Below are 143,342 nucleotides of genomic sequence, written 5' to 3'. Positions count from 1 at the left end.
TTCATATTGCATTTCATCTTACCTAGGAAGCGCAAGGCCCTGGGTTCGGTCCCCAGCTCCGGAAAAAAAAAAAAAAAAAAGAACCATATTGCATTTCATGGTGACTGCTTGCTGACGACCTAGAGATGCTCTTCATTCCTGCCTCCTGACCCCAGTGCAGAGCAAGTCCCGCGCCCATGTGCTGCTGGCCAACAGGTCACAACAGCCATGACCTTGTCAGGGTAACTAGAGGACCACTCCCCACAAACAATAGAGACTCCTACAGCGGAAGCCTCCAGTCCTATCTGCTTCCAGGAGGGAGCCGGAGAGCCAGGGTCCCCGGAGGATTTGAATAACAGCAGAGAAAAAGCTGAGATAAAAAGGGTGGTTCAGCGCTCCCTCAGATGTGGGCATTACTCCTCCCATGGCCGAGCCGGTCCTGTTGTCTAAAGCTCTAGGTTCAAAGAATCCCAGCTCCCACAGAGCCAGTGGCGCTGGACTTTCTCACCCCATTACCCTGCTCTGAGCTGGTTATCACAAAAGCCCTGCCACCCGCTAAGAACCCCCACCCAGCCGAGGCTGTCCACACTTCACCCAGCCTTAGCCTCCAGTTCCATCTCCATAGAGCCGAGAAGGCAAACCAGACGCAATGTGCATATGGGAGGGGGTGAGGATGATAGACTAGTGAGATGGAAGGACAGACAGACAAAAGTGAAACTCAACCACACAGCAGGCTTGTTTATAAGTTTATCATCCATGCACTGCTTTCTCTGTGCTAGATGAGGAAATCAGGCTCAGGGTGGCTAGGGAGCAGTGCCCCAAGAGCACAAGCCAGGGGTTGATCCTGGAGCTGCCTGAAGGCACATGTGTGTTCTAAACTCTCGCACCCGAGAAGAGGGATGGAGAGCCATGGAAGCTTATAAGAGCTCTGCAGGAAGGAAAGGAAAATGCAGCTGCCAGGAGCCAACAGGAAAAGGCTGACTGGGGAGAAAGAAGCATCTAGAGATGTCAACCTCTGCGACTGGCACTTGGAAACTTTTAGAAAGATAACTGCCTCTCGTGATGAAATAGCTCTGAGTGCTGGTGTCCAGCCTAACGTTGAGACAGGGGCAGAGACGGGGAAACAAAGCCAATTAAAGAGGCGTCCCACCACCCAAAATAGCGCCAGAAATCCCCCTGCTGCCCACCAGCATGGCTTGCAGACGCCACTCTCTCACCACCATCCAGACACGGCACCACTCGTCCGCACGTGATTGCAATGCTTGGCTGTCGGGCTCTGGGCTCAAATCTATTAAAATTCTGATGCTCCTGTGACTGTGGGAGCAGAAATGATAGGAACTTCAGTGGAGGGGGAGGGGCACTCTAATGACGGTCAGGAGTCAGGGGCGGGCAGAGAGAATGCACAGGTCAGGGGCTGCTGTCTGTCCTTGGCCTGTCTGAGAGAGAGGTTCCCCCGCCCCATGGCCGTGGGGTGATGGCCAGAGCACATTGCTGGTGTGAAGTGATGAGCAAAAGGACTTATTATTATCAGTCGTGACAGGGAATGTATTCTATGTGTACATCTTTGTATGTGGGCATGCGGAAGTCAGGGGCTGAAACTGGTGTCCCCCTCAGTCTCTCTCCACCAGTTTCAGTTAGAGTGGCTGGCCAGGGAGCCCCCAGAATCTGCCCGTCTGCACCTCACCTCCCGGCACTAAAACTGCACACACCACCGCACCCCATTTCCCATAAGTCCCGGGGTTCACACTCAGGTCCTCGAAAGCAGCTCACCGGCAGCCATCTCCCTCCACCCTCCACTGCTATTTTGCATTTGTGTCTTACATCCATCATGTATGCATCTGCAGAGGGCCTGGTGTCCTTCCATCCGCCTCACACACAGTTCTCTCCCTTCACCCTGACAGGCTAGTGAAGCAGACAGGAAGAGCCCCATGTAAGCATGAATACTCTCATCACATAAGCATGGCCCCCCTCCCCCGCCTCGCAGGCAGAGAGCAGAATAGCACTTCCTACTCCCAGAGGTTGGCTGTGGCTAAGTCACTTAAAAATGCGGATGAATGGGGCTGGAAAGATGGCTCAGTTGTTAAGAGCACTGACTGCTCCTGTAGAGGGCCCAGCTTTGGTTCATCAAAACACTCACGACTGTCTGAAGTCCATTTTTAGGGAGTCTAATGGCCTTTTCTGACCTCTATAGGTACCTGCACAGCATAAGACGCATATAAACTCACAAATGTGCACATATAAATAAGTAAATAAATAGTTTAAACATAAATAAAAGTTTTCCTCTAGAAGTTCCATGCCTGCCCACATGTGACTTGGCTTCCTGGGGCAGGCTCAGAAGCCCAAGTATCCGGCAGTAGGTGGATGTTGTCCCTACAGCAAACTGCAGCCACAGGGACGAATGACTCAGGATGAATCCTCGAAGCCTCACTCTTGGCCGAGTCCCCCAGACATGAACTTTGAGGGAAACTCGAGCCTGGACTACCTGGGCAGAAGGCTGGAACCACCATGAATTAGAAACAACATGACAAGTTAGGCAGAGTGGGAGCTGACTCCAGAGATGCTCTCCCTTTTCTAGCTTGAGGCCATGAGCAAGTGATTTAAGGAACACGTGACGACCACTCCGCAGAGTTGGTAGGCATGACATGTGGGGTAGGGACCCTTGGCTCTAACGAGCGCCCAGTAAGTGTTTGTCCCTGCTGACCCATGTTCCGTTCACTCTGCCGGTTCTGTTTCCAGGGGTTTCCATGCAGCTCAGGAAGTTCAAAGGTGACTCAGGGTCCCCCAGGCTCCAGCTGAGGCGACTATTCTACTACCTTCGGTTAAATAGCGCTTTCATCCCTGCCCGGGCTTGGAATCCAGAAGGCGTCCCCTTTGTGTCCGCCTGGAACATTTTTCATTTCAAGCGTATTGTTGTCTTGGACAATGGCATAAAGCAGAACATAGCTGGCTCCCGGGAATAGACGGAGACAGTGAAAAGGCTCCCCCGAATACCTTGGCACCGTGAGTGGCAGCCTCTCTCCGTTCCTCGGAGCCACCTGCTCTTGGTGTCAGCAGGAGAGGGCCTGGTAATTAATTTTTAAATTCACTATTATCATGCATTTAGGCAGCAGACTGAACTTCCAAGTGATTTTGACCTTTCAAAATGTTACAAGCAATATCAGTTTTTCTCCTGGGTGAAGGGCACTGACCCAGAGGCTATGAAACAGCAGCCTGGATGGGGGGCGGTCATCTCACTCTGCTCCTCTCCCCACCCCCTTTGCTTCATCCACCTTCTACATAAAAGAAACTATCTTTCTAGACATGAGATCTCCTTTAACCCCTTCCTCTTCCACACACAATGTGGCTGTCACACTTTCTTTTTAAATTGTGGTAAGGTGTACGCAACGTAAAAGTAGGCATCTTAGCCATTGCGTGTTTGTGCACATGTGACCTCGTGTGCATGTGGAAGCCAGAAGACAGCTTTAGGTACTATTCCTTCGGCTATCATCCTCCTTCCTCCCGGGCTCTCCCACTGGTCTGGAGCTGTCCAGCAAGCCCCAGGGACCTGCCTGAAATCCCACCCCCTAGCACGGGCTCACAAGCAAGTTTTAGAAGGTTTTCTCCACCCATCATTTTGCTGGCTCCTCTCTCAAGGCCCAGGGGTTTCACAACTCCCTGGCAAGACCACTGTCATGAGCACACTGGGTCACAAACACAGATGAGCACATTTGCATCTTTCCACAGTGTCTGCTGAACGACAACAAATTCATGAGGTATAATGGCCTCATTGCCTGCAATTTGATGGCCTTGGCTGAGGCAAACACAGATCCTTCCATTACAACTTTAATTACTAATATTATACATCATACATCCATAGCACAGTGCACACACACATGGGTAAGTGTGGCTCTCAGTCTGTATCTGTATAGGTTATAGAATGGCTGTAGATGAGTAAGCGGCCATAATAGAATTCAAGAGGTTCCAGAGGCCCGAGAAGCAAGGATGTCGATGGAGACACAAATGGAGTCTCTGTGGGGAGCAGAGGAAGCCGACACACCAAGGGGAGCTGCTGAGGGTGTCAGCCAGACTCCAGGCTTTGGAGTCAGAATGGAGCTGCAGGAGTGAGGTGAAGTGACGGTTAGGACAAGGTCCAGACGGATGGATGGACGGGCAGACAGATGGACAGATGGACAGGCAGCAGTCCAATAGGTCACATCAAAATCAGGGATAGAGTCAAGCTGAAGCCCCAGAAACAATCATGAGTTCTCTGCCTGTCGGTCCCTTAATATAAACACCAGAGGGTCAGGTGACATGGGGACCATTGTCATCACAGTATTGGGCGTCCCCTTCTTTAGGGGCACAGGAAATGAATTATACTCTTTCCCTGGTATGTTCAGGAAGTTCCTGGTTTCCCCAATATGATTTCAGTGTGTGCCCCTACACTCCCAATTCACCTGGATAAATTTGTGTGGTGGCTCTCTCTCCTTTGCCAAGAAGAAGCCATGTGTCACTTTGAGCCACGTGGATGGTTCTGGATAGATGGTGGCATTTACGCACCAGGTACAGAGTCATCCTCCATCTTCAGGTTTGTTTGGTTTTTTTTTTCCAGAGCTGGGGACCGAACCCAGGGCCTTGCGCTTGCTAGGCAAGCGCTCTACCACTGAGCCAAATCCCCAACCCCCATCCTCCATCTTCAAAATGGAGTCAAAAGCTGCTTGTAAAATGGAGTCTGTCAAGACACAGTACAATCTGAAAAATCACCGTTTTAAACAGTGCGGAATAAATTAGAGTAGGGCATAGTCTGGTCTCGACAGCTTCCAAGCCTCTGAGAAGCTTCGCCTGAGCCCACCCTGCTACAGCAACCTGGCCCACCCATGACCACCTTACTGAGAACAGAACTGACTCCATCTTGTCCAGAGGTTCATTTCACTCTAGTTAATGGCTTTCCTGCACCTTCAGCAAGGTTTCCCATGGAGGCCCACTGATCTCAGGGCATGACGCACCCCCTTAACGACCTCTGGAAGAGAACAAAAGAAAACACTATCCCAGTCTCCATTCTAGGAGCTCCAGCCACTTCCTTCCCCTCTCTCTTATAGCACGGAATGACCACCAAGGGGATAGAGCAGACAGAAGCCTCCGATTTACATTAAAGCCACTCACATTGAACCTTGACACAGACTCAGCCGTCACCTCCCCACTGAGAAGAGTTATGGGGGAGCAGATACCTACTGAAACCAGATAGCAGTGTTGCCCTCCTTCTTAGATTTGGTTACTCACTCAAGAATGATCTGAAGATCTCATTTTCTTTCTTTCCCTTTGCAGGAGACAGAAGAGCATGGGATGCAGAGGCAGGAGGGAGAAACACATGAGATAGGAAAGAAGCTCCAGGCTTGGGGAGTCTTCCCACTGCTCCTATCACAGTGGGCTTGGAGACCCCTTCTTAGAGTCCACACCCCTCACCCTCTGTGTTCCGTTCTGGATGGCTGTAAGGAGGAAGCCGATGGTGGCAGTCTCAGGCTATGTGAGTTCTCCACCAGAGCCCAGTGGCCTTGATGACACAGAAAGGTAGGAGACCTGGCTATGGCCTCGACGGCCAACTAGAGACCCTGTTGCCAGACAGATCATTCCAGGCGGTTGTGTGTGGGATGACGGGAGACGTGATTTCCCAAGGTGGGAGGTGACACATCCAGGAAGACTGGTCCTCAGGGACAAGCGCTCCAGGAAGAAGGGAGGGAGGTACACCAAGCAGAGAGGACAGGTTGTTCATGGCTGAACAGGATGCCCTTAGGGAAAGGCCAGCTGGTAAATAGCAGGAGATGTTCCAGAAAGCAGGGCGGGGCGGGCACCATCTTTAAGACCCTGGAGGATAAGTCCAGGAGTCTAAACTTGGACTTGCAAGCAGCAACAGAAGCCGAGAGACCTTGAGAGATGATCAGGGACATTAACCCTGCTTGGTGACCACAAGGGAAAGGAGAAGGTGGAGCCAGGGGCGGCAGCTACAAGCCATGGGGACACTAAACCCAATTGACTGGGGCAGAGAGGAAGATTAGCAAGGAGTACTTTGGAGAACTTTGGCCTCGTTCTGCAGGCCCTCAGAGAGGTGCATTTGTTGCCAGCTACCACATGCCTGGGCGGAGGAGACATCATACACACCAACTGTTGGGGGATGACTTCTTGCTACCCATGGCAGTTGTGATGGGATCACGGAGCTGAGGTGCCTGTCTGATCTAGTCTAGTCCACTGAGTGAGGCCTGGGGAACTCTTTAGGATATCTGGAGCCATTATCTCTCTACCATCAGTACAAACTCTTGCCTCCTGTGCTAGACAAGTCTTTGTGAGTATCATATTTTGAAGGGACACCCAAGCCTACCTCCTCATTCTACTAAGTCCTCCAGATCTCAGATTTCTATAAGAAAGTCTCTTTATTCAAAGTAGTAAGACAAAGATCTTCTAAGGTAGGAGGAAACAGGGAGGATACCATACTCTTCCTGGGAGCGTGGGGGACATGGGACAGTCTTCTTTGTAATTTACCTTGGGGATGGCCCCTTCAACCCTGTTGTCATGGCCACACTGCTCTGAGAGGTACACAGTCTGGTAAGAACTGGACAAATGCCAGTTATTCCAAAGCCTGGGTTGAGTACCAAGGGAAAAGTGAATTTGGACAGAGAGATAATGTATGATGCATAAGACATCCTAGGGCACCCCATGGCCCACCTGCTGCATCAAGAGGCCCTGTTTCATTCGCACACATTCCTAGGGAAAAAGAGACTCTGGCATTCTTGAGCAAGTTCATATGACTCTAGATCCTCATGGTGTGTGTGTGTGTGTGTGTGTGAGAGAGAGAGAGAGAGAGAGAGAGAGAGAGAGAGAGAGAGAGAGAGAGAGAGAGAGATGCAGTGGCAGCCATAATGATATAGTTTATACCATGGTACCTAGCTAGTACTTCAGATCAGGACTGCTTTTTCTCCCCAGCAAGCTGGTGGTTAAAACCAGTTGTGCTGGTTAGTTTTTATTGGCAACAAGTCACAGCCCAGAATCACCAGGAAAGGACGACTCTCAACTGAAGAATTGCTTTGATCAGATTAGCCTTGTGGCTATGTCTGTGAGAAATTGTCTTGATTGGTGGTTGATGTGGGAGGGCCCAGTCCACTGTGGGCAGCACCATCCCCTAGGCAGATGGATTGTATAAGAAACCTAGCTGAGGGGTTGGGGATTTAGCTCAGTGGTAGAGCGCTTGCCTAGCAAACGCAAGGCCCTGGGTTCGGTTCCCAGCTCCGAAAAAAAAGAAAAAGAAAAAAAGAAAAGAAAAGAAACCTAGCTGAGCATGAGCCAGGAAGCAGCCTTCCTCTGTGGTTTCTGCTTTAGTTCTTGCACAAGTTCCTGCCTTGACCTCCCTCCATGATGGCCTGTGACCTAGAAACACAAGCCAAAATAAACTTTCTTTCCCTAAGTGGCTTTTGAGTGGAGGTGTTTTTATCACAGTTGCAGGAAGCAAACTAGAATACCAGCATATCTCTGGCTAATTGCACAGGTCTTCTCTGTGACGTGGGTGAGTCTTCCTCTAGGAAAAGGGAAACAAGTTCAAGAGCAAACAGTCGGCAGAACTGCCCAAAGGCAAGGCCAAAGCCATTCAGCGCAGCTGAGCTCATATCAAGCCAAGTGGCCACTTATATTTTGAGCTACTAAAGCAAGCCCAAATGGAGGACACAAAGGTGCCAGATCAGTGTCAACTTGAAGCAAAGATGGCAGGGCCTCTGTGTCACCTGGGACTCCTGGTTCTAAGTTCAGAACCGACCTTAAGTCAGTAACACAGCATCAGAGGACACACCACAGCTTCCAGACACAGCCTTGTACTCCCCACACTGAGGAGCAATGCTGCCCTAGCCCCACCCTGGGGGATTTTCTGTCCCTCCAGGGACTTACTTTCAATGAACCTTGGTGCCCAGAGTTCACACCACCAGCAGCTTCTACACCAGGAGCTGACCTGGAAACCAACATGGCCACCACTAGATAAAAGCGAAGGATAAAGGCCCCCCCATCCTCAGTCTTGCTCCCAAGTCCAAGCTCAAGTGTGCTCTACCTCCAGCAACAAGGAAAACAAGGAAAGCCTGTCAGTACTCATGATACAGTGGACCATCTTCCCTGGCCACAGATAGGGCTTTAGGGTAACCCAAATAGTGAGTGACCACACATCCTGCTACTGATGCAAATGACAGTTCTTGCTCCAAAGGGGAAAAAAAGATCATTTATTCTAGGCTAAGTATGGGGAGCAGTCTGGATACACACCTGAAGAGCATCCTGTTGCAGAAGAAGTTACATGGACTTTTATAGTCACCAACGGATCTAGTAATAAAGCAAGGCATTTTCCGAACACACCGGTGGGAGCATCAGGTGGGGGTGGGGTGGGGGTTACAGCCCAGAGGGGAAGCCTCTGCTGTAGGCTTCATACGCTCTGTGATCACACTCTTCTCTCTAGGTGGCCCAAGTTAATTTTCTTTCTCAGTCTGCAATACTTCATCTCCCAACAACCAGGACAGCCGGGCAATCCATCAATCAGTCTTCTGGATTTCCAACATAGATGTGGCTTTTTCAGGAACCTTCAGTTACAACAGCATCACTGCCTTCTAAGGTTTTCGCGCCTAGTTGACGGCATAACTGAGGCATCAAGCTTAAAATAATAAGGGTCTTCCTGCCTTCTGCTCCCTCTGGGAGCAGCACCTGGAGGCTAAACATTTCAACTTGGGCTGGAGAGATGGCTCAGCGGTTAAGAGCACTGACTGCTCTTCCAGAGGTCTTGAGTTCAATTCCCAGCAACCACATGGTGGCTCACAACCATCTATAATGGGATCCGATGCCCTTTTCTGGTGTGTCTGAAGACAGTGACTGTGTATTTACATATATAAAATAAATAAATCTTTTTAAAAAAAACATTTCGACTTGATGCTCATTGAATATCAAGTATCATTGACCCTGCCTACTCAACCCCAGTGCCCTACTTGGACCTCCCAAAGCATAATTGATGCCAGGTCAGCCTGTGGCATCTCATTCATTAATTCATAATCATCTCTTGAAAATCCTAGGGAAGTGGTCCTGGATGGGGGAAGGGCACAGCTTTCCAAAGGCATGAGCTCAAGATTAGAAGGAAGATAGGTGGTAGGGTCAGCAATCCTCTCGCTGTGTGGCCTTAAGTGTTTGACCCTTGATAGGACTCAGGAGGACAGACAGGAGGACCCAGTGAGGACCAGGATGTTGGTGCTGTGTCTGCCAGAAATCCAAAGGTGAGGAACAGGCATGTGTCTGTCTTGCTTTTGGGCCTGAGGAAGTCTTTACCACAGCATAAAAGCTGGTGTTTGTGAAAGACTGCTAGAATGCTAGCCATCATGCAGGGGTCTTTAGCTCTGTGGTTTCATTCAGGTTGTCTGTTCTTGCCCACATTTGACAGACTCAGAAGGGAGAAGCAACTTTGCTCAAGCTCATCTAGCTGTGAGGACCCTGGCTCAGGATCTGGACCTATTCCCACAACCTAAGAATTGGGACACTCTAAGAAAGGCAGGCAGGGTTTAGGATGACAGTCTGGAGAGGCCTTGAGTAGGCAGTGAGCATTGGGAACAAGGCAAGGAGTAAAGAGAGCTGCTGTGGCAGGACCCACTCAGGGGATTTCCACACACACCAGTTGCCTGCATTGTCTCTGGGAGCCCTGCAAGAGAGAAAGAGGTTAAAACCTGGGATAAGTTTGAGACGTGGGATAGTGAAAGAGGCCTAACCCAGGACCAGCATCTGACTTCTTATGAGCTGTGGCTGGGGTTGCAAGGTCAGCAGCTTCCAGACCAGGCTGTGACCATGATGACATCTCAGTCACTCCTTTCCTCATCTGTGACAGCAGGATAATGACTTTGAAGGCCCCACATTTGGACAAAGTGAAGTGGCCTATGGGAATGGGAGTTCTACAACCACCATGTAGGAAATCACAACGGCTGAGCCACAGAGACAGTCACTGACCATGTTAAACCCAACCAAAACAATCTCCCTCCTCCCAACTCCTTCCTCCCTCTCTCTCCCTCCTTCTTCTTCCCTCCCTCCTCCACCTCTTCTTCCCTCTTCTTTCCCTCCTCCCTTCCTCTTCCCTCCTCCCTTTCTTCCTTTCTTCTATTGCCACACTTGGCTGTGCATGTGCCATTTCATTTAAGGACAGTCTGGATGCCCCTTACAGATCTTTCCCTCTCGAGCCACACAGCTGGAGTCTGTCTCCTTAATGGCTTCTTGGAATTCTGGGATACTCGGGGGAAATGCCTCATTATCACTTTCAACCCCATCTTGATGGAAGCTTGGGTTGCTTCCATAACTGCTATAAGTAGCTTTGTATGTTTTTTCAATAATTTCCTGGGAATGCAGTTGCTGGGTCAAAGGTCACAGGTCTCCCTGGACACCACCTACTGGTTCAACTTGACAGCCTACTAGGATATCCTGCCAGCCCCAACACCCCTCCATTTCCCTTAAGCTTCCAGATAGGCCTCATAGGCAACCCCACTCAGGCTTTGACAACCACTCTTTCACTCACTCACTCACTCACCCATCCATCCATCCATCCATCCATTCATCCATCCATTCATCCATTCATCCATCCATCCATCCATCCATCCATTCATCCATCCATCCATTCATCCATTCATCCATCCATCCATCCATCCATCCATCCATCCATCCATCCATCCTTTCCTATGCTCCAGACTCTGAGTCAAGTGCTGGGCCACACCCGGCCTTCAGACCCTTCAGGATGGATCTAGGTCCTCTTCCTCTGTGAAATCTCCTGTGCTCCCTATGCAGTCCTCCAGTCTCCTCTCCAAGACCTACGAAGTCCATAACTTAGAGGCTGAGACTGCGACAGAGATGGATCAATGCTAGAAACAAAAGTCTTAGAGAAAGGCCCATGAGCTGCCTTCTTTCCCTGAGAGCCATTTCTCTAGCAGCCAAGAGGGTGGATCTGCACAGGAATATTACTGAGAAATGGAAGGCACTGGAAACTCATTGAACAGGGCAGCTGCATGGGCTGTGCCACCCAGCAGGTCTATGGGTCCCTTCCCTGTCATCTGAGCTTTCTGCTGGGCCCCAGGGGCCATGGGTAATGGAGATAGCTTCACTCTATAGCTAGCACAAGGTTACTGTCCTTATGAGGCTCCTGAGCAGGGGACAAGAACACAGTGTCTCACTGAGCACGCTGTGTCTGAGGCTTACATAAGTTAGACAGGAGGAGGGTTTCCTCCCACAGTGACACTACACAGCCTGCCAGGCTCTCTGCTCCACCTCGTCATCATGATGATCAGGGGCACAGTCAGGGGACAGCAGCGCTCCCTGACCCTCCTCCTCCTCCTCCTCAAATTGACAAGGCCATCTGCATCCCTGGTACTCCTCATGGACTCCTAGAATGTGGGGTTCCCTTGCCCAGTCACTTGAGAGCTTTCCAGTTTGATGCCGCCCTAGCACCTTGAGGTCCTCCCCCAACCTCCCTGCAGAGACCAAAATGATGTCATTCTCTTGTCATTGTCTTGGTGTGAACAGAGATTCTGAGCTGCATGGCCCTTCTACAGATACAATCCACTAAGGGCAGTGGACCCGGCAGGATGTGAGCCCAAAAGACTGCTTGATGGACAACATTGCTCTTGGACCTTTTTGTTCTTTAGAAGAGAACTCTTGGTGGTAGTGGTATGTGTGTGTGTGGGGTGGGGGTGGGGGTCTCTTCATGCCCTCAGGGCAAGGCAGCTGGTCTCCAAGAAGCAGGTTGCAAGAGCCGAGGAGTCTAATGGCTGCGAAGCTCCTCAATGCAGTAGAGCTCCTGTCTGATATAACTCAAGTCCTGAATGTAACTGAAAAGACTGGGCATAGTGATGCATGCCCATAATCCCAGCTCTTGGACATGGAGGCAAGATTAACGGAGGCTATAAAAAGAGTTCAGGACCAGCCTGGCTTATATGAGATCTTATGAAAAGAAAGAAAGAAAGAAAGAAAGAAAGAAAGAAAGAAAGAAAGAAAGAAAGAAAGAAAGGAAGAAAGAGAGAGAGAGAGAGAGAGAGAGAAAGAGAGAGAGAGAAAGAAAGAAAGGAAGATAGAAAGGGGGAGAGAGGAAGGAACAAAGGAAGGAAAGAAGGAAGGAAGGAAGGAAAAGACAAGAGTTTTTGCAAAGCTCAGACAATAGAGGAATAGAGCATTTAGGCTCAGTGGAGGGTCAGAGGACAACAGAGGACAACAGAGGACACTCTGACCGGCCTGAAAGAGTGGACAGAGGACTGAGACGTTAAGCCCCTTCTGATGGCACGGGGATCTGCTAAAGTTGAGAGACAGGTGGAATAGGATTTGTGTTCACCCTAGATGCTAGAGGCAGGAGAAACAGGCAGGGAGCCAGCACTTCCCCCACTCAGTCAGTGAGCCACCTTACCACAGAGGCATCGAGGCTACAAAGTTCCCAGAGCATAATGCCGATTCCTTTGGCTCAGAGCCTGAGCACAGACAGCTGAAGGCCAGGGCTGACCTGGTCCCAGGGCCCAGGGGAACATCAGCCTGTTGGTAGCACTGGAGAGGCAGTGACAGTCAAGAGAAAGAAGCCTGAGGAGGCAGCAGGCCAAAACCATTAAGCAGAGCCCAGGGGAGGGAGAGGCCCCCCTTGGGGCTATTAAACCCAGTCATTAATTTAAGGAGTAGAACCATCCCTAATAATAGCCATGGGCTGTCCCCAGAGGCTTCTGGAAGACTGGGTGCTGCTTGTCAGCTCCAGGTAACAAAAATGCCATCAGTATCTTACAGTCTGGCCCTGGGATTCTGTTTTTATGTTCTGAAGACAGGATAAATGGCACTGATCACCTTTATGATGCTAATGTCACTGGAGAAGCTTCTAATGAAGGATCTGTGTGTGTGTGTGTGTGTGTGTGTGTGTGTGTGTGTGTGTGTGTGTGTGTGTGTTGTTTATTGGGTGCATTTTTAAAAAAAAAAAAACAAGGGGCTGGGGATTTAGCTCAGTGGTAGAGCACTTACCTAGGAAGCGCAAGGCCCTGGGTTCGGTCCCCAGCTCCAAAAAAAAGAACCAAAAAAAAAAAACAAAAAAACAAAAAAACAAAAACAAAAACAAAAACAAAAGATGTTCTCCACAAAGATGTGCCTGAGCTGAGAAATGGCTCTGCCCACCCTGGAGCTGGGCTGCTCACACAGGTCTTGTTTAACCAAGTCTGACTCTGTGGGAGCCCTGCAAAGGCCTTGACATTCCAATTAAAATGGCTTAGGGGGTAAGTGCTTGCTTGCCCTGCAAGCCTGAGGTCCTAAGTTTTGATCCTCAGCACCTACACACTGTGGCAGGCATCTGAACTCTAGGGAGGTTGGGAGAGAGAAAGGGGTATCCTAAAGCCTTACTGGCTAGCCAGCCTAGCCAAAATGGTGAACTCTAGGTTTAGTGAGAGTTCACACACACAGACACACACACACACTCACACACACACACACACACACACACACACACACACCACACACACACACACACACATACACACCACACACACACCCATACACACCACACACACACACACCACAAACACACACTCACACACAAGTACTTTGGCAGGGGGTGAGGGGGGCTTGAGCTGGGCTATAGCCTTGCTTCCATCCCATAGTATACCATGGGGAAGCAAGTCCTGGAGCAACCAGTAGCTTGGTGGGACAATTGGTCTTGAGGAAGTTGGCCTGTCACCTGCTGCCTGGGTTGGGCAGGAAACTCTGGCTTTCAGGAAAATCCCAACTAGCTCACAATGAGTGTCCCTGAGACTGCTGTACAGGCTGGACACTAATGGTCATTCAGCAGCCACAACACAAAGGTCCCAAAACCCCAGTGTCACAGACCAGCCAAAGGGCTGCAGCCACAAGAGCAGACTCGGTAGCTCCAACCACACACACCCCTTCCCATGCCGTCTGTGATGCTGGAGGAACAGATCGTACGTTGGAGCAGCCTACAGATCTTTGGTAGATAAGGCAAACAGAGGACTTTAGGCCCACCCACCCTGGGCAGAGCCTCTTTGGATTGGATGCTGAATGTACTGGGGACCTCGGTGAAGGTCAGAACATGCTGGAACTGCAGCATGGCTTCAGGTCCCCAGACAACTTAATCAAGACTCAATTCATTTTTCTCTTTATGGGCTAGACTCCTACTCCACTCCTACTCCTACTACTTTCAAACTAGTGAGAAATCTTGTTTGGGTGTGCTGGGCAGCTTCTGCCTCCTCCTGTTTATTATTATTATTATTATTATTATTATTATTATTATTATTATTATTATTATTATTATTACTTTCTCCCAGCAGCCCTGCAGCTAAACATTTCACCCTGGATCCATTCACAGAGCTCTAGGGAGACCAGAAGGGCCACCCTGAGAAGCAAGACTAAGGCTCGTCTGACAGGGCTTGAGGGAACCGGCAGACTGGCACGGAGGCAGGGTGAACCTTCTGCTTTGGCTGTCGCTGCTCACCCAGTCTATCACACCCCACCTTCCAACGAGAACCGAAAGCTGACAAAGGAGTTGGTGCCCCGGCGGCTGCTCTCCACCATCCAGAAAGAAAACAAGTACAGAGCAGGGCTGATAGGCACCTAAGTGCGGGAACGGGTCTTCTGGGCAGGCTGGGGGAACAGTGCCGTCCTGTAGGGATGAGAGCCCGGAAGGACTCGGGGAACACAATATCCATGCTGGTCCTCATAAGGCAAAAGGCACACGTGACCATCTCCTAGGGGCATTGGCTGTCCAGAGGCCCACCCTTGTAGGCAGAAGTCCCGAGGGAGGGTTCTCCTCTTCCAAATGAGGCTGGGATCGATGGAGCAATTCACATAAGGTCTCGTGACTGACCACGAGGTTGGTGATCCAGTCAGATCTGCCTCTCTCCTGGTGAGGTCTGCACCCCCTCACACACACAAGGTTTCGGGAGCAGCAGCAGAAGAATGAGAGAAGGAGCCCTGGAGTCTGATCTGCCAGGGCTCAAGCCCACGTAGCAGCCACATGGTTTGCCTTGGACGCCAGGCCTCCTTTCCTTGCTGGGAAGACTCACTTCTGCCTCCAAAGGCATCCCACGCCCAAGTAAACACTCAGTCAACCTGGACCACACAGCAGGGCATGAATGAGGGCCCCATTCCCTGCAGCCCACACTTCCCAGGGTCCCAAATCTCCAGGGAAGATACCTCAACCAGCACAGCCCACGCCCACAGGTTGGGCATTGAATCAGAACTGAGTCACAGCCATTTCCGCCAGGCGGGAACTGGCTCTGGCACGCATGGCCCAATTACTCAGAGATGGATGGAGCCCTGTGGGGGGTGGGGGTGGTATCTGGGCCCAAGGAAGGCCCAAGTGCTGTGCTGTTGGCATTAGTTTGTTGTCGGGCTAACCCTTCATGGTGTCTGCAGTCGGTTCCGAGATACTATCCCTGCTCCTCTAAGAAGGATCAGGATTCCTCAGTTCCTGAGTGTATCTCAGACTTCTCACAAAATGCTTTCCATGAACACAGCAAAGTGCCTGGTGAAGTTCTCCTAGCCTTCTGGCTCTTTACCCATTGGGCATTCGCCAAGCAGGAAGCAGGTCAGTCCCCTGTAGTAGTTTGTTTAGGGGTTCCTCTAAGGACTTTTAAGCAGAAAGCTGAGCTCCGAGATGGGACTGCATGGCGTCTGCAAGCCCCCTCCTTAACATTCACCTGAGCTCCAGGTGGTCTCTGTCACCTGTGCTCACACCTACCAGCCCCTCCTACAGGATCCCGATTAAGGACAATCACCAAGGATAGATGAGGCCCAAACCACAGTGGCAGCTTTCCTCCCACCACACCTGTCAATCTTGGGAGCCGGCCTGGCCTCCTCCCACAGATAGCCTCAGGTGCTCCCACTGATGGGCTACAGACTGGGCCTGGCCCATTTCAGGATTCAGTGACCCAGAGAGAAGAGGACAGCTCCAGGTCCAGCAGAGGCTGCAGATAACGCTATTGGGAGAGTTCAATTCTGCCTCATCCATGGGCCTCCCGTGCCTGGTCCATCAGCACCCATGATCCAAGAAGGCAGGCCCCGCTGCTGCTGTGGGAGACACTGCCATCCCTCACAGGCTTCGTAGCCAAGGTACCTTCCCGGTATTCAGCTCTGTTTCAAACCATTATTCCTCATTACTCCGCTGAGCACTCTTCGGTAAGCATCTCCCTCCTCCGCCTTCGTGCCCTTCAAAGGACTACAACAAGACTCATTTCTTGGCTAAGGGACAGGCCATCCATCTTCTTAATCTGCCCTCATAAATCAGCCACCTGAGCACCCCAGGCTGCCCACCTCTGCTACCCTGGAACTCCCGAATGCTCTGGATATCTCTCAGGGAAGCCCCCAGGCTTTGATTGGGGAGGGAGGTAGTCATATCCCCTGATCACCCAGCAAGCCTCTCTACCAAGGCCCATCTCGCATGAGGGGTGGGAGGCCTGGCAGATGCCTCTACAGGAGGCTTGGCAGCAGCCACAGCAGCTGCTTCTGCTGTCAGCAGGGCCTTCTCCTGGAACAGGATGTCTTAAGCTTGTTGGGATCAATTGCCCGTGGTGTTCTGATTAAGGCCCCTGCCAGGTGGCTGACAGCTTCAACAGAGAGGGCAAAGGACTTTGTTGGGACCCTGAACAGACCCAAGAAACATGGGTTTGGAGTGGAAAGTGGAGGAGAAAGAGATGGGGTCTGAAGGGCACAGGAGGAGCTCAAAGATGCTGCACTGGTCCCGTGACCAGATCTTTAGGAAAAGCCCAAAGCAAAGGGAGCAGAGCCATGCAAAGTTAGCACTGGCTTGGCATTTGGTGGACATCAGAAAGTTACTAAAAGGCCACAAAAGTTTCCAACTGAAGAAGAGGAGAGAGGTTAACTAGGAAAGAAGAAAGGGGGTGCATGTTTACACACGCATGTGCATTTGTATGTGTGCATGTAAATGCATGTGTTTATGTTTATATGTGTGTTTGTGTTTGTGTATATGCACACAAATGTATACATGTACATGCACATACATGTGTATGTGTGTGTGTGATTTCTTTGTAGATAGAGAAGCTCAGAAGTGCCAAGTGCCTTTAACTTCCATCTCCAACCATAGTCTCTTTAAGATTTATAAGACAAGGGCTGAGATGACGACTCAGTCAAGTGTTTGCTGCACAAGCATGAAGCCCTGACTTCAGCCCCCGGCACCCGTGCAAAACTCTGGGTGCAGTGATGAGCACCTGTAACACCAAGGCTGGAGAGGTGAGCACAGGAAGATCCTTGGGCTCCCAGGCCAGCTACTCTTGCCATATTGATGGGCTCCAGGTTCATTTGGGAGACCCTGTCTCAAGAAATCAGGTAAAAGGCTGGGCGCTGTAACATACACGTTTAAACCCACCATGTGGAGGCAGAGGCAGATGGATCTCTGAGTTCAAGGCCAGCCAGAGCTATGTATTGAGATCCTATTCAACAGAAGAAGAGAAGGACGAAGAGGAGGAAGCGGAAGGGGGGAGGAAGAAGAGGAAGAAGAGGAGAAAATGATAGAGAAATTGAGGGATATACCAAACATCAGCATCTGGCTTCCACATACACATTACACACACACACACACACACACACACACACACACACACACACACACACACAGAGTTAACAAATATAAAAAAAACAAATATAAAAACCCAGAGCAACAACAGGGATGCTGCTCTCTTTTGACAATTTCAGGGCATGGAGAGGTCAGATCTTGCTCCCTGCTCATTTCTGACTCTTGGAAATGCCTTTTACTTCCTTGCAAGCTTAGCCCTGCACTGAGTAAAGAAATTTTTTGCACCTCATCTGCCTTCTGTACCTTTTTTTATTTGGGGATCCCAATTCCTGCTTCCCTTGCAGCTTAGTGTGGTCACTGTAGTACAAGTGGTAGGTGCTGTTTCCAGGCTTGCCCACAAATACCCCACACACAGACTTTTCCATATTGGAAATAAGTGCTCCCTAGGCCACTGACACTGTTAACAGGAGAGGACCCACAGTACTGGACATCACTTGAACGGGAAGAACTGCTTGTGTACCCAACATAGCAGCTATCCCATCTCGCTGAAATCTTCACAAGGCTTAGAGATCCAGAGGCAGGTCTGAGTCACAGAGCCTGAGGGGCCCACTCCACTGCTGCCGAAATGGGAAGATGGAGCCAACAAGGCTTCCATACCTCCTAGCATCTTGGAGCCCCTGCCTGAAGCCCTGAGTTAGGCCACAGGGTTTTCTGCTTTCAAGAAATTTCTGGGTAGACATGGGTGAACAGATAGGTGACCTGAGACAAAAGGGTGATGGCAATTGTGGGTCTCAGAGCTTGTCCCTCAGGAGATGGCCCATTCAAGCTGAGGTCACAGGGCTTGGGTGACACTGTGCCTGACATATGATCCCTGTGGCAAAAGCACTGGGGACAGAAAACCAGGTGGGGCACTGCCTAGATCAGAGCAGCTAGGACCCTGGAGGGTAGTCTGGCAGCTCCTGAAAATGGTGTGGCATACTTGGGGCCTGGAGTTGGCAGGCTTGATCTATGCTAAAAAAAAAAAAAAAAAAAAAAAAAAAACTTCAGTCCACGGTCTCAGTCCAGGTGACAGCTTGCCTGGCAGCTGCCAGTGCCTTCTGTGCAAATGTGTCAAGAGACCATCAATCCCTTGATCACTGTGGAGGTTTGGACTGCCTTCCAGCTGCTGGTGACATTCCTGAACAGTGTCTGTGGTGACAAGCAAGCAGGAGGAGACCCAGCTAGGACCTGACACTCACACCCTCCATTGCCCTCCTCGGCAGCCTCCTGGGAGTGTCACAGCCTCTGGCTGATGAGATCCAAATGTGTCAAATTGGTTGCCACTAGCAAGGCTGGAGTTGAAATTTGAGCCAAGCTGTGACCCTTGGTTCCAAGGCAACATGGTGGGTTACTGAGCTTGATTGTTTAATCAAACACTAATAAATCTAGGTATTTCTAGGAAGTGTTTTGTCAATGTCTTCATCTTCAGTGAGTTTCCTGGAAGCAAAGGGGTGGGCCCTTGATGATGGGAATAACCCCATCCCATTCCTTAATGGGGATTCTGCTTAAACCTGTGACAAGACAATTCCGCCCTGCCCCACACTGCCCTGCCCTGCCCTGCCCCATCTGGCCACTTGGTGTTTGAAGTTGCCATCCCCACACTCCTGCCAGCCAATCCCACACCAATATTTAAAAACATGGTGACAGATAATGAGGATCAAATCTGACAGATGCACCATTTAGGAGATTGTGCCAGTGTGCAAATATGACACAATGTGTACTTGCGTACAGCTGGGTGGTACAGCGGCCTGCACACTCAGACTGAACAGTACAGCCACCATCATGTACACGGTCCATCACGGACTAGATAATTTAAGGTGGCACATGGCATACATGCATCACATAGGATCCTTTTATGTTGCTGTGACTAAAATGCCTGACAGAAACAACACAAGGGAAGAGGGGTCTTATTTTGGCTCACAGTTTTGCTCCACAATTGCCCTGTGTGCCCAGCAAGGACATCATGGTGGTGGGAATGTAAGGCGGACACTCCTCACATCATGGTGGACTCAAGAAGCAAGGTGGGGGGCAGATAGGAACCAAAGGCCCCTGGTAGCCTGTTTCTACCAGGTAGACCCTGCTTCCTGAGGGCTCCACAGCCTCCCAAAGCAGGGTAGCCAGCTAGGGGACAAGCAGTTCAAAACATGGGCCAGTAGGAGCCATTTCAGATTCAAACGATAATTGTCTTATCCCCACCCAGAAGGGAGAAGGGAGAGGGGAGAGGAAAGAAGGAAAAAGGTAGAGGGGTAGAGAGGAGGGAAGAGGGGAAAGGGAGGGAGAAGACGGGAGATGAAAGGAGGGGAGAGGAAAGAAGGAAAAAGGTAGAGGGGTAGAGAGGAGGGAAGAGGGGAAAGGGAGGGAGAAGACGGGAGATGAAAGGAGGGGAGGAGGGAAGGAGGGGAGGGGAGGGGGAGGGGGGAGGAGGGGAGGAGGGGAAAGGAAATGGAAGTGAGGATCCCAGAGAAACTTCCAAGCCAAACCAGAATCCAAACCACAGATCCCTAAGAGGCCACGCTCAAAGAAAGGACATGGCTACAGGGAACAGCACCTCCCTATTTCTCACCGACAATTCACCCAGCCCTCAGAGCCTACACAGAGTCTCCTGAAGCAGGGCATTCGTAGCTGACTTCAGCCACAGGGGCCCCTCATCTCTGTTCCCAGCCACTGAGATGGCCGTGGGAGGCTGCTCAAAGGCCTCTCGCTAGAGACCTCGATGCTTCACTGAATGCTGACTAGAAAAGGCCACTGTTTGATTCCTTGTCCAAAGGGAATTCTCTACAAGTGACTCTGAACTGGCAAGTCACTTCCCCTAAAGCATGTGTGAGCAAAAAGGCAGATAAAAAGGAAGTAGATTGAGCTGGGTCTGTAGTTCAGTTGGTAGGGTGTTTGCCTAGCATGCACAAAGTCATGGGTTCTAATCCCTAGCACCACCTAAAACAGGCACGACGGCCCAGATCTGCAATCCTAACATTTGGAGTGGAGGTAGGTGATCAGAGGCTCAAGGGCATATTCAGTTATGTAATGAGTGTGAGGCTAGCCTGGACTACATGTGAACAAGCCTTTAAAAGGGGGGAGGAGGGAAGCAGACTGTAGTGACATCCTGTCACTATCTACATTCCTAAATGTTTTTGGAAAAGAGTCACTGACTCCAATATGCCCTCAGGAGAGTGAACTGAGTAGTACCACAGATTCTGGGAGGTGACAGCCAAACAAGCTAGAGTCATCAGAAAGGAGCGAACCTCCGTTGAGGAAAAGCCTCCAGAAGATCCAGCTGTAGGGCATTTTCTAAATAAGTGATTGATGGGGGAGGGCCCAGCCCATTGTGGGTGGGGCTATTCCTGGGTTGGTGGTCCTGGGTTCTATAAGAAAGTAGGATGAGCAAGCCATGAGGAGCAAGTCAATAAGCAGCACCCTTCCACGCACGGCCTCTGCACCAGCTCCTGCCTCGAGGTTCTTGCATCCAGATTCCTGCCCTGTTTGGGTTTCTCTCCTGGCTTCCTTGGATGATGAACAGTGGTGTGGAAGTGTAAGGCAAATAAGCCCTTTCCTCCCCAACTTGCTTTTGGCTACAGTGTCTCATCGTTAGCAGTAGTAACCCTGACTAAGACAGCAGCCATGTGAGCTGCTGCCTTGAACCCTGGAGTGAAGCCTTTCTTGCTCAGTATATTGTGACAGACCCAGGCCAGTGTCCCTCCATTGGCATCTGGTATCTCCCATCCATAGGGAGTATAAAGACTCCCTATGGACCAGAGCCTAAAGCTTAACAAGGCTTTGAGTGTCTGACCTTTCCCATCAGCCCTATGAATGCTCTCCACCTGGTAACATGTGAAATGAGCCCCACCCCCTCAAGTGCTCTCTGTGCATGGGGAGAACACCCCCCCCATACACACTTGCAACATCAGTATAGTATGCTGTCCCTGGATTACCCAGAGAAGGCCACCCTTTATCCACCATTCCTCAGGACTGGTCCTGGGTCCTGGTTCTCTGGAGATGCTGGAGAGACTAGACTTTGAGGAGGAAGAGCATAGGGGGCTCCTGAGTGGAGCATGACAGGAACAGGGTGGACTGCCCCAAGGTATTGAAGTGACCAGGATGGCTCACTATGACCAGACGTAAGAGTGGGTCAGGAGTGGGCAGGGAGCCAGACAGAGGCTGTGGCTGAGTAGACCAAGGATGTGACTGACAAAACAGAGAAAGGTCATGGAAGGCTTCCGGGCCTGCAGTGGGACAAATCAGAATGTCAGCACCAGCAGGACTCCTTGCCGCTCTCCACCTCCGCGTCTGCAAGGGGGAGTACAAAAGCCTCATCCTCAGGTGCTCAAGGCTGGTCCTGAAGATAAGGAGGCTCTGCTAAGCAGGCAAGACCAGCATGTGAACCAGCCTGGCCTTGCTGCCCTGAGGAGACCAGACCCCAGCCTGCTTGGAGAACTGGGAACCGCCCAGGGCTGCCTACAGTGGGGTTACCTCAACTCACGAGCAAAGACAAAGAAGCACGAACCCACTTATCTGTCTCCCAAAGACAGAGAGTTTCCCGTGGTGTGGTTCCGAAGCATAACCTGTGTGGACTCTGCTTCCAGATTCTTTTCAGTCTAGACATGACCCCAGAGTAGACAATGCCCCCCTTGGGTAGGTGGATGCCCACTGTGTCCTTCCTTTCCCTTGGGGTCAGCAGGCAGGTGCTCCTTCCTCTGCAGATCCCTGTGTTCCTTTGGACTTTTGAAAATAAACATCAGGAAGTCTTGACAAAGTCACTCGCCTCCCTGAGGCAAGCAGGCAGAAACCGGCTAAAGCCAGCGGAGGGAAAGGGAAGGAGACACACCCCCATGAGGTGCTGTGATGCTGTGGTGAGCAGGAGAGCCAGCACCATGGAAAATGGCACAGCAACCCTGTGCTGAAATGGGCAGGGTTTGCCATTGACCCCATGATCCCATGATCCCACTTGGGTGATGTACGTGGGAGAAGGGAACGTAGGAACTGACTGGAGTACCTCCACACTTGCGGCTGTTCTGTTCACCACAGGCAAAAGGTGGCTGCAAATTGGGTGCCTATCAACAGTGGGTAAACAGTGGATCCATTACAGTCGATGTTCCTCAGCCTCTATTGACCTCAAAACAGGATGCCAAAAAAGGGCAAACACTGTGTGGTGGTCTGAATATGCTTGGCCCAGGCCTTGTTGGAGTAGGTGTGGCCTTATTGGAGGAAGTATGTCACTGTGGGGGCGGGCAACAAGACCTTCCTCCTCCCTTCCTGGGAATCAGTCTTCTGGCAGCCTTCAGATGAAGATGTAGAACTCTCAGCTCCTCCTACACCATGCCTGCCTGCCACCTTGATGATAAAGGACTGAACCTCTGAAACTGTAAGCCAGCCCCAGTTAAATATTGTCCTAATAAGAGTTGCCTTGGTCATGGTGTCTGTTCACAGAAGTAAAATCCTAACTAAGACATTGTGATTCTACAGTATGAGGTATTTAGAAAAGATGCTTAGAAAAAGTAGAACAGAGGGTGGTCCTCGGGGCCTGGTTGTTGTGTAGAGGTTTTGTAATGGGATTTTGGTTTCTTTAAAAAAAAAAAAAAACAAACAGAAATATAAGACTCTTTTCATTTTAAAATCAGGGATGGGGATATGGGGCCGCTTTGCAGCAGCTGACTATGATTTGCCTCGTGCTCTAGCAGAGGCATGGTTTTGGCAGCTGCAGATAGTAGGAACTCTGATTGTGAGATATATGGAATTCTGGGAATTTATCCAAAAATATATAAATGCTAACTAGAACCACAATAGATGGGGTTGGCGGTTGTTGGCCATTGAAGGGAGGTTGGTTGTGGTTTGTTAGTACTTGTGCTCAAAGACGAAACAAATTAGATTCAGATCTTTCTCTATCTCTCTCTTATATCCTTTCTCTCCCATCTAATGATAATGGTAGTGGGGGAATAAAGGGTAAGAAAAAGGAGAACCCACAAAAGAGTAAAAGGCCACCTACAAGGTTTCCTCAGAATTGAAATTCTGCCTTAGAGGGAAGCTATGTAAAGCTTGGAAGTCATCAACTCACAAGTCTCAGAAATTTACCAGATGTATAAGCTGTAAGGACCATGGGGGAGGGGAGATCCTTGGACCTGTCAAGCCACAGATTTCTGGAGGTCCAGCTCTGGTGGGCTGCTGGGCTTCTGACAATGCAGCTGCCTCCGTGCTGCCCACACTCCTGCGAGTGACCCCAGTGAGCCTGGCTCAGCAATTTGGACCTTGGTGGCATCACCGGGGTGAGTGGACGTTGGTCCAGTTTCCCCGGAAATAGTGTCTGAGGGGAGCAGTGTCTCAGTTTGGAGAAATGGAAGGTTTTTGTACAGATGGTAGAAAAGTCTGCCTGACTCCATAGATGTTTAATGTGAGAGTGAAGATGGTTTAAATGGTGATGGTGCCACGTCCTGTTGTGTTAAGTCTATTTTAACACAATAAAACTGCGTATGATTAAATTGTTTCTGTCTTTTTTTTTTTTGGTTCTTTTTTTTCTTTCTTTCTTTTTTTTCGGAGCTGGGGACCGAACCCAGTGTTTCTGTCTTTTAAGATGGGGTTTCATGTATTTTCCAGACTGGTCTCAAACTCATTATATGGCTAAAGATGGTCTTGAACTGTTAATTCTCATGTCAGCACCTCTCAGGTGCTAGGACTACAGTTGTGTACCCCCATATGTGGTTTCTGTGGTGCTGGGGCAGGTTTCTCAAGACGGCAATGCCTGACTGGGCCATTAAGGCTTGAGAAGAGTGGACCAGCTCCGGAGAGCCATAGCAGAGGGTGGTGGGTGTAGGGGCAGAGCAGGTCTGGGTGAAATTCTGTTGGGCTATGGATAAGGACCAGTACCCCTTGGGCCTGGCAGGCATCACACAGGTCTTTGGAGCCACCAGGACCTTAGCATTTAACTGTATAGGGACAAAAGTGATATCGAGTGGTATGTCACCCAGATGTCATGCACCCCATGCTCAGACTGAGGAGGGCTTGTAAGGGACATAGGACAAGCTGCCTCCCACAGGACCTGGGCAGAGGTAACAGCCACATGAATGGCTCAGCACCCGGGCAGGTCAGTTCTGCTCTCCCAGGCTGCCTGGACTCAGATGAGCATAAAGGATAGCCTATTAAATCCAAATGTCAGATGGGCACCAAACCGCTTGTCCCTCCCTCTGACATGGTGGGTTCCACAAGCACAGGGACCTGTTGCTATGTCCCTAGAACCTAGCACAGGTCTGACACACAGTAGGCCCTGAACTAGTATTTACTGAAAGATGTAAAGACTGTGCAGAGGGGAGGGGGAAGGTAGGCATGGTGGGGGGCGGGGGGAGATGCACCCCTACTGTCTTACTGCCTGCCCTAGTCTTTCAGACTGGCCACTAGCCCTCTCCTTTTTGAGGTGCAGAGTTGACAAGGGGGGCTGGAATACAGGTCTGCCCTTGCCCTACCCCACAAGCCCAGCCTCAGGTCCACACATTCTCATGGCAGCACCATTACCATGGCAACAGCAACCAGAGGTCACAGTGCTGGAAACCCGAGGATGCCTGCCCTCCTGGAACACCACCACCGAGGCAGAATCTAATTTTCATTACAGCCATAACACTGGTTTTGCATAATGGTACATATATTAATACCTAACACACCCGTGTTTATGTGGTTAAAATTCATGAATTCAGGTCTAAATAAAAAAGAAAGTGCTGATGGCTAAGGTTTGTCACTCTCTTAAAACGGTCTTGGATTGTTGTTTTACGCCAGTCTCTCCTTGGCAGCTACTGGCCTCTAATCCCATTGCTAATGGGTAGAAAAGGAAACAGAGCTGGGACAGGATGAAGAGGACACTCACCCAGGAGCTACCCCTGCCTGGGCTTCAGGTATGCTTGCCCCTGCCACAGTAGGTGGAGCCACACACTCACCTGTCAATCAGTCTCCTTGCTGTGGTGGGTGGAGCTGAGGCAGGACCTACTAGAGGCTTTGCTGTGGCCCCAGCAGCTGCTATGCCCTCATACTGTCCCTCTTCCTCCCACTGGCTGGTAAATGTGTAGCAGGAAGACACTGAATGTCTGGGCAGCTCAATGGGCTGACCCTGAACTGGTGGACACCTTTCTGATCTGCTACCTATAAAGTAAGGTAGCAGGCAGAGTTAAAGCTGCCAAGTCAAACAGTGGAGGACATAGAGACAAAGTGGAGCCAAAGGAAGTATCAGGGAGGGAGGGAAGGAGGGAGGGAGGGAGAAACAATGTAGCCAGTGGCACACATTGATCCTTTACCCCCAACCCCACTCTGGGATCTCAACAAAAGGAGGGCTCTGAAGAGTCCTGGCAGGCTCTCCTACATCTGGCTCTAACTTTCCCTTCTGGGCGGGACTTCACCCAGCCACGGGACTGCTCCAACTACCAGTTCCTTGATTTTCCCTCCATCTACACTGCCCCTGCTGCCTGGAGTACTGACCCTAAAGCTGGGAATGCTGCCACCAACCCTTCCTCAGTCAAGTAGTCACATCCCTTTGTCCCTGTTTGATCTTCCCCCTTTCATTTCGCCATCCACCCACCCACTCACCCACTCACCCACTCACCCATCTGAATTCCATCCAGACTCTTACCCAGCCCGGCCCAGAGCTGTCCTCCAGGGCTCAGAAACAAACTACTCTAGAGGAAGTGAATCCCCGTACTCCATGCCATTGGAGCGCAACAGCACCCGTACACATCAGAGAGCAAAGACACAGCCCTGTATCCACTCTAAGAGGTTTCCTTGAAGTCTGGAGCACAGGAATTCAAGGGGCAGAGAGAGCAGATAGGAGAGAGGAACTAGATGGCAGGGGATGAGGGAGAAGGGAGCCAGAGTGATAGCTCAGGGCTGTGAGAAGCGAAGTAGCCAGGAGACCTGGTGGAGCAAGTCTGGAAAAGGGTGTGAAAATCAAGACCACATGGGATAATGGGGCCTGAGTGGGTAGCAATGACAAGAGGAGGAAAAAGCCATTCTGGAAAGATGCTACCTCAGCTATGGACTGATGTCCAAGGAGGTGGAGGGGGGCATTAAGGCCACACTCAGAGTTCCAGGAGCCTCACCAACTGGTGTGCCTTCTGATGGCAAGGACCCAAGAGGGCCGAGAGTGTGAAGGGGGAGCTGCAGCTGGCCAGAGGCCTCCAGGGAGCATCTAGAAGTGTCATCAGCAGGTCCCCAACAACAGGCCAAGGAGAAGCTGCCGGAGAAAAGTTTACTAGCTTCTTCTCCCAGCCATGGTACCCTACACCAGGTAGGTGCCCCAGGAACAAGGCTCAGGATCGGGGTACTGGCCCTGAATCACACACCCCAAGAATGTATACCTGGACTCAGGGCCCAGCCTGCTGGTAAGAGTGCTTTGCTTTGCTTCATCTAAAATTGGGACATGGCTCCTTCTAGACCAAGCTAGCGCAGGTCCTGTCAACCTGAGGCCTTGAAGCAAGTGTCTGTATCCGCACACACATATACATGCCCACATAGACACACTGTCAGCCACCACACACACACAGATCCTCAAACAATCAAACATATATTTCCCTACACATATACCCCTGCCCCAGCAGGGAGGGCAGATGCCTAGAGCTGGAAAGACCCCTAAAGGGGTCCAACATCTTCACAGGCTTGGAGGAGAAGCCTGGTGGTCTGGGTGGCACTGTAGTCACACACCTCAGCTGTCCCCTCCCATCCTGTCACAATGCACTGGTTTCTATTCTTTCCAAATGCTGCCATAGTCAACAGATAGGGAACTCTAGATGCTCAGAGAGAAGGTACTCAGACCAAAGGTGCTAATGAGGTAGGATGGGACAGGAGTCCTAGCCCCAGGTCACCTCTGTCTACAGAGTCCTCAAGGAAAGGAGGTGCCTTGCTGGAGGCCATGACTGACTTCCTGGTGCCCCCAGGACTTGATCAGCCCCTAAGGCATAGACATGTGCTAGGATAGGGAAATGCTCAAAAGAAACAGGTGTTCACCCTGGCCCTCCATTTGACAGCTTGGTAGTTCTTGTGTTTCCAGCCGGCAACATCCAGGTGACCAGTCTGTCAGAGGGCCAGTGGCCTCCTGTTGAAGGCAAAGATTAAAAAAAAAACAAAACAAAACAAAACCAAGCTCACCAGGAGGGCAGGACCTCAACCTTCATAGCTCTGTTCAGCAGCATCTCTGCCCTGGATCCCAGAGTGAGTGCATGGTCAGGCTTGGCCAATACCAGCCCAGTGTCTCTGTGGCATGGTGTGTACTTTAGTCAATTCAGAGCAAGGCTGAACAAGGATCTTGCCCTAGGATGTTACCAGGCTTCCCAGAAAGAGGTGCTAGAGGGATGGGGCAGCCCAAGCCTGGGGCTGCTGGTGGCCTCAGGAAGAAACAAACACAGGAGTGACTGGGTCAGGAGGTAGAGAGACCATCCCAGTGCCTCGGCTGGATCCCTCGATCCAGTAACATCTGAAGCCAACATACCTCAGGGCTTCTTTAAAACTTATATCCTGTCATTTCCTCCCATTTCCTTGTTCCCTCTCACCTCTGTCTTCTCTTGTACTTTATTCTTTTTAAAGATTTGTGTGTGTGTGTGTGTGTGTGGTCTGAATCTATGTGTACAAGCAAGCAGGAACCCAAATAGGCCACAAGAGGCTGTTGGATCCCTGGAACTGGACTTACAGGCAGTTGTGATTCACCTGACGTGTGAATGCTGGGAACTGAACTGCAAGAGCAACTTGGTGGTTTGAATAGGAAGGGCCGCCATAGGCTCCTGTATTTGAATGCTTACTCATCAGGGAGTGGCACTACTTAGGAAGGATTAGGAGGTGTGGTCCTGTTGGAAAAAGTTTATCACTCTGTGTGGGTTTTGAGGTTTCAAAATCCCAAGCCAAGTCCAGCATCTTTCTCTCCCTGCTACCTGTGGCTCCAGGTACAGAACTCTCAGCCACTTCTCCAGTCCCATGTCTGTCTGTGTCATGGTGCTTCCCACCATGATGGTAATAGACTAAACATCTGAACTGGTAAGCCAGTCCCAATTGAATACTTTCTTTTGTAAGAGTTGTTAGTAATCGTGTCTCTTCACAGAACAGTGACCAAGACAAGCAGGAGGTAGTTTCTCAGGAAGCCACCTCTCCAGTCCCATCATTTGTTCTTGAGAGTTGTCCTTTGTGGCCATGAGTCCTGGTGGTACCAGTTCTACGAACTGAGGAATCCGTGTCCTAGATGAGCATATTAACCTTCCTTGCCTCCTTCCCAGCTCTGAAGCCCCACCCCAGACGCTAGCCACAAGAGAATCCTACCACAGGGTCTCGGGATCCCCCAAAACCTGAGACCCTACAGCTGTAGCATATGATGGGGACATCACTCTGCCATTGGGGGTGGGAATAAACACACCCCCAACCCTACAGGGAAGGAAGAGCAGACATGAAGAAAGTCCTAAATAGGTTTCTGGGGTTTTATTCAAAACAACGCTGGCTGGCGGTGTGGCTTGGTTTCCCTATGCCCAGGCCATCTGGGCCAGCAGGGACCAGCGCCTTCAGCAACTAGGAGGGGGAAGTTCGTTCACACTGTAGAAACTGTACAGTGACCGGAAGTGAGTCACAGCAGCAGAGCCAGGCTGGGGGGCTGGCTGGACAAGATGGCCTCTGCCCAGGCCCCAGTTCAGCCCTGGCTCTGCCAGGGACATCGATTATTGCACAAAGACCAAAACAAAAAACAAAGCAAAAGTGTGGGTGGGGGAGCTAAAACGGCAGCTTCTAAGACCCCAAGCCCTTACCCCGGGCAGCAAAAGGGCACGGAGGTGACCCTGGGAGCTCCAGAAGAAATAGTAGGGGCAAGCAGACAGGTGAGTACTGCTCACGATTCATCCTCCTCTGAGGAAAAGCCAGGACTAGAGCAGAAGACACGAAGAAGCCAGGGCAGGCCCTATCTGGCTCCAGAACCTTCTCTACAGCTGCCGTGGTGCCCTGCAGCCTCCACACCACACAGGCAAATGAACAGCTTTAGGGCATTGGGACCTAGGTTCCCACTCTCCTCACAGACCGGCCCATGTGGATTGGGGAAGTTTGTGCTTTGATGATGGACAGGCTTGGCCTAAGGCCACAGCCCCAAGCCACAAGGTCAAAGAAGGGGCACCCCAACCCTTTCCAGCTCATCTTGCCAAGAGCTAGCAGCTCCCGTAGTCCCTAATCCCCTCCTCAGAGACACAAGGCCAAATACCTGGGATCTTGATCCTAGGGAAACCCACCCTGGGGAAGGTTGCCGTGCTTCTCTCTGGATGCCTTGCTATGCCTAGCTACAGCCCTTAATTAAACCTTGCCCATTTCCCTAGAACACCCTTCAATGTGTCTGCTTGCTCTGGGGTCACAGTGTAAAATCATGGATGCCTGAACATCCCTCCTCAGCCTCAGAGCCCGGATTGGGAGAGCGCTGACTCTGGAGAGCAGCATGAACCACACAGAGACATCAGGAAGGCTGAGGTAACTGACTGACTGGACCCAGAAAGCAGAGGGTATGGGATGCTATTAAACACCATCTCTGAGGAGCATGGGCCCAGCCACAACCAATTACATGCCTCCTTGCAACCGTGTGTCTGTGTGTGTTGGTGGGGGGGGGGGGGTCCAGATGTTCAGGCCAGGACCCCTCACAGTTGACCCAGGCTCATTGATGCCAGGGCCAAATGGTTGTTTCACTAACAAAGAGCCTCCGTTTTACCCATGTGTAAAGTGGGTCTAGTAACCACTTTCCCACTCCTCACCTCCAAGAAGGGTTTTACAGGCACACCCCTGCGCTAGACGGGAACCCCTGTGCTAGGTAGGAACACCCCAGAACCTACAAACACAGCAGCTGCTGCTCACTAACCTGGCTAGAAGCCCACTTCTGAGAACTCGGGGTTTGGGAGCAGAGACAAGACACACTCCTGCTCTTAGCAGGGCCCATGGTGACCCTTAGTAATGTGAGCGAGCACCCCATGATACTGCCCTGAACAGCAGCCAGCAGCAGGAGGCCACACTCTTCCAGCTGATTTTAAACCCAGCCACTTTAGAGCTTAGCCTGTGAAAGCCTTTCAGGTAGAAAAACACCCGTCCTGAACTGGTTCAGGAAGCAGGACCATTGTGAGACCCAGCCTGCAGCTTGAGACAGCGATGAGTCCGAGGACGTGAATGTCCGGGTAACTGGCTAGAGGCTGAGTGTTGGGGCAGGGAAAGGCTAGAGCCAGGCTTTGGGCGGGTATTCTCAGCCCACTTCAGATTTCTTACCCCCAAACACCTCTGGGGCAGGGGTGGGGCTGCTCCGGGTAGGTGACCGCAATCCCCAGGAATGCTGAAGTATGTGGCCTTCATAGTGGAGAAGGACAGAAAGTTCCCGTGCAAGTGACAGCCCAGGTACCCGGGCGTCTGCGTGGACCAAGCAAGTACCACTGGCCCCCTTCCCTGCCCTCTCTCTTGTGTGAATTATTCCTGTTTGCTGCCTTTGGGGAGCTGGGGTTGAACTGTCCCCCAAAGTGCTCACTGAAGTCAAAACTGCACCCTGAGCCCCCTGCCCAGCCTAGAACTACCCTGTCCCCCAACCCTGCTCTAAGAAATATGACTAAAATCCCCCCTGGTTTTTCTAAAGGGAACATCTAGCTGGCTAAGAAAGTTTGCGTCCGGAGTGTCTAACGAAAGACTTCACAACAACACAATAGTCAGAGGGACAAGACTGATACCCTGACGTGTGGGTAGGGGTTGGGGAACTTAGTAGAGTCTCTTAAAAGGGGAAAAAAAAGTGCACCCTGAATTGCTTCTCTTCTGTCTCCTGGGCCCTGAACGCCCTCCCAAGCTGCTCTCAACTCGGGGAGACCCCTAAAACTACAGCCACCGATGCCCAGCAGAAGCATCTGCACTGTGAAGGCCTGTGTGCTAACCAACAGACGAGACCCCTGTTTGGGCCTCTGGCCTACACCCTCAACTTTAGCACTTTCTGGAATTCATAAGCTCTCAGTAAAAAAAATAAATAAATATATGTCTGTCTCTATATATATATGTATATATCTGCATATGCACTGGAAGGGCCTCGGATGGGGCCACATCTGAGCCTCGGCTAACTCAGACCCTCTCGGTCGCCTGCCCAGTGGCCTGGCGCTGGCTGGCCCCTATGCCACTCCCAGGTGTGGGCAAAGTATTGCTGTCTGCTCCCTGGCTCCTGAGGTAAAAGAAGGCAAGATGGGGCAGGCGGGAGGATAGCGGGTAGCAGGTCCCCCGCAGCCCCTGCGGCCCCTCATCTCTTCCTTTTGCTCGCAGCATCAGTTGACTCCCCGGGAGGTGGCTGTGGCCCGGGTGCTGAGGAGCCCAAGCCTGAGACCAGCTGAGCTTGGCCTGGTGGGTCCTTGCTGCGGTCTGCAGCCCATGAGGGGCTTCTGACCAGACCACGGGCTGAGACAGTGGAGCCAGGACGGCCAGGTCCAGCGGCCAGGCTGCTGGTACTGTTGAACTTCCTGGCTGGGGTGAGGCCGGGTGGTGGCAGCGTGGGTGGTAGGCAGAAGAGAGATGTGAGTGACAGGCTGCTGAGGGTCTCCGAGTGCTCACTGCCTGCACCCCCGCCACCTGCGCCCCCGCGGCCCTCCTCATCAGAGGGGTCCATGGAGTCGTGGTGAGTGCAGCCAGGGCTGGTGGAGCCGCCACTGCTGTGGCTACGCTGATGGGCCCGCAGCCCACGCAGACTAAACAGGCCACGGCCCCGCAGGCTGAGGCGGCGCCGGGTGGCCGGTGACAGGCTAGCCCGTGGCCCAGGCACCTGGACCGGCGGCCCCAGGGCACGCCGGGGACTGTCACTCAGAGTCAGACTGTCTTCCAGTGTGGTCTGTAGGCTGCCCGCTGAGCTGCTAGGACTGGCATCCAAGGACGTGTCACTCACAGTAGCCTGCAGGGAGGTAAGGAGGGATGAGGGCACCCGTACCATCTCCCTTCCCTGGTCTGCTTACTCGTCCTTCGTGGACTGTCTGATGGTGGGACCCGGGATCCCACAGCATCCTCTCTGCCATGCCAGCATTTCTGGGGTCTCTCAGGACTGGGACCACAGGTGCCTCCCACAGACTCCCTGTCCCCTCTGGACAGCCTGAGCCGTCCTTCTTAGTCCCCATGTCAAGCCTGGCCTTCAGAGTCCCCACCTGACTCTGATCTACATCTCCAGCACTGTCCCTTGTTCCTAAGCTCTTCTGCCTGTCCCCCCATAGCCCTGCCTCATTCCAGGGTCTCCCAGTCTCTCTCCTAGGTAAGCCTCCAGCTTCACTTGCTCTCCCAGCCATGGCCCCTACGCACACACACAGATGATATTCTCAGCACTCATGTGCTTTGCCATCTCTCCTTCTGTATGCACACACGCACGCACATGCACACACGCACGCACATGCACACTCACACACTTTAAACCCTACAGTGCCCTCCATGGGAGGCAGGGAGACCTGGTCCATTGACTGTTGCAGTGAACAGTTTAATGAGTCCTGAGGTTAACTGAGCCTGGTTAACCTAGTAACTGCTAGAAGGCTGCAAGCCATACTCCACTGTTGTGTTGTATAGGATTACGCATGGCCTACATAGGTGCTGGTGGGTTTTTGTCCTGTGCTCCAGAGGCCCTCTGTGCCCAGCCATGGGGGCTGTGGCTCCAGCCATCCTGACACAGGAAACAATATAACCAAGTCTTCCTATTTCCCAACTTGCCCCTCTGCAATCAAGCAATCTCTAATCTGTATACAAGCAGTCCAGCAATGATACCCCTGCCACCCACGCATACCATTCAAGGCATGGTCCCTGAGCCCAGCATTGTGTCACCTTAGAAAGCCTCCCCAGCACCACTCTTTATTTCCTTCTTTCAAGCTAGGTCCCCCATTTCAGCTGCCTTGACAACCTAGATCCTTCTCAGGAGCTGGGGTTGCTCATGGTCATCTTTGGGGTCACCTCTCCTCTCAAGCCCCCCCCCACTTTCCCAGATTCAACTGCCGTGGCTGTGCGGTTTTCTTTCCCTTCCCCTCCCCACTCCAGTCCCCCATGGCTCCAGGACACTCTTCAGAATCCAGGAGGTGCCTGTACCTGGCGCAAGAGGGTGCAGTTGACACTCGGTGACCTCAGCGATGCCCAGGACCCCTGAAGTGCAATCTTGGGCAGGGTTCCTGCACTCATGCCCGGTTCCTGCCCCTTCTGGCTGGCAGACACAGCAGGGTGGAAGAACTCAGCAGGCATCTGCAGGAGAGGGCTGGAGCCATCCGGGGAGAAAGGGCTCTGGGGTGCTGCAGGAGAGGAAGAGGGGATGCTGGGGACAGCCCAGGGGGTGGGCACAGAGCGCCAGCCCTCACCTGGACTACTTGACACTGGCTGGGAGACTGTGGGCAAGTCTTCAACTTGAAGCATTGGTTTCCTTGCTGTGAGAGCAAGGAACACTTTTGGTGTGGTTCTGGGAAGGACTGGGTCTGAGCAGAGTGCTGCTTTCAGAGCTCAGCAGACCAGACTCTGGGCCTGACTCCTGGGCCTTCTTCCTCTGGGAATGGGGACTGACACCCACCCAGCGGGAGTGGGATTATTGTCATGATCAACTGGATGGGCTCTAGAGTCACCGAGGAGAGATACTCTGAGCATGTGTGTGAGGAAGTTTCTAGATTGGGCTGAAGGTGCAAGGAACTGCCCTAACTGTGGGTGACACCATCCCACAGGCTGTGGTCCTGCTAACTGTGGGTGGCACCATCCCATGGGTTGAGGTCCTAAACACAAAGGAGAAAGTGAGCTGAGCACTAGTGTTCATCTGTCCCCGCCTCCTGACTGTGGATGCAAAGGTGACCAGCTGCCTTGAGCTGCCACTGCCACTGCCACTGCCATGCCTTCCCCACCATGATGGACTGTACCGTAGAACCATGAACCAAACCAAACTCTTCCTTAAGTTGCGTTTACCAGGCCTTTGGTCACAGCAGTGAGAATGTAAACACCACCAGAGCAGTGTTCTGGAGACAACAGCAGATTTGGAGCACCTAGCCCAGCACCATGCACATAGTAGGTATCCAATCACTAAGACTCTGGCCTAGACTCTTCCCTCAGGCTCTGACTATCATACATGGCCAGGCCTGGAGGCCCCTCTTAGGCAGTATGGGGCAGGGTTCCAGGCATGGGCCAGGCCCTGCTGCAATGATGGTACATTAGCTTCCAGATGGGTTCGGTCTGCTCTGCTGCAGACAGAAAGGGACGAGGCCAGGCTGGGGGAACCTGAGGCAGGGCAGATTTTTGTATGCCAGGACCAGTAGCAGCTGCTTCTGCCTTCATAGAGTGCGGAAGGAATATAAGGTTTGGAATATGGAAGTAGACACCGGGCAGCTGTGCAGGCTGTGTCCTGCTAAGGTTCCTGTTGCCCAGTGTAGTGAAGTAACGTTCAAACCAATGGTTAAATGAACACTTCATCAGAATGCACCTGCAGTCAGACCCTGAGCTCTGGTTTTCAGGATCAGAAAACCCCTAGCATTCCAGCCATCATGTCCACAAGAGGCCACTGGCTTTACAGAGGGTCCATGGGGAAGCCAGTCACCCAGACAGCACAGAAGACATCTCAGAATGAGCTCAGGGCCAGGGAGTCATTCTTCTGTTGAGCTGTCTGCCTTTTCCCCCACGCAGCCAGTATTGCCAACCAGATTCTTGTCATCCTCCAAGAGGGAGCCCAAGTGACAGGCAAGCTAGCTTAGTCCCTTGCCCTGAGCCCACAGTCCATCCATGTCCCAAAATACAAACCCGCTGTTCAAGAAGGTTTGGGGTAGAGATCCCTTTGTCAAAGGGCCACAGAAAGATGTCCTTCGGTCATATGTGTCACCTTGTGTGAATATCTGGGGGAACCTGCCTCTTAGATTAGACTCCACCCAAACACCTTCCATCTTTAAGTCTTCCTTCTGCTTGACAGACACTAAGAGCTGTGTGTGGCAGCCCAGTTCCTTTTCATCACGGAACATAAGCTCGGTGCAAAGCTTTGGCTATCATTAACTCATCGACTCTATATCGTTATCACTACTGTATCAGGCTGGAATCTTCCCATTTGGTTCTTTATGGGAGAACCACACCTCTCCCCCTTCTCCCCTTCCCCTGCCCCTCCCCCCTCCCCCACAAAGCAGTCTCTTAGGATCAGGGTGCAAGAGCTGATAGGGCATTGACTCTCTCTCACCTTGGCTGCTCTCGTGTTTGAGCCAGGACTGGACAGGGTTGAATGGAATGGCCCCCATCTCGCACAGCAGGCTCTCTGGGCCTGTGGACACTGGCTCGCTGGCAAAGGGGAAAAAGCATTCATCCAGGTCTCCAGCCTGCATGGGCTCCGGAGGCTCTAGTTCACCCTGCGGACAAGGGAGGTAGATGATCAATAAGTTGGGGGATGCGGAGGCATGGCTCCTGCGTAACTCTCTCCATCCCTACCGAGGATGCCCTTTCTCTTACCTCCTCCACCTGACCAGCAGTCACCACCTTCCAGTCCTCAAATGGAAAGTCCTCACCTCTGGGAAGCCCTGCTGGATGCCCCAGGCGGCTGTGGTTTCTCCCGCCCCTCCCTTCCTGTGTCTAACGGACTTGAGACAATACTGGGTCCTCCTCATGTCCATAATCAAAGGCTCACTCAGTGCAGCAGTCACTCAGGGTAAAGGTGTCAGACTAGAACATTAGGTGGGCCCCTCCCTTTGTTATGACTCAGTTTCCACATTCATACTTGGGGAGAAGAGTTCTTGCTTCTGGCCATTTCCTGGGGTCTTGCGTAAGGTGCAAAGGGCTGGGGCCTCTCTTTTCAGAGTTTTCCCAGCCCCATAAGTCCCTTGAGAGCTGCCAGATATCCACACTGATGTTATGGGTCCATGCTGCCCCAACCTGTGACTTGCTATCCGTGTCTGGCATAAGATACAGCCTCAGTTAACCTGAGCCCGAGCCCAACCCAGCCAGAGAAACTGTGTACCCTGGCATCACACATGAAGTGTGATGTAAGGAGACACTTAGCTGCTTACCTTGCTCTCCTTGGGGCCCTGTGGGCAGGCCGTGGGGTCCTCAAGACTCAGGTCATCCCCCAGCAGGATGGATGAAGACCTGTCTGAGTTCAGGGAGAAGGCCTCTGTCTCAGCCAGCTGCACCTGCAGGGGGAGGTGGTGGCCTCGGGTCACCCTGGGGCTGGGATGGGGCAGCCTGGGCCTGGAGCGCTGAGCAACAGGTCCCTGAAAGGACATGGGGTAGTGGTCAGAGTGGTTCACAGGCCTGCCGGGCATGGGTGGTGGGCCCATTCTGTGTAGGATCCCAGCCTGGGTGACACATGGTGATGGCACAGAGGCCACCCCGAATGGAAACCAGGTCTGAGTGGCCCACCTTAGTGTCTCAGCACAAAAGTAGCCATGGTACAGTGAGCTACGGAGCTCTGTTGTCCACTGGCCCCAGACCAAATATCTACAGAACTGGGCTGGGTGTGACTCCTCTGAGGACTACTTGGTCCTTTACAGATGTCCCTGCAAGATCGGCGTGACCTGCTACCCTGAGAAATCTGTCTCCACCTTAGGACAGGAGAATCGAGCAGCCCACGTGATCAGCTCCTACGCAAGGCTTCTGGAGAAAACCTCACAGCCACTGATCCCAGAACTCAGCGGGGGCCTAGGAGGGACTCTTACGATCATCCTGAGAGATGGCTCCTGAGAAGAGCGGGACTGAGCTGCCTCAGAGGAAGCCTGAACTGGATACTCAGGGTAGGGAGAGGGAGGATGCCCGTGGTCAACAGAGAACAAGAAGCAGACACCAGGGACTCCCTCTACTTCAGAAAGGGCAAAATGCCACGCAAGGGACAAAACCTGTCCTGGCAGCACATGGAGGAATGACTCCTGTGTCTAAGCACCTTTTATATCCAAGGGTGCTGAGGACTCTCTCTGGGGCTCTCTTGGCCCCAACCCAGTGCTGCCCTTCATGGGCAAACCACTTTGACCAGTGGGATCGGTGCATTTCTAGGAGCCCAAAGCCATGGCTTCCCCCAGCACTTCACTCCCTGGTAACTCCCAGGGAGCCAGCTCCTCCCGGGCTGTCAGTACCTCTTGCTTGTCATGGTGACACTTGCCACAGCCGTCAGGTGAGGCGTAGTGGTGGAAGACGGACCCAGACAGGTTGTCAATGATGGTCAGCTCCCCCTCCAAGGAGTCCTTGATGATTAAAGAGACGCTGTCCAGCCACAGGGTCTCCTAGGCGGACGGGGCAGGGTGGGGACAGGTGGGATTATCGGCTGGGCCCCTGGACTTTGGGGTGGGTGGGGCAGAGCTACCTTCCCATTCTCTGTGCCTACAGCCTGGGACTGAGCTCCTCCTCACAGGATCGCCCTATCTTGAAGCTGAACACAGAGGGAGCCCTCCCAGACCAGCTACCCATCTGGCCCCATGACCCCTGCCCTTTGTGCCCCATTCACCTCTCAGCCCTGCCCACCTGGGCTGGAGAATAGCAGTGCCGGCACAGGTGACTCTCGGTGTCGCCTCCAGCACCTGCCCCTCCCGATCCTCGCCCCGGAGCCCCAGGTGAACTAGTGGGCAGCCTCGGGCCAGGACAGGGGCAGGGGCAGGGGCAGGGGCAGGGACCAGGGCAGGGGCCAGGGCAGGGGCCGAGGCCATGGGCCATCTCCAGCTCGATCTCAGCATCCATCTCTGCATCCTCCTGGGCCTCCTTGTTGCTGTCATCCAGATGTTTCATCAGCACGGCCACCACCACGTTGATGAGCACGAACTGAGCTGTGAGCACGAAGCTCACAAAGTAGAGCGGTGACACAAACTGCAGGCTACTTAGGCAGCTGCGCTCATCATGGGTACAGTCTCGCAGGGTGTCCTACCACGGGGACAGGCTGGTGAAGTCAATGCCACCCAACATACCCCTGCCCAGCCACACACCTCACCTCCATAGCACAGAGGACGCACAGGGATACCAGAGGTCAGGCATACACTTAAAACACACACACACACACACACACACACACACACACACACACACCATAGGCCCTAGATCAGTGCCCCTCCAGAGTCCTAACTGCCTTTGTTCCTGTTAGCTTATGGTGAACCTGAGCTTGCCTCAACTCCAGCCAAGTTCCTAGGATCCTAATCTGGTTTTCTCTGCCTCTCAGAGCCACAGGTAAATTTGAGAAGAGGCCTGGGGTTCCCTAGGCACTCACTGCTGCTTCTCAGGCCAGCCTACCAACAACGTTCTGCCTGACCTGACCACAATTCCATCTCACTGGATTCAAGGAAGTCCCTGACTCCCCTCTGTGTATAGTGGGACACTGGGCATGCAGAGGGTATTATGTCTGGATCATCAGTAGGACCACCATGCACCCAGGACTTGAAACTACCTTATCTCCCCTCAGCTGGCCCATGAATACCTTCATAATTCCATTCCAGTTATCGCCTGTGGAGACCTGGAAGAGCGTGAGGAAGGCCATGCCGAAGTTTTCAAAGGTGGCGTGCCGGCTCATGCCCTCACACGGGTTCTCGTCATTGCAGACTGAGGGGGAAGAGGTGGTCAGCCTATCCACCCACCGCACCCCAAGCTGCCCTCCCCTGAGCATCCTCTCAGAGTACCCCCTGCAACCCTCAGCAGTGCATGTGGACTGTGTCCAGCCCACAGATGGGACAACTGAGGCTCAAGGAAGTAGTACACTGGCTAGGGGCTCAGTCTCAGGAGCATCTGGCTCTTCTAGCCAATAATTAGCTCCTGAGAGAGATGGGTGGGGTAAGGGCCAGTCCCTTGGAGGAATCCCTGATTTCTGAAATTGACCTTATATGGAGGATGGGGCTCAGCATGGGATGGGTTGCCCTCTCCCTTGCCTTGGTCTCTGTTACTGGGGTAGCCCTGGCTCAGGACAGTCAGTGGCTAGAAGCAGAGAAGGGAGGCTTCCCAGAAGACCAGAAAGTTGAAGTCCGGGGCTCCGCCATACAGGTCTGATGTACATTCATGAGCCTGGCTTCAGAAACGACCCCATGCTAAGACTGGGTTTGAATGAGGAGTCCTGCTACTGAGGCATCTCCTCCAACCTCTGGTGACAGCGTCGCTCACCCAGCTTTCCGAAGAGCTCCACTCCCAGAGCAGCATAGATGAAGAAGAGCAGCATGAAGAGCAGGCCCAGGTTGCCCACCTGCGGGGAGAGGTGGGCTGGGCTGGGGGCTGGAGGTCTGGGGTATGCAATAGGAGAAGGGGGCGGCCTGGGAGAGTCAGGAAGAGGAGTTCCAGAATTGGAGGAGGCAGGGAAGGGAATTCCTGAGATACAAAGGGTAGAGGTGAAGGACTTTGAGCCAGGGGGACAGAGGCAGGGCCAGGCTCCGGGCAGCTACATTGCTACAGCTATATTGTTAGCTACATTGTTGCTAAGTGTTCAAGTCTGCTTTCCCCTTGTAACCGCCTGAAGGGCAGGGTTCAGCACGACTCCTGCAATAAGAATAGGATGCTTAATGGCTTTGACATGAGCACATCACTTGTCCCAGAATCCTATGAGGGGATTGGGGAGGTTACTCAGTGGGTTAAGTGCCCATTGTAGAAGCATGAGGACCTTGCTTCAGATCCCCAGCCCCACATAAAAGCAGGGTACAGGGGTGTACATAGGCCCTGCTTATGAGGGCAGAGACTGGCAGATCTCTGGAGTTCATTCATGAGTTCTAGGCTCAGGGAGAGACCTTGCCTCAAAAAAACAAACCAACCAAACAAACAATAACAACAAAAAACCCACTCAATTACATACCCTTACACACATGTGTGTACACTCACACATGCACACATGCACACGCATGTGCACATATACACACAAGTCAATGTGCTGTCTCTCTCCCCGTTTCTCGAGTGAAAACAAGACAGACCGAGAGGAAGTGCCTATTTAGTTTGACCACTCACATGGGTGAGCACGGCTCAGGGATTCAAGCCCAGCAAACTGTCCTTTGCTGGCCCCGGGACACAACTGGATGATGTAACACTTGCCTCCACAGACCAGTGCAAGGCTGGTCACAGAAAGGAAGGAGTGGAGGACTCACACATCCCATGATGCCAGGAGCCTCCAGCAAGTGCAGCCACCCCTATCCCATGGCTCCTGTAGGACAGATTGCCCCAGATTCCAAATCTGTGCACCAGTGGGAGACTGCATTTACCTCATGCTATGGATGAGGCTAGAAGGCGTTCCTGCCCTACAAAGAAAGTCCCTCCTGACCCTCCAAAGACTCCTGCGAATTAAGTGAGGAGGCGGTTGAGGTAATTACTATAAAGTAAACACCTTGATCACAGACTGTGATGGAGCAGGGTCAGCCGCTTGGCACTGCAGTGCTTGGCTAATTAATGATACCCTACTCTTCAAGGACGCAAGCATTTAGTGGAAGTGGATACTGTCCCCATCTTTCTCAAAAAAATCTCCTACCTTCACCCTCAGCCCTGTAGGGCCTGAAAGCCCCAGCAGCCTCCTCGCCTGCCTCCTTGCCTCCAGCCTCCCCTCCAGTCTCCTCACAGAGGCAGCTCTGCTTGGAGCCCTCTTGTCCAAATGCTCCTATGGCAGGCATACAGAGTCCACAGCACAAAGCCCCCAAATTATTTGTTTTGTCCCAGAGCTGGAGGCCTGCTATGACACACCCTTCCTCTCCCCTCCCAGTCTGACCTTTCAACTCCCTGACTCCATGTAGAAATGGGCTGCTGGGTCTTGGCATATCCTGTCCCTCTATAGGGAAAACACTTGGACTAGTGTGGTTAGTCCCTCCTCCTCAGCTCTCAAAGCCCAGTGTAGGTCACCTCCCCTGAAGGGCCCTCCCTGATGCCGTCTCCGTCTATATGAGGCAAAGGGCTTCCCTGGAGCCAGATTTTAACAATTTTACCAATCCCCACTCCTAAAACAAGGAAACAAGCAAGGGAAGGTCAGGGGTAGCCGCTAGAGGATGCCTGGGATCTTAGATCTAGCTGAGCCTTTAGTACTGTCAGCCACACCCGGTCACTACAGTGGACTGACTCAACAAGGAACTTTGAGGCTTTGAGGAAGGCCCTCATCTCTGCACTGGCCCTAGTAGACATCTCTGTTTGTATGTGAGTAAGGCCCAGGGTATTTAACTCAGCACTGGGACCCCAGAGAAAGCCTAAAAGTAATCTATCCAAAAGATCTGATCGTGTTTCTGCCTGTTGGCTAGTTTGTGAGCAGATGTCTCTCCAGACACACTAGCGATGCTAACAAGCTGAACTTGGGCCAGAAATGTCTTCCTAGCCACTCCACGCTCTCTAGAGCCCCTCCTGAGGGGAACCTCAGGGAAGTGAATGTCCAATGCCTGAACCTCACCAGGCAGTTCTAGAGCAGCCCTGTATCCGATTCTTTAGAGCCTCAGCCGTCAACCAGCCAGCCTTCTGCCAGACGGTAACCCAACAGAGTCCCTCTATGGTTGCCTGGAAATGACTGGTGCAGTTCAGTCTGTCAGACCTGAGCTGCTGTGAGAAGCAGGAGAGATACTGTACACTATGGGGACATTTTGGTGTAAGATAGAATCAGGTATGGGGGGGTGCAGTTGTCACCTTGGATGGTACAGCCCAGTCCCTCAGCTGGGGAACCTCAGTACACAGGCTATGCTTCTGGTGTTAACCCAGGCAACTCACTGAGGGAAAGACGATGCTGGCTACCACAACCCATGTCTCTATTAAGAAATGAGACTGCTCACCTTGGCAGAAAGGAACTCAAAAATGAAGAAACTGTGGCCATAGTAGCAGCCATGTGGTTGCTAAGAGATGTCTATCAGGTGGGAATTACTAACCAGTCCCTCCTCAGGTCCTTACAGGCCCTGCATCAAGCCCAGAGTCTATCCCTCAGATGGCCCAAGAGCCCATGGCCTTGCCCGTCTGTGAGTCTGCCCACAAGTTCCAGCCTTTTGTGGAACTTTTTGTAGGTAAAGAGGGTCCTGACCCAAGGTCCAGAGCCAACATAGAAAAGCCCATACCCTATGGTCCTCACCACCCCTACAGTAGTGAAAGTTGCCAATGCCATCTCATTGCATCTACTACACTCAGCTGAGGGAGGCTCCAGGGAACAAAGATAGATACATAGGTCGTCATGGGACCTTCCGACCCACTAAAGGTAACACTGATATCTATGATCGTTCTATTGTGTCTTCTTCGTCTCCCTGTGGGAAAAAGCCCGACCCCCTTGGGTACGGGAATTAAGGAAGACCAGCTGGGGAGCTCATAGCCAGTCTATCCACTGAGACCAGCGCATTCCTTCCAGGTGGGTTTCTGTAAAACACCACAACCAGATGCAACTAGGAAAGGATGCTGCAAAGAAGTCTGCTCCTGGGGCTGCAGGTCCACCTGTGAGGATATAGGGCTCCAACCTACCCCATACTAATGTCTGCTCTGCTGACACCTCCCAAACTAAGAGTCGAGCAAAAACCGTTGTATTCAGTGGGATTGTGAAGCCAAGTCTTTCTAGGGGTACATGTCGTTCTAGAGAGAAAACTGTCACCATCTACCTGTAATTTCAATAGTCTTGGGCAACACAGTCCCATAGCCATAAAAGTTAGGCCCTGGCAGGAAACTGAAGGTCTTTATTGGGAATCCAGCAGAACCCAGAGAGTCAGGCTATATGTGCGTGTTTGAGAGCTGGGCAGCAAATGTACTATCCAAAGGAAACTTCCTTTGGGCCCATCTACCCAAACTGGTCCATCTTGGTGATATGAGCCCAGGAATTAGAGGAAGTCAGCCCCTCAGTGTTTGATATGCTAGAAGGGGTGTATCAGTTCCCAAACTGGTTCCCTACCAGACACAGGTATGCCTGGGTCCCAACCCCCCATACTATGTTGGGATTATCAAACAACATGCTCCACTTCCAATCCTGAAAACTGTAAATGGGACTATCCTAAGTTCACCCTCAGAGTCATCCAAGAATGCTTGTTTAATGTCACCAAGAAACCCCCTAGGTTGTTCCTCCTATACAGATTCCTGTAACCATACATAGCAGATTAACTCCAAGATTGGCAGACAAGCCCCAGGCACTACGTGGCTCACTTGCACTAACAGCTTAGCCATGTGTGCATCTTCTGAATTGTTCACCCCAGAGAAGACACCGCTCTTTTGAGTCCTCATGGGTGTCCCACCACAGGTGATTGCCTATAATAAAGAAGTGGCCAGGCCTGCTTGAAGCTGTGTGTGGCGGGCGAGCTATCCCCATTCTCGTTCCCCTATTGGTAGCACCACAGGTCTGCTGCAGTTAGAACTCCAGCCCTAGTTGTGGGGGATAAAAAATTTAAGGAACTCAGTACTCAAGTAAACACAGACCTAGGCCATCTGGAAAATTCTATTTCCCATCTGGAAGCCCAGGTAGATTCCTTAGCAGAGGTTTTTCCTCGTGAAACAAGATGTCTCCGTATGGCACTGGGAGAAACCTGTTGCTTCCGTGCCAACCAGTCAGGGGTAATTAGAGAATGTTTACCCAGAGCCAGAAATAACACTGAGAAAAGAGAAAAGAGATGCCAAGAATCTAACCAGTGGTATCAATCCTTGCTCTCCTGGGCTCATTGGTTAACTACTCATGGCCATTGCTGGGCCGTTGATCCTTTTGTTCCTAAGCTGGACTCTAAGAGTCTCTTATTCTGCTGCCTCCTTGACTGTGTAAAGCAGAAAGTAGATTCTGTTGAAGCGCTGAGGGGACAATGTAACTCCCTTCCCCAAGATGACTCTACAGTTTGACCCATGCCCATAGAAACAGAAAGGAATGTCACAGGCCAGCTCCCAGACCTTAACACAGTGAGACCACATTAAAGGCACCATTCTGACCTTAAAACCCAGAACATGGACCCCGACACTTGCCGAAATGGGAGCAGAGACCTAATCCATCAAAGACCTGACCCTTAATTCCAGGGAAGCCCCTAGATGCACTAACGTTGCCTTTTTTTTTTGGCTTCTGAGTTCCACTTCTTGCTAACGGTTCTTGCTAACTGACATGTGTCAATGAGTTGTGCTTTTGTGCATTAAAAAAAAACAAAAAAAAAGATATGTAAGACTTGGGGCTGCGTGATTTGGGCACGTTCCTCATGCACTCACCAGTCAGCAATGAAGCCTTCAGGGTGTCTGTGTGGTGGTCTCTGGTGACCTTACAACACCAGGAAGCTCTCACCAAACTCAAGAGTGGAACTTACTGGTAGACCCAGAGGAGGTTCCCAAGAGAACCTACTTTTACCCCCTGCTTCCCTGTGTGCTGTGTGTATGCCTTTGGTTTCTATGAAGCATAAAGTTCCCTACATGAATCACTGTGAGTGTGATCGTGGGCAAGGGTCAGTTCAGCACAGCACGCAGACATGGCTGGGTGGGGTAGGAGGTACTAACACTGCCCGAGTATTAGAAGGATGAAAAATGCCTGCCTCTGTGAGCCCGACCCCAGCTCGCCTCCCACTGACCAGGGACACAGTCCTACTTAATTACTGTCCTCCTACTCAGACCGGGGCTTGGACCTCCCCTCCTGGAAGGCTGTATGGAAAACGAATCATTCCTCAAATGATAACGGACCATCGAAGCCACTTTTCCAGGTCCAGATCAAAAGTCACTTTCCCTAAATTCCCAGGGAGTGACCTGTGCCTCCTCCCTCCCTGGAACATAACACAGGTCTCTTCCTACAGGACCTTGAATTGTTTCTCTCCCCACCAGCCTGGGGTTCTTCCAAAGAACCATATACATCCTCAGTGTACTCACAGGGCTGGACATCGAGTGAATACTGGGTGACCATGTTTTGAGTTCCCAAAGACAAACAGGAGAAGTTCAAACAACTTCCCAGGGAAAAGACTGTTCTGGGTTTTGGCAAGTCAGGGACTAAGAAAATTGAAGCTTACATCCCCCAGGATCCAGCCCCACACAATGAACCCTACATTTTAAGGCAGGGCTCCAGAACGGTGTAGCTCTTACCTGGGGCAGAGCCTGTACCACTGTGTCCAGCAGGGCCCGCATTCCTGTGGCCATCTTCAATAGCTTCAACACTGTGGGTGACATTCAGCCCTAGCTGTCAGTCCAGGGTATACATGTGTACATGTGAGTGTGTGTGTGCATTCATATGAACTCAGAGAGGAGTGGGAACACAGCAGGGTGTGATCAGAGTTCCCTCTTGGGCACTACATAAAAATATGGCTGCAGAGTGTGGAGGGATGGCCCAGTAGTTAAGAGCACTAGCTGTTCTTCCAGAGGTCCTGAGTTCAATCCCAGCACCCACGTGGCGGCTCACAACTGTCTATAACTGTAGTCCTACAAGATTCAATACCCTCATTGGGTGTGCAGGGCACATGCAGACAAAAATACCCATTTATAAGAAATACGTTAATAAATATATTTTTTTCCTTTTCTTTTTTTCGGAGCTGGGGACCGAACCCAGGGCCTTGCGCTTGCTAGGCAAGCGCTCTATAGCAAGCGCTCTACCACTGAGCTAAATCCCCAACCCCAATAAATATTTTTTTAAGGAGAGCGTGGCTACAGCTGCAGAGTGAGGGGTATGTGCACAAAACAGAACGCAGAATGGGCTCAGAGAAGTTCAGGACCACAGAACATGTACAGTGGAGTGAGGGGAAGCAAAGGTGGTCGACACAAGAGCCCACATTCCCTCCCATCCCCTCGAGCTAAAAAGAGCTCCAGTGTCACCCACAGGGTTTCTGCACAGCTCTCCATCCTTAGAACACAGAGGCTATAGGCAGGAGGTGGGCAGAGGAGCAAGAAGCACCTGCCGTTGCTGTGACGCTAAGATTTTTGAAAAAGTAGGAAAAACTTCGGGATGAGAGAAGGGCTTCTGGGGAGGAAAGGAAGATTGTCAGACATGTCGAGGACCATGTCCCTGCTACAGTGCTAAAGAAAGGCCAGGTAGCACACGGAGCCGGAACTGGGTCCTTGCGCCACATCCTGAGACTGGACCACATGGATTCTGCTGCCATGAGGGAGCAGAGGTCTACACAGGCATGGGTATGGGCAGCCGGGCATGCAGGAGGCTGCGCACGGACAGGGGTGACACCAGGGGTGACACGTGGTCTTCTTTTGAATCCTACTCTGCCCTACTCAGCAGAGTCCCTCTTGCTCATGTGTTCTACGTCTCCCACCCCACTCCTACATGCTCCCCCACAGACAACAGGGAGTCCCCTTCCCACACCTGCTTGTCTCTGCCCTGTCCTGTCTCCCACTTACCCCGGGCGATACGCAGAACACGCATGATACGGATGATGGTGGGGTTGATGGGAAGGGCGGCATTGATCTCGATCTCCTCCAGTGTGATGCCCATGACGGACAGCAGCACAATGGCCAGGTCCAGCTGGTTCCATCTGTACAGGGCAGTTGGGGGTGGGGGTGGGGAGGCATAGTGGCTCAGACACACCTGAGTGGAAGGCAGACTCCCAGGGCTTCACACTCCTATGGGGTCCACTAGAATGTGCAAATACTCTTCCTTCTACCACCCTCTCTGGTGTCAGTGAGTCTGGCCCCCTTTTTCCCTTCTACAGGGAGCTGCCCTGAAGAAACATTTCTGGCCTCCCATAGGAGAGAAGGCTGGACTCTGGCTTCTGAGTCTAAATCCTAAACTATCTGATCCTTTTGGGTAACATCTGGCCACTCTGTTGTGCTCTCTAAGCCTCAGTCGCTTCCTCTGAAAAGAAAAGTTAGCATGAGGCAGACCATGCTCAGTCTTTGTGTTACAGAGGACCCACAGGAGATGAGCTAAGACAGGCTGAATCCATTCACTGAGCCTTAATCACTTCCTGCCCAGGAATCTAGTCAACAGCCAGGAGACCTTGACTATTAATATCCAGATGTTACTGGCTCCTTCAGGCTGCTTCAAAGATCAAGACTTCTTCCCAAGCTTGCTGTCCTAGTATGACCCAGTCACTCACCGGTCCTTGAAGAAACGCCTCAGGCCAAATGCCACCAGCTTCAGCACAGCCTCCAGCACAAAGACAGTGGTGAACATGTAGTTGCAGTACTTAAGGGCTGTCTCTAGGGACTACATGGGACAAGAGAAGCATGATCCAGTACTAGTATCTGCCCCAGAACCTTCCTACAACCAAAAACTCTGCCTTTTAAGTGGAGAGTTTAGACCATTTACATTTAGTATAATGCTTTGTTACTTTTTATTTATTTATATTCCTTTTCATTCCTCATGTCTTTGCATGTGATAGTCATTTCACATTGTTATTCCCTTATTCCTTACAATGTTATTCCCAGGAACACCGTAACATTGTTATTATTATTTCTAACCTGTCCCAGTTGCTCCTCTTTGGAGACAGAATGAGGTAGTGGTTAAGGATCCCTAAACCACATTTCATTGATTTGAATACTGCTTAACTCTTGTTCCTTATCTGGTCCGTGACCTGAGAAAGTGCTTGACCTTCCCGACAGTTTCCTCGACTAAAATTTTTATAAGACAATCCCTCCTGCCTATCAGAAAGGTGCTGTGATAATTAAATGAGGTATTCAGGGTTGGGCACCAGATAAATAAGTGGTCATTGTAAACTGTAATAATCCCACTTCTTCACATTAATTTGGAATTCTATAATTACTGTTCACTCTGCCGTGGTTCCTTTTCTTTTCACTTCATAACCGTCTTCTCTGTCCACTGAAATAAGATGCTAATTCCTCACCTGGAGGCTTGGCACCACCCTTCCTGTCAACTTGCCAAGCAGAGTCTTTTAGAAAGCACCTGCCCCTCACATTCTTCTGCCACATGCTATCTGGCATCTATGCCGAGGATGTTTGCCATGGGCCCGCCCCCAGAAAGCCATCCCCTAGACTCAAGATACTCAGTGGGCAGTGGAGGCCCCTGTAAACTTTGAACACAAATCTAAGCTCCAATTCTGGCTCTGCTGCCTGTTGGCTCTGCTGCTTGTTCTCTGAGGCTCAACCTCTTCATCTGGGAAACCTGACCAAGGCTCTCCCAACATTGACATTACAATGAGGATTAAAGCATGCATCATGCCTTACAGAGACCATATTAACACACCTCAGCCACTGTTACTCACGCTCTAGGCTGCCCACAAATGCGACCTCCCCCACATCCCTGTTCTTTCTAGCTTCTAACTTACCAGCTTGCCCTGCACCTCTTCCCCACAAGGGCCTGGTGTAAGCCCATCATAGAGGGACTTCATGGATGCCAGCCCTCTACTCAACCCTCTACCTGAGGTGGGAATCCTGCTAAAACTGGTTCTCCCCCATGTGGCCTTAGACTAGACGGTGACCCCAAGACTCACTGTAGGCTGGTTGTAGTGCTCCAGGGACATGGTGACAACATTGAGGCAGATGATGAAGGTAATGAAGATGTCCAGGTAGTGGCTGGTGCACATGGAGTGGATGAGCAGCCTTGTGGGACAGTAGGTAGCATAGTAGGGCAGCCTCTGAGCCTCTGTAGGGAGCATGAGAGAGTGGCACAGACCATACAGGATTGGACCAAACAAAGAGAAGAGCACAAAGGAGAGAGAGGCCATGGGCAGGGAGGAAGCAAGAGAGGAGCATGCTGGCCTATACCAGGTCCTGGATGATCGTGGTCCTCTCCCAGTGCTAGGCCACTGTGAGGAAAACCCTGAGATATCAGTGGTAGGAAACAGGATGTTAGGACACACATTATTCTCAAACACCCACTTAAAGAGTCTCATGACAAGGACTCTAGGCCTGATAGGCAGAGACAAGGGTCCTAAGGCTGGCCATCTAGGGATGGATCACTGACCCCAAAACTGCAAACAACTTGCACAAGGAAAGACAGAGGTCAGATGTGTTCTAAAAGTTCCCACTCATTGGTGCCCATGGGAGAGACGGCCTTTGTCTCTGCCTGCACCAAAGCACCTAGAATTACCCACGTGGCCAGGATATCATTACTGATGGGCTCAGGTCACCTGGCCAAGTAGATGCTGGGGGAAGGGGCTGGGCCATAGGCAACGCATGGATTACATCTTTTGCTCTCCTCCACTTCCAAAGACCCGGCAGGCCTGGACCAGACCCACCCCAGGGCACCACCCGGGAGGCACAGCAGTGGGTAGAGACCCTGCCCTTCCCAGCATCCATCGTCTGCTCACTACGGCGCTTCTTTTCCAGGCGCCGCAGCCGTTTCTCCTCACGCCTCCGCGCCTCCTCAGCCTCCTGGTGCTGCCGGCACTTGTGGAAGTTCTCCACGACCACGCCCACAAACATGTTGAGCACAAAGAAGCTGACGATGAGCAGGAACGAAATGAAGTACAGTAGCATCCAGGGGTTGTGGTTCGTCACTGGCTGCAAGGGAGGCAGAGTGAGGGCTGAGGAGGCTGGTCTACACAGCAGGGCCACAGGCATTGGGTTTCACTGAGCCTTGGTGTAATGGGAGAGCTAGGACAGCCCGCCTCTGAAGCCTAAGGTGGAAACAAATGAAAACTGCCCAGCCTGGGCAAATGGGAACTGTCTAGCCTGAGCCTGACACGAGTAAGGAGGTCAGCCTTACTTCCCTGCCTTCTCCTTCCCTGCTCCTGTGGTTGTCTCCTGCACACATTGGTCTGCTGTCTTTTCAGTGACTTAGCCCTCATTCACCCATGCAATTAATTCACCATCTATCCAAGCCATCTATCACCCATTCATCTACCCACTCACCCATCCACCAATCCACTTACCCACTCACTCACCCATCTATCTACCCACTCACCCATCCACCCTTCTATCTACCCACGCACTCACTCACCCATCCACCCATCCATCTGCCCACTTCCTCACCCATCTACCCATCCATCTACCTACTCACACACCCTTATACCCATCCATCTACCTACTCACACACTCATCCACTCATCCATATACCCACTCACCCACTCATCCACTCATCCATATACCCACTCACCCATCCACCAATCCATCTACTCACTTACCCATCCATCCATCTACCCACTCACTCACCCATCTACCCATCCATCTACCCACTCACACACTCATCCACCCATCCATATACCCACTCACTCATACATCTATCCACCATCCATTCACCCACTATCTATCCATTCTATTTATCTACCCATCAACCTATTCACTCATCCACTTATCTAGCCACCCACACACCTTTCCATCCTTAAACCCTATCATCTATCTACCCAACCACCCACCCATCCATCTACTACCTATCTATCTATCTATCTATCTATCTAACTATCTACCTATCTATTTATCATTTATCCATCCATCAATATATCCATTCATCCACTCACGGACTCATTTATGCACCTGTCTACCCATCTATCTACCTTCCCACCCATATCCATACCTATCTACCCATCCACCCACCCACCTGTCCCCTTATCCATCTATCCATCCATCTACACAGCCTTCCATCTACTTAACCTGCCACCCAACCACCCACCCATCTACTTATCGATCTATCCATACTCTATCCACTTATCTACCACCCACTCAAACTGCCAGTCATCCACACTCCCATTTAATCATCCTGAAACAAAGCAGAACCCAAAGTGACCAGGAGGCAGCCAACCTCAGAACAGTGGGTTGAGATCCATTCCTAGGAATGGGGGACAGGCAAACAAGGAGTAGAGAAACACACACACAAGAGTATTCATCATCCCTGACCCTCCTCAACTCCCCCTTAGTCCAGATGGAACCAGGTTGGTTCTAGGAGACCAAGAACCACGGTGACTTACAGTTTCCTTGCTCCCCACCATCTTCATCCCTGTAGCCCCAGTTATACCCACCTGCTGGTCCACAGCAACAGCATCTAATCCATTATACATGATGTTCACCCAGCCGTCCTTGGAGGCCAAGACAAAGAGGGACATCAATGCCTGGAAGACAAAGGGAGAGGATAGAGGTAAGAGACATGGACTCATCTGCCCTCTGTTGTTCTGCTTCTAGGAGACCAGGACAAAGAGGCCTTCTCTGAGGACCTACTGTGTGCCTGTTGTGAGCCCTGGGGCTGCTGTCATGGGGGTAGAAGGAGATCTGGAGGCAGAGTCCTGAGTTAGTTCTAGCAGTAACTGTCTGAGAGAGGCTCAGCGAGAAGGCCCATGAGCTCCCTTGCCCTGACCCAGGAGCCCTGGGTATCTACCCAGCCCCTGATGTTAACTCAGGTGAGAGCATGGACTTGTGATTGAGCATCAGGAAATTTACCACCCGCTACCAGAGAGGACCACCAGCCTGGACCCTGCCTCTTCTTGCATAGCACCCTGGAGAAACAGGTAGCCTCCTCTCTGCAAACGGATAGCTGCCTGGAGGGCTTTGTGGGGATAGGAAAAGGAGGCTCTTTGAAGGCAGCTCTTCCCTGGAAAGTTATGCAAATGCATCAGGTGTCCAGGAGATGGGATCAAAGGCAAAGTAGGAACTTGCTTGCTGACTGAGGTGTTAAGGCCATCTACCCACTCACACACCCACAGTATGGTTAAGGCCAAGGCTCTTCCCCCATACTAGTCACTAGCTCAGCTTGCCTACTGGGCTGTCTTATTCCCATTTGACAGAGGAGAAACTGAGACTTAAAGAGAACACCTCTATTCCCCGCCCCCCAAAACAAAAGCTGGGGTGTACACCCTAGCGTGGATGGCTCTAAAACTCCCATTACTGTCCCTTAGGTGGGACGTCAGAACCAGTGTTTGTGAAGCACCCGTTAAGTTTCATGTGCTGGCAGACTCTGCACCCAGGGTTCCCAGCCTTACTTCTCCTGTGAGCAGAGCTCCACCCAGATCCACTTTGCAGAACTGGAGTCAGGTCTGTGACCGTTGTGACCCTAGAAGGGCTCACCTGGCCCAGGTTGTCAAAGTTGTATTTGTGATGCACCCAGCGGTAGTTGGCCGCCACGCAGTCAGATCGGTTGGTGATGTTTCGGGTGTCCACTCCCAAACAATGGTAGAACTTGCCTTTGAAAAGCTGTGAGAAAGGAGGGAAAGCCAGTGCTTGGGGTAAAGGGGGCACAGCCAGAGGAGGGGAGCTCCAGGAATTGACCCACATGATCTGCCCCTTGCTCCATCAACCCAGGTTTGGATCTGTCTTTCTCGCTTGGCTCCACCAAGGCCTCCTGGGTCCCCAGGTTAGTGCACTCAAGTAGTTTGCCGTAGACATGAAGAGGCTGTGCTCAGCTTCTTGTCACCCACCCTGCAGAGTGACACCCCCTCACCTGCACCCCCAGGATGCCGAAGATGATGAAGAAGGCACAGCAGATGAGGACGATGTTCCCAATGGGCTTGAGGGAGGAGATGAGCGTCTCTACCACCAGCTTCAGCCCAGGGGCCCGGCTGATAACCCTGCGGGCAGGCAAGGAAAACCAGGGTACCGTGAGCCACAGCCCAGAGAGACAGCCCCAACTCAGCCCATGGTCACCAGGCCTGAGGGGAGAGGGGAAGGGGTGTAAGGCAGGTTCCAACAGGAAATGAAGATGCTGTAGTAGCCAAGTTAGCTAGGACAGAGGCTAAGCACCAATCTCCACCTAGATCAATACGTAGAAGGGCCCTTGGCCCCCCTCAACCAATCCCCACAGAGTGCACCCCATGCCCAAGAGATGGCACCCAGAGATGGCAGTGAGGAGAGAACGCAGTGGAGGCAATTTTAGCCCTTGCCCTAGGCTCTCTGGCTCCTCCTCCCTGCAGCAAGATATGCTTGGCACAATGCTCTTGGGAGCCTGCATTGTCAAGCCAGAGTTAAAACAAAACAAAACAAAAAATAAAAACAAAAACAAAAACAAAAAAAACCCACTTGGGCGATTTCCCTATTCAGTACATCAATACCATGCATTTGGGCAGAGTCCGTACCTCAAAGGACGTAAGGTACGCAGGAGCCGCAGGACCCGGAGGACCCCCAGAATCTTGGCTCCCCCAGCAGAGGCCACGGACACTACGATATCGATGATGGACACAAAGACCAGGAAACCATCCAGTACATTCCAGCTGCTACGCAGGTACGCCTGCTCACCAAAGTACAGGCCCAGAGAAACCACCTGGGGGTGGGGTTAGGGTCAAGCCTTGGGAGGAGGGAATGGGGCCAGAAGGCTCCCCCCAGGGTCAAGACAAAGGGAGGGAGGTAAGGATGAGGCATGGCTCACGATGGTTCTTCTGAGGGCTGGTGATAGGCAGGAAAGAACAGGGTCTGGGCCTAGGGAAGTCTGCAAGCTATGGTCTCATAGCATGACCACAAGACCTCAACCAGAGCCACCCACACTGGGAAGCATCCCAGGGTAATGTTTCTACCCCAGTGAGCCTTTCTAGTTGGGCTTGGTGATAAGAGGGAGACACTGATTCCCTTTAATCCCAGAAGCTCAATCCACAGTCTAGAGCCCAACAGGAGTGGACCTCTGAGATCTATGGAATATTCCTGAGGACCAGGCCAGCAATAAAGGTGAGGCCTAGGCCAGGGGCTTCAGGTGGGGTGGGAAAGATCCCAGTGAAGCCTAGAACAACCTTCAGTGTCATCTCGCCCACGAAGATGGCTGTGAAGATGTAGTTAGACACCGTGAGGAAGATGCGCTCCTGAAAGAGTGGGAGAAACCAAGTCCAAGTCTTCCACAATTGCTCTTGTACCCTGTCAGACTCTGCTTCAGCCAGGGGCAGCCACTACAGCCACCATTTTTCAGATCTAGAGACCTTTCCCTGGAATAGGCAAGCTTCCTATGTTCTCTCCCTCCCCTCCCTCTCCTGTCCCCCTCCCCCTCCCCCTTCCCTTCCCTTCCTCACCCCATCTCCTAGCTTGGCTGAGCTCTCCCTGGGCTCCCCCACCATTGTTAATATCTGGCCCTCTGCCCAGTCCCAGGGCTGCAGCCACTCACAGTGCTACCAGCTTCAATCTGGGGTCTCTCCAGAGCAATGGTGATACAGTTGAGGAAGATAAAGGCCAAGACCACGTAGTCAAAAAGCTTGTGAGCAATGATAGTCTGACACAGGATCCGGAACCTGGGTGGAAGTCAAGGAACCCCCAGGAGACTCAGTTTGCCTCCCACTCTGACCAGAAGGAAGACAGGACCACAATATATACTCAGGGCTTGATGGCTTGGAGAAAGGGATCCCTCTCCCTTCCTGTACCCATTCAACATCTGCCTAAGGTACCTAACTGGAGCCTCCTCCCCAAACATACACCTAGATAATGAGGTCAGCCATCTGCCTTCAACACCAACACCAAGGTGTCTTCCTGGAAGCCTTCTGATGGAAAGAAAGGACTCCATCTGAGCTTTCAGGCTGCCTGTGGATCCGTCCAGCCTTACTCCCAGCATGGAGCTGGCTTAAAAACAAAAGAGATTCTCAGGAAAGCCCCAGAGGGACATCTAAACCCGCCCCTTCCCTTGGAGACCCTCCTCTATGCGTCATGGGGAGGTGTCCTGCCCAGCTTGGTAGAGAACTCCCAGACATGCCGCCCTCCTCCTCTGTCCCTCACTCCCAGACAGCCACTACTCACTTGTTCTCGGGGGAGAAGAGGTAGACCGACCAGTCCTCGCGGACTTCGCACCAGTCCGGCTTGTACACATCAATCATCTTGCGGACCCGGAAACACAGGGTCTGGTAAGGCAAAGAACTGGGTCCTGCGGTTGGTGCTGCACAGAGCGGCCCATCTCTTCCCACTCTGCCAACCAACAAACTGGGGGCACGCCGAACTCTCTCCCAACTTCCAACAAGGAAGGATTGGTGACAGAGTAAGTTAGATGCGGACAGTTCTGACTCCACCCTCAGCCCCACCCACCACGCCTGTACTACCTAAAGCCTTAGATCCTCTTTCAGCCCTATAGACTGCTTTTATGGGTGTAGCATTCCCTACTCACATAGTCGATCTCCTCCTCGTCCTCCCCGCGGTCGCGGCGGTCATCCATCTTGGTGAAGACATCCTTGGCTATGTTGGGCATTCTGCCATTGCAGTCCTCGTGCCCAGGGGCCTGACCCGCCCCCCTCCAAGCGGCCCGTGAGTGGGCACCCACCACGGGCACCAGCTCTCCCAGGTCAACAGAGTCCCTGGTATCAAGGGACAGAGTCCGGCGGTGGTGTCGGTGACGGTGTGCCAGGTGGGGTCCATGGTGCGCGTGGTGCGTGTGTGGAGCATGCAGGGGTGCGGTGCGAGTTGGCGCCTCCTCCCGGGCGCCTTCACAGGCCCTGACGCAGCTACCTCCACCCTCCCCAGACAGTAAGGACTCATGCTCAGCTGAGGGCGGCTTGTGTTTCAGGCTGTTCCAGCTGGAGCGGCGGCTAGCCCAGGTCCCACTGCGGCCCCAGGGCCCGTAGTAGGAGCTCCGGGAGCTGGACTGCGGAAAGAGCCGGACTTGGATCAGCAGCCACCCACGCCATAATCTAGCACCAAGACCCAAACATCCTGGACACCATGTTAGAGGGACTCCACCCGTTCTGATGTATGGCTCAGACTAAAGCCCCTTCTCTTGAGAAAAGCATATAGCAAATAAGGATCAGCTTTCCAGGTAAGGAAGCAGAGGCTCAGGGATAGATGATAATTTGATCGCTTTTACACAGCTCAGAGGTGGCAGAGGCCAGACTAAAGCTCTAAGTTGGCTCCACCCCCCAAAGTCTGTACACTGCTGCCAAGATGAAATCCTATGTCTCTCCACCAGACCCCACTCTTTTGTTCCAGTTCTGGTCCAGAGCAGCTAAGATTGTCATTAACACAGACCTGGTTCAGACTAGAGATAGTGTGGTACCCTCACCAGGGTACTGGTGCCACAGTCCTTCAGTGCCCCCCACCTCCAGCAATGAGCATCCATCACAGGACTCACCAAGGATCGCTGATCATAGCTCATCCTGCCCAGGGACATGACACTGCTTTTCCGAGAGTCTAGGGCCACCAGTACCGGGTCTGGCTGCAGTGAGAGGCGGGGGGCAGTACCCATGGTACCAGCAGGACCCAGATGCGCACCCAGAGGGAGGCTAGGGTCCAGGTGTCCATTGGGTGTCATGGGTATTGGGCAGAGCTTGAGATCTGGAGGTGTGAGATGAAGACGACAGACAGACAGACAGACAGACAGACAGACAGACAGACAGAGGAAGCCATGAAACAATCAGAAGTGGTTGTATTTAGATGGAGAGCTTTTCTGGTGAGATGTCCTCCATCAGGAAATCCTGGAGGCTGGTGCCTACTTCATGTGTCTTCTTCCTTCCTGCCTGTAAGGGTTCTCATGAACCCTTCCCTTCTGTTCTGGGACCAACCTAGACCACCATGCTAGGGCACCTCACCCACATGCGCATAGGGAGGGACTGTCCTCTTGGGTTACCATGGATACTGAGCTTGGTTGGAAAAGGCTACCTAGTGGTATCAGACATGACCTGAACCTAGGCTACATACAAAGACATTGTGGCTGTAACTCAGAGCCCCATGTAGAAAGGGAAGCAGGTGAGTTTCCAGGGGAACCCAGGAGGTTCATGATTGTTTCTGAGACCAAGCATCTCTTTCAGATATAATTGTAAAACAAAAAACCAGACAAGTCGGTAGCAGTCCATGGGTCCCTGGGTCAAGGCCCCATGGGGAAGCCACTGTGCCATCTGGGAATCTACGGAGAGTTCCTGACCCTGAGTGGAAAGTACAAGTGTGTTTACCTCTACTGTTGTCCAGGCCCTCTGGGAGCTTGTCAAACTCCTCCAAATTGGATGAGCTCTGGTCCTCATCAGAGTAGGAACGATTAGCATCACCCTGGGAGATGAGTTCACATTAGAACAGGTGAGCTCTGCCTTTTCCTAGCCCACCCTTGGGTTTTTTCTATGGCCCCTCCCATCCTCCTTTTACGGGTGGGAAAACTGGATTAGAAACAGGGACACAAGAGGCTAATAAAGATTTTGGCCACAAAGCCCAGTCTCCCTGATTTCCAGCATTCCTCAAAGCCCAACAGTACAGAGGAAGAAGCAAGGCTCTAGAAACCCAGATCTTGGAGGCTCCTGATGGGGGTTAATGGGGGATCCTCTATTCCCAAGCTACCTGGAACGGGAAGCTCATGCCTCATTGGCTGCTCTATTTTGAAGGACTATTACCTGCTGAAGTTTCAAGGTACACTATCCCCCTGCCAGGCTCCCTGTCTCCTGCTCAGTGACTAGCCCAGCGTTATAATTACCTCAGCCTGGAAACCCTCTACCAGGATAGCCACCAGGAGATTGAAGAGAACGTAGTTGCCAAAGGTCATGAGGGCAACAAAATAGAGGGAGGCCCAGGGGGTGGTGGAGGCCATGCCATTGTACAGGACAACGTTCCAGTCCTCCTGAGTGAGGATCTGTTGAGAAGGACACAGTTCAGCCCTGGTCCAGGCCCAGTCCCAGCCCTCCCAAGCACAGCCCTCCCATCAGCCTCAGCCGCCCCCAGACCTGCTGTCTGGATATCTCTCCCCTGAAAACCATGAACGTTCTGCTGCCGCTCACCTGGAACACTGTGACGATGGCCCACAGTAAGGAATCGAAGTTCTTCCTGTCAGGAACGGTGTCTCCCGTGTCCGTGCGGAGGCTGAATTTGCAGCCAAAGATATGCATCCCAAGGATGCTAAGAAAAGGAAGGAGGTGGCTCAAGGGTCATATCACCCTCAGCTCTCCGCTACTCCCAAGACCACCCAGGACCAGGATAGAGGTAAATCTAAAGCCCTTGCTAATAGAGGGGAATGTCAAGGCTCAGAGACTTTCCAGAGCCGTTGGGTTGGATGCTCGGATTCACAGCCAGGTCCTGGCAACTTTGTCCCTGGATCTTCCACCAGCCGCCAGTCCCAGGCTCAAACCTGTAGCCCCTAGCAGGGGATAGGGTTCACCCGTAGCCCTCCAGCAGTGGGTGGAGCTCACATCCCATAGCCCCCAGCAGTGGGTGGAGCTCACCCCCTCTAGCCCCCAACAGGGGGTGGGGCTCACCAAAGTCCCCAGCAGTGGGTGGGGCTCACATCCCATAGCCCCCAGCAGTGGGTGGAGCTCACCCCCTCTAGCCCCCAGCAGGGGGTGGGGCTCACCTGAAGATGAAGATGAACAGCATGAGTAGCATGCAGAAGGTGGCCACGTTGTCCATGGTCTTCATGAGCACCACGAGCTGGCGCCGCAGCGCCGGCATGAAGCGCACCAGCTTCAGCACCCGCAGCAACCGGAAGGTGCGCAGCACAGACAGGCCACCGTCCGCCTGCCCCACGATTTCCCAGATGCTGCAGCCAGTATGGGGGAGGCAGAGAGGGTCAGTGGGTGGCCAAGGAGACGGGAAGATGGAAGAAGCAGAGAGGGTAAGGAAAACGGAAGCAGCTGACATCATCCATCCATCCATCCATCCATCTAACAAACAGCGTTGGGTGCTACTTCACAGCAGCCCCTAAAACAGGGTTTCTCAGTCATGAGCCCATGGATCTGGCATTAAGAAGCCTGTGGCTAGAGCTGAGGAAATGACTCAGCAGCTAGAGAAGCTTGCCACCAAACCTGATGACCTGAGTTCAATCCTTAGGACCCACACAATAGGAGAAATGACTCCTGCAAAATTGCCCTCTGACCTGCGCGCGCACTCACATGCATGGGTGCGTGCGCGTGTGTGAAGGAAAAAGGTGACAGTCTGTGTCTAGTCTTGCAAGTCTGAGTGTCACTAACCTCTGATTGAGGTCGCACACTTCTTTTGATTATGAATGTAAACAACAAACCAGAGAATCAGCCACAGCCATGACTTCCTGGGCAATCAAAGTAGCTAATATCTTCGTGTTGCAATAGTTATTCCTGTGTTTCCAACCCCCACATTTGCAACTCCGGTGGCCTCAGACTCACTGCCACCTCTACTGAGCACACTCGTGCAGAAGCATATATTACTAAACCACCAGTTTATTCAGTATTTTGATAACTGCCTGCCCGTAACGGTTTCCTTTGTTGCTCAGAGGTTTCCTCTGCTGCTCGGGGTGGAGGCCCTCACTTCTGCTACTCAGCTTCGGGGTGGCGGTGCTGTTTGTTACCTGATGATGACGATGATGCTGTCAAAGATGTTGTAAGGGTTCCGCAGGTAGTCGAAGAGCCCAAAGGCGGCCAGTTTCAGGATCATCTCCAGGGCAAACATACTGGTGAAGACCACATTGCAGATCTCCAGGATGTTGGTCAGCTCCTCGGGCTGCGGGAGGTGGGGACGGAGAACGTGTGACCCTGGTGAGTCCCTTAGACTTGCACCATGGTCTGTAAGACTTTGTGCTGCCTTTAGATCCTGTAGGGCAGGTGGGCTGTCTACTAGAGAGTCAGGCAGCCCAGGCATGGTGCTGGAACTGTGCACTAGGAGACATTATACCACCAGGGTTACAGGTGAGTCAGCCTTTCCCACAATGCCAGGAAATGGAGGACAAAGAAGGGCACCTGCTACATGCTAGAAATAGCACTAGGAACAGGACATCTCCACAGTGGCTCTCGGAGAACACCCACCAAGAAGATCATGTCACTAGCCGGTGACCCCAGGTCCCCCGTTTTTCAGCCACAGGCCTCCCTCTACCCCTGGATTTATGTCTCTCAGGATTTTAAGAGGCAGACAAGAGCTTGCAAATGGCACCATTTAGAACCCTGCTTTGAAACAGATCATGCCATGGGGTAAAGAAAATGGTTCTAGGCATGGCCCCTGCCTCTGAGACTTCCTCTTATAGCCACAAGTAGAGAGTTACATGGCCTCATAGACTCCCAGTCTCTGGCTGAGGGTCAGGCAAGGAACCTCTGTCCCTCTGTTCTCCTCCCTCACACAGAGGGTTCTGGCTTACGGTCAAGGGGACAGCAATGGCTCTGCCTGAATCCTTGAAAAGGAATGGCTACGCATCCCTCCTTCCCTGAACCTCGAAGCCTCATAGGCCATTTGACAAGTAAGGAAACTGGCTGGGTGGTGGGACTGGCTTGTGCGGAACTACCCAGTAAGAATAGCAGACTCCATTGCAGTACATAGAAATCCTGCCTGAACCGGCTTGCTCGCTCACTCATTCATTTGTTCACTCCTGAACGTGTTACACAGATCTTCCAAGAGCCATGTGCTAGAACATGTGTTCCTGCAAGAGAGATGCCCCCTCTCAGTGGCAGAGTCCCACGAATCACCCTAAAACAAAGCAAGCCAGTACTCACTAACACTCGCTGAGTATGGTTTGGGGGACAGTGTTGGGGAGCCAAGAGGAGAGAGCTGGTGACACAGGGGAGCAGAGAAGGGTAACAGAGCCAAACTCCCAGCCAGGGTAAGAGCTGGGTGACAGGAGGGTACCACAACAGCAAGCCATCTCCTGCTTGTCTGCACCCTAACTCCACACCCAGCCCTTCCACCCCCCCCCTTCTGCAGAGAAGCAGAGAACCCCAGGGGTCTAACTTTGATCCCATATGGCTTACAAGAAGAAAGAAAAAAATTATCCAGCCACCAGCTTCCCATCTAGTGCCTGGGAAATCCAATAAAGCCGCCAGTTCCTCTCAAGCCCAGATAAAAGGAGAGGGCCCCATTTCCATCTGCAATTACATTTGACTCTCAAAATGCAAAGGGAGCAGGACCCTGGGAGGGTGTGGGTGGGAAGGACTCCGATGCAGCTCACGAAGCCCACCGGAGTCAGATAATCCGAGATGAGAAGGGTAGCAGCTGACGGGGTCCAAGCTGGCCATCCGCTGGCTCTCAGCTGTGTGCACCCACACAATGCGTACGTGTTCCCTCCAACCGGGCTGTAGCCACGGAGCTTCAGAAAGGTCAGTAGCTCGCCTCCCTCCTCCCCCGCAACAGCTGTTTTTCCAGGCATCGCACACCTGTTAATCTTTCTCTAACGGACCATCCATCACTCCCAAGAGCATTTTTTCCGGGAGAGAGGCAGGCTGGAGAGAGGCAGACAGATGAATATAGACAAGACAAGTGGGAGGCCAGGGGGGTTGGGGCGGGGGCGGGGCCAGGATGGGCGGGGTCAGGGGTGAGGGTGGAGTCAGTGAAAGGGATGAGGCGGGAGATGCAGAGAGGAACAGAAATGGGACCAGGATGGACCACGGACAGATGATGGTGAGCAAAAGCCGTGCTAGACATAGAGAAAGTGCTCATGGGGTGTAGCTCAGTGAGTAGAGTGCTTGTCTAACATGCATGAGGGTCCCAAGTGCAATCACCAGCACCTCATTAACCTATCTATTATGGTAGCATGCACCTGTAATCGCAGCACTCCAGAGGTTGGAGGCAGAAGAATCAGAAATTCAAGGTCGTTGTTGGCTACATATTGAGTCCACGGCCAGCCTAGGCTACATGAAATCCTATTTTAGGAAGGAAAGTGGGGTTTGACTGAGACAAAGTGACATGGCAGATGTCAGAGAGACTCTAAGAAAGGAGAAACAGCATAAAAGTCACAGCAGACAGACAACAGACAGTAAGAAGTCCATCAGGGATGCCCAACATGTACCCTGTGAAAGAACAGGTGGGCCAGGTCAGAAACTACCAGCTCACATCTAGAAGGCACAGGGGGCTCATCCTAGCCCAATGCCCCTGGGCTTAGTGGCCCCAGGCTGTCCAGTCTCAGGCCACTTCTACAGGGATAGATGAAAGGGCACACGAAGGTCCTTGAATCAGTCCAGGAAACTCTCATTCCCAGCCTAGCTCTGTGGTGACAAAGATGTCCGGTGTCAGCTAAGTTCCTCCCCGAGGCGGCGTGCAAAGTCTATATGCCAGTCATTTGAGCTCCAATCTTGTCTACACATTTAACAGGAAGGGCGTGGCTCAAACAGAAGTTACTGCTCATGACCAGGCCAAGGTGGAGTCCTCTCTGGAGTCATGTCTCTTCCCTCCGCTCTGAACCACGTGCCATCACCTGGCCACATTTTAGGAAAAGTTTGCCTCAGACATCATTTCCCTTCTTACATGCCTCCCATGGCTCTCCACTGTGCTGAGAAGTGTCCTTGAGGCCCTCAGTGGATAAGAAGCCCTCCTTGCCCCCTGGACTGCCCACCCACCACACCCTCCACACGCATCCTTCCTGAAAGCTCTGGGTCCTGCCCCTCCCTTGTCCTTGTCTAACTGATGGCTTTAATCCTTTAAGATCCATCCCATCTTCCCAGAGTCACCATAAACTCAGGTTACGTACTAGGGACTACACAGTGAGCTTTGAGTCACCCATGAGTAGGGAAGCCTTGAACACATTCCCCTGGGAGCTGGAACCAAAAACATCCCGGAGTCCGGTAGCAGCCCTAAGCCTTGGGGGATCTCCTCTGCTGTCCACTCCATGAAAAACTCTTCCTTTCACTGAGGCCAAGGTGAGGCTTCAGGGTGGCCCAGCCTAGTTTGAGAGGAGTCCCAGCTCTAGTCAGAGACTCTAAGGCAGAAACTAAGTACCTTCCTGGCCTGGGACCTACCTCTGTTGTCATCATCCACGGCTACCCTCTGCCCCCCAGAGCCAGCACTGCTAGCTGTGTGCCAAGTCACTTGGGCAGCCTATGCACCTTCCTCAGTTAGTTTCCCCATCTTCCCAGTGGGGATGAGACACATACCTGTTTGCCTTCCGGGACTTCTATGAAGCCAAGGTGACCCGACCCCTTTGATGGTCACACAATTCAATCAGAGATTACCCAGGGGATGTGGACTTCTCAAATCTCCTGAAGGCCCCTGGGAATTTCTTCTTTTTAGTAATGGGAACAGAACCTAGGACATGCTGGGCAAGTGCTCTGCCATCAAGGCTCACCCTGCCCTTCTGGGGCATTGTCTCTCTCTCTTCATGAGAAGCATGCCAGTCTCTGACTGGCTGAGGCCCTTTCACCGGTCACTTCCTCCGAGGCCAGTCACGATAAGGAATGTCCACTGCATATGGAGCCTGAACAAATTGTTACTGGTGACAGCTCTCCATTATTGGAGGAGCAGTGGCCATGCTAAAGGCCATGAGCATCTGGACTGAGCTCCCTATAATTAGGGAGGCAGGGGTGACAAGCCAGGACATGACCGCCTGTCCCCTTGCAGTGATGCAGAGTTCTCTGCAGGGTCTGGTGGGATGCAGGGCCCAGTGGAGGTAGCAGGGAAGGATTCCATGATACTCTCCCCTTCCTTCCTGCACACCATCTGCAACCCTGGGCCACCTCTCACTGTGGGTGCCACCTCAGTGGGGGATGCTCAAAATAAACCCGGGGGCGGATCAGTTTCCCCGCAGAGAGATGTCTGAGAGTCCAGGGCGAGGAACAAAAATACCAACAGGCCCTGAACAGAGCTCCGCTGAACAATGGCTGCCACTCGGTGCTGCTTTAAAAAGAACAGTTTAAAAATGCCTCCTCCTCCTCCTCCTCCTCCTCCTAGCTTCTTCTTTAATTAATTTTTGAGGCTCCAGACAGTGGATGGTAAACTTACCCAGGCTGATGGCAGAAGGCTCGAACAAAAGACCTGTTAGTAATGGCAGAGTCTTAGATGCCTACTAGACACGAGAATCTGCACATCTGCCTCTCTGGGGAGCGTCTGGCTTATCAGTAGATATCCAGCTAGGTAAGCAAATGACTTTCCCAGGGCCAACCCAGTCAGCTGCAGAAACAGGGCTGGAGCTCAGGTCGTAAACAAACAACATGGCCTCTGAGCAGTGTGGCCTTCCAGGTGTGAAAACAGGAAGCAGTGACTAACACTAGCTTGGGAAATATTATGAGGACTTGGGGACACCCTGCTCTCTCTGGGCCTGGGGCTTAATAGGTTCCTAGTAAGCCTTAAGATAGCCCTAAGGGGAGATATCTCTCTGTTGAGGTTGCAGATGAGGAGATCAGGGTAGACCCTCCAACTGACAGGAGCCTCTTCCAACCAGGTAGGGACTCCAGGTAAGAGGTGACTTCAGCATCACATGACGTCTGCTGTCCCAAAGGAAGAGAAAGGCTCTGGCAGACGTAGAAAGTGTGCTCAATGGGTAAAGGTGTGATCAAACAAATGTTTTAGGTTTTTTTTTGTGTGTTTGTTTTGTTGTTGTTTCAAGGCAGGGTTTCTCTGTGTAGCCCAGGCTAGCCTCAAACTCAGAGGTCTACCTGCCTCTGCTTCTTCATGCACTTCATGTCTGACCAAAACCAAATTTTTAAGGAAAGCAAGACTGCTCAAGTGGATGTGGCAAGTACAAGAGATATGAACTAGAGAAGAAATTGAGTAGACTCATACAGGGACCGTGACTGGCCGGAGGGCAGGCTGGAGTTGCCTTGACCGTGGTGTGGTGTTGCCTTGGAGGGGTTACCCCTCAAGAAGTCAGAGACCAGTAGGGGCTCAAGTAAACCCAAAAGCCTTGATTTGTAGTGTCTGCCAATCTCTGTGGTGTAAATACCTTCTCCATAACCCATTTCAAACAAGCAACTCTTTAACAACTGCTTGCTAAATTCCCAAGGGTGAGAAAATTGGCTCTCACCTAGGCTGGTTCTAACAAGCCAGAGACCGTGCCTGACTCTGGTAAAGCAGGGTGTAGACACCAGAGCCAAATGCCCAAGAGCAGCTCTTCCCACAGCTGCCTTCCCCAAGAGCAGGAAAACCCTGCTGGGTTTCTGGTTCTGACAGTCCAGGACCTTGAGGCAAAGGATAGGCCTCTCCTCTCACCAGCTTCCCCCCTGCAGAGATCCCACCCAGCAGCCCTCCCCAAAGATCTTTTTAATTAAGTCAGAATAGCTGGCAAGCCTGCAGTACCGAGTGTTGGTGGCAGTCCCAGGGGCTACATTTAACTAAATTGAATGAAGCCTATGCTTGGTGGGCTAATAAACAGACGTGAAGAGTGTGGCCCACGCCAAGTACCAGAGAGGGCTTTGCCGGATGGCAATGATGCTAAAGCCAGGGAGGTTTCGAATCCAAACCCAACCCTGCTAGGGTATCAATGTTGCCACAGGAAGTGGGTTCGAGCTGGGCTGCTGGCTAGCTCTAGGACCTTGGGTCAGTGGGCTGGGCATAGCCCAACCAAGCTGAGGAGGCGGCCAAGGAAGCCACACCTCCAAAAAGCCAGGGAGTAAGGGCATTCCAAGTGGAGCCTGGATTTGACAGGCTGTTACCTCAGGAGTGGCCTACAGACTGCAGACTTCCAGGCAGCCTTGGAGGAAAAGCAGTGGGTCCTGAATCTCAACCCGAGTCCTACACCATCAAGCCTCAGTGGTAATCCTCTCACCCTGCAGATACCCCAGACCATCTGCCCCTTGGCTGTGACCTTGGGCAAAGTGCTGAAGCCATATGGAAGGGTTAGACTCTACGCTATGCAGGATCAGGGAGACCCGGGTGTGCCCTGCCACCCTTGCCCAGCCTGAACCCAGTGTTCCACACCTGCTTCTCCACCCCCGCTTGGCCCAAACCCTCGCTCACCTGTTCGTGGTGCTCGATGCCCATGCTGACTGTGTTCACCAGGATAGCCATCATGATACCTCTGTTGAAGTACTTGCTGTCCACGATGCCCCGCAGCTTGGCTCGTGTCTCGCGCCACACATCCCCACACAGTCGGGCTGCCCCGTCCTCCTGTTCCTCCTCCTTCCCCAGGTCCGAGGAGACCCCATCCTCACTGCTCTGGGGTCCATCCCCATTGGCTTCGGCCTCTGCAGAGCCACCAGAACCTGAGCCTTCCTGGCCTGAGTCAGTGCTGCCCAGGCCAGAGGGCCGCCTGCCTGCCTCGTGCTGGCAGTGAGGGCAGCTGCTGGGGTCAGAGGCCAGAATGGCAGAGATGGGCTGCACCAGTGTGTGGGGAGTGGGGTCCAGGGGGCTGTGTCGTGGGCACAGCTCTGAAAAGCAAACAGGGGGCGGCATTAGTATCCAAACCAGGTCCCCACCTCCCCCAGGGACACTGCATAAAACGAGCTGACCCCACCTTGAGACGACTGTCCTTATTAAACACGTGGCAGTCTCATCACCCTTCAGACCATGTTAACTGTTGGTCACCTTTGACAATGACCTCAACAAACGTTCCCAGGTATGGGGATCCCACAGGTATGAGGACCTGGGGTCTGTGGGTCTGGACACCCCTCAGAGGAAGCTATAGTGGCTTTGGCTTTCCTCACTTAGCCCATCTGTGTGAAAGGAGGAAGACCAGACCAAGGCCGACTCTGGGAGCTCCCAGGAATTCCCTCCATAACAGTGAGAAGCAGGCTAGATGGGGACAGGGAACAGGACAGGTGACAGCAGATGAGGCCTGAGACCTTCAACCCCTGGGCTGGCCTTGGGCTTATTTAACCATTTCAAAGAAGTGTCAAGAACCAGCCCTGCAGCTGGTGGTGGTTGTTCTTCTTCTTCTTCTCCTCCTCCTCCTCTTCCTCCTCTTCTTCCCCCTCTTCCTCCTCCTCTTCCTCCTCCTCTTCTTCCTCCTCCTCCTCCTTCTCCCCCCTCCTCTTCCTCCTCCTCCTCTTCCTCCTCCTCCTCCTCCCTCCTCCTCCTCTTCTTCCTCCTCTTCCTCCTCTTCCTCTTCTTCCTCCTCCTCTTCCTTCTCCCTCCTCCTCCTCTTCTTCCTCCTCTTCCTCCTCTTCCTCTTCTTCCTCCTCCTCTTCCTTCTCCCTCCTCCTCTTCTTCCTCCTCCTCCTCCTCCTCTTTAATTTCTCTTAGTTTTTAGTTTTTCTCTGTGTAGCCCTGGCTATCCTAGAACTCACTATGTAGTCCAGGCTGGCCTCAAACTTAGAGCTATCTGGCTGCCTCTCGCTCCCCAAGTGCTGAGATTAAAGGCATGTGGCACCATGGCCTGGCTGGTTTCTTCTTTGTGCTTTCCTATATTATAGTAACATAAATACATTTTGCTTGAATAAGAAAGAAAGAAAGAAAGAAAGAAAGAAAGAAAGAAAGAAAGAAAGAAAGAAAGCACTAAAGGGAAAGAAAAGTGGGAAAGCCTGCACTTCCCTATGTCGGCCTCTGAATACTACAAAGCAACCAGATACCTGGGTCGTCCTCCAGCCTTGGAGGATCAAAGCCTTTCTCAGACTGCACCAACACTGGCCACAGGAAAGGAGATGGAACGGAGGCCTGAGAAGTCACAGCACTAAAAAATGCAAAACTTGGCTTCACAGCATTCCAGCCCGAGGGGCAGTGGCAACAGCAAGAGGCCTTCCCTATGCTTGCATCCCCAGAAGGTGAGAGCTAGCCTGGCCTAGACCTCAGCTCTCCTCTTCACTGCTACAGGCCACCTGGAACCACATCTAGATGGCTAGTGTCTGAGGACAGTGGACAACTGTCTGGTCTTTGCTGGTCTCTCTGATTGACAGGATAAGACAGCTAGGAGTGTGGAATCGACCAGCCAGGGCCTCAGCCAGGCAACCGTCAATCACAGGCACAAACTAACAGATCTCTTGAGTCCTGCTCGGGAGGAGGAGACGGGAGGCCCCATCCGGGTGGTCAAGGTCACAAGGGCAACGGGACGTGCCATGCTCCACAGCTGTTCTGAGGAACAGTCCGGGGCCTGCTAACTTCTCTGCAGTAGCTTGGAGAAAGCAGACTAAACCCAGAGCTCCCTGCTAGCTCCGTGGTCTCCTCTTAGGGTTGTCTGCATCTGTGAGTACAGACAAGACGCTCTGCAAGGCCCAGCACCTCTGACACTCCATATGACGGAGTCTTATATGGAGTCTTACATGGACACACTGGGCAACTTAAGTGACTCCCTCATCTCCTTGGGCCTTGATTTTCCCATCTGAAAACTGGAGACATGGTTTCTAGTCTGCCTCTTTCTCGGGGCTATTGAAAGAAACAAGCTAAAGACTCTCTCTCTTTCTCCCTCCCTCCCTCCCTCCCTCCCTCCCTCCCTCCCTCCTTGCAACAGGGTCTCGTGGACCCCACTCTGGTCTTAAATTCACTAAATAGCTAAGGATACCCTTGAACTTCTGATCCTCCTGCTCCATGCCCCAAGCTCAGGATTGCCACCATGCTGGGGCTTGAACTAGAGCTTTCACGCATGCTCTGCAAGCACACTAGCAACTGTATACCCACCCCAGAGAGCCTCCTTTCTAAGCTAAACACCAAACTTACACAAACAGCCTAGCGCCGCTCAAACATGAGGGAGGAGAGAAGTAATGGGGACGAGAGTCCCGGTGTGCCCTGATATGTACGGCCCCTTGTGCCAGGGGCCTGATGTCATTACTCAGGTGTGCTGGTAAGCAGGGAACAGTCACGGGGGCCAGCGTGAGAAGTGACATGGGTGACCACAAAGAGGGAAGCTAGTCTCGCAAGGCTGTGAATAAATCACTTAACTTTCAAGTATAGGTTCAAGGGAATGGTTTGCCTGCAAAACTTGGAAGAATTTCTCCCGGGAGAGGGCGAGGCCACGCAGGTTGGACAGAGACTGGGGCAAGAAGTGAGCAGAGCAGATAAGTTCTGGACGGGCCATAAAGGAAACAGTACGGCCTGAAATGAACACTGGGGATTCCACATCTGACTGATGCGGACACTTCTTGTCCCAGCAGGCACGACACACTTGCACTATTGCCATTATGAGACCCTGAGTCATGGCACATGAGCTTGAGAGTCAAGGCCACTTACTGCAGTGGCTGGGCTCCTTGGCATGGGGCCCAGGCTTGGCAGGGGCTGGTGTCCCCGGGCCCATGGCCTGGCGCCGGTTCTGCAGGGCCTGGTAGAGGCCTAGGGCACGGCGCTTGGCTTTGCGAAGGATGTGACAGACATATTGGAAGATCTCCTCATAGCAATCACCGGGCTCAGCGTAACTGGCCACCGTGCTGGAGGACAGGTAGCGCTGGCGTTGCTCCAACATCAGCCGGTGCTCCCGTTGCTTGGTCTCAGAGAACTGGGTTGCTATGACAACGAGGCACAAGTTGATCATGAAGAAGGAGCCCACCTGTAACCAACAGAAGGAAAGGACAGGAACAGGGACAGTGGGGACAGATAAATAGAGAGGGGTAGAACGAGCGGGGGTGGGGGGAGGCACAGGAGAAGGGGACAAAGAGATGGAGAAAGAGTTAGCAAGAGCAGGAGATGGGAGGGGGGAGGCCAGAGAGAGACAGGAGAGACGGGAGAGGGGAGGGGACAGATCAGAGATGCAGAGGAGAAGAAAGAAGACAGCAGAAAGACAGAAAGACAGAGGACAGCCAAGGTACAGAGTCAAAAACATAAAGAAAGCAGGGAAGGAGGGGGAAAGGGAAGGGGAAGGAGAGGGGATAAGAAAGGAAAGGAGAAGGAAAGAGAAGAGAAGGGGAGGGGAGGGGAGACAGAAAGAGAGACAGAATTGGGAGACATGAGAGACGCGTAGTCGGGAGTAGGATTAGACAGACAGAGGTACAGGGAAGATGGAGGGGCCCAGAGAGACAGAAACGCAGACACAGATACACAGATGGGACAGGAAAAGATCACTGAGTCCTTGCAGGGGAAGGCACAGCAGAGGTGACTTCCCAAGTCCAACTGGGACTTTATCCAAGTCCAGGCCCCATCAGGACCGAGATCCAGCCTCACTACCAACCCATGTAGGGTGGAGGGAGATGCTGAAGCCAAGAGGGACAGCCACTTCCCTCCAGTCATAAAGGTCCTGAGCCCTACCCACCGGCCTAGACTTGGGCCGTGTGCTTGGAAGGGGAGGTGGAGCCAGGTCCCCCCCGTATCTAACTATTCCAGGGCCAGTTGTCTCCCTTGGACTCACTAACCCAAAGGAGTACCTCTGGCCCGGCAGGAAAGGTGTGGCCTCCAGCTTTCACCAACAGGTACATGCAGATGGCTGCCCTCTTCCCATTACATACAACTGAAGAGCTAAAGGGGACAGGGCTTCTTCCTGGCCCAGAGGACTCTGGGAAATAGGCTGCTTCTTAGACAAAAAGACAACCAGCAGTCCTCTCGGCCATAGCATTTCCCAGAAAACTGTTCTTCCCTGGGCTGATTAGGGACACCGAAACCAGAGAGACCCTGGCCTTTGTAGGCTCAACCCTGTAAGGCTCCTACCCAGCCTTCAACAGTGGTTGCCCCCAGGTGACCCAGGCAGGCCTCATCCTCTCTGGAACTCTGTTCCCCATCTGTAAAGTGGGAGGCAAGAGCAAAGTGGGCCTAGGACTTTTCTAACCAGAGACTGGGAGCTGTGTGTGAAGACTGGAGACCCCTACCAGCCTGCTGATGGCATCCTCTGACTTGAGACAGGGGCACTTGAGAACCGAGTATCCCCAGTAACATCAGGGCACATTTGCTGACCACTTACTGGAGAGCAGGGGTAAGCAGGCTCCTGGCTGTGTCCCAGCCAGCCTTCCTTATCACGTAGAAACTGGTCGCTGCCACGTGACCCATCTCGTGGACTCTGAGGAGCCTGCCTCAAGGACTACTAAATGGTTTCCTGTGGGAGAGGACTGAGTCTTCCGTCTTCCTCCAGGAAGTCACCCACACACTTGTCCTCCTCCAAAGGGCCCTTCAGCCCCTATGGCTTCTTTCTATCATAATACCTAAGCTTCTGTATGTCATTGTGACCTCTCAGATCTTCTTTCCCACAAGAACTCAGTCCATCTTTCCTGAATGTTCTGTCGAAACTAACTTAATGAAGAGTCCTTCTCTCTTTCATCTGGTTTCTCTCAAGTCCAAGGCCCTAGACTCCCCATGAAGTCATGGAGCTATATCCCAGCGGGCATGACGCAGGTGAGTGGCCAGTCTGTTCTGACTCCTTCGTCAGGGTGTTGCTCATGGGAAAGCAAGCTTGCCTTGGCCCACCACCAGGAAACTAGAGAACCCAGCCTTCATGTTGGGGATTGAACACAGCTCTCCCAGAAACCTGACCTCTGTGGACTGTACTGTGGCAGAAAGCTACCAGTATGCAGGACAGAGTGGACACCGGAAAGAAGGACAGGACATGCTGGCCTACAGTGGCAGAGAGCCCCCTGCCTCCGTCACCTGGTCACACACAGAGCTGCAGAAAACCCAGAGTTCAAAGACTTGCCCAGAGCTCCACTAGGCCACTACCAAGGCCAACCTCCTACCCTATGTCATATCCAGGGAGAAGTCCCAGGCAGCCAGTTAGAGCATCTTGTCTACCCCAGGAAAAATGGGGACCAGATGGAACCCCTGAGAAGCTCCATTCTGGAACTATACCCCCAGCTAAGGCCATGCTCCTAGGGAATTAGGCAGAGAGAGACAAGCAGGATCAGCAGGGTAGATGTTAAAGGCTGGAGATGAGACGTGAAGACGGGGAGATATGATACATGCTCCCAGCCACAGCCCTGATAAGCCCCTTCAATCACCGGCTGGGGCTGCTTGACTGCATTTAAAAATATCCCTTTCTCAGGATGGATTGCCTCTTCCTCCTGTCCTGCCAGGCTCCCCTAGCCCTGAGGGCTCCCTGGGGGACTGCCCATCCCTCCCCTCTCCCCACCCCCACCCAGCGTAAGGTCCATGGTCCTGGACTTGCCCTGATACTCACTATGATGAGCAGAATGAAGTAGATGAAGTTGTAGAAAGAATGTGCGTCCATCACATAGTACATGATCTCCACCCAGCCTTCCAGAGTGATCACCTGCAGTGGGCATGAGGACAGGGGCAGAGGCTAAGACACCGGCCCTCCTGTGCACCAGGATTTAAGACAAGGGCTGGGGTAGGGGGCAGCATGGGTAAGGAAACCAAGGATCCAAGAGATACTGATATCATTGGCCCACATCACACCTCCAGCTCATTAACACTGGTGACAAAACCCCAGCCAAGCTGTGGGTCAGCTGACCATTCCCTTCCTGTCCCCCACAATGCCATCCAGAGACTAAGAGCCATCTGGGGAAAGACAGGCTAGGCGCTGGGGCCTCCCCAGGCCTGCCTCATCTTTGCTTGTGGCAAAGCACTGAGCAGCCTCCACCCTCTGGGAAGCCTTCACCCTCTGGACTGATCAACCAAGAGACCCAAAATGGTTGCACATGGGTTCAGCTCTGAATCTCTCATATAGCCCTCCCCAGAGCAGAGCGGGAGCCTCCTTCCTTCCCCTTCTTCCTTCTGAGGACAGCAAAACCTCCCCTACACCAGGGCTGGCTCCCCTGCTCACAGCGTCTGGCTTATTGTCAGGCACCCAAGGTAAGGAGTCTGCTAGTACAGGACGCCCAGTATGAAGAATATGCCCAGAATGAGGAGGAGAAGACTGAGGCAAGCAGGCCAAGCAAGACCCCCAGTGTCCTACAGGCCCAGTTTTCTGAACAAACCCTGCCAAGTCCCCTCTAGAGTACAAAGTTGGAGTAGGGACAGAGTCTGCCCAAGGTGGTATGGTGGTCAGAGCATGAGAGTGTTTCCTATGTACTTCTACCCAAGCCTGGCCTCAGTGTCATCCCTCTAGGAACGACCTTTCTTACCATGGTGGGACCTTGCTTTGGCTGTGAGTCCCCCTGTGAGGACTACTCCTTGCTATGGCTTAGCCCACCTGGGCATCTATAAGGAGCGAGCCTTTGAGGTGAGACCCAGTGAAATGAAATCTTGATTTGTTATTTAGCCACCACTTACTCCTTGGCCAGCAAGCATGTTTCCTTCCTTTCAACCTTGGGCTTTCTGCCTGCAAAGTGAACAGGGTAAAGCCCTATACCAACAGCATGCTGGACAGATCTCAGGAGGTGGGTGACAAAGTCCAGCTCAAGGCTTTACCTGCTGAGTGAGGTTGCTGGCCATGCCACCCGCGGCCATGCCACCCGACCAGTCCTGGGCCTGAATGTTCTCACCTGGAAAATCACAATCCAGGCATAGCCAATGTTGTCAAAGTTGATGGCGCCCTTGTGAGGGTTGGCGTTGCCCGTGCGGCAGACATTGTAGTAGCGGTTCCAGTTGACGCACAGACCGCTGGCGTTGAGGTCCTGGCGCCCCGCCCCGAAGTCATACACATCATCTTTGGACAGGCAGCATTCCCGGCCCTGCTCCTTCAGTGGGGGGATCTCGTGGCAGCCCATGATGCCATTGTCCCCAGTCAGGGAGCAGATAAAGGGCATCTCGTCATCCTCCTCTGGTTGGTAATAAGGGGGCAGGGCCACATCCCCTTGTCTGACACAGAAAAGAGCAGGTCAAAGAGCAGCGGGGGAGGGTCACTACCAGCATGGCCACGCTGTGGCAGGATTAGCCCAAGGCCATATCACTGCCTCCAGGTCCAGAACACATGGGAGACACCATTTCTCATTTCTGGTATGATCACAAAAGTCCTAACAGGTCTGTTGTGATGCCTTTTCATGGTCCCCTCATCTGAAGAACCTTCCCTGGAGGATCCTCCCTTCCACAGAGCTAAGCCAGGGCTCCCTGAGCTACACTGTGGGACAGACACTACTCAGCTTCCTGGCTGGACCAGGCCACACAGTTTAGACAAGTCAGAGCGAGTGCTCAATCAGTAGCCACTGGATTTTGCTGGTCCAGCAGGTAAGGGAATGTGTGGCCCTGGGCTGAAATCTCTTCCCTCTCTGGATATGGATTACCTCCTCGGTGACATTTGCTCATAAGCTCTGCTGTGTCCACCACATAATAACAAATGAAATCCCCATTGTGGTTTTATCTATGGAACCCAAACGGATCAGAGAGGGATCATTCGGGCAGGGTTTAAAATTAAGACAATGATCAGGAACTAACCCTACGACAGAGGACTCTGAGACTATAGTAAGGAGCCTAGTGTGGTGTTTTATAGGACTAGAACCCTTAGTAGGGACCACAACACATAGAGACGGACCTGTGTCTTAAGGCAAACACAGAAGCCAGCACTCAGGAGTCTGAAGCAGGAGGATTGTGAATTTGGGGCTAGCCTAGGCTAAGGATTGAGTTCCTGGTCAGCCTGGACTGAATAACAAGATGTCTCTTATTTGTTTGCTTGGTTGGCTGGTTGCTTGAGACAGGTCTCATGTAGCCCATGCTATCCTCGAACTTTCTATACTAACAATGACCTTAAACTCTAGAGCCTATGGCTTCTACCTCTTGAGTGTTGGGGTTATAAGTACATGCCAGTACACCTGTCTGGAAATGATGTGTCAAAAAAAATTAACTTAATTCACTAAAATTTGAAAAAAAGAAAGAAAAAGCAAACAAATTTAGGGGGTGGTGGTGGCACATGTGCACACCTTTAATCTCAGTGCTTAAGAGGCAGAGGATAGCCAAGGATACACAGGAAAACCCTGTCTCATAAAACAAAAAGCAAAAGCAACAACAACAACAAAAGAAATAGCAAATGTAAGTAACACTAACACTGCCTCTCATCTGAATGGCCACCTCAAGGTTTTGTAACACAGTGTGGGAAGAACAACGGGTATAAACAGACACCGGCATGGTTGGTGGGGGCGTAAACTGCACCACCCCTGTGGAAGGCAATTCATCAACATCCTTTAACAGTCAAAATGTTACAACCAACCTCGCAAAGGCTGGGGACCACCTGCTTCCAATAAAGACATCACTTTGATCCCCGGCAGAAAAGCTGGACTGTGCCACACATGGTTGTGGGAAGACTGAACGAACACCCATTAAATAAATCAAACTTGATGTCAATTGGTCCATCACATACCGCACGCAAAAGTCTTTGTGATGGAATAGACCAGACAGAAAGACGAAGCCAGAAACAAGAGAATTTTTTTCTGACTCCGGGCTCTGAGATTCGTTCAATAGCAATGCTTAAAAAAAAGTTAAAACCTGAACAGGACTGGGGGCCAAGTTTTTCAGTCTCAAAACACCATTAGCAGAATTAAACAGCCACTCCTTAGGACTCCCACCTATGAGCCAGCACACTGCTATTACTTATCCAACTGTCAATTTGGGTCATTTCTAGGTATGGGGTCCTTATGACTCAGAAGCATTCTTGCCTGCGTGCTTGAGTGGGTACAAACCACCCTTCTTTCCTCTGTGTGGGGGATGGTATTTGTTTGTTCAACCCAAGGTGACCTCTAACGCTCTCCCTGCCAAAGCACCCTGAACACAGGAATTGCAGGTGTGAGACACCACTCACAGCTAAAGCTCAATGGCTCTGATTTTTTTTTTCTCTTTGCAGTGTGGAAGACTGAATCCGGGGTCCTCAAGCATGCCAAGATACCGCTCTGCCAGCTGGGCTACACTCTCAGCCCGATCCAGCCAGCCTTTCTTTTGAGCAAAGCCCCAGGGTACACCTGACAAGCTGAGGGTGTGTTTAGCATTGGGTTTGTCCAGCCTCCCACAATGGATCCTGAAACCACCCTGAAGATCCACTGGGACCTCCCGGAACACAGCGGAATGGAACGTCGCCTGCTCGTCGCCTGCTCTGTGTGAGAAGGGCAATTGCTGGCCCTTCTCATTTTAACTATCCTGGCGGGGCACCACGGTGTCTCGCTGCCATTTCCGTTACGGCTCCCTTAAGACCTGAAAGATGAGCCTTTTCAAATACTCGTGTGCCACTGCTGTAGCCCCTTGAGAGGTCTCTAGTGAGGTCTGTTGGACCAGTTTTTAATTAAATCATCTTTGGCTTTCTTGTCAGTTTATAGTCCTTCTTTATACGTTCTGGACTTGAGATCTCTGGTGGATACAGGTATGGCGAAGTTTTGGTTTCAAGCTGTTCTTTTTCATACTTCATCACTTCTGCAAATCTACGGACATCTTAAAGTCACACCATATACTTGGAGGTTTCCAGCTCACTGTGGGCATCAACCCAGATGGGAGGTGGTCTCCCAGCCCCACAGGGGAAGGATGGAGAGACCCAGGAGACCTGGGACTCAGGGGTCTGTGCAACTAGCACTGAGGGTGATTGATGACTACCAGCCATAACTGGAGAGCCTCCTGCCAGCCTTTGCTCTCGTGCTCTTCTACGGGCCCCTCTCTGTGAACTCAGAAACCCCAGGGCAGCTGTGTTAGAGGCTAGCTCACACCCAGACACCAGTTCGGATGACCAGCCAATAACAAGGGTAGCCCAGTCCAGTTTCCACACTTGCGCACACTCAACCCTTCCTGCTGTGTTACTGCCAGGCCTTAATTAGTCAAGTGCTTGCCTTGCATTAGGACCCGAGTTCAGATCCCCAGCACCCACATAAAAACTGGTCATGGTGATATGGGCCTATAACTCCGGCACTGGGAAGCCAGAGACATGAGGGTTCCTGGAGCCTGCTGGCCAGCCAGTCTAGCCAAATTGGTCAGTTCCGGTCTCAGTGACTGACCCTTATCTCAAAAATAAATAAGTAAATAAATAAATAGATAAATAAAATAAATAAAGTGGGGATCGATTAAGACAGAGCCCCCAAACATTGGCCTCTGGCACCGATGCACACATGAATACCCTGGCACACATACACATTCACCCAAACTAACAAGTAAAGATACTATGCTTCTCCCGCAGGATGTTGGGAAGGTAATGAATTTGTCCTGCAGCGCTCAAGACTCAGCATGCACAAGCCACCCTGTGAATACCAGCTGTCTCTCTCCAGGACCAGACTCCCCAACCCTGTCATTTAGGGTGCATTTATTAAGGGCTGTCGTACATCAGCTGTGGCGACACACTGCAGTGAGTTCACACACTCCCATGGTTCCAGGTGCCATTTCAGTGCCTTCCCAATGAATGAACAGGGGCGCTCCCTCCCACCAGAGCATCCCAGACTGGTGGAACGCACATGGTGCCACGCCATGGCTCAGCGCTCCCTAGGGTCAGGCACAGACCTAAGGTTCTACATGTTCTGATTTGAGTCATTCTCAAATCACCTCTGTAGTAGGGAAACTGAGGCACAAAGTCGCTGAAGTCATGAGGCTAGCAAGTGGCAGAAGCAGAATTTGACCTTCAAGTCCAGACTCCATTGCCCCAGCCCCCACCTGCATGGCAGCATCGGGAGGCTCTGTCACGAATTAACTCTTACCTCAGCCCCCCCCCCCTCATTCCCATCCATTAACCAGCAAATATCATTCTTGACCTTTCAGGATCAGGTCAAAGTTGCATCCATAAATGTCCCAGAAGTCCTTTCTTCTCAACCCAGCACCCTAAATCCAAATAAACATTTAGCTCCCTTATCCTCCTAGGGTCAAGACCAAGAGACAGTGTAGAACCTGCCCTTGGAAGTGGCAGCAAATGTTTGCTATGATATCCATGCTCTGAGACCCCTAGAGGCAGAAAGAAGCCTTGCTATGTTCCCTGGGTAAGTCCTCCCTCTCTAGGCCTTGTTCCCTGTCTGGGGCCCCTGGAGGCCCAGCATGCACTGCTGTATTCCGTCTAGGAAGGGTCTTGCTCTACCTAGTTCGGCATGGCTCAGGAGCTTGTTCACAGAGCAGCTGGCCAAGGGCTGGAGGTGTAATCTGAAGCCTCACACACAACAAGCTGGTGGGAAAAGAAGCCAAGAGGACGAGGGGAATTCCCCCACTGGGTGCCTGTCTCTCCTGTCTAAGGCCAGGCCTAGCTGGGCTGAGGTCTGGTCAGAGCCCATCTGTCTGAGCCCCGGGAAAGGCCTACGTTTTGTTAGCCTTCCTTACCAGCTACTCTGAGGCCTGCTCTGAGCTCGGTCTTTAGAGTTGAGGTCTGACCCACCCTCCCTCTATGGGGGTTGCAGACCTGGGATAATCTTGGCCTTGTTCTCTGCCTAAGCCAGGAATTTACCAGCCTCTTTCTTCTCCCTGAAGTATAGTCATCCTATGACCAAGTGGGGCCTGTAGGTCAAGGCCCCTGTCCCTGAGAACACGAGACTTAGAGCTTTCAGAGAGCCACCCGGCCTTGCCAGCTATGTCTTGCCTCTAAAACTCTCTGGCTCCTCTCGAATTTGGAATTCCTCTACCAGGCGGGCCACCTACACACTGGCCCAAAGTGGGGCCCAGGCATGTCCACAGCGCTGTCCACCCATCTGTCCTCATAGCAGCCAAGGAAGGGCTGGAGCCACCTCTCAGAGCTCAGATGAGACAAGGGAGCAGCCAAGCAGGAAACAGCACATAAATTCTCCTGCTGTAGAGCCAAAGAGAACTAGGCTTCTCCCCTACCTGCCTCTGTGCGGGATTACTGCTCAGTCATTCATGCTCTCGTTCATTCATTTATTCATTCATTCATTCATTTTCATTCATTCATTTTCATTCATTCATTCATTCATTCATTCATTCATTCATTCATAGTGAACAGGCACTGTTGTAGGTCTTGAGAGAAGAGTGAGGACCAATCTTTCCTAGTCTAGGGGAGAACTCACAACCTAGGGTCCCCGAAAGACAAGTATGTCATTTCTCTAGTGACCTCAAATTCTCAAGCCGATAAATGGGATCATTGCAGGAAAAGATTGACCATCGAGGTCATAGTGTGGTCGCTGCTTGGAGAAGAGGCAGCAATCCTCCTGCAGAAGGTGACATGAGAGCCAGAACCAGCCACAGACCCACATGGGACAGAGGGGGCACAGATGGAGGTGAGCCCCAACACCAAGAGTTCACACACATGCTGCTCTCTGAAGGACTTCCCCTCCTCCTGCCCCTGACAACTCAGGACTGCCCTCTGCCGAACACTCACACAAGTGTAAAAGCCACTCTCTCACGATCCACGGGGCCCTCATCCAACAAGGTGCCCCTTCTCTGGCCTACTCAGATACCCAGTGCTCCCCACGGTATAGCGATGGGGAGGTAGACCAGCCCCTACCCAACCTCCACTTCCTGTTACACCGCACTGTCTCTAACGTTCCAAATCCAGAAAAGGGAGACTCATCCCAGCTCATACAGTACCCCTACACCACCGCATTGAGAAGAGACACAGCCTTGGTGATCCTAGCCATAGGCGCCCTCGCTCTACAAAGGGCAGGTCCTGAATGCATCTGCCAGGTTAAAACAGACACGATCACTCTTCCGTTTCAGCCTCTGTGGGGCCCAGCACACAGGAGCAGCTTGTGGAAACTGATGTGCCCTTACCTCCAAACACACAGTGTGTGCATGTGCCCTAGGCTGCCGTCCCCACTTGGGAAGAAAGGATTCTAAAGGCATCATTTTGAGAAACTAAACCCATCTTTTAAGCAGCTCTTGACATTCTGCCTGGAGGGGCGCCTGGCTCCCACTCTAGACCCAACAGCAGGATGTGAGCTGGTCCCATTATGGCACTCCCACACACCCCTCCTTGGGTTCTAGAACTTTCTCTGCTTCCAATGTCCAAACCTCCCTCTCTCCTCATATCCAGCCTTCCCAAATTGGCTGCTCCTACTTTGTTGGCCCAGTTCTCAGTTAGCAAATGAGTTAGCAAGAGGCAGGTCAGAGTCAGCAGGAACAGAGTGGGTTGGAGGTGGGGTAGAAGTGGGAAGCGCTGGCCGGGTTTTTATATTGACAGAGGTAGGGTCTTCTGAGATGAGGGAATCTTAATTGAGAAAATGCTTCCCTTGGGTTGGCCCAGCTCACTGTGGAAGGTGCCAGCTCACTGTGGTGGTCCTGGGTTCTATAAGAAAGCAGGCTAAGCAAGCCATGAGGAACAAGCTGGTAAGCAGCACCCTTCCATGGCCTCTGCTTTGGTACCTGCTGCCATGTTCCTGCCCTGCTTGAGTTCCAGTCCTGACTTCCCTAGACGATGAACTGCAAACTGTAAGGTGAAATAAACCCTTTCCTTCCCAAGGTGCTTCTGGTCCCAGTGTTTTATCGAAGCAATAAAAAGCCAGATTAAGATGGGGTGGGGGGACTCACATGGTGAAGTTCTCTTCCAGGAAGCAGCGGTTCCGTAGCAGGCCTGCCCAGAGCTGCACGCCAATGATGCCGAAGATGAAGAAGACGAAGAAACAGAGCAGGAGCACGTTCCCCAGCATGGGCAGCGTGTCGAGCAGCAGGTTCACCAGGATCCGCATGCCTGGGAGAGGAAGGGCCGAGGAGGTGGCATCAGAGAAGCAAGACGAACAGGCCAAGAGGCTGATGGGTAGCCGGAGGAGAGATGGAGTCTCCTACTCCTTCTGGAAGCCTCCATGTCAGCCCCTATGCCCACAAAGCCAGGAAAATGGCTCTGGGCCCTGCCGTGCTTCCATAAGATCATGGGTGAAGGAGCACACACTTAGGGAGCACCCTTTGAGGTGCTGAGTGCTCTCCTGGAGATGTGCACAAATAGGTTCTCCTTCAGCTTCCATAGGAACCCCTTGCGGTTGGCAATGTTATCTGTTTTATACAGGTGGTTCGAAGAGCCAACAGGAGTTATTTCCTCAGTGTCCCCCAGCTGGGTAGCAGAAGGATGTAAATTTAAACTGTCGCCTGATACTGAGTCTACCCCTCTTTGCAAGGCCAATCCTTTTACCTATGCGGCTTCTTCACTCTAACAACCGCCTATCACCTGCCTCAGTCTGGTGGAATCTCATTCTGTGGAGCCTTCCCAACCTTCTCTCATCAGAGCATCCGATCCTCCGCTCCAGGCAATCTCAGTCTCTCCTAGCCTAGGCTGCCTTGGACAGTTACAGTTTGTATGTTGTGCAACCCTAAGAGGTTCCATTTGCATCAACATCTAACCCCAATAAACACCCGTCTGTCTGTATACTTTCCTGTCCTACCTACTGGGCTGTGAGCTCCCGGGGAACAGGGTCTATGTCTGAGTCACCTCAATGGTCCCAGAAGCCAGCAGGGCCTAACCTAGAAGATAAGCTTCGTCGATGTTTGCTGGATGACTGACTGCTCATGTACAAGACTGGGAAAGAGGGGAAGATTGGAGAGGGGCAGGGGGAATGATGATGACAGGTAGGAGAGTTGGTCCTGTTGGATTTTGATTGATCCCAGCGTGATGCCGAGGTGGTTATTAATGAGGATAATTATCATGGATTTGCATCACAAACTCGGTGTGGAGTGATTTCCAATCAATAATTAATGTCCACCCCCATCTTCCCTCCCCACAAAACTAGGTCAGCGTCCTCTCAGGAAAAGTGACGGGACTCCCTGGCAAGCTGCATCATCCAACTGAGAACATCCAGGGCCAGGGCTCTGCACCTCCTTGCTTTACATCTACCCCCGCCCCAGCACGGGAACAAGGGGTGTTTGCTAGGGGAGGCAAGGACACCAAATATGTCCCCATGCGATCTCCAAAATGAGCCAACGGCAAGCCTTCCAGGGACTGCCATCATTCATTCACATTCACACATGTGCATTCATTCATCTAGCGGTAGATTGCCAGCACCACGCTGACAGAATTCCCGCTCAGAGCTCACGGCCCAGCAGCAGGGTCCAGAGACTGGACCAGAGCAAAAGGACTACTGCAAAGTACACATTTGTGGGGAGGAGGAGGTAGAGCTGGGCCGTACGGGATACAAAGAATCTTAGAGGGGCTGAGGGGAAGATAGCCTGAGAGCATGCATAGCTGCCATGCCAGGCCTTGGGTTGCTGTAGAGAATTCCAATGAGATGGGTAGGGGAGCTCAGGGAGGATGGATGTACTCAGAGGCCTGTGTCACTGTCCCCAGCAGCATATCTCAAAGCAGCCACAGTCCTTGAGTGGCTCTGAGCTCTGAAAAGTGCCATCCTAGAGTCTACACAGAGGCAGTGGATGGAGACCAGGCACTGGACCAGACTACCTTGAGGAAGCCGCGGGCTCCTCTCTGCGCGCAAGGCTCACTAACTAGAGCCTGGCTGCTCCTGGCTGCTCCCAAGGGTGGCCTTTGTTGCTCAATTAATTACACTTCCCTTGTTCTCCAGGATATTGAAATTCTGAGCTGCAGCTCCTTTCCCTGAACAGCAGCCCTCTCCCTCTGTTTCTTTCCGCCCAGGGGCCCAGCTCGTCTCTCAGGGTTCCTCTCTTGGGTCTGGGGAGTCCCGGGGCCACAGAGCCAAGGTGTAATTAGGGAACTAGGAAATTAGCACAAATTGAATTCATCCATGGCTGCCCAGGGAATTGGGACCATGGGATTAGGAGTCAGGCAATGCCCCAAAGTGCCTCGCTAAGCCTTCTTTCACATACTTGATCTAGTAAAGTAGCCAAGACAGGTAAGATGTTGACACTCTTCCTCCAGTACCCTGGCGCTAAGCACGTGAGGACGAGGAGGTAGGAAGAGGCAAAGAGCAGAGGCATGGTCAGAGCAGCAGAAATGGAGACAGAGAAGGGGAGGCCTTGGGTAAGAAGATGGGAGAGAGGGACGGAGAGAAGGGTACATGCATGGGAGAAGGAGCCACCTTCAGACTTCTCTTTCTACGAGCTCCATCTCCTCCTCCAAGCAGCCTTCCGGGTTCTCACCACACCTGGTCAACAGTGCTCATCCTCTAACACAGCCTCCTTCTCTGGGTCAGGAGCCACATAGCCCATGACGTCAGTGGCCCCAAGAGTCTAGCTAAGGGCCTGATTCCCACCCCACCCCCAGCCAAGAAGGACACAGGATATCTGCCTTAGACCCATCCCTGATGGCAGCCAGCACAGACCAGATGAAGAGGTCTAGGTTCTAGTCCCAGCTGGGTAACAAGACCTACCCCTCCCAGGGCCACAGTAGCCTCGTGTATAGGCAGGTAGTTCCCATTGCACTAAGTATATACACCACACACATACATCCTCCTCCTCCTCCTCCCACTCCTCCTCTACTCAGCCCACAGTCTATATTCTATCGGGATAACCCCAGGTCTTCTTCCAGAGCAGTCCTCGTCCATGCCACACACACACACTCTCCTCCTCCTCCCCCTACTCCTCTCCTCCTCTTCCTCCTACTCCTCAACTTGGCCCACAGTCTATATCCTATCAAGACAGCCCCAGGTCCACTCCCAGAGCAGTCCTGGTCCATGCCACACATACACACTCTCCTCCTCCTCTTCCCCCTCCTCCCCCTCCTCCTCTTCCTCTTCTTCCTCCTCCTCAACTTGGCCCACAGTCTATATCCTATCAAGACAGCCCCAGGTCCACTCCCAGAGCAGTCCTGGTCCATGCCACACATACACACTCTCCTCCTCCTCTTCCCCCTCCTCCCCCTCCTCCTCTTCCTCTTCTTCCTCCTCCTCAACTTGGCCCACAGTCTATATCCTATCAAGACAGCCCCAGGTCCACTCCCAGAGCAGTCCTGGTCCATGTCGCTGTATCTTCTGCAGACCCAGCTTGCTGCTTCCCTCCTGGCCAGCACACACTCAGAAGGGCATCTCGCTCCTTCGGTTCTCCTGTTCTGGGGTCTCCTCTTCTGGTCTCTGGAAATGGGCCGGTGCCTGACTTGAGCCCACTCTCCCTCAGTCACAGTACCTATGACCCTGAAGGACTCTGTAGGTTCAGGGCACCACTACCCTGAACCCAGCTTCTAAACCAGCAAGTCAGCATGCAAGGCCCATGTTCCCCAGTCCTACCCGGGGCCTGCCCAGAGCAACAGCCCCTCAGGACACAACAGATTACAGAATGAAAGGCTGATGGCTGGGGCCTAGAGAGATGCCTCACCAGGGCTGCTCTTCCAGAAGACTGGGTTTGATTCCTAGCACCCACACAGCAGCTCACACTCATCTGTAACTCCAGTTCAGTGGGATCTGATACCCACTTCTGGCCTTTATAGGCATCTGACACACACATGAAGCACAGACATATATACAGGCAAAACACCCATACAAACAAAAGAAACAAATAAAAATTTAAAGAGAGATTGACAGGTGAATAGGCCTTCCCCTCCGCCACTGCTAAACAAGAAGCTTGTCACCACCATACAGTGCTCCAGGTCCCAGGGACTCATCAGCTTTGAAAACCAAACCAGATAAGGCCAGACGTGGTGACGAATATTTGTAATTCCCCCACTTAGGGTGGATGAGGGAGAAGGATTACCTAAAGTTCGAGGCCAGCCTGAGCTGGAGAGGAAAACACTGTCTCTAAAGTCAACTAATTAATTAAAATAATAAAATGAAATTGAAAAAAAAACACACAAATTTCCCTGCACCATGAAGAACACATGAGAACAGATAAACCTGATGAGTCTGTAGATCTGTCTGTTTGTCTGTATGTCACTAACTTATGGAGGTGGGCAAACCAGGAAAGGGGGAGCTGCCAGCCAGCCGGGGTCAGGAAACCGGAAAAGCAAGACTACACTGAGCAAAGGAGGTAAAGACTCAAGTCCACAGTACCGAGCTTCAGGCAGCAGGGACAGCCAGACATAGAGAACAGAGCAGGCCAGGGCAGAAGAGGCCACTGGGAAACCACTCATGGGATCCTGTGCAAATGCCCGGCGAGTCCCATCACATGAGCCCATAGCATACAGAGGACAGGCTCGTAGGCTCTGAGACCAGGAAGGCAGTGGTGGCTGTATAATGGCTGGGGTGGGAGGGAGGAAGAGTGGGCTCCCCATCCTGAACCTCAGGGTTGAGGTTGCCCCAGCCACTTTAGGCCTACTTCGTGGCCCTTCAGTATTTTGTCACTTGGGCATCTGATCCACCTGTCCCTGTGTGCCTTGCCTGTCCACACCTGCCATTGGGGTAAGCTAAAGGACAGTGGTGCCAGGTTCAGAGGACACAGAGTGGTGTGGGGACACAGGGAAGACCCTGGCCATCCTGGGAAGGAGGGATCAAGAGATGAGGCATAGGGGCTGGGGATTTAGCTCAGTGGTAGAGCGCTTACCTAGGAAGCGCAAGGCCCTGGGTTCGGTCCCCAGCTCCGAAAAAAAAAAAAAGAACCAAAAAAAAAAAAAAAAAAAAAGAGATGAGGCATAGACATGGGAGGAAGGAAATCATCAGGGATAGCTTGAAGGTTGGGGGTCACAGAGCAGCCATCAGTGGAGACAGAGATCCATCTAGACATGTGGAGTTTGGGGTCCCTGACTGTCCATCCTTGTAGAGTTACTTCATTGGGGCTAAGAGTGTGGGGTTCAGGAGAGAAGAATCTGACCTAGGAGTATGGCGTGAGTAGCGACTGGGGGACGGGTCTAGAAGGCATCAAAACTGGTACTGTCATGGCAAATGCCAGGCAGGGAAATAAATGCAACAGCTCCATCCCAACCCTAAGAGATGGAGATCCCAGAGCAGACCCTCGGCAGCAAGAGATTCTGAGCGGTCCCGTGGTAACCATGGAAATGGAGAGATGGAGATTCACTTCCTAGTAGGGTGTTTCTTCCCCAGACCCAAGGTGCTCTGCAGACAGGGGCTGTCAACTCAGATTAGCTCGGCCACTCTGCCAGGCCAACTCAAGCAGAAATCGTGGGACATGTGCCAGCCTCAGCCGGGGCACAACCCACTTGCCGGGGAGGGAGGGACAGCAGAGAAAGAGGCGTGTCACGGCTGTGGTCTGGCCCCCAAGGCTGCATGCTCTCTGATCCGGCCAGGTTGGTGGAGGGCACAGAACAGCCAGGACAAGAAAGTGCTGAGCGCAAGGAGAAGCCGTCTGCTGCCCTGTTGTTGCCAAGCCAACTAATCAGAGGCACAACAGGGGCCAGGGAGGCCGGGCCAGGCAGCAGACGGTCGGACTGCCAGGGTCACAAATGCTGGCACCCGCCCAGCCTGGAAGGGGCCTGTAGGTTGAAGACAGACACCGAGTCCCAGAGCACCCTGTCTTCTTCATCCCACAGGAGGCCCTGAGTCCCCCTACCTGAGTAGTGTGTGCCCACACCCTGAGGATACTCTAACCTACAGTGTCCCAAGAAACGCACATTCTCCCAAGGTGCTGTCACCCTCCTCTGTGAGATCTCCTCAAAGCATTTGCAGTGCTTTAGCCCTGGCCCGTGGACCCTGTCCCACCACCTGCAGGTCAGGTATCAGCTGATGGTGAGGAGCTATAGATGAATCTTTGCTTTGACTCATACTTGGCTCTGGTGTAGAAGACCCAAGCAATACTACTTCAGATGAAGACCAATCAAGAGGTCAATACACAGTCTTACTCCTACCCACTGTGTCCTGTCCAGCAATCTTCCAGATTCCTAGAACAGGACTCGGTATTTGACCTGACTGCCCTGGCCCCACCCCCTGGCATGTCCCACAGTCCCTTTGGGTTCCCAGCAGACATCTGGTCAGATGTTCTCCACCCTGCACTTCAGAGAAGACAGCAGATCTTGACAGTAGGGTCCCTGCTTCATCTCTCCCATATTCATTCATTCATTCATTCTCTCTCTCTCTCTCTCTCTCTCTCTCTCTCTCTCTCTCTCTCCCTCTCTCTCCTTTCTCCCTCCCTCCTGCAGGCTGTAGGACCTATTCATGCCCAGGAGGAGACAATCCTGGTGGTGGAGACCAAGGATCGGCAACCCTGGAACTCCAGATGTGCCAGGGTGCAGTCCACTGAAAGCATCCCTTGTGACTCAAACCACATACTCCCAGAGGAGAAAACAAAACGTCCATGTCAGCTCTGCCCTACAGTTTCTCTTTCTCCTAGACCCTGTTCCAAATAAAACTCCCTAGGTCCTTCCAGGAAAGACCCCTGGGTCTTCCTGTCCCTTCTCAAGACAGCTGGTCTGAAGTGATCCAGCTGGGTTCCTATCTGGATAGGAAGGGCCAAAGCAGACCTGGGTACTGGGGTGGGTACCATCCCTGAACCTGCCACTGTCCCTCACCTCACTCAGCAGAGAGCTCAGCACCCCAATTTCCAACTATAAAGAGGATGTCACGTAATCCTAACATCCCATGGTTTGTTAGGAGAGGAAGTGACCTAGCGCTGTGAGACTGTGGCAGAGTTGGTCAAAGTGCTTGGTGAACTCCAGGCATTTTTCAGTAAACCCCAGATGTGAGCTACCCACTCCCACCATGGTCCTTTCTCTTCAGATCCTCCAACAAGGGACCAGAATTCACTGTAGCAATCTCTATTCTATCATGTGGCCAACATGATATGATGCCCATGGAGGTGGATGATGGGTAATAACACAAGCAGTCAGGTACGGGGAGTGATGGATGAGAGGTGAGTCCTCGTCCCCCACAACATGCATCCCCTGCCCTGCCACTCCAGCTCTAGGATGTATCAGTAGGATACTCTGCCTGCGGGAACATCCGCCCATACCTTGAGCCCTCTGAATCCTTGATGGACTCTTCTGAAACCAGCCTCTACAAAGATGTCCCCAAGTCCCCACATCTTCAACCCAGAGCCTGCCCTTTATTGCTCACACCTGACATTCTGCAAGAAGTTCTTCATGCACACCACGCCACTACAGCCACGTGACAGGACAGAGATCAGTAATATTAGCTCCACTTTCTAGTTGGAGGATTCACAGACAAAAGGGGTGGGGTTTGCTGGGATCTCAGAACAAGTGAGCTGAACTAGAACCTTGGGTTGACAGCGCAGTAGAGAGGCCCTGTAGCTCAGAGCTCCCTGCTGCAATGGAGCATTGCCCCCACCCCACCCATGGGTATCCTGAAACATCTTCTCTATTCTCTATAGGCAACTCAGACCAACCCAGGGTTACTTGCGGGAAGATAGATTGTGACAGAGCCGGTGACTGTAAGCCCAGGCACAACTCAGCTTGGTTGCTCAGAGTCCTCCAAGCAGACACTGTTTCAACAGCCAAGCTTGGAATGCAATGGTTAGATGCAGCGTGGACTGGCTCCATGCTCTCTAGTGACTGCCCAAGTTTCTAACTGGAGGAGAAAGCAATGAGTCCTTTTACTTTGAAAGGACTCAACCAATGGAACTCGGGGAAACACTGTGGTAACTTGGGGTGGGGCTATAGACAGAGGCAGGCCTTGCAGCCTTGCAGATAATTCAGCCCCACCATGCCAAGGCCAGAGAGGAGCTGTAACTAATAAGAGGTTGAACAGTAAAGAACCAGAGCTCAGACCCTGCCTCTCTCCCCAACCTTCTCCCCTTCCTCTGTCTCTTCTCCCTTATCCACCAAAGGCTGGAGGTAAGAACGAACCGCATGGCTAGCCTGAATGGACATTGTTTGAACATTTCTGTAACAAGAGCCCTGTCCTCTGGGACCCCTTCCTTTACTATACGAAGCTGAGAACCATATAGCTAATTCAGACTCTCTTCTGCTCTGTGTCAGTAGGGAAACTGAGGTCCATTTGGCAACAAAGTGGAGAATAGGACTTGCACTCTCTGACCCTTCATTAGATAATCAAGTTAAGACTATCCTACACTGCATTTTTTAAGGTTCAGGTAACCCTACCTTCTTGATTTCCCAATTAATCAATGATAATTTGACAGTCCAGTGCTGGCTCTCTAGCTTGCCATCTAGTGGTCAAACAGAGAGCTGCAGGCTACTGCAGAACATATCCCAGGGCAGACACAGCTAAAGAGCCCAGGCCTCCCCGGTCAGATCACTCATTACCTGATGACTCCCAGTGAAAGACAGGACAACCAGGGACAGACCTTCTCCTGCAGGATGAAGGGCTGAGTTGATGGACTTCAGGGATCTCCATTTTCTAACTGTCCTGTACTCTTGGGGTTCAGTTACTGAAGAAGGTAAGTTTAAGCTGGGAGGTGGTGAGGTACGCCTTTGATCCCAGCACTTGGGAAGCAGAAGCAGGTGAATCTCTAAGTCCAAGGCCAGGGGAGTAGAGCATGGTTGGAGCAAAAGTCTAAAAGTCACCAGCCTCTGACTAGTGGGGATCTCAGATGCAGGCCGCTTCAGAGGCCAGATGAAGATGAGGAAGTGGGGTCAGGTCTGGAGTGACTGGAGTGGTCAACAGGACAGTGTTTCAGACATGGCTGTGTCAGGAGTGTGGGGGTGAGCTGTCACTGAAGCTGTTCTGGTATTTGAGGCTAAGGTCGGGCAGGGCAGAGAGGGAGAAGGGACTTCTGAACCAGCTCAGGTCTGAGAGTCATTAGCTCTGAGCCACTGAGAGGGGCTCAGCACTCATGCACAGAGCAGGGGCCCCTCTCTTACTGCCCAGCCTGCAGCGCTTCTGTTTCTGCCCTGGGGGTGGCAGGGGTGGCTGTCTTCATCTCCAGTCGAGTTCCTGGTATGGAGGCTAGAGGCCTGGTCACTTTGGAGGTAAGGGGTATGTGACAGGGCATTCTCCACAAGAGCATTTGTATAGGATCTCCCATCATGGTCTCTGTCAGGACTGGGATCCAACAAGCATGACACAACCATAGGACGGGATGTTAGCGAATGGGAGTAGGTCCAAAGGGACTGGATAGACATGTGGGTCTTTCTCCTGCTAGGTGGTTTCTGGACAGGTGTGTGGATACATGTATTCATAGGAGAAACACGGTACGTGTGTGTGTGTGTGTGTGTGTGTGCGCGTGCGTGCGTGCGTGCGTGCGTGTGTGTGTGTGCGCGTGCGTGCGTGCGTGTGTGTGTGTGTGCGCGCGCGCGCGTGCGTGTGTGTGTGTGTGTGCGCGCGCGCGTGCGTGCGTGCGTGTGTGTGTGTGTGTGTGTGTGTGTGTGTGTAAATGCATGTGTGCCATGCCATGGTATCTGTCACTCATGAACAAATATATGGAACCTGGCCACTCTACCTCTCCAGGTTCCCCAGATCCCTGTCCCAAGTACCAGTTTGCCTGTTCTCTGGCGAAGGGCAGGGGTCAGTCTTGAGCCTAGCATCCCTATGTTTCTGCAAGTTCCAGTTATTCAATTATTGAAGCTCTGGGCACAGATAGCCAAGGGAGGCTCCAAGCCTTGCCTCAGGACCTTCTATCAACTAATGGCCCCCCTGGGGATCCTCAGATCCCCTCTTAGCTGACAGGCACATCTCTCTCTCTCTCTCTCTCTCTCTCTCTCTCTCTCTCTCTCTCTCCCCCTCCCTCTCTCTCTCTCTTTTAGAACTCAGCATTGTGTAAGTGCTGAGAACACAAACCCCCAGGATCCAAAATACCTTCAGAAAGCAGCTATATTCCACAGAAAAGAACTTTAGGATAAACTCCTCCTCCTCAACTTCTTTTTTTTTTTTTTTTTTTTTTTTTTTTGGAGACACGGTCTCTCCATAGCACTGGCTGTCCCAGGGTCTCAGTTCAGACGCCCTCCCCAACCCTGCAGCATGAACTTCATGGACCTAAAGCACTGCTCTCTCTGCCTTTTCATCTCTGTGGTCCTGCACGGGAAGATGAATCTGTGTGTTTATTGAGCGTGTGGGCCTTGCACATGTTTGAGGTATTCCACAGTACTGGGCACTGGATGGCTGAAATTCACCGTATGTCAGGCTGAGGAAATGGCTCAGTGGGTAAAGTGCTTGCCTTACAAACATGAGGACCAGAGTTCCAATCACCAGGATCCACGTAAAGGTCAGGTCATCCTAGGGGCCTGCCCATAACTCCAGCCCTCAGAAGGCAGAGACAGAGCGAACTGCCTAGCCACCGTAGCTGCATCACTGAGCTCTGCGTTCAGTTCAGAAACTGTGCCTCAAAGAATGATGTAGAAAGTGATCAAGGAAGTTTTTTTTCTTTTTTTCGGAGCTGGGGACCGAACCCAGGGCCTTGTGCTTGCTAGGCAAGCGCTCTACCACTGAGCTAAATCCCCAACCCTCAAGGAAGATTTTTGACATCAACCTCAGGCCTCCATGCAAACGGGAATATATGCAAACACACACACACACATGCAAATGCTCATACATACACCCATGCTAAGCACACATGCACATGAAAGAAAGAAAAGAAAGAACATCTCCTAGCCTTCCCAAATAGATCTAAAAGTCCCAAGCCTATGTCCCTCCCTCTTCCCGCTCCTAACATAGGACAGTGAAGGATGTATCCTACATCTGCCGCTCTCTGGCAGTGTGTCCTCGAGAAGGGAACCATGTCTTTGAAGCTGTTTCTACACACACACACACACACACCCCAAATAAGAATAGCCCAGATCCCTCCCTGGTTAAATGTAAGGCTGAAATATCAAGGGAATACGATCTGGGAAATGCAGAGCAGACCCCAGAACTTGTGGACTCAAGGCAGCCTCTCAGTATAAGGTGAGTATGAGGCTCATAGACAGGTATCCGGGTGGGTAGGTGGGGAGATGGACAGGTGGATGGATAACTAGGTGGACAAGTGGGAAAGTGGGGTGAATGGGTAAATGGGTAGAGGAGTAGATGGATGGAGAGAGAGAGAGAGGATTGATAGGTAAATGTGTGAGTAGATGGGGTGGTAAATGAGATAGACAGACAGGTGGATAGATGGGGATGGGAGGATGAACAGATGAATGGAAGGACAAGTGGGTAGATGGTTGGGCAGATGGACACAAGATTACATGCATAGACAGGTGAGTGAATTAGCAATAGATCCATAAGCAGGTGAGTGGGTAGGTAGGTGTTGGGGTGCGCTGCGCAAAGGTCGTCTTTGTATTATTCAATTTTTTTCTTTTCTTTTTTTTTTCTTTTTTTTTTCTTTTTTTTCAGAGCTGGGGACCGAACCCAGGCCTTGCGCTTGCTAGGCAAGCGCTCTACCACTGAGCTAAATCCCCAACCCCTATTATTCAATTTTTAATTCTGTACCGGCAGAGAGCTGGGCACTGTCCGGATTTGGGTATTGTTACTCTTATGGTTCGTCACCTGCCCCAGTAAACACACACCCTCCTCACACACTGATTGGTTTAATAAAGAGCTGACAGCCAATAGCTGGGAAGGAAAGGGGAGGTGGGAGGTCCAGTCTGAGAGAGGGTCTCTGGGTGAAGAATCTAGGAAGGAGGATTTGCCAGCGGGACACATAGCAGTTCACAGACAAGAATGATAATTAAGTTAGATGAGCTAGCTGGGAGGTCACCTAAGCTAAAATAAAATTAATAAGTCCCTATGTCATTATTCTCCTGCTGACGGGTCCAAGAAGTCTGGTGATAGGTGTGTGGGGATGTGTGGATGCATGAACAGGTGAGTAGAAGGGTGGGTGGTAGGTGAATGGACAGACAGACAAGTGCGTGGATGTGTGGGAAGGCAGGTGGCAAAGCCGTAAATAGTCCTATGCGTGAGTAGGTGACAGATTCAAATTCTAAGCCTGACTGGATTGGCTTCCCAAAGATGCACTAAACTCATTCTTTCTTGGCTAGTCATGTTCTCTTCTTATACAAGCCCCCTCTGACAGCCTGTGGAGGACACCCCCAAATGACCTTTGACCCCAGAACAGTTGGACTTCCCAAGTGCTGAAGTCCAAGTTATCTGAGAACTCAGACGCATCAAGACCTATCCTCCCACCCCCACCCCCCACCCCCAGCGGGTCCCACATGCTGGCCCATGAGTTCAAGGGAGTAAAGTGACATCTGTCTAGTGCTGTGAACATGGTTCTGGCCAAGGAAGGAAATGATCTGTCTTCTCTGAGTGAATAAATGGGTCAAGATGGGCAGGCAGTGACGGGTGGGCTGGGAGGATCAACTCACTGGGTACACGGTTGATGGCTTTGAGAGGCCTCAGGACACGCACAGTGCGGATGGCTGACAGGTTGATGTTCTGTAGGTCCAGAGAGTACTCAACCATCCTATGGAGAAAGGAGAGAGTAAGGGACTGTGTAGAAGAGACGCAGGACCAGGTCCCAAGCCAGGGCCACCCAGCCACCCACATTCCCTAGAAGAATAATGAAAGGACCAAAATCCAGCTGTGATGTTCCCCAGGCCCCGGTCTCCGCTGTGAGCAAGGTAAGAGAAAGCAATACCCCATCTGTCACAGCGACCTAGCAAGGATAGCCTAGGGCAGGAGTGGAAGGAACAGAGATGGGTCCCTATTGCAGAGCCAGCACCAGGCGAGGTGGCTGTCACCTTCTAGACCCTAGCCATCTGACCCCATGACCTGTGTCAGTCCCACTTCAGAAACTTCCCTTCCAATGTGGATGCTTGGCTGTCAGATTAAACCTGGAGGGGTGAGGGGCCTCAGTCTGGCCCTGCATAGAAACTGGGTGTCACTAACATCAAAAAATGGTTTTATAAAGCCTCCTTCATAGATAAGGACCTAAGAGGGGACCACCACTGCAGGGGCCAAAGCCCCAGTAAGATACGACAGAGGATACTAAGGGTCACCTTGAATAAGGCTAGAACCAAACATCCTATGGGGCTCTCTCTACCACACCTCACATCAGCCTGGGCATCTCCTGCCACAAATCCAAGAGAAGGCAGGTGTGCTGTGTTCTCTGGACTCTGGGAAGCCCTGAACAGCTTAACTACCACCTCAGGCTCACAGACACTCTGCAGACAAAGACCTTTCCTCAGGTCACTTCTGCCTGGAGAGGCTGCCCCAATCCTGTGATGGAATCATGATGTGTCCTACACACAGCCCAGGAGTCCTAGAAGCTTCTCCACATGGAGTTCAGAATGCACCAGACCAGTGCCAGTTCTGTGGACTCAAAATGTCTCAACCTTAGACTTATTAGGGAAGGTGACTCAAACAAAAGAGACAGCCTTGGAGCTGCCCTGATCTCCTTGTCAGCCTCACCCCCACACCCTTCTTCCCATTCCACTTGCAGTGCTTTGCTGGTGGTCACCTCTTCCAGGGAGCCTTCCCAGATCTCCCACAGGGCTGATCTTGATGACCCACGCAACGGTCCACGCATCAATCAGATGCTACTTGCTGAGACACCGCTGCCCACCCCCCCACAACTAACCTCTGGCGTCGCTCAGTAGACCTTCCCCCAACCCACCCTGGCTCCAGCAAGGCTGCCAGCTCCACCTGTCACCAGTGTGGGTGGGAAATGAAGGCTTTCCTACATACCCAATAAACCTGTCCAACTGTTGTGAGCCACCGCCCCCTCCTGTCGCTTGAAGAGTAATTGAGTGAAAGCTGCCTCACCTGAGGTGCCCCGGTCCATCCCCCCAACTCTTGTCCATACCTGATCTCTGGAAGGCTCCTCTCTGTGTGCACAACCCCCACATGTGCACACCTGAGCTCACTCATTCACTCACACACTCACTTGAGCATGCACGCGCGCGCGCACACACACACATACACACACACACACACACACACGCACACACACACACACACACATTTGCTCCTACTTTAGCCTAAATTCAAATGGGGTGACCTCAAAAATGTTTCAGAGATTAGAATCAGAGACAACGATCTCTGAGGAAGGGAAGGGAGGGGAGGAGGAAGAGGAGGGGAAGGCACAATGCAGCAGCCAGCAGAGAGGATGAGACTGAGGCCTGGGCTGAGAGAGGACAAGAGGGCTGAGCAGGCAGTAGGGAGTGGGCCTCGTGAGGATTCCATGCGTGGGTGAGCCAAACTGTCATCTTCATATTGTGTAGAAGAGCTCTCCCAGCAGCTGGGGGATGCTTGTGACGGAGGCACTGTGGGGGCGGCCACATGCTCACGCGCACACACGTGCGCTCGTGTGCACGCACACACACACACACACACACACACGCGGGTGTTCACCCTGCAATGTTTTTGCTGACACACACACACCCTGAGCATGGGGAGTCACCCTGCACTCACTCCCGAGACCCTCTTCCTGCCCAGCCTTCTCTGGGTGTGGTCATGGAAGGTACAGGATACCTTCTGCTGAGCGTGTGAAACAGGGGCTTCCCATGGACTGTGCCGAAGACACACATGACACGGCTGCCTGGCTCAGGACAGAGGTGACATAGAGCTCTTCTCACCCATGTGAAATATCAAGCAACAGCAACAGACAGACAATGCAGGCTTGAGAGGTGAGGGCTGTTTGAGGGCTCTGTCTTGCCAATTCTCTGTGTTCATCTGCCTGAGGCCCCCACATCTGAATGCAGCCACTATTCTGAACCTGTGTCTGTTAACCTTGGAGAGAGCCCTGCTCTAGAGCAGCCTCAGGAAGGGGATCCTCAGAACACCTCAGTCCCCGACTCTAGGGCCTCTCATGGCCACCCGCACCACCGTCTTCCTTCCAGAACCCCCAGGTCCTCAGCCTGACTATCAGTACTGAGCAAAGCACAGGGCCTGGGATAAGGCTGACCTGGGAGGTTCAGCATCTTGGAGAGAAACTGTTCTCTTACACTGTCTTCCATAACAGAAGAGACAGTCTCCCTAGATCCTGGGTGGGATGCAGGTTGTGGCTGGATATCCCCCAAGACCCACGATTGCCCAGTTAGTAAACAACAGTGTCTAACACCTCCTCACAGTGGGAAGCTGATCGGACTCACAGGCACGGTTTCAGACTTAGCAACCCCTATACTTGGTTCCCTAGACGACCCAAAGCAGCTGGAGCCCAGTAGGACATGAGGACCCTCAAAGCTAAGGCAGAACAGACTTAGAGAGACACTGAACACTAATCCAGCCCTTTCCCTCCACCCTGGACCTCACCCTCTAGGTCTTCAGGCAGCCATACACCCTCTAACGTCAGCGGCAAAGACCCCATCAGTGTATCCCTCAGGCTCTCCAATTTAAAACCCAGCAAAACAAAATAAAACAAAAACAAAAACAAAAAAACAGAACAAAACAAAAACCAACAACAACAATAAAACTACCCCCATGGAAGATCTTATAGAATTTAATATCTAAATCTGAATCTCAAGCTTCCTGGCGGCCAATTGGAAAGGGGGAAATGGGATGGAACCAAGTGCTTGGCAACATGAACTAACTAGACATTGTGGGGCTTCCCACGGTCGGATTCTCCGAAACCTTCTTCTGTGTCCCCTGAGCCTACTGGGACATTCTGCTGCACCTGTTTCCTGACTCAGGGAGAAGGACCATCTAAATGCATTCGGTGCATTTATTAGCACATATTAGGTGTACAGTCATCTAAACGCATTTGGTGGATAAGAAGCACACATTAGGTGCACAAGAAGCACACATTAGATGCACAGTGATCTCAATGCATTTGGTGGATAAGAAGCACACACTATGTGCACAGTGATCTCAATGCATTTGGTGGATAAGAAGCACACACTAGGTGCACAATGGAGAACCCCAAGGTTCTCATTCTTCCCTGAGGGGAAGATGTCAGGAAGGATGCCGGACAGTCCTGGGAGTGTCAGGAGAATACTTGACTAGCAGGCAGGGAACTGTGTGTTTAAGTCTCTGCCCCCAGGAACCTTGCTGTCATGACAGAGACTCTTGCACCAGCAAGTCCAACCTGGGACAGCTGCTGACATCTCCACTGTCCCTGCTGAGACAGCATCTCACCCTCCCTGCCTCCTGACAGCCTCGACAGCCTCCCTTCTGTTCTCCTGTCTCCTGCTTTCCCTTCCCCCAATCCAACCCTATCGCATCACCAGACCTAAGCCTCGGGTGGAGGTGTGCTTGCTTAAAACCTTCTGTGACTCCCACTGTTCTCGGGAAAGGGCCCAAACCTCCAACCACAGCCTTGAAGGCCCTCCACAGTCTGGCCTTGCTCCTATCCTCAGGGACTCAAGGTATCCAGGCTCTCAGGACATCTTAGGCACACACACACTCTCTGGTAGCGGAGCCTCCCCCTCCCTCCTCTGCTCTTCCTTGAAGGCTCCTCTTGCTCCTCACCAAGTACAAAATCCCACTATCACCCCCTGTTTGGTTGGACTCTGTCCTCACAGTCCACACGTCATGGCCGGGATGGGTTCCCCTCTATAGGGCCAGGGACTCAGAGTGCTCGATTACTCAAGAACTGATCCTGGAAACATGGAAAGTGAGCAGGAGTAAACAGTTAAGGCTGGCTTGCTCGGGTGGTCCATGACCCCCTCCAGGAGCCCCAAGAGACCATAGGGATATCTGGGAATTGAAATAGCACCGCTGCAGCACGGGGCAGAGAGCTTTTCTAGCATGAGCGTGCAAGACCCTGGGATCCATTTTCAGCATGGGGTGCAGGAAGGTAGGCCGACAGCAACAGTGCCCCACACATACACCGTGGCACTGGGCGTGTCCATCTCCCCGCCTCTGACCTTCATACCCAGCTTCACCTGCTGCCCATACCCTGGAGACACTCAGGGGAATCCCACCTAAATGTGAATAATACCACCCACTCTGTGCCCAAGGCCACCTGCAATGATGACAAAAGTGGTCTCTGGGCCCCTGTCCTAGCTCCTAAGGAGATGAAAAGGAAGCGGTCGAGTATGTGGGTAACCACGGGGCTGACTTCCCTCAGGCCCCAAGTAAGACATCAGTTTCAAGAGTGAGAAATTAATTCCTAATTACACAGTTACTTTATCACACAGCTTCAGTGCTAAAAGTCTTTTTAAAAAAGAAATGCAACACCCCCCACCAGCTCCTGCCAGCTCCCAAGCGCCTAATTGGGTAAAGCAACTTAAAGAAGCACTTCTACCCTGGGAGCACCCAAAAGAAGAGGGACTGAGCCTGGTTCTGTTTCCCCCGAGTGGCTAGGCTGAGGTACGGGCCAGGTCAGGAGAAAGCAGGGAGGAGCATGAGGAGGACTCTTCAGAGCACCCCCCAGTGTTCCTGCATAAAGAGCCTCCTTCCAGTAACTCCTGTGCTCTGAGGAGAAGCCCAGGACTGCTCAAGAGGAGACATGTCCTCCTGGCTTGGTCACTATCGTGGGGTCAGAATGGGCATGCAGCCCCAGGTTGTCCCTGAGGGTAATACAGCCCTTGAATTGAAACTGCTGAGAGGACCCTCCCCTCCCTGGATATGCGGCCTGGAACCCAGAGGTGCTGAGGGCCATTTTGCCTCAGTGTGGCCTGAGGATTGCACAAACACAGAAGGCTGAGCAGGAGCTGCAGGGGCAGGGTCCTGGGCTGGAGCGGCCTGCCTTCCATTCTGCCTAGTTTCTTCCCTGGAGGTTTGAGGGTTAGGGAGCCTGGAGACCTTGGGTTCCTGCCACCTGTCACTCAGTCCTGGCAGCTGGGAAGGACCTCCTAAGCATTCGGTAGCCGCCAATCAGACACTCATGCGCCCTGGCAAGCTCTCCCACAGTTGGATTACTATGTGCAGAAGAGGACACCGGGGCTCAGAGAACACTCAGAGGGCACAGCCATTTGTGGAAGAACCTATCCCTACCCCCATCTCATCACAGCTCAAGAGCTCCCCCTCTGCTGGCTCGGTGGCCACAATCCACTACAGCAAGTGGGAGGAGGTAGCCAGCATCGCTGGAGGCTGTGGTGCAATGGAGAGAGCATGTTACTGGGTGTTCCAGTCCCAGCTCGCTCCCAGTACACCCAGTGACAGAGAGAGAGAGAGAGAGAGAGAGAGAGAGAGAGAGAGAGAGAGAGAGAGAATAGAAATGAATTCTAACAGAAGATTCAGGGCCTAAAATGGGATCTGGCATGAGGAAGGGTCAGTAAGTATAAACCTCAGCTTCTTGAGTCTGGCCTTATCTACAAGCCATACGTACCCTGAAGAAATTCACATATACCCAGGCAGAAAGGCCGGGCCATAATTCTAGAAGCCCTCTGGTCTCATCCCCAGTATTGGCCACTACCTGCTGTACTCCAATGTTAGGCAGCAGCTCCAGCTCTCAGAGTGTTCCAGACCCCTTCAGTCTGGTCCTTGTATCTAAAGAGCCCTTCCTGGCTTTCCCAGGCCCACCGCCACGCTGAGCTGAGCTCTCCTGTTTGGGGTCCCACTCTTTTCCATCCTTTGATGTTTATTCTGCATGTCCCAGATCCTCAGAGATTCCTCAGGGTCCCAGCCCGGCCCTCGGCCCTGAGCCCAGGCAGGCTCCGTGTGAGAGCTTGTCAAATGAGCCCCTTGAACGGCAGAATGAATAAAAGAACTTGTGTAGCCAGAGAAGCAACACGGAGAGCCTGGGGTGCATCTTCCTAGGAAATACCCCATCCAGGGCTGGTGTCTGTGCTCGCTCTCGCCTCCTCAGTCTCTGAGTGAGGCTGTGGGGCTTTCTCTTAAAATGTAGTAGAATGTGGGGTTCTCAGCATGGAAGACACAACAAGATGGGGATGATGGGTCATCTGTCAGGAGGCGACTGGACGTGACAACTAGACCATCAGCCTGGGATGCTAGCCTGACACCCAGCACACGGGAGGGGTTTTGGTGGAGGGAGTGCAGGGGAGGGAGGGGCAAAGGATGGAGTTGCAGCTGTGAGAATGACAGCCACGCTCCTGACTCAGTTCCTCAACCGGTCAAGGTCATTTTACTCGTTACTGTAGTTGGCTTTTATTCCTTCCAGAGTCGTATGTTAACATTCTAATGCCCAAAAACTCAGGACGAGGAGGTCGGGTCCTTGGGGTTCATTGGGGTAAAACTAGTGCCCCTGTAAATTAAACCAAAGGCAACTATTCACCCCTCATCCCGTGAGGACAAATCGAGAAAACTCATGGACAAGCTTGACCTTGGACTCCCAGCCTTCAGAATGAGGAACATCATGTCTGTTGTCCATAACAATAGCTCTGGGCACCCAGCCAGCCTGTGGCATTTCCATACTGCATGCCCGTACTGAGATACCCACAGTTCCTCATTGGAAGCCTCCCCATCCAGGAGGCTGGAGGTTGGTTAGCCCGCTTGACTGAGGAGCAAAGTGAGTACAACCGTGTCAGCCTGCGTTCAGAGTTCAGGGGGGATCCTGCACCGGGATCCAGTCTTAGGGTGGGTTACAACAACAGATCCCCAGAGGGTGGGGACCAAGGTGGTGGAGAGACTCCCATCAGCCCACTGTTGGTCTGCACTCAGCGCTATGCTACAAGACATCTTTCTAAGAAACATTTCACCTTAGCTGGGGTCAGCGACAAATGCACGGTGCTCAGGAGAAATGGGCATTGTTTTGTTTTGTAGACAGAACCTTCCTTTGTGGTTCGCAGTGCTCAGCCTCAGTGTGAGGCCTATGGATATGAGCTGAGCCCCACGCCCTGCCCCACTCGGTAATGCCCGATTGTCTTGTTTTGCATGCGTCTTTGTGTAGTGTGAGTTTCTGTTCCCGTGTGTGGGGTGCACGTGTGCATTTGAAAAGCCTGAGCCTCACGTTGGGACTCTTTCTTGATAGTTCTCTATCCTTATTCACTGAGGCAAATTCTCTAATTGAACGTAAAATTTCCCCGATAAGAATGAGTAGTCGTTTAGCTAACCAGCTTTCTCCCGGAATTCCGTCTTGGCCTTGAGATCTTTGGAATTACAGGTGAGCTTCTACACCCACGGGGCTCTTATGGGAGTACTAGAGTTCCAAATTCTAATCACCAGGCTTGCAAGGTGGGCATGTTATGCACTGAGTTATCCCCAGTGCCACCACTTATACTGCCTGCCTCCCTGAGTGAGCTCAGGTTGGTCTTGGTACCACCCAAGCAGAGCTACAGGCAAGTGGGAGAAGGGCGGGAGGAAACATTTGCTCTCAGAGGATTCACCTCACAGCTTCCTGAGGGTCAGTGAGACTTCCCAAGACCTTGGGACAGGCTAATGGATTATTTTGGCCTCTGAAAAGGTGACAGTCCCTCATACACTGAGTGAGCATGGGCTCAGCCATATCTGAGAAACCGCAGGACCCCTGGGTAGGGTGGTGACCTGGAGCAGGCTACCGGCTTCTGTGAGCATCCACTTCATCACATGCAGAGCAGTTTTAACCTCCTGGGATCCTGGGGCTGAGGACAAGATGGTGAATGTGAAAGAGCCCGTCAACAAATCACCCATGAGCCCAAGCTTCTGGCTGTGCTCCAAGGAGCCCAGGGCCGGGGGTCCCCTCTCTTATTCTCCTGAGGCGCCCTCCTTGTTCTCCAGCCATGAGGCACAGGTGGAGCTGACACCCACCAAGGCTGGCTCAGGAATGAACACAGAGCCCGGTCCAGCCAATCCAAGCCGAGAAGGCTCCATTCTGGACCTCATGGGCGGAGCAGAAGAGGACAGATGAGTAAGTGTGGGGAACTGCCGATGCCGTCCTGCACTGAGCAGCAAACTCCGGTGAGGAAAGTTAGCACCGAAGGAACAGCAGAGCTAAGAGATAGCAGCACAGACGGGGACGTCCTTGTGCATTCATGGAAGGTAAGGCTCTTCGGCAAAAGAGCTAGGAGAATCCCATCGCCACATGGCTGAGGTTCTGGCTGACTCACACCTGACCAGTGTGACTCACCGGGCAGGTCTGAGGATCTCTGGCAACTCACCCAACCTCCACAGTGGCTACCATCTTGTTTCCATGGAGACGGGCCTACACAGTGACCATCACCTGTTCTAACCAGCCGTGGATGCAAATGAAACCAACATTTACACTCAGATTCTAACTAGAACCTTCCAGGGTCCACACCCACCCAATAATAGATCTTTACCTCACGTCTCAGCACCTCCCCCGGTCCTTGACTCAGGACCTGTCAGCAGAGAGAAGGCCTATAAAGCCCAAAAGTAAATTGGCCAGTAACACAGCCCACAGGGCCTTTTGGGCCTCTTGACAACTCTGGAGCTTCCCTGAGCCGCACATAATGCAAACACAGTCACGTGGAAAGAAGGCTCCTCCATAGGCTTCTGGAGATAGTCCAGTAATGGTCCTCTGGCCACTGAGTAGAACTGGGTCCACTGGCAAGCAATGGCCTCTGTGGCACTTGTTTGGTTGGTGCCAACTTCAGATTCCTCAGCAGAGTGCAGACCCTGCCCAGCCAGCCTGGACAGAGCTGGAAGTGGTAACCAGGGACCACAGCTTCAACAAGGACACTGCTCGCCAAGAATCCTCTTCTCTGATCTCACATGACCCCACCCCCATGGAGTAGCTGTCCTTGGTGAGGTTGAGCCAAAGTCAAACGTGCTCTCAGCTTCCTTTAGCCTTCCTGCAGCTAAAAGTAGCCGTGAGATTTGACTCTCGTGGAGAGCATTAGGAAAGGTAGGGATTCTGACCTAAGTAAGCAGGCAGGGCTGGCATGGCCTTCTCTCCGCCCTTCCATGTGGCCTTCGATTCAGATATCCAGAGCTCCAGCCACTGCCTCATGACCATGGAAGAAATGACTGGGAAAACCCCAAGGATGTTAGCTCCTGCATGGTAGGACTATCAGGAATAACCAGAGCTGGACAGTCAAGATCTCCATCTCTCAGCGCTTCCTATGGAGGTCACAGGAGCTCACTCTCTGAGAGCATCGGACCACCACAGCAGGACCCCTGTGTAAATGTAGATTCCTAGGTCCCACCATACCTGATAGGCCCACATCTCTGGAGTGGAGCCCAAGAGGCTGCCCCCATGACGCTGCTGTTCTCTGAAGCCTGGAGAGATGTGAAGGTTGTGGTTGAAGGTTGAGGAGATCGCCCATCCCAACTTGCACGCTGCTGTATGTGACTATTCCCCTCCTTCAACCTATCGTGCCTGGAGAGTCTTTACCCAATGGGGATGTGAGCTTTTCTGTCGCCAGCAGTTAGAACTTCCTCCCAAGTCTCCCCCGATCTAACACATGTATTTAAGGCAGAGACGCATACAGAAGTGGTGCCGAGTAGCTGGATATTCAGGTAAAGGGTCTTGTGACCTGACCTTCCCCACCCCTTCCTCAGGAAAGCTGGGATAACCCTCAGTTTGTCAGTGGGACCTGAGGAAAAGAGATAATCAGTGCTTGCAGCTCCTCTGGGAAGGAATTTTTGTAGCACATGCCCTTGTCCCTCAGGCAGTACTCATTCCTACACAGAGGCCCTTCCCAGGATGTCATAGTCCTTAGGATTCAAGGGCTTCAGATTCAAAGTGCTAACATATGCTCCCTGCTCTCATTCACCAAAGAACCCCATCCAGGCCCCTGTTTCCCAAAGAACCAACCAAGCCCTTAAGTTTTAACAGAGGTGTCTCGTTCCCCACTTGCTGCTGGCACTGGTCACTTCATGCCTGGCCATGGAGGCGGGGAGGGAATTCATCATGGCGTACATAACTGAATATTTCAGACCCTCGGACTAGGCAGGAGAGAGTTGCCTAAGTGAAAAGGCCATAGGGTAGCTCGGCCATACCTGAAGAGCAGGTGGCTGCCTGCTCTGTCACAGGGAGGAAAACAAGGATGACAGGGCTCTCGGCCCGGGCCAAGCACACACAGGAAGTGACACAGAGAACAGACAGCTAAGGTCCCTCCTCCAGGGACTCCTCTTCGATGAAAGCAAGGGGCCAAGTTTGCTGTTTGAGTTTAAAAGGCACCTGCCATTCATCTCAAGGTGAGAGAGACCTGGCTTAAAGGGCAAACGTGACCAGAAGACAAGCTACCAGAGCCTGCACTTTACTGGGATGGTACTCTCCCATCGGCCTCAAAGCCATTGTCATTGGAGGCTGGGATCCTGTCCTCCAGGCAAGAAAGACAGCTTGCTGGGAATCCAGCAAGGCACTCAAAAAACCTGCTGTCCTTGGACAAGTGGCGGGAGGGCCTGGGACATTCCATCCTGAAGGGGAAATGAAGCTGTCTCTAGGCTTCTGGAGGCCTGGGGAGGATCTATACATAACCCCCCTTTTCCTGTGGCCTCTCCCCATGTGAGAAGCCCCAGACCTGTCTCCTAGCCTCATCTCTCAGTCCCAACGCATCCCACACTCCCTTTACTCTCCTTCCACAGCCTGTGGCCCTCCTCCTAAGATTCCATTGTCTCCCCTCGCTGGACAGCTCCCACCTCAGCTCTAGGTCTTGAGGGCCACTTAACTCCAACCCTGATGGATAATGGCTCTTGCGGTAGCCTGGTCCTTCTAGGTCGTACTGCAGAACCACTTAGGTTGTACCTGCGATGTCTGCTTTGCTTTTGTTTCTGTCTATTCTCTGAGCTCCATGACGTCAGAAGAGCATTTGGCTCCATTATCTTGTGTCCCCGCTTCACAGGTTAAAGCCTGGTACCAGCTCCTCAATAAATTATGGCTCCAGGAATGAACAGTACTAACAGGTGGGGGCCACAGAAAGACGCACGTTAGCTCAGGGAAAGAACTTTCTAGCGCTTCGTTCTGTTCTAATTCGAGTGTTAGTGAGCTCCACGGAAGGGGCAGCGTAGGGATGGGGCCTCTGATCTTGATTCAGCACCACTGAGTCGGAGACAAAAGCGCTGTGACCTCTAAGGAACCTTGCAACTCAGAAGTTCTGTGTCAACCTCCGTGGCTTGGAAGAGGCAGCCAGTAATTTGAGGAAGGGGTGGGGCGGGAAGGGAGGGAACATCCTGGGGATGTCAGGCCTGTTACTCTGGAAACGGAATGGTTACAGTACTGATGGGACTTTGGAGGATGGGTGGGCAGCTCTGGGGGGTGGGGAGAACTCGGTGGGAGTGAGAAGGGTGGGGTCTGGAGTACCAGCTATAACCCTCACCCTGTCCTCTCCACCACACCACTCCTACCGTAGTGAAGACCCTGGAGACAGGGGTAGACCTGCAGGTATTCATGACTCTGGGAGAAAGTCCCCCATGAAGTCGATGGATGAGTTGCATCACCAGGGGTCCCAATGAGAGTGACAGTATGGGGCCTCCCTGACACACCCTGTTCGTACGGTAAGACTCTGAATATGTGCTTTCTGTACCAGCTCTATGCCAGCCTTCCCCGATACTGAGGGTTGTGGCCAGAAGAGCCTGTCACGGGACAGTGGGTGCTGAGGCTGGCAGTCCTCCCCCTGCTCCAGCTCGGAGATCCACGTGTGCCAGCAGACAGGAGCAGAACAGGAAACAGAACTGAGCTTGAGGTCTAATGGGCAGAGCAAGAGAGCCTTGAGGTGGGAAGGGTAGACCCAAAGGAATGACATCCCTGAGACAAGTTAGGAAAAGGTGCCTGGTGTGCCATTCACCTGGGAAGTCAGAGGCGGGTGAGCTCTGAATTCAAAGCCGGGCAAGACTACACAGGGAGGCCCTGTTAGCATGAGCTAACAGACTCACCTGATAGTGTTTCAGTATCTAGGGGACAATGCCTTTGTTTGATTTACTCTTTCCTGTTAATTAAAAGGTGTGGATGCTGGCAAGTTGCAAGCTAATTTGTAGATTTTTACCAGGCAGAGATGGATGCCATTTCTGCCCAACAGAAAAGGCTTCTGCCCCTCACCAACCTGTGGTGCCTTTATAGGAGGCCATCACCAGGCTGACCCTCAGCTCTAGTGGTCCCCCAAGGCCCTCTTCTACAACTCCCAGACACTATGGCCAGGCCACCATCTCCCCTATCCCTCATTTAGCATAATAACCAGCAGTACACTGGGGCACTCTAAGATTTTACACAAGGGCTACTTTTCTTCATCATTGGTGTGTGTGTGTGTGTGTGTGTGTGTGTGTGTGTGTGTGTGTGTGTGTGTTTTAACTTGAAAATGACGCACTGATCTGAGGTTCCTTCCAGAATCAGGGGCTTTAGGGAGGCATCATTGGTATTCCCAGGAAGAAGAGGGTAGACAGCATAGCCATAAAACAAAAACAGGCACAAACTGTCCTGAAACCCAGAAAAACACAAGAGCAAGAAGACGTCCAGGGGATGAGAAGGACAGAGGAGGGCACCGTTCTAGCAGAGGCCGGGAAGGGAGAGAGGACCCTGCTGAGAGCCCAGGGGTGACTCACAAAGCTAAGACTAGAACTCCCTCCCATCCAGGTGAACCCAGGACAGATACAGAGACAAGAGAGAGGAGGGTAACAGGAATTTGAAGAGGACAGAGCATGAGGAGAATGAGCTAGAAAACCAAAGAAGCTGGACAAGCACTTTGAGCCAACAGAGAGCTTGAAACTAGAGCTACGAGTTCTAGACACCCTGGAGAAAGTCCAAATTCTGGAGACAAGGAGGAAAACAACCAGCTTCTTAGCTAGACAAAGCTTTGGGCTTCCAAGGAAAGGGAGCAGGGTGGTACTGGTCCCCTGCAGCCCCGTGTTATCAATTCACATGGTACAATGTCACCGGTTCTAAGAGAGTAAAATCACAATCTATGAAGAGCAGGCACACACTGTCCTTCCCGTTCCGAGATCAAAGGGATGGGTTTGCACAGCCAAGATTAAAAAATGATACTCTCCAAACCCTTTTCTTTGAAACTCTACTTAAGGGTATTCTCCAGTCAGCCCAAAATGAGAACAGACCTGACAAAGGCATCATTGACCTGGGACCCAAGAAGCCATCTGAAATCTTCCTGCCTCCAGGCAGGGTCCAAATTCCTAGGGACAAGAGGCCGGGAGCCGGAATGGCAGCACCAGAGGCAGAGCAATGGGACAAACCATCACATCTCAGGACAGAGCCCAAGAACTCAGCACCCTCCAGGGCCTCAGTGTCTCTAGTTCCCTCTCAGCCACTTGCAGGTGGCTTTGCTGCCCCTTATGGATGGCAGAATACTCAAGTACAAATACATACATAAGCTCCCACACACACTGACAGGCACACAGCCATTCATGGCCACCAGCCTTCTCTTCCAACTCCTGCCCTGCTGAGCCACCACTAGGCATGGCTAGTGCCTGTGTGTCTTTTACCTCCCATGTCAAGTCCCATGTCCCAGTCTGGTTCCATGGGATTCCTGGGTTAAATGCTCTCAGGCAAACACAGCATGTTGTGTGGACAGACCCCAAACCGCCCCCCAGCAGAGCTGCTGGACACTGTCCTAGACGGTGAGTCTGGCAGGACTGACCCGCATATGGCCTCTCCTTCTCACCTGGCCCTCAGGGCAGTACCTATACTCAACAGAGCCCTCTGCATCCCTGGCTGCTGGACGGACTCCAGGGGAGCAGGAAGGAAGCCTGGAGTGCTGCTCCAAATGGGCAAAATGGAACCTAGTTTCTCCTGGCTCCTCTGCCTGTGGCCTGTGGCTTTGTTCTTTTTTTAGTCTAGTCTTGTTTAGGACCCAAGCCAATCTTAAATTCCTAGGTGAACCAATCCTCTCACTGAAAGCCATCAGGGCTTCCTTAGACATGTCGCTTAAGTCTGCCCTCCATTTCTGACTTGCTGAGTGACCATGATGATGGTGATGGTGATGACAGTGACCATGATAATGGTGATGGTGATGACAGTGACAATGGTTATGGTGGTGGCAGAGACAGTGACTGGTGATGGTAATATCAGTGACAATGGTTTTGGTGGTGGTGATGACAGTGACAATGGTTATGGTGGTGGTGATGACAGTGACAATGGTTATGGTGGTGAAGGTGATGATATAACAATGATGATAACGGTGTTGGTGCTGCAGCTGCTGCTGGTGACAGCCTGCACTTCTTGATGTGCATTTTGACCAGGTTGAGATCTTTACTTCTTTTTTACAGATGGGGAAATAGAGGCTTCTCAAAGTTAATTGCCTTTCTCAAAGGCATGCAATGAATCAGCATAAAACACTCAGTCTAAGCTGCCCATCACACAACAGATGCTTACAGCAGCCACTGGAAGGGACAGCTGTCTGTCTAGGCCATCTCCACAGAGCACTGTCTCTCCTGCCCCCTGGCCAGAGGCCCTCCATTCTCACACAGCATTAGCATCATCTCCCAGAAGCCCCTTGGTTAGCTATATGAAAGCTGGCATGCACCAAAAACCAGGTCATTACCTACCCTGCCATGACAATGAAGAAATCCAGGCGGTTCCATGTGTCTCCGAGGTAGCACTTCTTGCCAAAAATGCCCAGGGCCACCATCTTAAGCACCATCTCCATGGCAAAGAAGATGAAGATGAAGTCATCGAAGACCTGAGGAATAGGAGGGAGACAGACAGGGCAGAGTGAACTCTGGCAAAAGTGGAAGTCAGAGGGACTGGGGATTTAGCTCAGTGGTAGAGCGCTTGCCTAGCAAGCGCAAGGCCCTGGGTTTGGTCCCCAGCTCCGAAAAAAAAGAAAAAAGAAAAACAAAACAAAAAAAAAAAAAAAAAGAGTGGAAGTCAGAGCTACTGTCAAACATGGGACAGGAAGAGAGCCTCAGAGGCCGTTGTCCACTCAATATCTTCACAAAGAGGAGACCAGGGACCAGTGAAAGGGATAAAGTTGCCCAGGATTACACAGCCCGTTCTCCTCATGGCTTTAGCCCAGGCAATGGCAAGGACCCTGGTGTTGAGCACCAGGCTCTCCCTCATGATCTCTAATAATTGCTAAGCGCTAGAACAGATGAGAACTACTCTCATTCCTAATTCTCGCAATGGCACACATGGGGTAGCCCACTTTACAAGCTAAGGAAACAAGTCCAGAGAGGTCAAGCCACTTGCCCTGGGTCACACAGCAACTCTGTGCCAGGATTAAAATGAAAGTCTGGTCTGGTTCCCAGGGATGGGCGTCAAATACTCTACTGCATCCTCAAAGCCCTGCTCTATGGTCCCTCACACCATGCCCAAAACCACGCAGATGCCACGTCAGGACCCACCCGGGAGAAGGATGGGAGAAAACCAAGAGGCCATAGGGAAGAGGGCACTAGGGAGCCAAGGCTACTACACTTCCGCTGTGTGAATGGGAAGGGGTGAGGAGCCTCGGCTGGGAAACCAAAGCTGGCTGGAGGGCAGTTAGTCAGGAGAGGTGAGGAGCTGTGCTACAGTGGAGCCCAGAGCTTGGAAGGGAGCACCAGATGGGAGGGAGGGAGGAGACAACCGAGAGACTCACCTGCAGGATCTTGCAACGGTCCGACAGGCACTCCATGTCATCACATGGCTGGTACATGCCCAGGGTCACACAGTTCAGCAGAATAACCAGCATGCTCACACACTCGAACCACGTGTATGGAGTCAAGGGCAAATCGGTGGCAGCGTGGCCCAGGGTGCTACACTCCTGAATGTGTGACACCCCAGGAACAGACACACAGACCATTCCTACTCCTACCCCCACCCCTGTGGACCCCTCAACAACGGCCCAGGTCCAAGTTTTCAAAGACCGTGCAGCTGACCTGCCCCGCCACCCGGGAATGACCAGTGCCACACCCTGCGAGGAACCAAGTGAAACCACTGAAGCATCCACTAGAGGATGCTTCCGGTCCCACCCAGGAAGGAGTAGCTCCCAGAAAGGTCCCCAGCCTCAATACCTCTGATGCTAGCCTTCTCTTCTCCCCTTCCCATCCCCCTGCAGAGGCTTCGTGCTTCTCATCCAAGGAACGGGTCTGCACTTCTGAGACCCACTGGATGCATTCTCTTGACCTGCCCATCTCTGTGAGGCTGAACCTCACAGTCATTCTCTGACCGCTGTCCCCAGATCAGCCCCACCCAGAGTGTTGGCTTCCCAGGTTCTGCTGCAGCAAAATGCTGCAGCCTGGAGCCAGGGCATCTAGAGATCAGTTCTTCGATCAGCTGCAGGCCCAGCAGGATAAAGGGATCCCACAGGCAAGATAGAGGAGAACCTCCTAACACCCACCTCCCTGCTAGCAACCCTTCTTAGGCCAGGGCTGACCCCATCCACTCTTGCCTATCTCAATCTACCCAATGGGAGAACTTAAAACTCAAAGGGACCTTGGTGCTGTGTCACTCACAGCGCCCCTAGCTGTCACCATATGAGAAAGCTGAAGCCTGCTTATATCCCCCCAAATGGCCCCTCCTCTCTTACACAAGTCCTTGGGGTTAAGGAGATCTGTGCCCCCAAAAAGTGAATCACAGTGAGAAGAAGGGAAACCACACAACAGCATAAATGACTGAGGTCAGACTCGGGGGTGAACTGCCAGACTAAGGAGCCTGTCAGATGACTCACTCCCTTCTAGTAGTTTCTCATCTACCAGGAAGGAGACTGACAGCCCCTGCCACCAGCTGTACCCACACTCCTGTCCCTGACTCCAGCACTTAGCATCTGGGTACAGAGCTGCCACGTGCTGTCAGAGCAGCCAGCCATGCCGGAGACCAGGGCCTGAATGTGAACTCCAGTCCCTGGAGCCCTGTGGCTCTGGGGTCTCAAGCAAGTCCCTTCCCATCTCTAAGTCCACAGCAGCTCCTCACTGGAGCCTAGGGGCACCTCACAGGTTCGTGAAGGCTGTCCGGACCCCTCCTTATAGCGTGGGAGCCATTAAAAACATCAGGGAGGGGGTTGGGGATTAAGCTCAGTGGTAGAGCGCTTGCCTAGGTAGCACAAGGCCCAGCTCCGGAAAAAAAAAAAAAAAAAGAAAGAAAAAGAAAAAAAAATCAGGGAGACATCTCCTTTCTCAGAGCCACTGCTCTGGCCCCCAGCTTCTCCTGGCATAAGTTCAGAAGCCCTCCCCAAAGCTGGCCAGCAAGACCTACCCTCCTCCTCTCCTTCCCCTGACTGCCTCCCTCCAGCCTGTGGCCTCCAGCTTTTCCTGTCTGGTGTCGGGCAGGCCCACCCACCTCTTCCCCAGAAGCCCCTCCCCCAACAACCCTCCTAAGCAGTCTAAGACTCATTGTCTCCGCCCACTCTTGAGCAGTGTCTGGGTCCCTGGGATCCATGCTCTCAGCTCTAACCATAACAGCATGTAGATGCTCAACCAAGACTTGCCAAGAGATCACATGAGTTTCTCTGAAGGCTCTGGCCACACCAGCTCAACCCCAAACCCATGAGGCCACACCAGCCCACCACAGCCAGATGTCAACCACAGCAGACTGGACCCCTCCTGCCTGCTAAGAGAACTGACCTAGTTTCCATGGCAACAGCCCCCTCTGCTCCCCAGACCCTGCTCACCTTGAAAGCTGCCTTCCATGGCCTCTTCCCTGCCCTGCTCCTTCCTGTCCCTGGCCTAGCTGCCACTCTCCCGCCATAGCCTGTAATTAATTTCAGTCACTGCCAGGCCCCCTTTGAGCCCCAGCCTTGTTTCAGCAGTAGCTTTGTCATTAATTAACTTTTTTGAAGTTCAAACGTTCTAATTACCAGCGAGCATCCCCATTCCCCTTGATCCCCTCCCCCCAACTCCCACCTCCCTCTCATAGCCCAGTTTCTGCTGCCTCTGTCCTTCCAGGGGACCCAGACCCAAGTGCACTTCACAGGCCCATTCACAGGTGGGGGAAGTCAAGGCCTTTCCTTGGATCATGTCGACATCAGTGGGAGCTTGGCCAGTGTCCCCTCCCAGCCCTTGGTCCTGTGTCTGCAGAGCCCCTGCCTCCCTGGAGCTGCAGCTCTGGCTCCTGCCTCCCCAGTGGGCCCCACATGATGCCAGGCACTGAATCCTCAGGCTCCTTAATAAAACTAAATGCGATACAAAGGGAACAGAGTTAGCCAGGTGTAACAGGACACACCTGTAACCCCAGCACTCCAGAATCAGAGGCAGGAGAATCAAGAGTTGAAAGTCCCAGGGCAGAGGCTTTAACCCTATAATCCCACCAGAGGCAGAAGGATCTGAGTTCGAGGCCAGCCTGGTCTACAGGGGCAGCCAGGACTACACAAAGAAACCCTAAAAACTGGGGGGGGGGGGGGAGAGAGAGAGAGAGAGAGAGAGAGAGAGAGAGAAAGGTCATCCTCAGCTACGTGATGAGTCTGAAGCTGTTTCAGCCTGTGTGAGGTCCTGTCTTGGTGGGAAGTAAGCAGTTGCTGAGGCGACCCTAAATATGCAACTATACCTGTCTTTTCTGGCCCCCAAACTAGTCTGTCCCCTCCAGGTTAATCTCTCTCCTGCTCTAAAGCCTTCCATGATTCTCCATCACCCCTGAGCCTGACAGGCAAGACCAAGGGACTCTGATCTCAGTGAGTTCACTGCCTGAACCTTCTGCTGGCCCTGGCGCACATTAGCTTGCTACGGGCAAGCATCCCCCTACATGGCTTTATCTCTCCTCCAAGGCAAACCCTGCCTACCCCTCATAACCTCACTCGAGTGCCACGCATTTCAAAAGCTTCCACCTTCCGCCCCTCTCAGGCTGGTGCCCAGTCTTCCACCCACCCAGTCTAGCACATACCACTGTGATGAACTTGGCGGTCGCTATGACTGCTTCATGCCAGGCACCCTAGAGACATGACCTTAACTGTCGCCACCACCCATCAGGGAGAGACGAGGAAGTGGGTCTGGAGAGCCTACATGACTTTCTACAAAGTCACACTGCATCTAAGGCTGAGCAACTCAAAGCTCCAAGCGCTTCCTCTGTAGCTCAGCCACCCTGAACGTGGCACAGAGGCCCTGCAGGCAGAGCAGGTCCAGCCCCTGGGCCCTCAGCTCCTGCTGGCCTCAGGCACAAGGGGAAATCCCAAATGGCAAGGCCTGGGTCCCATCCAAGAACTCCAAGACTCAGAAGTCAGGCCAGCGTGGCACTGCTGCCCATGGCTCCTGACACATTCCCGCTGGCTCAGGGATGAAAGGCCCCAGGCATCCTGGAAGATAAACCAGGCCATGCATGCAGCGAGGGTAAGAGCTGTCAGAGCAGTCAGAGCCTTGGGCTGCTTGGTGGCCTGGTCCGATACCCACTTTCCCACCATTACTCAGAAGTACCAAGGAGCTCAAGCAGGCCAGGCTGAGTTCTGTAAAATAGATGGGAAGATGGAGACCCCCAAGAAGGTAGACAGAGAAGTCTGGTAATAAAATGGGTGGGGTCTGAATGCCGTCTCCACAAGAAAGCTAGTAATCGATTTCTCCCCATTGCCCCTCACAGCCAGAAACAAAGCCCTGGACTGGTGTTTAAGGATGTGCAAAGAAGACCCCCAACCACTCTGCCTTCCTTGCCTGGAGACTCTCAGTCCTATAAGGGTGAGAGCAGAGTAGCCTCCTTTAATCCCAAGACAGCATGGGATCCATGACCCCACTGCATGATGGGTAATGGGAACAGAAGCTTGGCCAGAAGAGAAACAATACTCATAGCACCCTGACCATTGGGGACCCCTGAGTCAAAACAGCTTCTTGCCTCTCCAAACACTACCTGTCACCCAGAACAGCCCCAGAGTGGTGACCACCCAAGGAACCCCTGAAAAACCTGTAGGGCAAATCAGTGTCCATCCGATCAATGCAATTGTCTTAGTAGCAAAGCTGGCTTTTCAGCAGGCTCGAGAGAAGACACTCTAGCACCCTTGTGGGTGGCAGGGACCTTCCAACACCTCAATCCACCATCAGCCAGACCTGGGGGGAATTCTCCAGAATCCTGGACCCTTCCCAGCTCTCCCCACTCCCACTGCTTCCTAAAGTTCTCAAGGCCTCACAGGGAATTAATGAGCACATGTGGAGCGCCTGCTGTATACCAGGTGTCTCATGAACACCTGCCAATCACAAACACTTCCCAGGTGACCAAGAGTATCTGCTAATGAGCTTTCTAACCAGACATCAAGCTGAGAGGGCAGGCATAGGCCTGCACATGATCCTGATCTCAGGGAGGTAGAGACAGAATGTGAGTTTGAGGCCAGCCTGGGCTTCAAACATACTACCTCAGACAAAACTGCAATGTCACCACATGCAGTAAGGAGCTAGGAGGTCCCAGCCTGCAGAGCCAGCACAGCAGGGTCTATAAGGAGGAGCCTAACAGCAAAGCCAGGGTTCTCTCACACACAGGTGTTCTCTCTTAATATGGCCTTCCGTGGAGGCTGAAGGTATCTTTCCATAGCTCACAGCCTTTCAAAGAGGCTCAGCCTGGCTGGGTTTGAGGGAACACTCCTGCCACTTCAATGCTCACTCAGGAGACTACAGCAGGGGGACCACTAGTCAGAGGACACCTGAACTACAGAGACCCTGCCTCAGAAACAAAGACAAGAAAAGAAGCAGGCAGCCCACAGAAGCCCAAGCTCGAGATTAAAGTACCTGGTGTCTCTGGACAGTCCCTTAACCTGGCAGACACTACGGCTGCGGCCATTTGGCACATAAGGGAATTGAGACAGCCACCGTCGTGGCAAGTGTCATAGCAGAATCTGTATGGCCTCTTGCTGATTCCAGATCCCATGTTCTCAACCACATCTTGGCCACACTGGGCTCAGCACCTCAGACCCGGGACTCCCTGACGTTGAGTGCTTAAGGGACCCTGCTTTACCATTCTTGACTGGCAGCTTCAGGCAAGAAAGACAGGGCTGTGTTTGCCACCTCAGCCATAAAAGATCAAGCTGAATCAGTATGAAACTCTACAGCCTGGCACTGAGGCCTGAGGAGGCCAGAATGTGTGTCAGAGTAGGTGGACTCAGGGACTCCACTACCATACAAGGGACACACACACACACACACACACACACACACACACACACACACACACACACACCTGCCAGGCCCAGGCAGAAGAGTGACCCAGTAGAGGGACAGTGCCACTCTCCCTAGCAGGCCCTGCAGGGCAGCCTCCTCTCAGAGAGCTGCCAGAGGCCTGCATGGTTACCATGGCGACCACCACCCTCCTTCCTGCATTGCTGATGAGAGACTTCTGTACTTGGGGTGGGGGGAGCTGGGGAGGGGAGGCTGGGGAGGGACACTGGGCTAGGCGGGGGTGGCCACGTTTGTTTTTATTTTTGTCAAATCTGAAATCTATCCATTTCCCAGGGTTCTACTCAGTTGTCTAAATATGTCAAGTGGAAGAAGGCGGCTGGGGCCAAGTCCTCCATGATGGGGAGCAGGCACAGCAGTCAGTCTCCCTGTCAAGCTCTCTTGGTCTGTCTCCAGGACAGTGGAGAGCTCAGGCCCCAGGCACCTCAGATCTTGAGCCAGTTCTGTTTCCCTGAGGCCAGGTCCCCAAGCCTCTCTGGAACACCTGCTGTGTACCTCACGTATGTATCAGTGTACTAAGGTAAAGAAAGTTCACTTCATTCCCTGGAGGTCCCCAGAATGTCCCCATTCCTGACACGTGGTCCTACTGTGTTCACCATAAGAATGGTGGCCGCCATGTTTGAATACCTGAGAATAAAGACTATTCATTCATTCACACACCTATTAATCTCCTCAACTAATCTCTATGGGCAATAGCCATTCTGAAGACAATGTCTACTGCAGTTAAGCACAGACTCAGGCTTGGGAGGCAAGCAGTGACATCCAGGGACACTGCTCAACACCTACACTGCACAGGACAGCCCCTGTCACAAAGAATCAGTCAGCCCCAGTGGTCAACAATGTCGAGGCTGAGAAACTTCTTCGGGATACTTCTGCGGCGGCATACTACACAATCAGGAAAGAGAATGAGCATCCAATATACACAGGACAGAAGGATCTCTGCTGAGTGAAAAGAAAAACACAGAGATCACATGAGCCCCCATCGATGAAGTTCGAACTGAGGCAAAGACTCTCAGAACAGCAGGGAGGCGGGAAATCCTGTAGATGAAGAGGCTCAGGTCACCTCCAAAGACTGAGACAGTCTCATGGGAGTGGTGGCCACAGAAGACAATTGTAGGGACCTGTCTAGACCCCATGGTGTGTGGTCTCCCCTGTCAACAGAAAGCAAAACAGAAGCTGGGCAGGGGCACCCACACCTGCAATCCTGGCACTCGGGAAGCTGAGGCAGGAGGATCTCAAGTTTGAGACATCATCTCAAAAAAAAAAAAGCGGGGGGGGGGGGGGGACAAAAAAGGAAGGAAGGAAGAGGAAGGAAGGGAAAGAAAAAAGAACGATCTCTCCATGGAAAAATAAAAATACAATTAAAACACCAGCTGGGGCTGGAGAGAAGGCTCAGTGGTTAACAGCAATGGCTGCTCTTCAGAGGACCTGGGTTCTGTTCCCAGATCGCACATGGAAGCTCACAGTAGCTCCAGTGCTAGGGGATCCAATGCCCTCTTCTGGCCAATGTGGACATCAAGCACAAATGTGGTACACAGACATAAGTGCAGATGAAAACTCATATACACAAAATAAAAATAAATCTTAAACAAATGGTCCGGGGTTCAGGTGGTAGAGTGGTTGCTTAGCATAGAGTCAATCCCCAGCACATATACATATACATATACATATACATATACATATACATATACATATACATATACATATACATGTACATGTACATGTACATGTACATATACATATTCATATATCCCTGTACCCCAACAGAAGGAAGGCCACAAGGAAGCTCATCATTGGCTACCTAGTGAGTTCAAAGCCAGACAGGATTTATAAAGTCCTGATTCAAAGATAAACAAACAAACACACAAGCTTCATGCTGGGTCTCCCACTGGCTCTGACATCCAATGAGATTGTCCCAGCAGCCCTTGCACCTCTGCTCAGCGACTTATGGGCAGTCCCAGCTAAGGAAGGTACTAGCTAGGGTTGGCCCCATGTGATACCTCTTCTGATATGTGTTTGTAAATCCCCTGGGCCTCACCACCCTCACTGTGCCACAGGGAGACGGCCACACTCACTTTCCCGTCACAGAAAAGAAGATCTAGAGACTGTACAACTGGCCCAGCGATACAAATGGCGCAGCAATTGAGCTCGTGCAGAAAGCTGCTCCAGGAAGTCAACTGACATACAGGCTACCGGTTCCCTCAGCCTGCAGGCTCCCAGTGACAGGAAATGTCCTGAAGGACAGAGAGCCTTGCCTGGTTGACTCTGCATACAAGCTCTGAAGTCCCTTAAAATAATGACAAGTCGAGTCTACCCTCTTCTCTCCCTTCCCATCCCCAACTCCCTCTCAGAGTCCCTGCCTATGAAAACTCAGTGGATGTGTGCAGTCCCTGACTCCCATATGCCGGGCAAGCAATGGCGCCTGGCACAGTCAGCCAGAGGGGGAGAGGCAACAGTACACAAAGACGCTGGTCTGGAAGAGAACTCAGGGACAGTGGCCCACAGGAAAGAGGCTCTGGCCAAGAAGACTTGCCAGACATAGCACTTGGCTACTAGGGAAGAAAGGGTGGGGCAGACACCAGGGCCACAGCTATGCAGAGAGAAACATGGCCTCAGCAGTCCACCTCAAAGAAACTGTACCTACAGAGTAGGAGACTTCACCGTGACTTTCAGCAGCCGAGTGTGAACGCATCTGCTGCATCTACTAAAACTAGACTTGGGTGCCTCACCCCAGCCACCCTGTGCTCCTCACGACAGAACAAGACCATCCCATCCCGCAAGTCTTCCCTGGGACCCAGGGTGTCGGCAGCAGCTCTGAGGAGGCACCATGGAGGCTGGGGAGGGTTTGCAGGTCAGCTTCCCATCCTGAACGCCATCTCTTCTCCTTTGTCACATCTACCATCCCCTATTCAACACCCTCAGCTCATTACTCTGCTAACACTCCTCTGCTGAGGCCTCCCTCTGTGCCTGGTGCCTAGAAACCAGAATGAAGGACACTTGGTCCCTGATGCCAGAGACCCAGTAGAAACAGTGCTGCTCCTCCTCTGGTGACCTGTCCTTTACCACATCTGCCCCAGAACACATGCACACATGCCTGTTAATATTCACCAGTGTGTTCCCACAGCAACACACACACGCACACACACACACACACACATATACACATATCCATACACACATACATACATACACATACATGCATACACACATATACACATCCATACACACATACATACACATACATGCATACACACATATACACATATCCATACACACATACATACATACACATACATGCATACACACATATACACATATCCATACACACATACATACATACACATACATGCATACACACATATACACATATCCATACACACATACATACATACATACACATACATGCATACACACATATACACATATCCATACACACACACATACATACATACATACATACATACATACACACACATACATGCATACACACACAAACACAGACACACATGGTGTGCTCACAACCTCCTCTCCCTTAATCCCAGCCAGTAGCACCGGGCCTGACCAACCCCACTCCTTTGAGAACACAAGTTCTTTCTCTTTTCTGTCTTAAACACAGAAATAATGGATTTTTTTCTTTTATTCATTTATTCATGGCGGGGCATGGCATATGTGTCGGGGTCAGAGGACAAACTATAGGAATCTATTCCCTCCTTCCACCAATGTGGGTTCTAAGGACTGAACTTAGGTTCCCAGGCTTGACAGCAAGCACCTTTCAGATTAAACCATCTTGCTAGCCCAGAACAGTGTTTTTGTTGCTACTGTGTGTGGTGGTGGTGATGGTGGTTCTCTAGTTTGGGTTTTGTTTGCTCGATTTTTGGTTTTTTCAAAACAGTCTTTCTCTGTGTAACAGCCCTGGCCGTCCTAGAACTCTCTATGTAGACCAGGCTGTCCTCAAACTCAGAGATCTCCCTGCCTCTGTTTCCCAAGTGCTGAAATTATAGGTATGCACCTCCATACCTGGCTTCAAAAAGAGTTTTGAATGCAAATGTTCTAAAAAAACATAGGAACAGAGAATGAACTGCTATACTAAAATAATTATCAAAAATATCAAGATATAGATATAGGATTAGATGTATAGATACTATAACAGGGTCTTACTTGTGAGGCCAGGCTAGCCCACACTTTTAACAGTTTTTGTTTTGTTCTTGTTTCTAGGACAAGGTCTCTGTCTGTAGCTCTGACTGTCCTAGAACTCACTACATCGAGCAGGCTAGCCTTGAGCCTAAGGACATCTACCTGCCTCTGCCTCCTGAGTGCTGGAATTAAAGGTGCCTAACTCCTGGCCTCATGCTTGAAATCCTCCTGCCTCAGCCTACCAAGAACTGAGATTGAAGGCATGAAGACTCCACACCAAGAAAAAGATGCTTATTAATTAAATTAATTACACGTTTTGTTACCAACACAGTAAGTAACCAAGTCCAGTGGTAGGTCTGAGGTTTTGTGTCACTCTGTCACCATGAAGGATGCACCTGCTAAGCCAAGAGGCCTGCAGTGTCCCTGCTGTGACAGGAAACACTGATGACTCTTCTCCCAGGTGGTAGGAACTATGGCTGTGCTGGGGGTGAGGGGGTGGAGTAGAGGGGGTGGCTCCAGTGTTTGTCTTTTTAATCCTCACTGTTTATAAAAGGAAATGCTAAATTTGAGCCACAGGTCCATGAAACTCAATTTGTCCCCACAAGAGCTCATGAGCCCAAGCTTAAGACCGTTCCTGTTCTAGGAACCCCCAGGCCAGAGAAGTCTCCCCAAGTCCCCAGTCTGGTCCTCCCACTTCCTGGACTCTAATCTTCCAATATCAGGTCTCAGGTGCCAGTCCTGGGTCCTGTGTCTCCTCTCCCTGACCCCAGCACTGACAGCCTTCCATGGGATAGAGTCCAAGGTTATCCCAAGACTGTACTCATTGTCAGCCCAAGCGAGAACCCCAGATTCTGCACCAAAGATCTCTGTCAACCACGTTCATCACACATGATGACATGAGGACGTCATCCCCTCTCCTCTGGCCAGAACATGTCCCTGTGTGTTTCTACCTTTCCACCAACCTTGGAGCCTCTAGAGCCTCCTTCCATGTTAGTGACCCTGAAAATGTGTCCATCTCACCACCAGAGCCATCCTTCCTCCTACTCCTCATACCCCACTGTCTCTGGACAGCCCTCTCCTTCAGCCTGGCCTTCCAAGATGCATCATCCACACGTGGCCCGGCAGCTCTTCCGAAACCACAGTCTTAAATGCCCCACACCACACCACCTTCAGCCTCTGCTTCTCGGCCCTCGACGCTTGGCTGGGTACTCGGCGACAATTGTCTTCACCTCTGTTGAGGATCATCACTGCCCACACAACCTCTACCGCCTCACCCTGCCTGCTAAGAGGCGTTCTGTCAAAAGCCTCCCTACACATCTGCTCTGTGCAACGATGTGGGTCCAGGCCTGGGAAAGCAGCATGCATCAACAGAATATGGAGCTTGAATACAAGAAGTTCTCTAACTAGCAGAAGGGGAGTCATACAATGCATACCAAAGACTCTGAAAAGGATCTGTGGGGAGAATAACAGTGTCCCAACACGGGTTTGTCTTGGCACTGAGCAGGTGACAGGAGACATTAAAAATGGGGACAGGTGTGGCCAACTAGCATTCACCAAATATGAACCGTCAGATGAGTGGAAGGGCTGAAGCGTGTGTGGGTAGGAGGAAGGAAGGGACCTCCTCACGGAGGAAACATGAGAGACGGTTAGGTTAAGCAGAAGCATCTATTTGGATGCTGCATTCATGTGAGAGGCTGTGGGTGGCTGTGGTAGAGCCGGTGATGGAAGACAGGTAAGAGGACGGGTAGGTGGATGGATGGATGGATGGATGGATGGATGGATGGATGGATGGATGGACAAATCAAAAGATGGACCTGTGGTTGGATGAGTACATGAATGGATGGATGGTTGGGTGACTGAGTGGAAGGATGGGTGGGTGGGTGGGTAGATAAATGGGTAGAGATGAGTAGGTGAATGAATCATGAGAGGTGGGTAGGTAGATGAATGATAGATGGATGGGTAGATAGATGGATGGATGGGCAGATAGACAGACAGATGGATGGACAGACTGACAAATGGATGAATAGATGAGTAGCTGGGTGAGTGGTTGAATGAACAAACGATGGATTCATGGTAGGTGTGTGGGCAGAGGACAGATGGGCAGGTGGGTTCCTGGAAGGTGCTGGACATGTGACACTGTGGGCAATGGCAGTTCCACCAGGGAATGAGGCCTGGGTGGTCCAGAAAACCCTTTGCTCGGGACTCAGCTTAGTCTTCCCACCTATCTGAGACTCATCCTCAGGCTCTGACAGACCCAGTTCACACTGTCCTCTCCTTCCCCACCAGACCTGGGCTTCCTAACCTCACTTCCAGTGATTTGGGGACAAGGCAGCCTTCTCTATGGGCTGTCCTATGCATGAGAGGAGGTGGGCCTCCAGACATTGTCAAATGTCCCCTGTGGGCAAAATTAGCCTGAGAGCAACCTCCAGCTCCCAATTGTATGGGTTGGCAAACTGATGCCCAGAGAAAGAGTTGTTTGCCCTCGGGGTCACCATGCTTGTACCCTGCAGAGAACAGACCTGGCCTGTGGGACAGACAGTCGGGCCTCATCACCACCAGCAGCTGGCAGTGATCCGGGTAGGTCTAGGAACCTCTCCCACTGCAGCTTCATCGTCACATGGACACCAAGCCCAGAGAGGCTAAAGTGCAGGCCCAGCACCACACAGCTCCACCTGGCCATGCCACAAAAGACAGGCTTCCCCTCTGCAACTTGCAGGGAGATAAGCAGAAAGATATTCTGACTGATTAAAAAGACTATTGTTCACCGAGGGAAAAACAAATGGGGCTATTTGTTTCCCAACAGGATCCTGATGGTCTGAGGGAAGCAGCAGGTCAGGGTCAGCTTAGAGGCTCCCAGAGCAAACTAGAATCCAATCAGCTTTAAGTTCCCAGCCAATCCACGTCATGTTCATGTGTTCCTTGTCATCTCCATCAGCCTCACCTCAGGCTGGGTGGTCCTACCTAGCAATGGCATCCCTGGCCTCCTCCTGATCCACACAGTGGGGATCTGCTGGGCTCCCAAGTCGGGATGAGCTGACCTCACGATCCTGTGGTCCCAGGACTCCTCTTCCCAGCTCTCCCACCACCCTCCTTCTAAAGGGTTGGACTTGGTTGCCCCTCACATTTGACTAGGAGCTCCGTAGACACCTTGAGTGCCTGGACTTGCCTGGTGGCCATGGGGCACCTCCATTCAGAGCCAGCAAGTTCCAACTCCCATTGAATGAACAACCAATGAGGTCAAACAATGTCACTGCAGGAACCTCCTGGCTAGTTTCAGGCTGTCTCTCTCTCAGAAGCCCTCCACATACATGCCAGGGCGCATGCACATGTGAACGTGCACACACATATAAAAGACATTATTTAATAAGTTTTTTTAATAAGACAAGGAAAAGGAAGAAAAGTGGGTGTGCCCGTGGTCTGTCCCCGATGGTCACCTGTCATACCCCACCACACCTCCCAGTGTGACAAGCACAAGTCCTGCCCTGTTATGTCAGACCTTGCTCTCCGGCCCCTGCCTAGTGCACTATACCAGCCCCACAAATCCCCACTATTCCTCTATCAGCAACATATTCCTTCAACTGTTCCAGAAACTCCTACTCATGCAGCAAGACCCAGTTGGAAAAACCCTTTCCTGCAGTTAAGTTTCACCAATAACCCAGGACTCCATCACAGGCAGCCTTAAACCCCCGCAATTCCCAAATGCAAATATGCTCTCCAACACAGCCCCTGAGGTCACCCGGTGGGATCAGAATCTCCCTAGCCCGACCAAGCTCCTTTAACTGGCTGTTGGGACCCTGGTGACCAGTTGGAGTGCAGCCTCTCCTCCGGCCTCCAGTTGCATCTTGGGGGGTGGTACTTGACATTGACTTTTATCTCTGAGAAAAACAACTTTCTCCACACCAGATGGAGGAAACGGACAATTTCCCGGGCATGTGTTGCTTCTCCCGGCTGTACTCGCCACCGTCTGGACTGTCCCATTAGGCCAGGACTGGAGGAGGAGGGGACAGCTCCCTGTTGGGAGCCCCTCCTACTCAGAAGGAGCTGAGCCAGGAAGCCTGGACAGAGGGTCCACAGTGCTGGGCTCTAACTGAACAGCTTGCTTGTACTATATAATATAATATATAGTATATAATAATTATATATAAGAGGCTCTACTTCTTCACATTCAACAGGTAGCCTTGAGCGAATTACACTCTCTCCTAGGTTTCCCACCCTGCTCCTAGCTAATGGACATAGAGTTAGCACACTCTTACACAAACACATACACACACACCCTGAGCTCCTGAGCCCATCACCAGTGTTTAGTACCCAGTCAACTATCTCAGGCCCTGTAGCTCTCCCAGGCCTTCTGAATGTGTACAGCAACACTCAGCACTTAGCAGCGTGCCCATTGCTGGCCCTGGAACTCTTGTTCCATCCCAGTGTTCCCCACCAGGTTCCGCCACAGCCCCATTACACAGACACACAAGCAGAGGCTTGGCAAGGGAAGGGGTCTCACCCAAGGCCACTCGGGCATGGAGCCAAGCTCAGGTCTTCTACTCAGACACGGAGATACAGACACCCTGGCATCACCTCTGAATCACCTGTGCCCAACATCAGCACCAAAGGCTATAGCATTCCAGCATCCACCCCCCTCTCTAGACCCCGGAACACACTCTAGGATCTGCCACTTGTCACCAAGGTCCCCAAGCACCTTCTTCTGGTATGTCTCATAGTCCTCACTCCTAGAGCCACACAGTGACCAGCACCATGACCTGAGACACCTGGCACTCAGTGGCTGACCTTGGTCCCATGATTCCCATACTCCATGGATAGATAGATGCTCTGAGTCTCTCATGAGCAGCATAAGCCTCCTGGGCTATAACCACAGAAAAACCTGCCCCGCTCCTACCTAGAGATGGGCCAGCTCAGTCAGGGCAAATACCAGAACCTGCCCCTGGCCACTTTATCAGCCCCAGAAGACAGCTGCCTGGAGCCCCACAAACATGACAGCAGAGGAATGGAGGCCTGGCTCCCTTCCAGACCGACTGCTGCCTGTCCTGCCGTTCTGCAGCCAGGAAGAGACTAAATGGTCTCAGAGGGAGGGGGCTTATCCAAGGTTACCAAGTGGCTGGTGGCACCTGCCTGATCCCAAGTAGAGAAGAGGCCATGTTTACTCTCCTCAGTACTAGCTGTCACTGGCCCAGGAGCACACAGGAAGGGGAGGGGCTACAGCCTCAATGTCCAGCCAATGCCCAGCTGGCCACAGCCAGAAGGTTCCTGAGGATATACACCAAGAATCTGGGAACTCTGATCTACCATACTGCCCAGAACTGCCAAGCAAACTTCTGGCCCCCAGGCAGAGTGCAGAGAACTGGGTCCAGGCAGTTTTTTATCCAGAGTTCTGGATAAAGCTGGGGCAGGGGGGTAACAGAATGGCAGGTTCATGCCAGCTTTGCCACATGTTGGCTATGTAGCCTGACTGGATAAAAGAGACTCAACTTCTAGGAGCCTCACTGTCCTCATCTGTAAAATGGGGTTATGAAGACACCTGTCTCCAAGGATGGCTAGGATAGCTAAAGACAATGCTGCAGGTAGAACCCACCAGCCAGCCGATGGCATATGGATAGACACTGGAGGCCTGGCAGGAGCCATCTCTAATCCTCTGTCACGGCCCCATTACAGAGGTAAAAAAGTAGGTCTCCAGGATAGACGGTGACTGTGAGCAAATGCAATCACTTACCCCTAAGAGGGGCTTTGTAAGCCTACAGGGGGTAGAAAGGGGGGTACCCATATTAGTCATGGCTTGGGGAGGGAAGCAGGTGACAGATGCCATGGTCGGCTAATGTCTGCCCTGACATTGGCTTGGCCATGAGCTGCCAGACTCACACTGATTCGTGTTAATAACAGCGATCGAATCAGATTTTCCCTGGGAACAATGTCCTCTGAAGGTGTGAGGTTCCATCTACAGGATCTGTCACCTGCCATCTTACTGAATCTCCTTCGGGCAAAGTGTTCCCAGGGCTATGCATCCACGCGTGAGAGCCTGTTCACCCCAAGACTCCCAATATCAGCCCTGCCTGTTTGTGCCACTCCACTGCTAACATCCCCCTCACGTATGACTCTCGTCTTCAGCATGCCTGTGAAGGGGACACTATCCTCGGGGGAACACTGGCCATGTCTGTCCAGCAATGAGCCTGAGAACCAGTCCCAGGCTGTGTGACTCAGGTGGCCAGCGACTTCCACAAGCCACTCTTCTCTCCCCATGAGTCAAATGGCCCAATCTTTCTCCTGGCATCCCAAACCCAGAGGCCTTCCAGTTGCTGGCGAGTGGTCCAGGCCCAGGCCAGGCAGGGAGTGAGCTGACGCTTGGGTGAGCGGGATCCCCGCCTACGAGGGTCCCCACCACCTGGTGGCTCACTGTGAGTCAGGCAGTGACTCAGGCCCTGCTTGCTCTAAGCCGTGCAAGAAGCTGAGTCAGGAGCACCAAGTTCCAGAAAACCCTGGGCCAGGGCTCCAAGAACCAGGGATATGAACTCAGGATGGACTGCCAGGGGCAGAGCCCCATTGCCCTGCCCTGCCTGGGACTGGTCATGAGGAGGCAGCTCCCACTTGCCTGGCCTGATGTTGCAGGCCTTCACCCTATGGGTTCAATTTTTAGTGGGGAGGTGACCATCTGCAAAGATTACACAGGCAAAGGGTTGTCACGGTAGTCACGGTAACCAAGGGGACAGTCCAGCAGTCTATGCCCGAGATCAGGAATGACCAATCCTACAATACCCAACATAGTCCAGACCCTCAAACGCCAACAGCCTGAAAAGCCTGAAATCCAAGCAGGGCTCCATTAATGAGCAGAGTTAGATTAACCCTGTCGAGGGTTAGGTTAAACATCTCCCCACCGTGCTCTCCCACCCAGGAGAACTAAGTTCAGTACTACATATGCATTAAGGGCACCACTTTAATACTACCCTAATTTCCTCCCGCTGAGGAGGACTAGGTTAGACGCTGCCTGACACTGTTCCCACAGACTGTGGGAGGGAGACATTTCCGACCAGGAAAGCATATCGGATCTCAACACCCAATAGAAGTCAAGTCTCCAAGACAGGCTGTCTCTGAGCACTGGATGCCTACTCTGACGGCCCCAAGTCCCTGTGGCAGACTTCCCTGTTGATAACAGTAGTCTCCTGGCTCCCACCCACCCTGTCTACTAGGAAACTTCAGCCTCAGCTCTGTGACCACAGCCCAAAGTCCCAGGTCCCTGGACCCCAGACAGGCAACGTCCCTGCTACCCAGTTCACATATCTGGAACATAAATTTTTCAAAATTTGCACTATTGATGTGTCCAGCTCTCCTGTCACCTAGCCTCAAATCCTACCTGTAAACTCTTAGACCCAGTCACAGAGGCATCTAGACTCTCTGAGCATGGGATCCTGACCTCACTCTGCTTTGGCACCACCCAGCTGTGACCCCAACTGTGACCTGAAGTGTCACTGAGTGGGGTGGGGACTCAGTCCTCACCCACTCGGTCCCCACCCCAGTACAGGAACAGCAGCTGCTTCCACTAACAGCAGCAGACGGCCAGGGTGGAGGAAACTCCCCCAAGAAAGAGAATAAAGGAAAGGAGAGAGGGAGGGAGGGAGGAAGGGGAAGGATGGGTTGGGAAGGAGAGAGGATGGAAGGAAGGTGGAGGAGGTGGAGGGAAGATGGAGAAAGTGGGTGCTAGAGGAGAGGGAGATGGGGAGGTGGAGGCACAGAAGATGGAGGAGGAAGAAGAAAAGGGGGGAGCAAATGGGAGAAGGATGGAGGTGAGGAAAGGGCAGGGGACTGAAGAGGAAGCAAGAGGAGGGGAAAGAGGAGGTGGAGAAAGGGTAAAGGAGGGTGAAGAGGGGGATGGAGAGAAAAGAAAGGGAGAGGAGCAGGGAGGAAAGATGGAGGATAGAGTGTGGGAAGAGGAGGAATAGATCTTGGGGTGGAGGAAGAAACATAGGAAGGGAGAATGGAGACAGGAGGAGAAAGATGGAGGGAAGACGAAGAAAGGACGGGAAGGATGAAGGGGGAGGAGGGTAGAAGGAGTGGGATGCAGGAAAATGGAGGGAGGAGTGGGATGCAGGGGGGAGGCAGGAGGATGAATGAAGACAGCAGAGGGGAGAACAGAAGTGCAGCTGAACTGTGTCCTACCCTTCAGCTTCAATCTCTCTTTTTTTAACTTTATTTTTATTGTTTCTGCATGTGTGTACCATACATGTTCAGAGACCTGCCGAGGCCAGAAGAAGGAGTCAGATCCCTTGGGGCTTGTCTTACTCAGGGATTCTATCACTGTGACTAAACATCATGACCACAAGCAACTTGGGGAAGAAAGGGTTAATCTGACTTATAGCTCTTAGGTCCCACTCCATCCCTGAGGGAAGTCAAGATAGTCAAAAAAGAGCCAGGACACAGGAGCTGATGCAGAGGCCATGGAGGGGTGCTGCTTACCGCCTTGCTCCCCACAGCTTGTTCAGCCTGCTTTCTTATACATCTCAGGACCACCAGCCAAGGAGGACATCACCCCATGTGGGCTGGGCTCACTCACATCAGCCATTAATCAAGAAAATACCAGCCAGGCATAGTGGCTCACACCTTTAATCCCAGCACTCAGATGGGTCTCAGAGTCCAAGGCCAGCCTGCTCTACAGAATGAGTTTCAGGATAGACAGAGCTGCACATAGAAACCTTGTCTCCAAAGAAAAAAAAGGAAGGAAGGAAAGAAGGGGAAAGGAGAGGAGAAGAAGGAAAGAAAAAGGCCCCCACAGGCTTGTGTATTTTGGATGGAGGTATTTTCTCAGTCGAGTCCCCTCCTTCCCAAATATCAACTTGTGTAAAGTTGACAAAATCTAGCCAGGAAGAGCTGGATGTGGTTGTGAGCGGTCGTGGGTCTTCTGGAAGAGTACACACAGTTAACTACTGAGCCGTCTCTTCAGCCACCTTCACCCAGCTCCGCCACGGGCCCTCCCCTCCTCCTGAGCCAGCCCCAATGTGTCCTAGTCAAACTGGACTCTCTGAGCAGAGGAGACAGGGAGGGTGAAGTCAATGGGCAGAGTGGCTGGAGGGCCTATTTACCCAACAGGTCAGCAGTGTAGCTGCCCAGTCTAGTTAGGTGACAGCCTGAGTTCCAGTAGGCACTGTCCCACCGGGTAAGCATGGTTGGCCTGGAAGCATGCTGGAAGGAGACTTCTCTCACCTGCCCCTCCTCTCCAGATGAAGGCCCTGGGGATCAGAGAAAAGGGCTGACACAAAGTCACACACACTCAATGCACAGGACACTCACTGGTCCCTCCTTGGGACAACATTGCCAGGTCAGCCTAGTCAGCCCTACCAGAACCTACCAGAATCAGACTCCAAGCTGAGATGTTCCGCAGGCCAGAGCCATGGTGACCAGCCTACCAACAGAAGCCCAGAGAGGCCCAGTGACTTAATGGCATACAGCATCCAAAATGTTCTGACACCTGCCAAGATAACCCTCTAACCTTGTTCCACTGTCTCCCTGGTCCTCTAGCCTTCTCTTCCTTGACAGCTCAAATCCAGCCAGGCATGATGATTCACACTTTTGATCCCAGTACTCAGGAGGCAGAGGTAGGCAGATCTCTATGAGTTCAAGGCCAAGGCCAACCTGATCTACATAGTGAGTTCAAGGACAACCTGGGTTACATAGAGACCTTGTCTTAAAAAGAAAAAAAAAGGGGGGGGGGGAGGCTGGAGAGATGGCACGGTGGTTAAGAGCACTGACTGTTCTTCCAGAGGTCCTGAGTTCAATTCCCAGCAACCACATGGTGGCTCACAACCATCTGTAATGGCATCCAATGCCCTCTTCTGGTGTGTCTGAAGACAGCAACAGTGTGCTTATATACATAAAATAAATAAATTCCTTTTTGAGAAGGGAGGCAAGGAGGGAAGACCCATCAAACTCCTACAGTCACCTCTTTTTGACATGGACTCCATCTGCTCACAAGCTGCATGCCCTTGAGTTTCCTTCAACACTTGTTAAAATTGTTTGTGTGCATGGTGTCTGTTCCCCACTCCTTGGGGCTTCTCAGGAAAGGCCTGTCTCCCTCTGGATACCTAAAGAAAATAAAGTGTCATCGAATGAAATTACAGAGCAGAGTTGGGCACAGTGGTGCACAACTTTAATCCCAACCTTGGGAGGCAGAGGCAAGTGGATCTCTGTGAGTTCAAGGCTAGACCAGTCTACATAATAAATTCCAGAAAAGTAAGGGTTGTCTAAAGAGATCCAATCTCAAAAATCCCAAAGGGACAAGTGTGGTCAGAGACAAAGAAGAAAAAGGAATTCCAGGGTATGCCATACCCAAGATCCCTTGAGGTATCTGTCATGAGTGGAGACTCAGGTCCTCACTGTAACCAAGGTCATCCTCTGGGTCCACTCCCTCTAGTAAAACCCCCTCTGATTTCTAAGAGCTCAGAGGATACAGGATAATCATCACCTCGGGCCCTCAGCTAGGGTTAGCAGAAGGCCTAGGCTCCAGCTTGGCTCTTGTCAACTCCCAGACGTCCCTGATACTCGGTATGATCTCAGCCCTGCTACCTGATGGACCAGCTCCTACCTGCCCTGCGTGGGTCTTTGTCACAAGTCACAGAGCCACAGCTGTGATCCCTCTTAACTAGTCCGCAGCCACGAGCATCCCTGATACCCTCTCCCACGCCACAGCTCAGCCCTGGAGCCTGTGCTTGAGAATGTCGCTCCTAGACCACAAGATGGCTCTTTAGTGATCCCCCAGGCTCACTCTGCCCTCCTACTCCAGCCACACCCCTAGCTTCTCCCTCCCTAGGCCCCAGCTCCTGCTGTGCCCATTCTGAGCCCCGCTCCTCAATCTTTATGGAGGCCCCGTAGGATACTGCCCATCCAGACTCTACCATTATGGTCCTGCCAGTACCAGGAGGTAGAAGCAGAGGGGTCAGAAGTTCATGGTTGTCCTGCTACACAGCTAATCTTAACTACATGAGCTCTTGCCTCCAAAAAAGAACACAAAAATGCCCAGCTTTATGTGAGGCCACATGGAGGGCTGCCTGAGGAGACAACACTGAGGCTGTAATTTGAAGGATATGGCAGTGAATCTGGCCAGGAGAAGAAGGAAGGAAAGAACATTTTGGATAGAGGAAATGGTATATGGGAAGCCCAGAAGCATGGGCGAGCCCGGGGGATACAGAGTGTGGAGAAAGGGGCTCCAAGGGACCGGTGGGCTGGGTTCTGAACCCTGGGGGTAATAGGAACCTGTGAAGGACCTTGAATGTGTGTCCCAAAGTCGATGAACTGGAAACCCTATCCCCAGTTCAACAGTGATGAGAGCTGTGGCTTTTCAGAAGCAATCAGGGCTCAGGGATTCAGGGCCCTGTGTAGATTGTTGCTGAGGGACCTGGTTCTTTGCAGCAAATCAGATTGTGCAGCCATCAACAGCTTCCAGCAGCAAGACCCCAGGTCCAGTCTCAATCCTTGACACACCCCCAGATGGTTATCTGTGCCCACTCACAAAGGGCCAAGAAGCTCATTACAGACCTCCATTCTGCTGGCTAGAGGACCATGTTGGCAGGTCAGAGGCCAGGAAGCAACTCTACCCCTCCTGCCTTCCCCTGCCGCCACCAGCCCCTGGGCTGGGCACAAACACGCCGGCCTCTAAAGGATATGGGTTACAAACCATCTTGATGCACCAGTTCCGTGGGCTCGTGGTCTGGCGCAGGCAGAAGAAAGCAACAGGAGCCAGGTCTGGATGTGGGACGTCAGGGTTGGTTCCTTCCAATGGCTCCTCCAGGCCTGGAGGGGATGGAGGGGGACTCCGGGGCCCCGGCTGCTCAGTGATTCCCGGCTCAGGGGCCGGGGCTGCTGCAGATGAGGGCGGTAAGTTGCTGTCAGCCATGTCAGCGTGGAGCAGGGAGCCCTAGGGAGCAGAGGACACAGGGTGGGGATTGGCTTTGCACCCACTCCCCAGTCTACCTCCCCCGGGGTGGATGACACAGCTCAGAGAGCCTAGCTCCAGGTCCAAAAAGCCACCCCTCACTCTCACTGTAGTTACATGAGTTAGTGGAGAGAGACAGCACCTAAGTCAGTATCGCTCAGCCAGACGGTCATCCGGCAAGCTGAGTCACTATGCACTCCGGCAAATGACAACTACTAAAAAGAAATAAAATAAAATCTTAGAATGTAAATATGTCTTTCTTTCCGTAGTGCGAGCTTGAGTTCTGGTTGGGAGTGTGACACGTGGTAGAGAGTGTGCTTAGTATGTGCATAGGTCTGGGTGCAATTCCCAGTACTACCAATAATAATAATAATAATAATAATAATAATGATGATGATGACGACGACGACGACGACGACGACGACGACGACGACGACGACGACGACGACGACGACGACGACGAAGAAGAAGAAGAAGAAGAAGAAGAAGAAGAAGAAGAAGAAGAAGAAGAAGAAGAAGAAGAAGAAGAAAGTCTAGGCTGAATGTGGCTCAGGTAATAGGATGCTTGCCTAGCATACACAAGGTCCTAGGTTTGATCTCTAGCACCACATTAAGCAGGCACAGTGGCACACCTTCGTAGAGACATAGAGGTGGAAAGAACCAGAAGTTTAAGGGCATCCTCAACTACAAAGGTTGTTTGAATTCAACCTGGGCTAGAGAACCTGTCTCTAAAACATAAAATAAAATAAAATAAAATAAAATAAAATAAAATAAAATAAAACAATAAATTTAAAAGGGGTGACTGACCAGTTAGGAATGCATGCTGCTCTTGAAAGGACCCTAGTTCAGTTCCCAACACCTATATCAGGCAGTTCCCAACTGTCTGGAACTATGGCTTCAGGGGATCAGATGCCCCCTTCTGGACTCTTTAGGTAACTGCACTCTCATGCACAGATAAACACACACACACACACACACACACACACACACACACACATGATTTTAAAATAATTGAATAACTCTTTTTTAAATAACATATAAAAGACTGGAGCTATCTATCGAATCATCAAATGTGAAGTAATATTTTAGGAGAATGAGGGAATGTTACTGTGAACAAGCTCAAGGGCCAGGGCAATGTGTCATAGAGGAGAAGTTGGGTACTGTGGAATCGAACACTGAGAAACAAGGAGGAAATAGGAGAGGTTCCCTGAGGAAGTGACATTTGAGACCTCCAGTGAGCTCTTAGGCCAGGGACATCATGCTCGCACATGTACATACGTACACACATAAGGATGAGAACCCAGAGATCTACAGGACTAATCTCTTTGCTTTCCAGGTAGAGAAACTGAGGCCCAGGAGAGACACACAGCTAAGTAAGAGCAGAGCCCTTGCTCTGAAGTATCCTTGACCTGCCAATCACACACTGGCCCTGACTCCACTACAGGCCAGCTTTACTGAGAAGCACCCAGTTACCTCACAGAGGCTATTAAAAGGAAACTGAGGCCCAGAAAAAGGAGTGGCTTGTGTAGAACCAGAGGTTGATGAGAAGTCAGAACTCCAGTTCTGGCCCTCCAGATCCACTTAGACAAGTGCAGCTGACCCCGACCTGCCTAGCCTTCCTTCCATAACCTCACCCTTGAGACTGCACATTCCCGAAGGCGTATCCAAGCTTGACCGGCTGGGGTAGGAAAGCCTGCATTCCTCGCTGCTGCTGGCAGCTGCAGAGCCTAGCGACTGAACCACCCTGAGCTGATGGATCCAGACATTTCTCTGCTCCCACGGGCAACGGACAGGAGCCGATACTTCCTGCCGCTTCGCCCGGCTGGTCAGGGCCGCAGTGTTTTCTCCTGAGCTCCAAGTTTTGCTCCCAATTCCAGAAAAACAGCACAAGCCTTACATAAGCACCTTGGCTGGCCACGCATCAACCACCCAGGTAGAACAGCACCCTCCCTGGGGTGGCTCTAGGTCTCACCATCACTGAGCCAGCTCTGGAGCCCACCACTCCCTCAACCAGCAATCCCTCCAGCTGGATGGGACCTCCTGAGTCCCCAGGGGCAGCACTGCCTCTCCAGGCCTCAGCTTACACTATCCCCTCACTGGAGGGAGCATAGCCCCTTGGCCTCCATAACTCTGTTTGTCCTGATTGTTCTGAGCACCCATTGTGTGCGGGCTCCACGGCTATGCTGGTAAATTTCCATGAACCCTAAATCAGCCCATACAACAGTGTAAGAAAAAGCAGACAGTCAACTCAGTTCCCTCTCTGACGACCCCAGTCACCCTCCAAATGTAGCGTAAGACTTTTTGTTTCTTATATCTCTGCGATTTGATGTCTGTCTCCCCAGCCTGCAACAAGCCTGTAACTGAGAGCACAGACTGGCCCGTTACATTTACTGCTGTAACCCCAGCCCCTGGAACAGCGAGTGCCTGGAACATACTAGATGCTCAATAAATATTTGTTGGATACATAAATAAAAAGCATTGTAAAGCAAATAAACAAGGGGGATAATGTGTGCGAGGCGTAATAAATCACTTCTTCTCTAAAGGAAGGGCCATTTAAGAGAAACACGATGAGAATCAAAAGGCACTGGCAGCAATGTTCTGGGGAAGGGACACTCCAGGCAAGAGGAATGGCAGGTGCAAAGGCCAGGAGACTGGAAGTGGCTGGGTGCATCTAAGGAACAGAGAAAAAGAATGAGGCCAGTGTGGCTAATGGAGCAGAGAAGGGAGTGAAACTGGAGAGCCCCTGAAGGAAGACTCCAAGTGTAACAGAAGTCACTGGAGGGTTTGAGGCTGGGAACTGGTGCGCCCTGAGCCGGATGTTACGCCCTCTACAGGCAAGCGTTATTCAGGAAAGTGAGCTGTGGCACAGAGTGAGCAAAGGGAGCTGGAGAAATTGCCCTAGGTGGACACAAGGGAAGGCTCTGGGTCTGGCATCCCCATGGCAGCCTCTCCCCATCCCGGAAGCCCTCCGTGCAGCCACACAGAGGGGCGAGCTGCTGGGCTTAAAGGTGGTACACAGCAGCTACAGCAGCTACATCCTCTCTTGACCCCAGTGGTATCCACCTACTGCCTGGTCCTCTGGCCCCTGTTTAGCCACACTAAGCTGCCATCCTCCATCCTCATCCCCCTGCTAGACGTCTCAGTCCAGCCAACTTCTGGCCTGCTCCCCACACTCACTCACCCAGCCTACATCCTCGACTTGATCTCCAGCACCCATCCTTTAGCCTCTGACCTGCCTCCCGGCACCCGCCGCCCATCCTCCACCTTTTGACTTGATGTCAGGGGTTCATCCAGCCTCCATTTCTTTTACTTGGTCCTCAACGCCCACACAGCCTCCAACCACTCTCTAACCTGCTCCCCAGTGACTGCCAAGCCTCCACTCTCTGGCCCACCCTCCATTCCTAAAGCTCCCATATCTGGCTCAAAAATCCCCCCTCCTTCATGACTGTGGCCTGACTCCTTTCTCCAGCTGCCTATGCGCTGTAGCTAGAAGCCCCCAAGGAACTGACACCTGAGACACACTCCACCCAAGACAGCAGTAGATTCAGAGTTCCTCCACCCCCGCGGAGCATCTCCCTTTCGACTCTCTACGGTTTGATGCTGACCCTCTTTCCCCCCACTGTCCTTCCAAGTGGTGGTGCGGTAAGCCAGGAGGAGAGAATAGCAAAGGCCCACTGTGCTGGAACTCCATTCCCATTGCTGGTCCCACTGGTCCCTTGGAGCCTCAGCTTCTCTCTACATAGCTCAGCCTTCCTCCTGCCTCCTACAGCAAACCCCTGTGAAGAAGCAATGTGCTGCAGATGGAAGGCTCAGTGGAACCCATGGGGGGGAAGTGTCTGAACATGCATGTGCCCATGTGTACCATGTGTAGGGGGTGCTACCCCAGCCCTCCCTCTACCATTACCATTACCACTACCATCAACATTGTCATCACGATCACCACCCACACCATCACCACCTCCACTATCACCACCAATTTCACCACCTTTATCACCACCACCACCATCATCGTCATCATCACCACCGCCACCACCATTCTCACATCACCATTACCACATCAGCAGCAGCACCATTATCACCACCATCACCATCATCAATACCACCTCCAAACCACTGTCACCATCCTCACCATCAGGCAATGATCAAAGAGCCCTGTGCCGGTCCCACAGTTCATGAATATGTTCCTTCTTGGAGGAAGAGATTAGGACCCAAGGGAGTGCAGCCGTGCCCAATGTCACCCAGCTGACACAGGGCAGCGGCGGAAGAGATGAGTCCCAGCTCAAGTCTACCCTCGTCCAAACACCAGATTATTGCAGCAACAGCTCAGCGGGTGCCCTGAAAACAGGTTTCCCCTCCAGGCAGATGCAAGTGGCAGTAGATAGAGCTGCTGGTCCAGACAAGACCCTCAGGCTCCCAAAGCAGAAGGAAGCCTGCCTTTCAGAGTATCCCAGCTAGCACCAAGAGTTCTCCAGCCCTAGTAGATACCTGGGGCCGGACCAGACCAGCCGTATTGGGGGAAGGGACATTTTTATAGGATCAAGTAATCTATTTGTTCTTCAGTCAACAGCCACAAAGCAGACGATGTCACTGCTCCAACACGCAATAAAAAAAAAACATTCAGGGAATAAGATGCGAGTTCGGGAATCTCAGAATCATGGGGTCTTGCTTTCATTAGAACCAGAGAGGCCCACAGTATGGTAATGGCACCCTTCACTGTGTCCAAGTGCCAGGTCTGACCCCAGCCCACCTTGGCACAGGACAGCCCAGGGGTGCTTGCTACCTGCCTGTGAAATGAGAAGATCGCTCTGAGGTAGAGCTGCTACTGGGGTGAGCTGGGGTAACCCCACCAGGCACAGCGCTCATGCACAGTGAGACCCAAGGCAGCATGGTCCACAGAGGCAGCAGCCACAGATTTCTACAGTCCCGGGAGTCTGGGGCCCTAGAAATAGTGCGTAATTTCATAGGTTTTCATGGTCTTCACAGAGGGACACTCTGGAAACCAACAGAACTTAGAATGTCCCAAGCCACCTACACACACACACACACACACACACACACACACACACACACACAGAGAGAGAGAGCACAGGCACACACGCTCATTATTACACTTAAGACATACTCCCCTATGGACACACAATGACCATTGGCACAGACACTCACACGTATAACATACAGTTACACACAGAACTATACAATATACAAATACACAATAGTATATATACAACATACACACATATCTTCACACACAACCACAGACATGGATAACATGTAGCACGGAGATGCATGCAAACATCCCCTAAAATGCAGATAAATCTCATAATCACGCATGTACTTAAGATACAAACACATTAATTGTGTATACCACAGACACACACAACATATACATAGAGTCATAGACATACAGACCATACAATCACGCAGACTGATATACCACACACTCACAGACACATGCTGACATACACACACACAGAAATCACACGCACCCTAGATGTGGTGGCACGTGTCTTTAATTCCAGCACTTGGGAAGCAGAGGCAAGCAGAGCTCTTAGTTCGAGGCCAAGCTGGGCTACAGAGAAAGCTCTAGTATAGCCAGGGGTACGTGGAGAAACCCTGTCTCAAAAAAAGGGGGTGAGGAAGCAGAAGAAAGAAAGAAATCACAGGCACATGCATACATGTTTAGGACTTCGCACAACTACACAGCCCTCGTGCATACAAACTAGGGCAAAGCTCGATTTGGGGGCCACTGAGAAGTCTACTGAGGCTTTGGGAAGACTGCCTCCCAGAATCTTGCAAGCATCATCTCAGAGCCCCTAGAATCCTGTCTGCTCCCTTCTTCTGCATGACAGCCCTGCTGACGCATGATGACAGCCCGCCCACCCCCGGGCCTCATCTGCCCCAGGCCTCTCATCACCAGCTCCCTCAACCATTCCTCAAATGACAATTTCCAAATCATCCATCTCCCAGAACTCCCTCTTGGTCTTCCATGAGCCTACCCAACATCCTCTGCAGGGACAGGGCTAGAATCACAGTGAGGTAGCAGGTCACCTTTCTGCTGCTGCAGGCGAGGCCTCTCTCAATGCAGACTGGAGCTCCAGAGCCCAGACACAATCCAGACCTAAGCACCTATGCTTCATGTGGTCCCCTCAGGTCTTCTGAGTTGCTGTGTAGTTGCTCAGATGGGTAAGGCTTACCTTTGGCCTCCAATTGCATGAACTCACACCAAAGTTGCTCTGGTCTGGCTAGCTGAGCCAGTCATCCTAACTCCTCCATCACTAAAATCGACAGCTAGTCTTCCCAGCTTTGCGGCACACTCAAGAGAATTAGCTCGACCACCCGTCCCGGTGTGACATCTAACAAGTGTCCCAGCCAACACTGTTTGTGGGCACTTATGGCATGCCAGGCACCCCAATCACAATCCAGAGAAGTAAGTGTATTTGTTCTCTCTACGGTGAGGAAACTGAGGCATGGAAGGAGGAAGGGGTTTCTCTCAAGGTCAGAAAACACTTAGTGGAGGATATGGGAGGCCCAACTTCAGATTAAGAGTTAGCCTGTTGGCCAGGTCCCCCTGTCCCTAGACCTGACTCCAGACATCATCATATTTGTTTGCAGTGATCCTTGACCCTGAGCTGAGTATGCACAAGTGAAGTTAGGCCTGAATCTCCACAGGGCATTTGAACATCTCCCAGCAGATGCCTTTGCTGGTAGCTTCACTCACTCTTGCAGTAATTAGGGCTTAAGGGTCTCACTTCAACTAACAACTGGGGGGCAGGTGGTCGCTGATGGGAGTGAGGTGGATCCCTCGAAAAAGAACACCAGCCCAGGAGCCCAGGCGGAGCCCAGCACCCTTCCCACCACCCTTTTCATTTCCACCTGTGAAAAACGCGGAGGATGCTGCCGCTCTCCCTCTCAAAGCAGATAACAAATGGAGAGAGATTTGGAAAGTACTTTAATGAAAGGAAAACAGCTTCCCCCTCCAAGGCCCCATGCTAGGTACCTCAGAGATACTTCTAAGTCTCGCAAAAAAAATCCTTTAAGGTGGAAGCGTTATCCCAATTACAACAAGCTGAGCTCCACACGCTGAGTGGCCTGGCCCTCCCCGCCCCCAATCAAGGACCTGCTTATTCCTTTCCAGGCTGGGATAAAAGCTCGGAGGGAGAGAAGCTAAGGCCTTACCCCAGCCCTTGCTGCTCAGTAGGTCAGGGTGCACAGCAGGGAGGTAGGACAAGAGCCCGATGTCCATCTCAGGATGCACCATTAGCCAAGGCCAGCAGAAGGGGACAGCTGGCCCAGGGAGAACCCTGGACATAAAGGTCTCTTCTCATCCCAACCCTGAAGAGACACTGGCTCCAAGGCCCCTCTGCTCTCAAGTACGCACTTCTCCCTCTCTTCTGTTCAAGAACCCCAAGCTGCCAGCACATGCTTAGGGATATCCAATGACCATGTGTCCAGCACCCCCATGAGTCATCCAGAGCCTGATTCTCACTCCCAGAGAACAGGAGGATATGGAGATTTGCAGCTATGTCTCCATAATGACCTCAGCAGGGAAACCAGACCCTCCCTCAAGGCATGGAAGTCCCATTTAGCCTGTTCCCTTCTCTCACCACTGGGTTCTAGAGACCAGAATGAGGCCTGGCACTCAGTAGGTGCTTTACTAAATCAGAAATCCAGGTTTATTTTCTTCTCTTCTCCAGCCCACAGCTTAGAATGAGGAAGAGTTGCCCGGCATCTCTCAGATTTCAGGACCCAGAGGCTTGCAGACCAGGGATTCCCAGATGTTCACAGAGGAGCATGTACCCACCCACACATCTGTGTAGTCAACAGCCCCAGCCCAGACCCAACACTCCAGAGAACACCAGGGTGAACAGAGGGTACTACACAAGGGACACTCTGGGAACATGTGGGTAGAAAATATTCTCCAGAAAGGAGAGAGGGAGGAGGGGGGAGAAGGGATGGAGGAGCCAAAACTAAGGGTGGAAAATGGGTTTTGATCTTCTCTCCTCTAGACCTTCACCCCCAACCCAGCATCCACTCTTCGGAGGCCGTTTTGAAGCACCCTAAAAGCAGTGCCAGAGTCGGAGAACAAGACAAGGATGAGAGACAGAAACCATGCTAGTCTTTCTCATAGCCTCGCCTCGGAAAGAGAGCTCTAATCTGTTGGGGGTGGGAGCCAGCCTCTGCAGCCTTTCATGGCCCAGAGTCTGTCCTGGGAGCTGCACTTGGGGTATGGGATAAACAGTGAGGACAAAGAGGGAGATGTGACCAGACTGTGTGTTCTAGACAGGTCTCTGAGTTCAGAAGGGCTTAGAGGCTTCAGGGTGCTTAGTACAGTAGCTGCTCCCCAGGATGGGTGAGTGACAGGCAAGTCCCCTATGGTGGAGGGCCTACTAGGGTGAAGGAGTGAGCGGGAGGTTCCTACAGCAAAACCCCACCCACTTGCCCAAGGTCAAGGGGAGTCAACCTGCAGGGATGGAGACTTCCCGGCGCCCTCTGGCGGGCTTAGAAGATACCCTCTCTGGCCCAGTCTTGCAGAAGCTACTGATTTCAAGAGTGAAGTGAAGGAGCCAGGCAAGGAGGTTAGAACTCAGGTAAGAAGAGTGGAGTCAGTCGAGGATAAGAGGGGCTGCAGACAGGCTTTCAGCCCCTCCCCCAAGCTGTTCTAGCTGCCGGAGGAGCCTCCTGCTCCCAGGCACTACTCTGAGCAGCCATAGTGATTCACTCAGGCCTTCGAGGGTATGAAAGGTTCTCCAGTTTGGTGCCAGGCCAGTGCAGTGTCCCCAGAATATTCTCTTCATGTCTTTTGATCTACCTCTGAACTGCTGCCTCAATCTTGGTTCTAGCTCATGTCTCCCTCTCCCGTCCTGAAACCTCGCCCACTGATACCCCTTGCCTGGGATTGGACTTGGAACCCAAACAGAAAGTTTGTCCTGAGGGGTGGATAAGAGTTTTGAATGAGTCCTTGAAGCTGAGTCCGGGTGTTGATTCATGAAGTGACTCCAGCTTTGTGCGTGAGGACCAAAAGACAAGACAGGCCTGAACCCCTTCAGCAAACCTTTTCCCCATGGCCCCCAGACCCACACCCTTGTGTATGACATTTGAGTCTCCAGACAATGATCGAATCTGCAGAGATAAATCTCCCACACAATGAGGAAAGGACTAATAGACTGCTCAGGCCAGCCTGAGCCCTCCAGTCTAGGACACCAGTCACATGCGAAGCAGACCCTGTCATACCACGCAGACACAGAGAGGCTTGAGCGCTCTCTCTCTCTCTCTCTCTCTCTCTCTCTCTCTCTCTCTCTCTGCCTCTCTCCCTTTTTATGACACACACACACACTCACACACACACAAACGCACTCACACCTACACACACACACACACACACACACACACACACACACACACACACACAGCTCAAAACCCAGACTCCAAAGGCCAGAGTACATTCAAGGGTCTCTCCTTGGACCCCAATCTCATCAGAAGCCTAAGATCTGAGGGAGAAAAGACACAGAACAGGGACTGACGGCTGTCTCTGATGGACCTATTCTGAGCCCCCTCCCCCAGGCATTATGACCTCCCAGAAAAGAGACCTACCCACCCCCCTGCCAAGCCCTCTTGACCCTTCACTCCACGCACACCATCCAACAGACAATTAAATCCCAATCACCACAAACACTCATTATATAACCATCTCCCTGGCAGCTAAAGACTCCTCTTGGCCCCTTGGACTGCCCGCTCCAACCCGACCTGGCTTCAAGCAGTGCGACCTGGGTGGGCGCATAGGGTTACTGGCCAAGGAAGGGCCCTCCAACACCCGGCCTGGAGGAAAGTTAAACCCTGCCTGGGGTTCTCTCACTCAATCCCGTGGTTCTCCCTCTCTAGCTAACACTCCCAGCTCAGCCTTGCCGGACACTGGCACCAGCTCTGATCCAGCTGGTCGCAGAGCCGCAGCAGAGGGACAGCAGGACGGACAGACAAACGGCCCGTGCCCCCGCCAGCAACCTGACTTGTTGAATAAATTTCTGCAGCGCTGGTTGAGCCGGCTTTGGGCTTCGGTATTGGCACCAAGAGAACTTTCGTGGCCTTGGAGAGGGGCCCCGGTCAAAGTTCCCCGTCCTTCGTCCCAACGCAGGGCCCCCACCCCACCCCCAAGCAAGAGATGTGGCGCCCACCTGATGGGCACGCGCGGGCGGGTGAGGGGGATCAGTCCCCAGAAATAATAAATAAATAAATAAACAGAAATGCCTCTGTAAAGAAAGCCCGACGCGCCAAGCAGCCGAGCGAGGGACTGATCCTCTCCTTCCCCATCCGCCGCCACTACCTCGCCTACCTTGGCATGGACGTGGCCGGGCAGCGGGGTCGTCCCGGGCAGAGACGCGGGGTTGACGCGTGTCCCCGAAGCCGGCGTGGAGAGGGACCCCGCGCCCCGCCGGCCCCACGCCTCGGATTCCGGGATCAGCTGCGCCCCCGGGGCGAGGGGGACGGCGCATGCAGGGCGGCGGGCCCGGGGGCGCGGGCCATGGCGGGCGGGTCGCCGCGGCTCGAGGCGGGTGGCGCGGACGAGCGGCGGACCGCGCGGAGTTGGAGCGCGCGGCGGGCGGCGGGCGGCGGGCAGCGGGCGCGCGGCGCTCCGGGCCGGGGGCGGGGGCGCGGGGCCGCGGCGGGGCAGGTGCGGGGCGGCAGGTGCGGCGGGGCGCGGGGTCGGGCCGCCCGGGTCCCCGGCTTCGGCGCCACTGGCGCCCCCGGCCCGGACTCGAGGCGCAAAGGAGCTGCGCGCGACGGGGGCTGCGGAGGAGCCGGAGCGCCAGGCGGTGCGGGGACGTGCGGCGGCGGCGAGACCGAGCCGCGCCGCGTGCGAGGAAAAGCCGTCCTTATACTGACACCAAATGTCTTCGGGGAAAGCTGCAGGCTCAGGGCGCTGGAGGGGGAGGCGTGCGGGCGACAGACTGAGTGACGGTGGCGCGACTGAGTCCCCTCCGGAGGGGCGGGAGCCCCCGGGAGTGCAGCCACCTCCTGACAATTTATGGTCGCACCACTGGGGAGGGTCCTGACCCTTTTGGCACTGGGCTTCGTCGTCATGCGTTAAAAACGGGAGACCTTTTGAATGAGCAGCCCAGGTACAGAATGCTTGTTGGTCTTGTTTCACTTCGGATTCTCACTGGGCTTCCTGTTGGGCGGCTTGCTCTGCCGCCCAGTGAGGGGGTCACCAGTATAATGGTGGACCGGGTCTCCGAAGGTCGTTCAGAAACCCAGGTTCCCACCAAGCTTCCCATTCTGGTCGCACTTCTTCCTGCCCTTCAAGATGGACTCAAAGACCACCAACAGGGGGTGTTGCATGTCTGTAATCCCAGAAGAGGCAGGCGGATCTCTGAATTCGAGATCATCCTTGGTCCATAAAGCCAGTTCCAGGCCTATATAATGAGAACCCAATCTCAAAAAAGAAAAAAGAAAAACCCTACCTCCTTTTAGAAGGCTTCTGAGTGACCTACGCGCCCCCCCCTCTCTCTCTCGAGGTGGGCAGATGCCCATCTTGGCCCGACTGCAAGTCAGTTTTCAGCCTCACCCCTGGGCAACTTGGGCACCCACCTCCCTTGCTTTCTGCAGTACCAACTTCCCAGTCCCAACCCTCTTACCACCTCTCATGGGTTATGGACTCCAGGAAGGAGTGTGCAGGAGTATGAGCCCTTTTCATTGGTTCGTGTGGGTATAGGCAGATGAAAAGCATCAAAATCCTGCCAGATGCCAGTCAGATGCTTGTCTCCCCTGTGATCCTGTGACAGGGCACCTCATTTTGCTGTCAACGGCACCCACTGTCTGTCTTAGCTTCCTAATGCTAGGATGATGGACTGAAGTGCTGACCAACAGCAACACGGGGAGTAAAGGGTTTATTCAGCTTTAAAACACCCATCATGGCGGTAAGAACTGAAGCAGAGGCCACCCGAGGAGTGCTGCTGACTGGCTTGTTCCTGCTTGGCTTGCTTTCTTATACAACCCAGGGCCACCTATCCAGGGGTGGCACCACAAGTGGGTTACCATTAATCAAGAAAATAGCCCACAGCTGTGTCCGCAGGCCAATCTAAGGAAGCAATTCCCCCAACTGAGCTCCCCTCTTTCTAGGTAACTCTAGTTTGTGTCAAGTTGACAAAAAAAAAAAAAAAACCTGGGGGCTAGAGAGATGGCTCATCGGTTAAGAGCACTGGCTGCTCTTCCAGAGGTTCTGAGTTCAATTCCCAGCAACCACATGGTGGCTCACAACCATCTGTAAAGAGTTCTGATGCCCTCTTCTGGTGTGTCTGAAGAGGGTGACAACGAACTCGCATATAAATAATAAAACCTTTAAAAAAAAAAGTTGACAAAAACTAGCCAGCTCCTCGCCATCATCACCCCTTGCAAGATGGGACACCCTGCCCAACCCTTCCAACTTCCATGGAGAGGGGTCTCCAGGAAAAGTACAGCAGCTGCCCCAGAGACTGGTTGTTGTGGCAGAAGTGTCCAGACTGTGGAGGTGAGACAACTTTTTATAAAGACTCCCAGGGACTGTCTGGTAAGTGCACACAAAACTAGGAGGCCTCCTGTAGTGTGAACTGAGGCCCCAGGTTGGACAGGCGGGCTTCAGATCACAGTGGAATCCAAGGACGGCTCATCAGAGGTGAGACACATGAACTGGGCCACAGAAACTATGCAGGACTGAATCAGAGATGGGTGGGGCAAGGGAAAGGGCAGATACTGAGGCAGGAGTAGGGCAGGTATGCCCAACCCTGGCCAGCAGGATGCACAGCTAAAAAGAACAGGGCATGGAGAAAGACAGACTCCAGGGTGGGAAGAACATCCCAGCCATTCTCTCATCACCACACTGGCTACTCCTGAGGCTCTGCAGGACTTCCTGAGAACCTACCAGGGGATAAGCTCAGAGATCTAGGCCCTCAGGACAGTCCCTTGAAGGGCTGGATACCCAGCCCTAAAATGCATTCCCTAGGGTAACACCTCACTTTCTTCCAGGCAACTCCTTTGTTTCCCTGGGCATCTTTGATCTTCAATCCACCCAGCCCATCCTATTCCACCCCCTCAGGACAGTAACTGAGCAGGAGAGTAATAGAGTATTCAAATAAAGGCCAGGAAGGAAGGAGAGAGAGGAGCCATCAACGGCTGCAAGCTGGGTGTGCAACTCCCGTCTCTGCGTCTCTGCAAGAATCAAGGCTGGGGCGGTCCCTCTCAGAGGCCTCGCTGGCTGCGGGCGGGAGCTTCATTTATTCATTACAGCTATTTATATTGTGCCTGGTATTTGCAGAAGGCTGCATCAGCCGCACACACTCATTAGGCTCTACCATGCCCTGGGAACTGAGTCTGCCAAGTCCTGCCAGGAGGTGGGTGAGGTAGATGGAGACCTGGAGTCCCCAACACACCCACCTGACAGCCAGCAGGCTCCTCATTGCTTCTGCACAAGCTGGCTCCCAGGGACAAAGCCCAACTTTCTCAGTACTCTGAGAAAGTGCCACTGGACTGAGCACACACACACACACACACACACACACACACACACACACACAGACACACACGTCACCCTGTTTGAGAACTTTCTCACAACTTCACAACTATAGGAACCAGAGAGGCAGGACCATCTATAACTGGGGCTGGAAGAAGCCAGGGCAGAGTTCTGACCCTAGAATCTAAAGTTAGGATCTTTCTGGACTTAAAGGCATGGAGACACATATTTCAATATCCT

At 52.3% G+C, this 143,342-nt stretch overlaps 1 protein-coding gene across 2 annotated transcripts; it reads right to left on the bottom strand.

Moving 5' to 3' along the window:
* Positions 1 to 28,942: 28,942 nt before the first annotated feature.
* Cacna1i (calcium voltage-gated channel subunit alpha1 I) lies at positions 28,943 to 140,497 on the bottom strand. 2 transcript variants are annotated; one of them, XM_087558818.1, is made up of 37 exons: positions 139,950 to 140,497; positions 129,354 to 129,604; positions 108,087 to 108,198; positions 107,056 to 107,189; positions 92,208 to 92,305; positions 79,766 to 79,925; positions 72,892 to 73,207; positions 71,625 to 71,717; positions 68,765 to 69,077; positions 65,624 to 66,033; positions 59,325 to 59,476; positions 58,356 to 58,541; positions 57,787 to 57,904; positions 57,486 to 57,641; positions 56,977 to 57,070; positions 56,160 to 56,362; positions 55,203 to 55,676; positions 54,842 to 54,942; positions 54,219 to 54,342; positions 53,854 to 53,922; positions 53,209 to 53,393; positions 52,578 to 52,704; positions 52,205 to 52,330; positions 51,166 to 51,255; positions 49,519 to 49,711; positions 48,700 to 48,851; positions 47,347 to 47,456; positions 46,649 to 46,782; positions 45,392 to 45,462; positions 39,548 to 39,626; positions 38,874 to 38,995; positions 37,934 to 38,326; positions 37,549 to 37,695; positions 36,490 to 36,693; positions 35,670 to 35,835; positions 33,569 to 33,765; positions 28,943 to 32,402 (listed from the first exon to the last, which is right to left on the bottom strand). In XM_087558818.1, the coding sequence occupies exons 2-37, from the start codon at positions 129,581 to 129,583 to the stop codon at positions 31,761 to 31,763; spliced, it is 6,681 nt and encodes a 2,226-aa protein (XP_087414944.1). In that variant the 5' UTR covers positions 129,584 to 129,604; positions 139,950 to 140,497; the 3' UTR covers positions 28,943 to 31,760.
* Between the last annotated feature and the right edge of the window lie 2,845 nt (positions 140,498 to 143,342).

Source organism: Rattus norvegicus, chromosome 7, assembly GCF_021556685.1.
Source record: "Rattus norvegicus strain SHRSP/BbbUtx chromosome 7, alternate assembly SHRSP_T2T, whole genome shotgun sequence".
Classification (NCBI taxonomy): Eukaryota; Metazoa; Chordata; class Mammalia; order Rodentia; family Muridae; genus Rattus; species Rattus norvegicus.
The sequence above is the reverse complement of the archived record's forward strand: the minus strand, read 5'-3'. Positions and strand labels throughout refer to the sequence as shown.

Excerpts from the sequence above, each read along its gene's own strand:
- Cacna1i (XM_087558818.1), bottom strand. The coding sequence starts at position 129,583 with ATGGCTGACAGCAACTTACCGCCCTCATCTGCAGCAGCCCCGGCCCCT. Across the intron at positions 59,477-65,623 it reads GCATCGAGCACCACGAACAG|CCCGAGGAGCTGACCAACAT; the intron begins GTGAGCGAGGGT and ends CACCTCCCGCAG. Across the intron at positions 56,363-56,976 it reads GGGCCTGGACAACAGTAGAG|ATCTCAAGCTCTGCCCAATA; the intron begins GTAAACACACTT and ends TCACACCTCCAG.